The 144,179-nt window shown below is 44.8% G+C and overlaps 1 protein-coding gene across 1 annotated transcript; it reads left to right on the top strand.

Moving 5' to 3' along the window:
- The first annotated feature begins 50,671 nt into the window (after nucleotides 1-50,671).
- Nucleotides 50,672-136,914, top strand: ACTR3B (actin related protein 3B). Its single transcript, XM_080936469.1, has 12 exons — nucleotides 50,672-50,787; nucleotides 86,266-86,321; nucleotides 97,533-97,657; nucleotides 99,369-99,479; nucleotides 110,510-110,605; nucleotides 112,944-113,051; nucleotides 117,739-117,882; nucleotides 119,732-119,905; nucleotides 120,547-120,639; nucleotides 134,817-134,942; nucleotides 135,510-135,593; nucleotides 136,097-136,914. Exons 1-12 carry the CDS (start codon nucleotides 50,744-50,746, stop codon nucleotides 136,190-136,192), a joined length of 1,257 nt encoding a protein of 418 aa, XP_080792595.1. The 5' UTR covers nucleotides 50,672-50,743; the 3' UTR covers nucleotides 136,193-136,914.
- The last annotated feature ends 7,265 nt before the right edge of the window (nucleotides 136,915-144,179 follow it).

Here is a 144,179-nt window from a genome sequence, read left to right as displayed (position 1 = left end):
TCTAAATTCTTATAATATTTCTATATCCCCTTATATCATTTCAACTCCATTTCCCTTACCTAAGAAAGAAAAAAAGGGTAGAGAAGAGGAAAGAAGAGAAAAATCCCTGAGTCTAAGTTCCCTATTTAATTTGCTCCCTGTCCAAGACCATAATTAATGGCAACCATCCCCTAAAATGACAACAGATTTATAATTTATAAAGCGACCAAAACTATCCACTACAACTTAAGGAACTATGACAACAATGTTCTTATAATTGCTTCTTGCTTCATTGGGGCAAAGAATTCTTGTTTGGGGGCCCAAGAAAATTAGAAAAATGGTTAGACTTAAAAAAGCTAGCTGTAACATTTATTTTCCAGTTTCTTTGTGTTGCAAAAGTTTAGGGCTTAACCGAAGTCCTGACTGGAACAGTCTGAATGGCTGAAAGAACAGAGGTTATCCAATATCATCTGGATTAGCAGTTCTTTCTGAAGATGTTCTAGAAGCAAGTCTCTGGAAACATCATAAGATTGAGGAAGAATCAACTAGGGAGCTAGAACAGCAAGTCTCAACATCTCAGCATCCTCAAGGGTAAATCCTGTCAGAGCTGCCCTCCTAATTTTTTATTCTGTAATATACAAACCTTACAAGGAATACATAGTTCTGTAGACATTTGTACAGAACATGCAAGGTGCACAGATAAATTAAGGATGACTTACTTCTTCCTCTTTGTGCAGATGAAAGACAACTGTCTTTGAGACATTAGTTCAACCATATAAACAAACTGCAATATAAATTTCCATTCATGCCATATGAAAGGATAGTATGTAATAATAAGTAATGAGAAATGTTTAGCCAACAAGATTTATTGGCCATGAGTAAGTTCTGGCTAGAGATATCTGTCTGTCCATCTGTCTGTGTCTGTCTGTCTGTCTGTCTGTCTGTCTGTGTCTATGTCTATATGTCTCTCTCTGTGTGTATATACCAGTCAGTTTCAGAGTTGTTTTAATAATATACATTACTAGGCATTTGTTCCTTTTGATTTTCTCCTGTCTCCCTCTATCAAATCTGATTCTTATTACTTTAGAAGGCCTTTTCCTCTTTTCTATTAACACAAACCTAGAATCTTTCTCCTTGGTCAAGCAGCCCAAACTCATCAAAAGTATAGGTTGATTCAATTTAGCAGCCTCTTTTTATTTAGGTATGTTCTATTTTGACCTCTTAGAGGTCATAGAGGATTTGTAATGCCATCTTAACCATAGAACTTATAAGAATCTTCAGTTTAATAATTAAAGCAATTTAAAATGAATTAAATTATTAAAACTTATTAAATTAAAATTTAATAAATTAAACTTAATAAAATTTATTGAATTATTCAACTCAATAAATAAATTATTGTGTAGCCCAGGTTGATTTGGATTTGTTCTGTAGATTAGGCTGGCCTTGAACTCAGAAGAAACTATATGTTCCTGCCTTTGTCTTCCAAGTAGTGAGATCAAAGGACTGGATTTATTTATTATCTATGTACCTTGAAATCATTATATCAATCCTATTTCTTTATACATTCTTTGGATATTAATATTTATGTGGATAACTATACCTGTATTTTTCCTCTTTATATAAATCTACATGTGTGTATGTGTGTGTGTGTGTACATGTGCATGTTTGTGCATGTTATGCTTGTGAGTGTGGACTTGCTACAGCTCATGTATCCTTGCCTTCCACTTTGTTTGAGACAGGGATCTTATGTTACCTTCTGCTGTGTATGCCCAGCTAAATGGTCCACAGCTTCCTGAGATTCTTCTAGCCCCAACCCTACCTCAGGATTTTACCCACTGAGCATCTCTCTAGCCTCACTGGCCCACAATCAGACTGAGGATCCTGCATTCTCCCTAGGTGTCACACCTCTTCAGTCACCTTCCATCTGACAGGGTCTTTCATGACAATCACTGGTGGGTGGTATTTCAGGACATACCTCCTTTCTTGTTAGCCTGACAGTATCCTAGTGCTATGAAAAGACAGGACAACTGAGGCACCTCTTACGAAAGAAAGCATAGAATGGGGGCTGCCTTACAATTCTATCATTATCATGGCAGGCAGAATAGTGGCTCACTGGCAGATGGTACTGGAAAAGTAGTTGAGAGTTCTATGTCCAGATCTTTAGGCAGCAGGAAGAGAGAGACCGTGGGCTGGGCATAGGCTTTTGAAACCTCAAAGCTCACCCCTAGTAGCACATTTCTTCAAATAAGACCACACCCATTATCCTTCTCAAGTAAAATCACTCACTGATTTCACTAAACATTTGAATATGCATCTAAGGGGCCATTTTAGTCAGCCTCCACACGGACAGATTTAGTGATGCATCTGTGTGAGGAAATCCGTGTGGGAATGATATCTTTTCCTGCTTCTGATGATGACTTGAATTACTCTATGGTAGTTAATTTTTTTTTTCTGTCTATGACTTTAACATCTGTGCGTGATAGATTTCCTGAAGTATTTCCCTGGTATCCCCAAACAGTTGTTCTCTGACCCAACATCCTTTCAACGTTTGCAGCTAGAAGTGCCCTGTAATCCACATCTGCTTCCTTACTTTACTTATGTTCAAACAAAGTTCTTCTCTGCAGCCTGTGCTGACCAGGACTTTACATTTCTTCTGTCTCCTTTGTCCAGCTTTGTAACTCAACTTTGTACTTGTTCAAAACAAGGCTTCACCAAACAGCTCAGCTTGCCGGCAGTCTGTCATGGAGCTGAGGCTGACCTCATATTCATGGCAGTCCTCTTGTCTCAGCCCCAAAGTGGTGGAATTTCAGGTGTGTACTACCCATGATAACACACATTTCACTTTAATAAGACTCATCACTTAATTTCCGTGACAAACTTGTGCTAAGATGTCTAGGTGTGCATGCAAGGATAGGCTATGCAATAAAATATGTATCAAAAGTACAATTTTATTTTTATACTTCGTAAATACAAAATTCACATTAACAAAAGGAAGAAAGGCCCGCAGGAAAGAAATAACCCTTCCAGATGATCCAATGGGCTTGAAAGCTGTGAGTGTAGTACACGTTCATTGTAAATTTCTCCTAGGAGGGGCAGGTCATGTACCAATGACTGGGAGGCGTGGGTTCTGGATGGCTTTGAAGCTGCGTGAGTGAGAAACTCTAAGGCAGCATTCAGGCTAGTCTACAGGTTCTGCTGTGGAAAGGCTGGGGCTGAATGGATTCACCTTGCTGCTCAGTGGATATGGCCAGGTCCATAAACAGGGCCCTTGATAAAGCGATTATTGAACATATGGCTTTGGAACATTATGCTCTTGCAAAGACCACTGAGAATCTGGGAAATAGAATTCTTGGGGATGAATAAAAAACACAGAATGTCCTCCTTCTGAAAAGCTCCATGAAATTAGAGAGGAGTAGTGCCAGTGAATAGCTCAGCAGATAATGGCACCTAAGTTGATATCAGAAACCCACTGTAGAAAGAGAGACTTAGCTCTCAAAAGGTGTCGTCTGACCTCTACACACATGCCCTCCCTCAACCTTAGTCCTCTTCGCTTAGGATAAGCTGCCATGACCAAGATGACTTGTAAAGGACAGCATTTATTGGACTTACTTACTAAAAGGGTCAGAGTCCACAATGGCAGAACAAAGAAAGATACGGTGACAGAAATAGCTGAGCGCTTGCATCCTGATCCTCATGCTGGAGCAGGGGGCACACTGGAATGACCTGGGTCCTCTGAAACCTCAATACCCATCCCCAGTGGCACACCTCCAATGGGGCCACACCTTCCAATCTCCCAAACATTTACACCAACTGGGGACCAGGTATTCAAACAAATGACCCTATGGGGACCATCCTTACTCCCCCCCCACACAATATGTATTAGACCTTTTATGTGACCAAAACAAGTTAAGAAGAAATACAAAGTGTGACAAGATGACTCAGCTGGTAAAGGCACCTGCTGAGCCCACATGGTGGAGGGAGAGGAGTTCTCTGACCTTCACATGCTTGGTGCAGCATGCACATACTAACAAACAAACAAACGATAAATACATACATACATACATACATACATACATACATACATACATACATACACACACACACATACACACATACACACATACATACATACATACATACACACACACATACACACATACACACATATATAAATGGAATTAAAACATTTAAAGCCGAATCCCCATGAATGGTTGATCGGCTTCCTCACTCTTGTGACTGCATCTGGATATGGCTTCTCCAAGCACTCACTGTAGAAGGCAGATTGGTGGAGCTGAGAAAGAAAAGCAGCATTGCTCAGTAAAACAAATAGTCACCAGAGCCCGGTGCAACCAGAGGACAGAGAGCCGAGACCTGCAGGGTGTTTAAATACATGAGCCCATGGGGGACATGTCACACGTAAACCACCACACCTGAAAAGCTTATCGCAGGGTTCATCTCAAGGTGTCACAACAGTAAACCATACTGATGTGCAGATTTGGGATAAGATGGATGGGGCTTGGGCCGAACCTCTATGGGCTCCTCTTCCATACCCATGAACCCAATCTAATCATGAGAAGAAAAAAAGTCAGGCAAATCCCAGGGAAGGGCCATCCTACAAAACACCTGACAGTGTCACGAAAACACTGTAAAGGGAAATCTAGCCAGTAATAGTGTACTCCTGTAACCCCAGGATTCACCAGTGGACTCTTGAACCACTCTTTAGTTACATTGCAAATACCAGCTCAGTCCGAACAAAACCTATCTCAAAACAACAAAATCAAAAAATAAATAAATAAATAAATAAATAAATAAATAAATAAATAAATAAAAATGGAGGAAGGTCTTTGCATTCGTCAAAGCGAGAAAAGACCGAGAAAGAATGTAACACAATTGAGTTCCTGGCTAGGAACCTGTAACAGACTTGGAGACATCAGGAGAATCGAAATAAAGAACACACTTTGAGAACAGGTGGGGTAGGTGTGACCATGTACACAGTGGGCTGAGGCAGGAGCCTTGTCAGCATGGGCTGCATAGTAAGACTTTGTTTTTAATATTAATATTTGTATTAATTAATTAATTAAGTATTAATATTTGTAGCTGTTTTCTAAGTTTTCTTTGAATATAATTTGCTTTTTAATGTTTATTTTTAATTTTTAACCTTTATTTTTATTTGATATGTACGGGTATTTGGCCTTTATGTATGTATGTGCACCATGAGGCCAGAAGAGGACATCGGATGCCCTAGGACTGGAGTTATAGATGGTAGTGACTTATCGTGTGGGTGCTAGAATAGCTCCTGGGTCTCCTGCAGGAGCAACTGATACTTTTAAGTACTGAGCCATCTCTGCAGCCCCATAGCCTCTTTAAGTGAAGTCTATCAGAAAAATTTGGGTTTGACTGAGATCCTAGCTCAATGAATTAGGTAGAACACTGAAGGGCTGTTCTCAGCAACAACCTTGGGCCCACATGTGCACTCACTCCCCCATGTGTGTGTCCCCACACACATGCAAACACCACACACATATGAACAATAAAGTCTGTTAGGATGTATACATATAAGCAACACTAATTCCAGCCCTAGGGATGCAGAGATAAGAGGAGGTAGGCTACCCACAGCTACCGAACACGTTAGAGGTCAGCCTTTGCTATATAACGCCCTGCCTTGAAAAGCTAAGAATAAAACCAAAGTATCTGGGTGTGGTGATGCTTGCCTATAATCCCAGAATTTGAGCGTACTGACAAGATGCCAGAGCAAATCAATAGTTCAAGGTTATCCTCGGAGGCATAGTGATTTCATGGCCAGCCTGAGCAACAGGAAGGAAAAAATAGAAGACAACTCAGTGCTTAACATTGCGTATTGATTGCTTTAGCGGAGGACCTGAGTTCAGTACCCAGTACCCACACTGGTGAAGCTCATAACTGCCTGTGACTCCAGCCTCATTAATTAAAATAGCAAAATAAACAAAGCTTTAAAAGCACCCAGTGAAACAAAATTAATAACCTGTCCAGTAGTGTATATACAATATAGGAAGTTGAAGGGTATAAGGATGCTATGTATAGTGGTAATTTAGTGTTGTTCATCCTTTGTATTAAACAGTAGTTGGGCAGACATGTGACAGAGACCTACCTAGTACGTTGATGGCTGTGTTGGAGACTCCAGATGATGCTCCTGTTAAATGACTAAAGTGTTCCATATAAATTATAAAATCCTTATACATTATATATTTTTAACCAGTGGTGGAAAAGGACTTATTTTTACCCATTTAACTTACTTTAGACTTAAAAGTTTGTAGTTGCTGCTGGTCTCCCCTGACCTCTTGTCAAGTTGAAATAGGTAACTTCTTCCCCTGTTCGATCTTAGCATTTGGGATGGATAAATAATTGATCAACATAGAAATTGTGGCAATATATTTAGCTTCTGCTCAGCACTGTACTATTTTTAAATGTCCTCAGGCATCAACCCAGAATGTTCATCCAAAGGCTGTCAGCTGCAAACTGGGAAATGAAACGACCATTGGAACTGCGGGACTCTCGCCAGGAGAGCAAAGACAGTTGTCAGCCTCACCACTGCTTACAGAGGCCATCTGTCACTCTAATGTTTTTAAACACCTGTGTTTAATGATGGTTCTTAATTGCCTCAACCTCCCTTTTAGCCCACCACCCACCAGGGGTAGTAGGAAAGAAATGATGCGGGGTTGGGAGTGGGGAGTGGACCTGTTTAGAAAAGTTCTTTGGAGCAACCCTCATCTGTGCTGTCTGGAAATCAGAAGTTCGGTTCACAGGTCAGCAGCAGAAGCTCAGTCCACTAGCAAACACTTTATGGATGTTTAGTTTGGTAGAGGTGGGATAGCAAACATGAATCAGCAGCGGTGGCACTACCTAGCAGAGACAGCCTTGGCTTGAGCCTGGCAGGAAGGACCCAGAGGGACACCAAGAAAAGTTCTCAGCTGTGCCCCTCCCTCTCAGAGAAGCAAAGGTCAGCAGAGACTCCAAATATCTCTCTCCAGACATCATGTGCAGTCCCGGGTCTCAGCATAAGTGTCTGTCTCAGCTGACAGCACTTAGCCAATCAGTCCCAGTTCGTGGAAGCTGCAAAAAACTAGAACAAGCCTCAGTATATGATTAGAAGTCTTTTTTTTAATGCTTTTCTCTTTGGAGCCCTGACAAAATGCAGCTCAACTACACAACGTAAGGCAGACCAACACATGCGTGTTGTTAGTGAAGGATCCCTCATCACGTGTCCTCTCACATGCTTGCTTTAGCAGAACATCCTCTCTCCTGTGTCTGCTTCAGCAAAATGTTCCTTCAGGAGTCTGCCTTAGTCTTTCACTCAGGAAAATACTCCTTCACATATTTGCCCCAACAAAACACCATCCAACCAACTTTCCAAAGAACGCTTAAGTTTCTACTTCATAGCCCCCTTTCTGTTTAAGAATTGTCCTCTTCTCTAACATTAGCAAGCTATATACAATAGAAATAATTATAAGACCCATCATATTTTCAATTAGTGGCTTATGAACAACATAGCCAATAGAGGCCTCATCTTATCAGTTACTTGTCTTGTTGCTGTGACAAAATACTGGACAAGAGAAACTTAAAGAAGGAGGTCTTTCGTTCATGGCTGCCAAGGAATGCTGACAAGAGCCAGAGGGAACTGGTCACAGTGTATCCAAAGTCAGGATGCAGAAAGAAGGGAATGCTGGTGCTTGGTGCACTCTCTTCGTTTGATTCCATTCAGGACCCCCAGCCCATGGTGCCACCTAAACTTATGGTGGGTCGTCACACTTTGAGTACCCTAATGTAGATAATTCCTCCTGGTACTTCCTAGCGGCTGGCAAGCAGGCCTCACATCCAATTGAAACCAGTTGGTTATCTCCATATCCCTCATGCTACTGTGTCCTCCTGTGGGCACATTCTCCTGTTGGGTTGGAATTAGTACTCACTGTCTTGATGGTAGATTTGATGACTACCCTTCCCTAGTGGCCTTCACAGTCCTCTCCGACACAATGAAAGCTGACTAGCAAGAGGCAGTTCTCAAGTCCAGCATGGTTTGTGTTTTGCAACCATGGTGTGTTATGCCTTCAACAACAGGCTCTTACCATGTAGTTCTTGTGGACAACCACGAGCAACAGCAATAACCTATGTTGTTTTGGGTGCATCTGGGCCCTTCTCAACTAATAGCTCGTAGGGAGGCATCCCATACCCGGGCACTGAGATTTTCAGTTGATAGCACATGACTTCTGAAGAGTTTACTTTGTAACATTCTGATTTCTTCACAAACACACACACTGCAGGATGATCTCCCAATGATGGACTCCACATACAGTATCTACCATGTACCATATTGTCTGTGTAAGTACGGTGTTATGACAGCACAGCACACGTGCCTAATGACCTCAGCATGTGGCCCACTGTCAGTGCAGGCTTGGCTGTGTCTATGAAAGAATAGATGGAACTGTTCATTCAGACCCAAGGCACACCTGGAACAAAACTCAGAACAGCCGGAGGTGCCCAGTTTCCTGTGAGACAATGCAGTCTCCTTTATAAGCACCTCCCAAGAGCAGAACAGCTTCTTTGACTGCCCATTAACTGGGCATGTCTGGCACGCTCAGGGTTTTATCACACAGGTTTTCCCACTCACTCAGGATCTGTGTCCAACCTCCTCGTGGAGGGGTTGTGCCCTACTGTGGGTTTAACATCACTGAGCCTAGGCATTCCTCACAAGAGGTCACACGGAACACCCTTAGTCACTGTTTTGTCTCTGAAGAGACACCATGACCACAGCAACTCTTTGAAAAGGAAAGCATTTAATTGGGGCTGGCTCACAGTTTCAGAGGTTCAGTCCATTATTATCATGGCAGGGAGCATGGTGGTCTGCAGGCAGTGGTGCTGGAGGAGTGGCTGAGAGTTTTACATCTGGATCAGCAGGCAGCAGGAAGACAGAGAGACTGGGCCTGACACAGGCTTTTGAAAACTCAAGACCCACCTCCCAGTCACAAAGCCATACCTCCTAATCTTTTTAATCCTTTTGAATAATGCTTTATCCTGGTGACCAAGCATTCAAATATTTGGTCCCATGGGGACCACTCTTAATCAAACCACCACACTGGGATAAATGTCTCAACCATGCTGCATCATGGCCAGTCAGCCAGCTTCCAGGGCTACAAAGTTCTCACCTGCAGTTTTATAAAGCCTGTCAGGACCTCTCTTGGGGTTCCCTTCTCAGTCCACAGTGACTGGAAGTCAAGTGCCCTATCCTCTGCCTCTCATAGGCCCTACAGACAGGTTACATACTGGTTATATAGATAATGGTTATAACCTCTGTGATACTGGTTATACTGGCACATGCAGATAAAGTGTCCTAGGGAAGCTCCCTTGTGCGTGAAGATCAGGATGGACTTGGGATGTGCCGTGCACTAAGAGCAAGGACATTTTAAGACACTTAACTAAATAACGGGCTTTTTTTGGCCCCGCTCCGACATGAGCTTTCCGAGAAGAGGCCATGTTATACCTAAAGCAAACTTTTGCTTTCCTATTTTTGTGATTATTCCCAGGCTGTGTTTTGGGAAGGGGGGTTATGATCTTGTTCTGGATTTTAAGATCTGTTCCTAGGGCTGGTGTCTTGTGACCTAGTTTCTGGGACTTAAGGTCTGTTCCTGAAGCTGGTTCCTTACAGCCTATTTTTAAATCAGACCTGGTCCTTAAATGGAGACAGACAGAGTTTATGTTGTACTTTCATGACCACCAGCGTCACGTCTCCTGGACTATGAAGTGTGAACTGGCATCTCAGGTTGCTGCTGTCATGCCTTCTCTGATATGACAGACTGTCTCCTGTGAGCCATACTAACCCTTCCTTCCTAAGCACGCTGGCTGGTTCTATGTCAATGTGACATAAGCTAGAGTCACTTAAAAAGAGGAAACTGAGAAAACATCTCCATTAGATCTGGCTGTGGGGCATTTTCTTAAATAGTAATTGATGGGGAGGGCCCAGCCCCTGGTGGCTGGGACCACCCTTGGGCTGGTGGTTCTGACTTCTACAAGTAAGAAGGCTGAGCAAGCCATGAGGAGCAAGCCAGTGATCAGCACTCCTCCACGGCCTCTACATTAGTTCCCGTCTCCAGGTTCCTGCTTGTGTGAATTCCTGTGCTAATTTCCCTATTGGACTGTGACTTAGGATATGTAAGTCAAATAAACTCTGTCTTAGTCAGGGTTTTCATTCCTGCACAAAATATCCTGACCAAGAAACAAGTTGGGGAGGAAAGGGTTTATTCAGCTTACACTTCCACATTGCTGTTCATCACCAGAGGAAACCAAGACAGGAACTTAAGCAGGTCAGGAAGCAGGAGCTGATGCAGAGGCCATGGAGGGATGTCACTTACTGGCTTGCTTCCCAAGGCTTGCTCAGCCTGCTTTCTTATAGAACCCAGGTCTACCAGCCCAGGGATAGTACCACCCACAGTGGGCTGAGCCCTCCCCCCTTGATCACTAGTTGAGAAAATGCCTTACAGCTGAATCTCATGAAGGCATCTCCTGAGGCTCCTTTCTCTGCGATAACTCCAGCTTGTGTCAAGTTGACACAAAACCAGCCAGTACAAACTCTTTCCTCCCCAACTTGCTTTCGGTCATGATGTCTCATCACAGCAATAGTAAGCCTACCTTGAACACTAAGTTTATTTTGCCAGATATTTTTATCACACCAAGGAGACAAGTAACAACTACCATTTAGCCTATCCTGTGTAGGACCTGTTGACCTCCTGGGGACATAAACAGGACTGGAAACCTTCTTCTGTCCTTCAGTATCTTGGCATGTATGTGGGGAGACACAGGGCTGTGGAACGATTGTCATATATTAATGTATTCAGGAGGCACTGTGGATGCATTCTGCAAAGAGAAGGCTGAAAGCCCTCTGAGGTACACACACAGAATCCTGATCCACACCTGTCCCAGCATCCCCTCCCTCACAGTGACTGCCGCACCTTGAGTCACGTGCCCTCTGAAACTGCTCTTTAATTTGAAGGGATGCCATAGCTACTGTATTTGTTCTAACTGGCCTCAATCTCTGCATCGATCTTACTACAATCGGTCAGGCTGCAAGTGACTGACTGACCCACACAGGGCTTCTTAGCACTGTAAGGTTACCCCTCTGTCTCTGTGTGGGGGAAAAAGCCATTCTGGGATGGAGTGGGGAAACTGGCCTCATGCCTGGAAAAGAAGAGTAGCATAGGTCATACCATACCTGTGGAGGCCCAACAACCATTTTTCTAATGCTGTTTTTATTCCTTTTTATTGCTTAGATAGATGATTAGAGAGACCCTTGGTCCATGCCGGGGTCTTTATGAGTCCCTCTTGGAGGGAGCACTTAACTCACACAAACCTGACTTCTAGCACTTGAAATCAGATAGCCAGCATGTATTATTAAACAACCACTCAATACGCCAGGCTCTGGGGTGCACTGTTTGTCTTGTATGTATCTAAACCTTCATTCTGAGACATGGAAGCCTTCCACAATTCGAGTGTATCTTCTTTATTGTTCTGAGTCTCAAAGAATATTATGGAAGGTTCTGTGCTGATTAGGGGTTTTCCTCAGCTGTTTCTCACTGCTTGGAAACACTTGCTGTGGTAATTTGAATGAGAAATGTCCCCCATATGTTTGAACTTGCTATTTGAACACCTGGGCCCAGGTTGGCAGCGAAGTTTGAAGAGATGTCCTTGCTAGAGGAAGTATGTCATGGGGGGCGGGGCATGTTTGAGAGTTTGTTGTGTTGCCTCTCCTTCAGTTCCGCCCCCACCACTCCTCTGCAGGTGTTTCCAGTGGAAGATGTAATCTCTCTGCTTCTCACATCAGCACTCTGCAACCACGCCTCCCATGCCACACCTCCCCTGCTATTACTGGTTCCCACTCCTGGAACTAAAAGCCAAAATAAATTATTTCTTTCATAAGTTGCTTTTGGTTTTACCAGAGCAACAAAAGAGTAACTAATATACTCGCTGTGTTTTAATTGTTGTTGTCTGACGCATAAGGGCAATTTTATTAGCATCTAAAGGAAAACCACAGGGAAGGCAAGCAGTAAAACCCCAGCTGCTGAGCTGAAGAAGACAAGGGAGTAGAGAAAGGAGGAAGCCGAGCCATTTAAATTGGCATGGACAAACATGTGGAGAAAGAAATTAGGGAAAAGATACCCTTCACAATAGTCACAAAAACTATGAAATACCTTGGTGTGACTCTAACTAAGCAAGTGAAGGACCTGTATGACAAGAACTTCAGACCTCTAAAGAAGGAAATGGAGGAAATTCTCAGAAAATGGAAAGATCTCCCATGCTCATGGATTGGAAGGATCAACATTTTTAAAATGGCCATCTTACCAAAAGCAATCTACAGATTCAATGCAATCCCCATCAAAATTCCAACCCAGTTCTTCACTGAGTTAGAAAGAGCAATGTGCAATTTCATTTGGAATAACAAAAGACCTAGAATAGCGAAATCCATCCTCATCAACAAAAGAACATCTGCGGGAATCACTATCCCTGACCTCAAGCTATATTACAAGGCAATTGTGCTGAAAACTGCATGGTACTGGTACAGAAATAGGCACGTGGATCAATGGAATAGAATAGAAGATCCAGAAATGAGCCCTCATGTATATGGTCACCTAATTTTTGACAAAGGAGCTGTAAACATTCAATGGAAAAAGGACAGCCTCTTCAACAAATGGTGCTGGTCCAACTGGCACTCAGCATGCAAAAGAATGAAAATAGACCCGTTCTTATCTCCTTGTACAAAGCTCAAGTGTAAGTGGATTAAAGATCTCCACATTAAACCGGGTACACTGAAACTATTAGATGAGAAAGTAGGGAAAACCTTAGAACTCATAGGCACAGGAGAAAATTTCCTGAACAGAACACCAATGGCTTGAGCTCTAAGGTCAAAGATTGACAAATGGGACTTAATGAGATTGCAAAGTTTCTGTAAGGCTAAAGACACTATTATGAAAACAAAACGGCAGCCAACAGAGTGGGAAAAGATATTTACCAACTCCACATCAGATAGAGGCCTAATATCCAAGGTATACAAAGAACTCAAAAAGCGAGATACCAGAGAATCAAACAATCCTATTAAAAAATGGGGTACAGAGCTAAACAAAAAGTTCTCTATTGAAGAATAATATCGAATGGCTGAGAAACATTTAAGGAAGTGCTCAATATCCTTAGCCATCAGGGAAATGCAAATCAAAACAACCCTGAGATTCCACCTCACACTAGTCAGATTGTCCAAGATCCAAAACTCAGATGACAACAGATGCTGGGGAGAATGTGGAGAAAGAGGAACACTTCTCCACTGTTGGTAGGATTGTAAACTGATACAACCACTCTGGAAAACAGTCTGGCGATTCCTCAGAAAATTGGACATAGTACTACCTGAAGACCCAGTTATTCCACTTCTGGGTATATACCCCAGAGACACTCCAACATACAACAAAGATGCATGCACCACAATGTTCATTGCAGCCCTATTTATAATAGCCAGAAGCTGGAAAGAACCCAGATGTCCTTCAGTAGATGAATGGATACAAAAATTGTGGTACAGTTACACAATGGAATACTACTCAGCCACCAGAAACAATGACTTAATGAAATTCTTAAGAAAATGTTAGCATCTAGAGAATATCATTTTGAGTGAGATAACCCAGTCACAAAAGAACAGACATAATATGCAGTCACTGATAATGGGATACTAACCCCAGAAATCTCTGAACACCCCAGAAACAACTCACAGACTGAAGTTCAAGAAAAAAAAAAGAATATATTTTAATTAAAATAGAACTGTGTCACATCTCCCTTTCGTCCCTCCAGCCCCTCCCAGTTTCTCTCCTATCCCCTCAAATTAATAACCTCTTTTCCTATATTATTGTTACATATATACATATGTGTATGTACATGTACCCACAAATACTTAATTACAACCTTTAAAAAAATAAAAAATAAAATAAAAATAAAAAAGGTAATTTAAAAAATAAATAAATAAATTGGCATGGAGGTCAGATGCATGATGGACTAGCAGCCACAGGACAAGGAGGAGAGCTCTAGAGAGAAAGTAAGGAAGCCTGGGAAGTAAGGGTGTGTGTGTGTGTGTGTGTGTGTGTGTGTGTGTGTCTGTGTGTAGGATAGGTCTTTGCAAGGTGATTGGCTTGTTGGGAGGGATCGGTGCCTTCCTGCTGGGCTGAGTCAGGTGCTGAGAGGGAGGGCTGTTGTAAAGTGAGGTCATTTTACCTGTGAGTGAACTTTGTTTGTCATGTTGGAGGATGTCCGATTGACCTTCTGCTTGTACATTATGGATTGTGCGGCTGTCCTGCCGTGGGACTCCAATATCTAGAACCGGGAACGTAATGGGCCTCTTTCCTTTATGAATGATCTAGGATCTGCTATTCTTAAGGTCTGAGGTCATGGTTTAGTCACTGTGCTAGTTTGATGGTCCCCAGCTGCTGCTGGTGTTTGGCTCTGCTGGAGGAAGTGGAACACTGGAGGTAGGCTTGACAGCTTCTAGCCTCCCCCTACTTCCTGTTCACTCTCTGCTCTTGCTTGAGATGTGTTCTCTCAGCTTCTGCTCCTTCAACCATGCCTGACACTTGCTGACATGCTTCCCCACTGTGATCGACTTTTTAAAATAAACGTATTCTCTCATATATTACATCCCAAAAGCAGCTTACCGTCCCTCCCCTTCCTCTCTCCACTTCCCTTTTGGAAAGGGCAGCCCCCCCCTCAGCCCCCAGGGATATCAACCAACATGGTATAGCACGTAGCAAGACTGGGCACAAACCCTCATATTAAGGCTGGATGAGGCAACCCAGTAGGAGGAAGAGGATCCCAAGAGCAGGCAAAAAGCATTAGAAACAGCTCCTGCTTCCTCTGTAAGGACTCCACAGAAACACCAAGCTACACAACTGTATCACGTATGCAGATGGTGTAGGTCAGACCCATTCCGGCTCCCCAATTGCCAATTCAGTCTCTGTGAGCCCCTATGAGCCCAGGTTTGTGAGCCCATGGGTTTTATGTGGTGTCCTTTGCCTCTCTGGCTCCTACAGTCCTCCCCCCCCTCCACAGGATTCATTAAAGTTTGGCTGTGGGTCCCCATGTGTGATGGACTCTTATCTCTCTGGAACCCATGAGCCAATATAAATTCTTCCTTCCACAGGTTGCTTTTGGAGGAATGTGGAAGACTTTGGAACTGTGGACTAGGAAACATGGCTGGGTGGTGTAAGCAACCCCCACAGGGCTGTTCTGGGAAGAGCCTGGAAGACAGTAGGGCTGAGGGATGCAGATGGTAGAAGCCCAGCTTATGAGGTTTCAGAGGGGAACAAAGACTAAATTAGCAACTGGGCTAGAGGCCATTTGTGTGATTTCAGCAAATGATCTGGCTTTGTTTTCCTGCCACCATGCCAAACGAATGGGCAAAACCATTGCTCGCGGCCTCCCTTGCTATCCCACAGGGCAATGGTTTATTTCCCTCATGTTACATCAGCAATTTTCTAGTTCTTCATGGCTAGAGAGAAAACAGCGTGTTATTGGAGATGCCTTTCCAGGGCCTTTGGTGCCTTTCATTCCCACCACCTTGGGGGGGGGGGGCTCTCTAGGGAACTCTTTAGCAATTCGGGTTTGTCACACAATCAGGGTGCAAATGACAGAAACTGAGTACTGAGCTTTGTAAGCCAAGCACTACAACTCTCTGGGCCCCTTTTCCTGAATCCCCTGCCTTACGGTGTCTAGCACATAATGGCTGTGGCCCCGAGATGGCTCAGCAGGTGCAGGTGGTTGTCAAGTAAGTCTGGCAACCGGAGTTCGATCCCCAGAAGCTACGAAGAGGAAGAAGGAGAGAATGGACTCCACAAAGTTGTCCTTTGACCTCCACAGGTGAGCAGTGGGCATGTGCGGGCCCCATTGTGCACACATACATAGTAATGAATAGATTAAATGTTGGTTGGACACATATGTAAAGGCTCAGACTCTTCAGGGTTCTTTTCATTGCAGGTCCACTCACTAGGCTATCTACCTATCTTTTCAACCTTTGGGGTACCTCAGTAGGGATTACAAGACACTCTGGGAAAATGGTGACCCTAAAGTCAGACATTGCTTTTATGCAGTGCTTGTGCAGGCCAGAGGTAGCCACCGGTATTCCTGGGTCACTATATACCTTGTTGGTTTTTTCAAAACAGGGTTTCTCACTTGGCCTGGAACTCTCCCGTTAGGCTAGGTGAGCTGGCCAGTGACCAGGATGGCACTCCTGCCCGTTTGCCCAGTATTGGGGTTACCATGCTCAGTAACTTTTTGTGGGTTTGGATGGCAGGCACTTTAGCCGCTGAGCCATTTCCACAGTCTAGCCCTGTAAGATTTTACTGTCTTATGATTCCCTCCAAAGAACATTTTCTTACATTTTGTTGTCTTTCCAGTTGTTCCTGCTTGCAGGGTCATTTTTCCACTTTCAGAAGATGAGTGACTCAGGCCCTATTAAAATTTCATCCCTGTGAGATAAGCATGGTAAACAAGATGTAGGCTTTTAGGAAGAGCAATGTCACTTTCTGTTTATTTTTTTTTTTTTTTATTTATTGGCAACAATGCTGTTAAAGTACTTTCTAAATGACTGGGGAGCAAGGCAGATGGCCAGTGAGGGTAAGGGAAAGGAAGGGAGAGCCACAAGCTGCAGTTTACCCTGAACAATGGGCATGAAAGGAACACTCAGCAGATTAGCTCGGTGGCAGGGCGATTCCACTTTCAACATACACATGTCCTTTGTTCCCCGAAGCAAAATTCTCTTGATGCAGAGAATAAAGTCATCAGGTGGGATGGAGCTAAGCTTTCACTTCTTCCAGGTCCTGGGGTTGCATGACCATATGTCACAGCGGGAGTGCAGTCAGGACCATGCTGAAACTGGAAACAAGGTAGGTGACCCAGAGAAATCCTCGAGCAGCGGTTCTCAATCTGTGGGTTGGGACCCTTTTAGGTGGACAGACCCTTTCTCTGGGGTTTTGTAAGGCCATCCAGAAACAGGCAATTACACGTATGAAGTGGCACCACATATGTAGAACTGTACTAAAGGGTCACAGCTTTAGGAAGACTGAAAACCACTGGTGGGACATAATGAACAGAGTAAAAAATGCATTTTATATGGGTAAAAATAGCTTAGTCAGGATCCAGGCTGTACCTGGTAACCAGAACCAAGTGACATCACTCACTGAAGAGAACTAGACAGACTCAGAATCCCATGATGCCCACTCACTCAGGACAACCACACAGTCCTAGAATCCCATCATGCCCACTAGACAGCATATAAGCAGAGACCCAGAGCAGGGCTGTGCTCTGCACATCTGGAGAGAAACCACCTTGATCTGCCCTGTGGCTTGAAGGTTCCCCCGCAGGATCCTGACCCTCAGTTCTGAGATTTCTGTTAGAGATTGGACCTGACCTCACAAGTCCCACAAGTGAGCCACATTGGGGAGATAGGCTTAGGACCATAGTTAGCAATTTAGAATGTGAATATTGTGTGATGACCCTCAGCGCAATAAACTATAACTTTTGTTATACAGCTGCATCTACTTTTTTGCTCTCCACAGTTGGTGTAGTTGGCAGAATTAGAGACACCATCATCTTCCTCAACAACATCAGCATTAGAACAATGTTCTTCTACAGCATCAGAACAATGAATAAAGTAGCCATCATACCCACAGCTATGATAACAAGTAAACCAAGAGTAAAGTGAGGTACTGATGACTTACACACTACACCTTGGATGGATTCCTCAGACTCCAGAAACCATGACCACTTCATTCAGAAACTCACACATGCCAGGAATGCATTCTACATTCAGTGTGCTCACTGGGACGCTACTGAGAATATATCCTGTATACAAAATAGGATATAGAACTTAGTATAGCTATCATGAAGGATGGAGGAAGGCTAACGCTCATTTTGCACCAGTTTTGAGATTCATAGTCACCAATGATCCCGAGGAAGCTGAAAACACCAATTCTAAGGAAATAATTTTACTGAGATGCTGATTTACACAGATTTGGAGAAATATCACAGCAGGCTTAGCTGCTTCCACGGAAAGATCTATCTCCTAAATCATCCTTTACCTTACAGTGAAGGAGAAAATAAAATTTGAGCTGCTGCCAGACATGAAAGATTCCATGTTTAACTGTGAAGTAGCAGCAAACACAAAATTACTCTCGGCATTCTTTGCCCCATACACATGGCAGATGGACCCTGTGTTTGTTCATAAATACAGTACAACTCCTGGGACTGAGAATGGAAATGCATTCAATTACCCAGATTGGGACTAGAATGAGGAACCAGGTTACTGAGGAGATACCAGCATCAACCGTAACAAACTCATGTGAACTCATGATTTGGCAGAGCTTCGCTTTGATCTAGACACTTTCTGGTTTGATAGGAGAACACCTTGGAAATGGTATTTTCCTCTTTGAACACAATACCATTACTGCATGGATTCAAATGCCCAAATTTACTATTTGGGCTATACCTATAACTTAATAAGCCAAATGTGATTGTATTGTGTATGGCCAAATTTCCCAACCTACCCTACTGTGGTAAGATGGATGAATGTAGTAACCACTTGATGTAGGAAGCAGAAAATGACTTTATGCCCACCTCGCTGGAAATTGCAGCGATGGAGACACAACATTATAGAATCCCATTGATCTTGACAGACCTGCTGCTACAACTCCTTTGTACCTTATGCTATTGAAGCCCCCAACCTGAGAAGAACCCGTGTAGACAGCTGGACACTGTGTCTGCATGGTATTCTAGAGAACTCAGACTGTACCTCAGCACAGCCAGCCACATTTTGTACAGACACAGCCTATATGTCACCACAGTTTTTGATGCAAAGGGCCTCAACCTTCAGAGCAGAATCCCTGGGATGGATACCAACTGATACAAACTGGACTAATGTACTGACTGATGTCATCTCTTGCATATGGGATGGCCTCTCAATTCAATCAGCTAAAATACACTGAACCTGTGAGGTGACATCTATTCAAATTGCCCCAAAGTTCATCAATGGCTCCAACTGCAACTGCACTACCACTGTACGAGGTTTAATACACCACCAATAATACAGCAACTTTAAATGGTGGATGAGAGAATGGAGTAACATACTGACCGACCAGTCTCTCTTATACATCACTGTCAGAAGATGTGTAACATGACAACTACATTAACTGACACATTTCAAAGGAGAATTATAAACCAAGGGGATGAAGGACCCCATTAACTATCAATGATAAGCTGATGTGCTTGCCAAATGGTGAAGATTCTTTAGAGCCGGGATACCATGCATACACTCCATGACAACGAAAACAGACTTTCTAATTCCTCCAGACATGTGTGCCATGACCATTACACACATGTTTCCTCCCAGAATATGGAGCACAGTTTCCCAATGTATTGAAATTCCAGTCTGGACTTATTCCGGCTACCAAATTGATTATATCAACTCAAGAGTGGATGATACATGATACAACTTCCAACCAGAGGATGCCCTAAATGTATGGGTCCTTTGTTCCAAGGTATCACATTAAAAAGGCAGACCATAGGCACTTACACTGGTAGAAAACTATACATATGCATCTTTCCACAGTGGAACCTGGGAGACATACACACCCAGGACTTTCTGTTATTTCTACATGTTTCTTCAACTACTATAGCTAAAGTGATGAGGCACTGGAGACTTTGTGGCCCATAAGCTCGTACTCAATACATCACATGCAGGAACTCTGCACAAAGGACCTCAGTTTGATGAGGTATATGTCTTCCCCATAACATGGTAACCCCAAGGAATCCAAGAAGGCAGCCTATCACTATGCATCACTGTTAGAGAAAGATGGGGTGAGAATGAATTCTTCACAGCCTACTACAAGGCAGGGTTTGTCAACTCCCTTAATTCCCTACCAGTGGTTAACAGGACACCCATGATAGGGCCTGACCTTAGCCTCTGCAAGCCTCACCATTACAGCTAGGATCCTGATGATCTCAGTCACCTTCAATATCAAACTGGCTCCCACCTGAAGAACTTCGCTCTGAGCTTGAATTTTGGAGTATACCAGTCTTCTCCTACTCCTTAGGAAATAGGTTTGCTTCAAGAAAATCCTTACAAGTGATGTTGCTGGAACATGTTGGCTGACTCCATACTTGAGCTGGAATAGTATCTTCTGTTCTCTCAGACATCAAAGATAGAGTGGATACTGTGCACAAAATCATTCCAGGCCTTCATCTGGGACTAAATTTATTAAAGCAATCATTAGTAGATGAAGTGGAAATTTCTAGTTTCTTTGGAAAGTTGCTTATGTCAAATGATGTTTTGCTGGGGCACAGGTGAAAGGATGTCATACGTGAAAGAATGTTTTCCTGAAGCAGACACAGGAAGGATGTTTTGATATAGCAGACATGTGGAAGGACCTGTGGTGAAGGAGTATAAATATGAGCTCACAGACAGTGGGGGATGAGCACTGAGCTTTGGTTTGGTTTGCTCCGCCTTGCTATTCTCCGCTATGTTCTGGTCAGCCTTACATACTGCTGTTGAGCTCAACTTTAGGGAGCACTGCCACTGAGAGAAACTCGCACAAAACGTGCATGTGAGGTTCTCGAAAAGTGCTTGCTGCTTCCTTGGCCTCAGGCTGATTGGTTTGTGCCTGGTGTCTACCTGCCTAGAAGACTGGACTGAAGCTGCTGAGAAAAAGATCAAGCTCGCCCCCAAAGAACCATTGCTGAACAGGTCCACTTCCCCCATCCTAATAACTTTTCTCTTCCACTACTTCTGCTGGGTGGTGGGCTAGAGGAGAGGTTGAACCTTTATAAAAAATTTATGCCTTCAAGCAGATACTAAGAAATATACAACGGAAAACTTTGAGACTAGCTGTAGTCAACCATATCTCAAATTATCTGCTGTAACATTCAGAGAAACAAAGAGAAGAATATATCCAAGCAAGACTCACGTTTCAAAGAGTAGAAACAGACCTGCCTCAGCTTTTTTTTTTTTTTTTTTTTTTTTTTTTTTAACAGGATTTGGAACAGAAATGGCAGTCTTATAGATTCTACTGGACCCAAGGCAAGCTGCTTCATGTGAACATGGTGTCTTAGTTAGGGTTTTACTGCTGTGAACAGACACCAGGACCAAGGTAGCTCTTATAAGGAAAACATTTAATTGGGGCTGGTTTATAGGCTCAGAGGTTCAGTCCATTATCATCAAGGCAGGAGCATGACAGCATCCAGGCAGGCATGGTGCAGGAGGAGCTGAGAGTTCTGCATCTTCATCTGAAGGTTCCTACAGAAGAATGGATTCCAGGCAGCTAGGAAGAGGGTCTTAAAGCCCATGCCCACAGTGACCCACCTACCCCAACATGTCTATACTTCCTAATAGTGCCACTCCCTAGGTCAAGCATATACAAACCACACATGGATTCTGAAAAATACATTTGCTCTTAGCCTATACAGACAATACAGTGCCATCTAATCTTTATCACACACACCTGTTGCCTAGGAAACTTGAGGCTGGTTTTGTTATACCCCTGATTCTTTCCTTTGGACTTGTTGGCCTAACGCAGAGGATGTCTACTACCCAGAGGAACATACCATCTCACTTAGGGCCAACACCTTTGTAGCCACCACCTTCTGTCCAAATATCAGAACTGACCCCATTGTTCTTTGCAACCCAACTCACAGACCTTTGCAATGGAGTCTTTAAGCATGCTTCATGAAGGCCTTCATCCTCACAGGTGACATCTCTAACACTACCATGGACACCTTGAACTCTACTTTTTATTAAGCAGAACCTAGTTGTTTGGCTATATACAGTGCACATAGAGTGGCAGCTCACGTCTCAGGACAGGTGAACATGTCCAAGTCATATTTTTGACTCAGGTGCCCTATATAACAATGATTGTGAAGATGACCTGCTATGAAAGGCCAGGAAAGCTACTGATGACATCCCCACTGTTCTCTCCTTTAATATGCCACAAGTACAGCCAATGGATTATGAGATTACTAGGGATATTAAGACCTGGAAGGACAGATGGACTGAGTCCAACATCTAGCAGCTGTACTCAAAGCAGACACTATTGTCTATACCCATAAAGCTAGCAAGCTTAAAACATGGTCTTTAGTTGATGTAAATGGTAGGGTATTTAGAGTTGGTTATACTTTTTCCCCCATGGAACTTATTCTACTGACAAAGGAGAGCTTCTGGCTTTTTGTATACATTATACTGACTTTTTAGTTATGTAAATTCCTTATGATTGTTTTGGATTGTTTAATCAACTTCACTTTGGAAGGAATTATGACAATGAGATCTAGAGACTGTCACAGAAGGAATAAAACAGCTATGATCCAGCAGATGCATCTGTGTAGTTTGTGACTGGGATAACTTCATTAGGAGATGCTTTGTCTCCGCAGTAACACGCCAGGCCAGGAATATTACATTCCAGATTCTTGGTTCTAGCCCACAAAGTAATTACCATTTTTGCACGAAGAGATGGTCTGTGAACATGGGTCTAAGATCCAAGATGGCTGTCTCTGGAGGCTCATCAGACTTCCTGATGATTTACAATCATCATTTGCCTTTCATAATATTAGCATCCACAGAACTGAGAACCAGCACTGGAAGCTAACAAGGCTTACTGGACTCTTAGTTGTTCTTTTCATTAAAAAAAAAAAACTGGTCCAGGCCATGACCTGGATGCTCCCTACTTGATGCTGATCAAGTTGGGATGATGCTCTACTGTGATTGGCTTAGCTTAGAGTCCTACAGTGCAACCTTTCTATGTCCCGCTTTATTTTACAACACTTTTGTTTGAAAGTCATTGCATTACCTTTTATGTGTTTTTCAGCTTCATGTATACCAAACCTAGAAAAAAAATATAAATTTGGAAAAATACATAAACGCCATTGGGATTGGCCAACATCCTGCAATCTACATTATTTCGATTATGTTTTATTGCCTTAGATTTCTTTTTCTGCAGTTTATTGTTTATTTATTGGAATATTTATTGCATGCTTTCTCTTTTTCCTGTTGTGGCTTGAATTTGTAAATTGCTGTGAAACTGTTAATAATTCTTGCATGTTGTCCTTAAGTGCCAATAAGTGGATATAAAGTGATGAGCATTGTAAAAATGCTTTTTGGACACATAAAACAGCATTGTCAGGGTCTAGACTACACCCAAGGCTGCCCCTGGTAACCAGAACTCAGTGACATCACTCACTCAGGAAAACCAGACACAGTCCTAGAACCACACGACTACACTAGACAGTATATAATCAGGGACCAAGGGCAATAACTTTTGTCATATTAACTATGTGCATGTACTGTCTTGCTAATGACATGGGCCGACTAAGTTGGTAAAATGCTTTTCTTGTAAGTACCAAGACCTAAGTTTGATCTATAGAACTTGCTAAAAGCAAAACAAAAACTAGGCAGGCTTGGCGGCACGCACAGAAGAATCCTATTGCTCGAAAAGCTATGACAGGAGGAGCCTTCAGGCTGGCTAGCCAGCCTGACTTAATCAGTGAGCTCTGGGACAATTGGGGACTGTCCCAAAGGAAGTGGACCCCATTCTTGACGATGACCTTGAGGCCATCCTCCAGCCTCCATCCAGATGAACCTGCACTCACACGCAGAAGTATTGGAGCCGAGTCAGGGATCCAGATGGAACAGTGCTGTGTGCCTGGCCCAGAGTGAGGCAGTCAGAGTGGGCACCGCGAGGGTGGCCCAAAGACCCCGGCAGTTTAGCAGGTTATGGCACTCCGGGGAGGCCAGCCCACCTGGCCAGAGCAATAGCAACTAGAGGAGTTTGATGAGATAATGTAACTGGGGCATCTTGTTCAGAGCTGGTAGCATTTTGGAGGTCTAGAAGATGCAAGGGCTGAGCAATTCACACCACTGGATTCTGTGGGCAAAGAGGGAATCAAGATTATAAACCTCCCTGATGAGGAAACGGAGTCTAGGGGAAACCGAGCCCCAGGCTCAAATCCTACTCTTCTCCCTTGGCTAACAACTCCTTCAGAGCAGGAATAAGGTTCTGGAAAACATCTCCCAGGGAGAAGGATGGGAGGCAAGTTTGATCACACTGTGCTGAATGAAGTTCTCAGAGAAATAATAATAATAATAATAAGTTAAATGATAAAAGTATCCTCCACCACATTGATTTGGAACTAGAAGATTTAAAAACGCAAGCACGAGAAACGCAAAGGCGGACTTGCTGGTTCTCCCCACCCTGATGACAAGAAACTATTGTGGGCTGCTGTGCATCCGAGTGAAGGGAACAGGCTAGAACAAACCCAGCATGGTTCCCTGCCCCTCCTGCCTTTAAAGGAACAAGCCACTCACAGCAGCATCTCTGAGTCTGAAACAGCAGAGTGTCCTTGGCATGATCTTGTCCTTATCCAAAGCTGGAGTTCCTCGAAAAGCTCTCCTAGCCACTGGCTGGCAAGACCATGCCAATAATGTCAGGGCATCACTTCTATTGCACCTTATTGTGCTTAAAAAAAAGCACAGATGCCAGATGTGGTAGCTCAGAGCTGTAGCCCAGAACTCCAGAGGCTGAGACAGGAGGATTGGGAGTTCTGGACCAGCATGGGTTACATAGAGAGACTTCTCAAAAAACAAAACAATCAAAAAACCCACAAAGAAGTCTCAGGAGGAAGAGAGAGGGATGGAGCAGGGAAATGGGGAAGGGAGAGGGGACCAGTAGAGTTGGAAGGAGGACAAACAAGAGCTTGTAGCAAACAGAGCCAGTGTCCCTGTAAACACTGAGGGGGTGGCAGGCTGGGGATGGGGGTGTGGCTGGCGCTTGTTGGCTTCCTGCTTAGCCTAGAAGACCTCCAGGTTCAGAGAGAGACTCTGCAGAAAGTGAGAACACCCAACACTCTGTTTTGGACTCTGAGCACAAACAGTTGTATATACCTGCACACATATGTAGGTATGCTCACACAGACATATACATACACAAATATACACATGCAACTTCACTGTAAAATTAAAAAGGACCAAAAAAAGCAAAGTCAACCAAGACTGACGATGTGCCTCAGAGGTAGTGTTTGTGGTATATGCAAGTCCCTGGGTTTGAAACTCTGGACTGAGAAAACGTAAATACATTAAGTGTTTCCTCCCATGAACTACTAACTGGAAGTCAATGAACTACCACCATTAATTAAGCTTTCATTTTCAGAGTGCTGCAAATGCAGCTATCTGTCTTGAGATTTGTATTCATCAGATAATTTGTGCTTTGACATCAGGATCAGAGCAGAATAACTCAGGATAAGAGCATTTGAACCAGTTTATTTTAAAGCATGCAGGATGCAGAGAGGTAGCTCAGTGGTTAAGTGAACCTTGTGGAGGTCTGGAATTTGCTTTTCAGTCCTCACCTCAGGCAACTCACAACCAGAGGATCTGAGGGCACTACCCACATAGACACATGCACACATAAGCTAAAAAAAAAAGAAAAATAAAAACCAAACAAGCTGCAAACAAACAAAAGAACAAATACCTCAACTGCCACCATTGGACATAGGTTCTGGCATTGCCTCATGTTGAGCCACTTTGTCACACTAGTGAGCATCTGCCACATGCCTGTTGTTATGGTAAACACTATGCATAGATGATCGGTGTCATCTACACATTAACCCCATCTGAGAGGCATGGGCCAGACTCTGAGGGCACAGCTAAGATGTCAAACAGCACATAACTCCAGACATTGAGTTGTAATTCTGATGCAGAAGCCCGTTTTAGCTATAATCTCCTCTCCTATGCTCAAACTCAAGGCCATCCTCCTGCCTCAGTCTCTGATATGCTGGGATTACAGATAGTCTAACTTGTTTCTCTATACAGAAATATGGAGATTTGCCTAAGGTCCCTAGAATTTCATGAAATGCCTGAGGAGCAACTGGGTTATTTATGTCTTAAGGGGACTCGGCCTCACTGACCTGAAGATCCCATTGCTCAGACTGACATTCATGCTGCTTTCTCAAATACAGCACCTTAGAGTTATCTGTGTACACAAATGAGTTTCATACATATCCTACAGATTAGAGGGGCTGATGGAGATATTCTTCATGTCTCCTAGGGACTCAGAAGTCTCTCTAGAAGACCCATCTTTCTCCAGAAGTGAGAACCAAAGGTTGGTGGCTGGTAGCACAGAACAGCTCCCAAGATCTGCTCTAATCTCAGATGTATGAATCTGGAGAGCAGCACCTTTAAGAGTGTTCTTTCTTCTTATTTCTGCTTCCTTTCAAAGCAAAGAAAAGCTTCTGAGCTCCAGGGCAAAGTACTCAGAAAGAAGAACCTTGCCTACTATCTAGTCAAAGTCAGTGACCAAGATTGTATTGTCTCTGGAGTTCTCCTGGATACATCCATCCATTCATTATCCATCCATCCATCTATCCATCCATCCATCCATCCATCCATCCATCCATCCATCCATCCATCCAATTCATCCGTCCATCCATCCGTCCATCCATCCGTCCGTACGTCCATCCGTCCATCCTTCCATCCTTCCATCCATCCTATTCATCCATCCATCCATCCATACATACATACATCCATACATCCATCCATTCATCCATCCATCCAAGCTCTCATGCTCTTCTTCAGCCGTTCACTGCCTCACTTTCAGTCTGTTTTGGGACCAGAATTTGACCATGGGCTTGATGGTTATATGGTGTCAATGAGAAGTATCTTTGTATCTTTCTTTTACAGGCCTTTCTAAAGCTAACTTATGGACAATTAACTATCCCTTTCATGCTTCCCCAAGGCCTTAAGAACAGATGACTAGCCAACACTGCCTCCTAGTGTCTCAGGTCGATGCTGCCCAGAAGGGTGGATGTGAGGGCCTGGCTGTTTGGGTTCTAATGTGTATGTGTGTGTACCCACTGTATAAACCTATGGATTTCAAAGTTTAACCATTAAATAGGTGCCAGGATCCCAAGCAATGGGTACTTGACTTTTCATGACCAGGAAGTGCCAGAGTTCACCAGCTTTCACCAGCTTGGAGACAGGAGTCAGAGGCCAAGTGGGAAACGGACACCCCTCAGGAAAACATTTCTTTCTTCAAGCTTTAAAATGTCACACGTGCCCCCAAATGCTTGTGAGGACCATACCAGGATCTAAGGTGCCAGTTTGTATTTAAACAATTCAAAATGGGTTGGGGACAGGGAGGGCACTGGAGGTGTCACCCGGTTGGTGAAGTGCTTGCTTGGTACCCATGGAGCCCTGGGTCCTATCATTGCGCCCTGAGTCTGCTGTGCACACCCATAGCACTTGGAAGAGAGAAGCAGCAGGTTGTTCAAGGCTGTCCTCAAGCTCTTGAGCATCCTCATCTAAATGGTCCAAGGTCATTCTCAGGCTAAGGCTGAGACACAGGAGGTCTTATCTGCTGATGAGCAAAAAAAAAAAGACAAGTTGTTTTTGTTTGTCTTGTGGATTTTTAAAACCTATTCTGAATGAACTATGCTGCAGGGCTGCAAATCCAACCTGCTTTTTGCTCATGAGTGCAAGCTTGCATGCCCCAACAGGACCAGAGGTCTTGTAACTGAAGCTATCTTAGAATCCTGTGATTCTGGGTACAATATCTTACATCAGTGGTTCTTAACCTGTGGGTCACGATCCCTTTGGGGTTGACATATCACAAGTCACAGGGTTCGAATATAAGATATTCTGCATATTATATATTTACAATTTAAAACAGTAGGAAAATTAGTGTTATGAAATTGCAACAAAAATAAATTTATGACTAAAGATCACCCCAACGTGAGAACTATATTAAAGGTTCATAGCATTAGGAAGGTTGAGAACCACTGTCCAGCATTAAGGATGGGGCCACACTTGGCTCAAGACTGCTTTCTTGAGATCTCTCTTGGACTTTTGTTTTGCCCTGAAACTGCAGGTTATGTAGCTGTTCCTTTAGTGACAGAAACTGCCACCTCTGCCCCTCTTCTCTGCAATCTGATTCCTTCCCACACTCTGGACTTGGTGCAGCATTCAGCATTGAGCCTGGCCTAGAGCTATAGCATGGGAGGAAACGGGAAGAGAGATGGAGGTGGCAGGGGCAGTTCAGTCACCTCAGTGCCACAGTGCCGAGACCAGCTCCGGGCACTACCTTGTGAGGTCTCCTGCATGGGCCCCGTCAGCACAGTGAGGCCCTGTCATGCTTCTGTTTTCAAGACTTAGTGACCCTGCCCAATTATCAAGTTTCTTATTATGAAAAAAAATTCACTTATTTATTTGTATGTGTTTGCTGGTACTTGTGTGGAGACCAGAGGACAACCTGCTGGAGTCTATCTATCCATTCCTTCCAACATGTGGGTTACATGTTGGCAGATGCATGAAGACACCAGTAGCCACGTGGCTCATGGAGCAGGTAGAGGGGGATGAGCAGAATCCACTCACAGTGCGGAAAGCACACGGTGCAGTGTGGAATGCACAGGGCACTGCACAGTCTTGTAAGCAGTACGGTGGAGGGGATGGCAAGTGGATGGACAGCAGAATAGGAAAGCAGTAGAGGAGACGGGGAAATACAATCAAGGTGTCTACAGAGAGCATGTGCGAGATCAGGTCAATGCCCACATCGAACGGCAGTTAGCATCAGGCACTTTTATGACTGACACCTGTGTTTATCAGCAAGCAAGTGGAGGGTTTTAAGATACATCCAGGGACAGGCATGCAGGACTTTAATCCTACTTACTCAGGCAGGAGAATTGCTATGAGTTTGAGGTCAGCCCTATCTACAAAATGGGTATAATCCCATCCAAGGATAGAAGGATACCCTGTCTCAAAAAGGTACACAAATAAATAATAAAATAAACACAGCTGGCAGCAAGTAAAATTGGGAGCTGGTGGGACGGTTCAGCTGGTTCAGCAGTATGAGGGCCTGGCCGTTTGGGTTCTAATGCGTACATGTGTGTACCAACTGTACAAACCTATGGATTCCAAAGTTTAGCCATTAAGTAGGTGCCAGGATCCCAAGCAACGGATACTTGACTTCTCATGACCAGGAAGTGCCAGAGTTCACCAGCCTTCACCAGCTTGGAGACAGGAGTGAGAGGCTGTGTGCATTCACTGTGAGTAGATTCTGCTCATCTTCCTCTACCTGCTCCATGAACCACATGGTTAATGGTGTCTTCATGCATCTGCCACTTGAGAAAATAGAGGCGGATAAAAGTTTGAGAAACCTCACTCCAGTTTGCATCTCGTTGCTGCGTGCCTTCCAATCTTGTGACATCCTGGAATTGTCCACCAACATGCTCTTTGATTGTCCTTAATCTGAAGCATGAAAGCACTGGGCAGGTGGGATGGGTTCTGTCTTTGGTCTCTATCTAGTTACCCTCCTTGCTTCTTTGACTAGCATGGCCTCAACCCCAGCTCAAACATGCCATCCCTCCACCTCTTTGGATCTAATATTTCACATCTCCATCCCCATGCACAGGCTGAAAAACAAAGTCCTCATTGTGTCTTGTTTCTTTTGCTACAATGTAGGTTATCTTAAAAGCATCCTTCATGGTTGCTGGAGTAATAGCCCAGAGGTTTAGAGTTCTGGCTTCCTTTCCAGAGAACCTGGGTTTGATTGCTAGCACCCTCATGGCAGCTTACAATCACTGTAACTCCAGCTCAAGAGTATCTAATGCCCTGTCTGGTCTCTGAGTTCTTAAGCTGGTCACTGCACACACATGATGACAGATACACATGTAGGCAAAACACCTATTAAAAACACCCAAATCAATCCAGCCACCCATTACAAACACCCAAATCAACCAACCAACCCATCCCATCCATCCATCCATCCATCCATCCATCCATCCATCCATCCATCCATCATCCATCTTTGAAGAGAAAACCCCATCCTTTATGAACCCATGGTCTCCTAGAGCTCTTAGCTCAGTTTTCACAGACTTGCTTCTCCCCTTGAGACAGGGTCTCTTGTAGCCCAAGCTGCTCAGAACCCACTCTGTAGCAAAGATTGAGCTTGGATTTATTGTCCTTCCTGCCTTTTTCCACATGCAGGGCTGACAGATGTGTAGTACCACATATGGCTTATGTGGTGCTGTAGATCAAACTCAGGGTGCTGTGTCTGCTAAGCAAGCACTGCTGACTCTCACTCCAGGCCCAGATCTTTGCTATTGCTAATGTTCTCCTCCCTGTTTCTATTTTAACCTATTATAGAAGTGCCTGTCAGAACCACCCCATTCGTTTCTGAGCTCACATCAGTTTTTTTTTAAAAAAAAAAAAATCTCAGTGTTTCGTCTCCTTGCTTCCCAGCTCTTTGGGCTTCTTTTATAAAACCCTCTTTGGAAACGAACAGGGCTTGAGATAGTGTGAACATTTAGCTGGCAGATGACTGGTAAGCAAATGCAACTGAATTTCACAACCTCTTCCATATAAGTAGCCACAGTTTCACACACACACACACACACACACACACACACACACACACACACACACACTTACTGGATATCTGCCCTTGGATAGAATTTGAGGTGCATTATTAACATTATTTTTGCAGCCCAATAATGAACATTTCCAATGACCTGCAATAAACCCCCCAGTAACCCAGAAACAACTGCTCAGTGTCTGTCATGAGAAACACCCTGCAGCTGAAAGCAGGAAGCTTTTTAATGACCCAAGAATCACTTTTGGAGAAGTTGCCTTAGGGCCTCTGTGAGCAGTAGACAGATCCTCAGTATTGAAGCCGTAACAGAACAGCCACCACTGCCCTCCTTGGTTGGTTGGATTCATTAAGCCCTTGGTTTCCAGCGCTTTTGTTGGTGGTTGAGGTGCCCTGAATGGCACCTTTCTCCAGCCACCCGTGTGATTAGCTTGAGATGACCTCATGCGATTCTGACACACAGTGAGACTCATGCTGATGTCATCAGACCCTGCTGGCTGCCTTGGTGCCTCCTGGCAATCAGCACCTACCCAGTGCATCAGTAGAGCGGCTCTCACGCCTTTCATTCTAATGACACCCTTTCTGGAGGGTACAAGGGCCTTTGGATTTAAGTTAATTGTCTGTGTTGGTGTGTTAGGCCTTTAGCTCTTAGTGTCTTTGATACAAACAACTTGTTGAAAATGAATCACCCTTTCCTTTTCTAATAAGAGGAATAAAAAGAAAAAATAATCAGCTAAATTTCAGAACCAATCTGTGCTGCTTGGAGAATGTAAATCAATGTCATTGCTTTGAGCTTTATTTTAGTTACGTGTATGTGTGTGGGTATGTGCATGTAAGCACAGGTGCTCTTAGAGAGAGGTGACAGACGCCCTGGACTTGTGAGGATCCAGGCTGGAGAGATGGCTCAGCCGTTAGGAGCACTGACTGCTCTTCTCTAGAAAAGCGGCAGAGTAGTCAGGAAATTGTGAGCCACTTGGTGTGGATCTGGAAAACAAACTTATACCTCTGGAAGAGCAGTAGTACTCCTAAGTATTGAGCTCTCTCTCCAGTTCTACTTTCAGCTTTCTGGGACAAGGTCTTACCGTGTGAACTAGGCTGGTCTCAAACATGCAGCAATCTTCCTGCCCCAGCCCCCAGTCAGGTTCCGATATCTGTGTGTCTCTCCTCATCCCATCCGAATACTCTCTCCCTTGCCATCTTGTTCGCTCATGTGCATTGCCCCTGACATGTACCTGTACACTCACCCAGAAACAGACAGATACAAACAAATAAAACTGTAAAAACGGGATAGAGGACATAGCTTGGTTGGTAGAGGGCTTGCTTAGAATGCCCAAACCATGGGTTCGATACCCAGCTCTACATAAACCAGGAGAATTAGCTTCATCCTGGGCTTAATGCGCAGTAAGGTATAGAACAGTCATGCTAGGCAGAGAAAGAACCACACCTGTAATCCTAGCACTTGGAAGACAGATGTAGATGAATTTCTGAGTTTGAGGCCAGCTAGGTCTAGACAGTGAGTTCCAACCCTGTGAAACACACACACACACACACACACACACACCAGGGAACAAACAAACCAGGAGATGTGCATCTTTAATTTCAGAATTGGGGAGGCAGAGGCAAGAAGATCACACATTCAAGATCAGTTTTAGCTAAATATTAAACAATAGACCAGCTTGGACAGTGTGAGATCCTGTGTTAAGAACAATACAAAAAACCCCCACACAGGAAGTGTTAAATGGAAATAAACGTAAGGAGTTAATAACTATTGGATATGAGATGAGAACACACAGCGTATTGGTGGTGAAGAGAAACCCCGAAGAACCAAGATACCCCTTGGACTTTACGATATCCTTGGTCTATCTGCTGCCACCAGCCTGTCACCATGTCCTCCCATGCTTGGGGCCTGCCGTTTCTCTTGTGCCCTGCCATCCCTGTTGTCCAAGCCACTAAGAACTTAGATTTTATGCAAAAATTTACTCTGTTAGAGTCATGGTAAGAAAGTTCCAGACTGGGCTGGTGAGATGGCTCAGTGGTTAGGAGCCCTGGCTGCTCTTCCAGAGGGCCCAGCAACCACATGGTGGCTCACAAACATCTATAGGGGGATCTGATGCCCTCTTCAGGCAGGCAGATGTATATGCAGCAGAGCACTCATACATTAAACAAATTAAAAAAAAATGTAACAAATTACCATACATATATGGCCAAATAAGTCCTTGATTTAGGTGGGCAACCAAAAGCAAGTTCTTGTCACAAAGAACTCTTGTTCCAAAGCTTAGGGTTATAGTGTTTATAAAGAAAAACATCACAAGACCCATAGTGACACAAAGGCATAGGTCAGGGGAACCTAGTAACATCTATTCTGGTTATACATTCAGTAGACATTTTGGTTATATATCTGGGCCATAGTCAGAGTCATGGGCAGTGCCCAATATGTTGCCAAGGTGGACATGACTGTCCAGGAGGTTAGGAGCTGAAAAGCACCTGAACAGGCACAAAATGAAGTTAGGGCAAGACCAGAACAAGATGGCGTTACCTCAGTCACTTACTTCTAAAGTTGATATGGAAATTTAACAAGATCAAGATTTTTACTTTGGTGTTGATGACTTGGGGGAGGGGGGAAAGTACCTGTCATGCAAGCCCGATTACCTGGGTTTGGTCCCTGGAATCCACTGGAAGGAGAGAACCAACTCCCAAAAGTTATCCTCTGACCTCCATACGGGCACCATGGCACACATGTGCCCCTCCTAATATCAAACAGATAAAGTAAAAACACTGTGGCGTGGTATGGTGGCTAATGTTTATACTCCTAGGTAAGTGAGACAGGATGGTTTTGGCCAGCCTGGGCTATATAGTGAGTTACAGGCAAACTTGGGCTATAGTGTAGACCTTCTTAAACAAACAAACCAGAAAAGCTAAACAAACAAACAAACAAACAAACAAACAGACAAATAAATAAATAAGACCGAGGTTGAAGATCGAGTTCCATGGGCAGAATGCCCACCTACATGCTAGGTTCAGTCTTTAGCACAGCATAAACTTGGTGTGTTGTACATGCCTGTAATTCCACTTGGGAGATGGAGGAAGGAGGACCAGAAGTTCAAGGCCATGCCGACTCACTATATAGTGAATCAGAGGAAAATTTGGGCTACATGAAACCCTGTCTCAAAACAAACAAGCAAACAACTGCAAAGACACAAAAATCCCCACAAGAAACCGGAGCCAAACAAACAAACCAACAGATGTTTGACAAAAATACAAAAACAAAAGAATTAAAAAGAAACAGTAATAAAAGCAATACAATGGTTGTGTGTGTTTGCAACAGTGTAATAATTAGTCACCTCAGCTGCTTACTGAACACTTGTTTGCTTGGCCACTGTATTCTTTTTTTTATTGGCTATATTTCATTTACATTTCAAGTGTTATCTTCTTTCCCCTCCATAACCTCCCTATCCCCCCTCACCCCAGGCGCTTCTCTGTGGGTATCCCCCATCTCCACCTGCCTTCCTGCCCTGACATTCCCCTACACTGAGGCATCCAGCCTTGGCAGGACCAAGGGCTTCTCTTCCCACTGATGCCCAGCATGGCCATCCTCTGCTACATCTGCAGCTGGAGCCATGGGTCTATCCATATGTACTCTTTGGAGAGTGGTTTAGTCCCTGGGAGCTCTGGTTGTTCTTATGGGGTTGCAAACCCCTTCAGCTCCTTCAATCCTTTCTCTAACTCCTCCAATGAGGATCCTGTTCTCAGTTCAATGGTTGGTTGTGAGCATCTGCCTCTGTATTTATCATGATCTGGCAGAGTCTCTAAGGGGAAAGCTATATCAGGCTCCTGTCTGCACACACTTCTTGGCATCAGCAATATTGTCTGGGTTTGGTGGCTGAAAATGGGTTGAATCCCCAAGTGGGGCAGTCTCTAGATGGCCTGATACCATGCCCAATATAATGCATTATGATAAATTGTTATTAAAATTGTATTATATGTATCTCATTTCAGTGTGTATATATGTGTGATAATATGAGTGTAGAGATCAGATGACAATTTGTAGGAGTCAATTCTCTCTTTATACCATGTGGGTTCTGGGCATTAACTAGTTCATCAGACTTGATGGCAAGTGCCCCCTGCTGAGCCATCAGCCAGTCTCTGACTTGTGATACCTACACACTTTAAATTTTTCTCCAGTTGGGCTGGAGAGATGGCTCTGCAGTCAAGAGCACTGACTGCTCTTCTTAGAGGTCCTGAGTTCAATTCCCAGCAACCACATGGTGGCTCACAACCATCTGTAATGGGATCTGATGCCATTTTCTGGTGTGTCTAAAGAGAGTGAAAGTGTGCTCACATACAGAAAATAAGTAAATAAGTCTTTAATTTGTTCTCTAGTTATAATGTATCTTTCTCCCCACCACAAATTAATTTTCTAAGAACTTTACTAAAATCAGTATTCTTCAAACACTGTTTGGAATGGCTGGATCTGCTTTCAGTAGGAAGTATAGGAAGATTAGTTGAATATTATTTCTCTCCTGAAAGATTTTTCATTAATTAATCGAATCTATGAGTTTTCCATGTTCATCTAAGACTCAGTACTGGTAGCCACTGGTCAAGCATCTATCAGCACAGCTGATAAGACAATGCTTATGAACTTCTATTTTTAGTCTTTTCGAGTGGACTGACTAGGTTGCTACAAAGAGTTAAGAAGAAAGACATGCTATATTTTTATTTAGTTGAGTATTACGTTTCATATTTTGAATTTTATAACCTTCCACAGCTATTAATTTAAAAATAGTTTTCGATGATTAAGTGCCTTCAGGTTGCCTCAAGTCATTCTCATAAAAGGATCCATGATCCTATGATAGCGACATGTCTTGGTTCTGAGGCTTATTAAGTAGAATGATGTCTGAAATTATGAGGAATTTCCCTCGAAGGTGAAGCTGAGGCAGTGTAATAAAAGAAACAGGGAGTTAACGTGGGGCCATAGCTGAGTGTTGGAATGCTTGCACACAGTGCTGGGTCCATCCCAGCTCTGAGAGCAAAAGAAAAGGGGCAGGGGAAGGAAAGAAAATCTAGTTCACATGCTGCTTTTTAATATCTTCAAGAGCAGATTATTTTTAATAAATGATCAGTTAAGGTGATGATTCCCCACACCCCAGACAGTAACTAACAAGAACTGGTGGGTTATATATACATATCTGCCAGTCTTCCTTGCTGAAGGGGATGCTTGAGGGTTGGAATGTGGCTTCACTGGAACACACTGTGTTCACACAGGCAAGCACAAAGCCCCAGGTTTGATCTCCAGCACCATGTAAACCAAGGGTGGTAGCAGGAGCCTGTGATCTCAGCTCTCAGGAAGTGGATGCAAGAGGACCAGAAGTCCAAGTGACTTCTGAAGTCAGCTGGGGTTACATGAAACCTTGTATCAAAAACAAAGAAAAAAGAGAGAAGGGAGTCAAAGAGGGGAGGGAAAGAGAGAAGGGCTATGGGGGAGGGGAGAGGGAGGGACAAAGGGAGGGAAGGGAAGAGGGATGGGGAATGGGGAGGGGGATGGAGAAGGAGAGGGAAAGACCATAAATGAAAGGAACAAAAGCAGAAACTTGGGGTCCTTGATTACTGCTGACAGGTAGGGAAGAGATGCAGGAAGGTTCCTTTTGTTGCAGGCAGGGGACAAGATACTTCTCAAACATCTTTCTCTCCAGGAGTGTTTGTTTTGTTTTGTTTGTTAGCATAAGGAATCTCTGCTTCTCTTTGACAAGTTCTGCTGGTGAAGCTCCAAATGATCTCATGCTGGGAGCCCACCTCAGGTAAAATGCTGAAGGACCCATGCTACTGGAAAGTGAAGAGGCAGGCTTGGCGTCTGTGTAGAAGATGAGAAAGGGCAGAGGCAAGGATTCTAGACCACTCTACTCCACCACAATCTTAAAAATGTTCAAAAGTGACCAACCAGTCTGAAATGCTAGCTTTAGACAGGTCTGGAACATTGCAGAGCCTTTTTGGTTGTAGTGAGACTTGGCCATCATCTTCTGAGTAACACAATGGGTTGTGGAGCATTTAGAACATATTATTAGGCTGACATTCACCCTGAGAGATGATTTAGTAGGACTTAGCATTAGTCAGAGCCCTTACAGGCCCACTTTCCCCACAGCAGAGCTGAAGGCAGGAAGGTCTTGGAAAACACAAGAAGACACCCCTGGCATGTCCCCTTCCTTTCAGCAGAGTGTGTGCACAGGGCTAAGTGGCTACAGAGGCACTGCATTATGTTAATGCATGTGATCTATACCTTTATGTGTCTCTGTAGGACACCTAGGGCAGTGAACATCAATGCAGGATGCTTTGGAGTCTCACACACAGAAATGTGCTTCTTATTTCTCTTCCTTGGTGACAACTTTTTTAGCAAAGCCAGCTGGTCTGGACAATGATAAGAAGTCAGAAAGCAAACTGAATTTGATACTAACCTTCGAAGAACTGCTTCCCTAAGATATGAATCTCATGAACTACTGAAAGGTAATCACAGAGCAAATGCATCTTTGGTCTACCAATATGTGAAATACAAGGCATATTATTTCAAAACAGTAATTATTTTATTCTTTAGCATTTTATCTCTTGAATATTAGTGTTGTAGTAATACACTTATGTATATGTTGTATGTGGCTGTCTTACTTTGGGTTTTACTGCTGTGAAGAGACACTGTGACTTAGGCAAGTCTCATAAAGGACAACATTTAATTGGGGCTGGCTTACAGGTTCAGAGGTTCAGTCCATTATCATCAAGGTGGGAGCGTGGCAGTGTCCAGGCAGAGCTGAGAGTTCTACATCTTCATCCAAAGGCAGACAGGAGAAGACTGACTTTCAGGCAGCTAGGATGAGAGTCTTAAAACCTACACAGTGATACACTTCCTTCAACAAAGCCACGCCTCCAAACAGTATCACTCCCTGGCCCAATCGTATTTAAACCACCACAGTGACTTAAACGTTTGTGTATAAATAAATATACAGTGGAAACCCAAAAGTACATTTTAGAGCAGTTTGTGGTGACACTTTGAAGGCTCGTGTTTGTTTGATGCTCCTTCATTCCTGGAGCTATCTGAGTACCTACGTTTGGCTTAATGGCTTTTGGTTAATTGCTAGTTTATTTGGTGTTTGTTAGTTTTGTTTGTGTGGTATACCTACCTGTGTGTCATGTGGTGCCTTCCTCAGTCATAGTCTAGTTTGTGAGACACAGTGTCTCACTGAACCTGGAGCCCACTGATTCTGACCGGCAAGCCCCAAGGATCTATCTGTCTCTGCTTCCCCAGTGCCAGTTACAGGAGCACACTACTGAGATGGGGATTTGAACTCAGGTCTTCACCCTTGACCAGCAAATGCTCTGCCCATATGCTATCTCCTTGGCCCCTTGGTTAGTTTTATGGGCAGGATCTTGGTGAGTTTCTCAGGCTGGCCTTGAGAAACTGGATTCAGCTGGTTCTTCTGCTTTGGCCTCCCAGGTAGCTGGGATGACAGATGTGACTTCAATAATTTCACTAGTGTCAAAAAGAACTCAGGGAGAATGGCAAGGCATCCCCCAAGAAAACTACTAATTTAACTACATGTGTGCAACACACATTAGCATCCAAAGCTTGGTGTCAGAGGGTCCTACTTGTCTTAAGGCAGTTCTGAAACCTCTCTGGGACATGGCTCCCTTGGCTATAGACTGGCACCATGGCCAACCTCAAAAAAGTCTATCCTTCAGGGTCACAGAAAGCTGACTTTACAAATTAAGACAATGTGTGTCTTGATCTTCCACCTCTCCATGATCCTATCCCTGACCTTTTTCTGTATGTATGAAACACTCCCACACATGTCCAGAGGAGCAGCAAGCTCACTGTTAATGAGTATCCCCTCTTCTGTTCATCCTGGCCTCCTGGAGCACAACTGGGGTGTGTGGGAAATAGCAAAGGCTGCTGGGTATGTTTGGTGGTCAGTTTCTGCCTGTGCTTCTGTGAAGGGGCTGCATTCACATGCCAGAGCTAACTTTAAGTAAGTCTGACTGGAGGTTGGTGCCTTGTACCAGATAACAGGTCAGAGACAGAGTGTTTGCAACCTCAGCTTTAGGCATTGCTCTGTGGCAGATATAATTAACAAAGTAATTAATTAATTAATATTTGTTTGTTTGTTTGTTTGTTTTCAAGCCAGGATTTCTTCTTGTAATCCTGGTTTTCCTGTAACTCCAGCTTCAGACCAGGCTGGCCTTGAACTCACAGAGATCCTTCTGGCTCTGTCTCCTAAGAGCTGGGATTAAAGGTGTACACCACCACTGCCCAGAAGATTTTTCCTTTTTTAGATGTAGTCTCACTATGACATCTAGGCTGACCTGGAACTTGCTGATAGCTGTGGCTGGACTGGAACTTGTGTCAAGCATGACATATGCCAGTCTCTCTCTCTCTCTCTCTCTCACACACACACACACACACACACACACACACACACAAAGTCCAGGGGTAGTGTGGTGGAGAGATGGAAGTTTGTAAAGTCAGCTTTGTCTGAACCTGAAGGATACATCTTTCTACAGTTGACCATGACCAACCTCTGCCTCCGGAGTGCTGATTGCAGGCATGAGCCACCATACCCAGTTCTGTGGAAAGCCTTAGATCAACGCCTCCAGCAAACAATTAGAACCAATTTCTCGACTACCTTGTTGGTTTTTGTGTTTGTGTCCATGTATTCCAGAACCTTCTAACAAATATACAACATTGCAAAATATTCCAAATAAGGAAATGTTTTGTACTTGGTGTGTGTGTGTGTGTGTGTGTGTGTGTGTGTGTGTGTGTTGGAGTGGGGGAGGCTGATCTCACAAACCTATCCATTTTAGTTTGGGAACTTTCAGTTTTCTAATTTGTCAGCTGCAGATAACCCAAATGGGGACTATAAATGTAATTGAATTACAGTGAGGAGCCTCCTCTTAGGCTGGATAAAATTCTCTTGGTGACTTTCTGCTTGTAGATTGCCTAGGGGAAATCTTTTATAATATCTCAGAATAAAAGTCTTGAGGTTTGAGAGAAGCAGAAGGTATGACCCAACACTACTGTTAGGGTAAAAACATACACATTTGTGTACCGTAGGGTCTCATTTTGTAGCCCAGACTCACCTGGAACTGTTAGTGATCCTCCTGCCTCAGTGCTGGGATTTAAGATGAGCACCATCGTACAGCTGGTTCCGAACTCATTCTAGTTTTGTTGTTGTTGACTGTTTTGTATCACTCCTGAACTTCAGCCACCTACCACAGGACAGACAGGGAGTGTCTGGTATTCATCCATGTTGTCAAATGTCACCCACCTTATGTCTGTTCAGTGTCTTGCTCTGTCTATAAGGTCAGCAGACCCCCCACGCCCTGGCCAGCCCCTGGTTTTGCAGATGAATTTAGTAGATAGAAATAAAATTGTGGCCAGGGAAGCTCAGCAGCACAGAGCACATGAACACTCATCTATTTAGTTCCAAGTCCCCACTCAGCAGTATAGAGCCTCTCTTGGGGACACCCAGCGTTACATCATTCAGTGACAATCTTTGCTTTTTTTAAAACTGAGAACAAGTAATCAGCCCTGAGCAACACAAGTCCTCATGGTGTCTGGGGAGCCTGCTGTGTGGGGGGGCCCACTGGCACTTTTAAATCCCGAATCCAACATGGGTCTCTAAATTAGCCTTCTCTGTAAAAACCATCTAAACGTGCTAGTCTCAGAGAGACTATGGGACCATATGAAGTCACCCGTATAAAACGCCAAATGGAGCCATACGTAAATTTAAAACTCACATGGTAGATTTTTAATATAGTACCTGTAACACCACGTAAAATATACATCTGTGCACAGATACACATTACTCCAACCTAAACATGAACCAAATTCCAAAAGTTCACTTTACAGCTCAGTCTTAGAAAGTATCCGCTCACAATCAGAATGTCAGGGGCTGGGGATGGTCTAGCATGCAGGAAGTACTTTGATGACTACCAGCTCCGTATAACCCAGGTGCTGTGGCATCAGCCTGTGATCCCAGCACTAAGGAAGTAAAGGGAGGAGGGCCGGAAGTTCATATAGGGAGTCCCAGGCTAGCCTGAGCTACAGATCCTGTCTTAGACATTTGTCCTGTAACTTTTTCCTCTGTGTGGGGTGTCCCACGGCTATCTTAAATCAGAGAACGTGTGTTCACATGCCTCATGGGGAGAGAGTTGGGCTCACAGAGCTCAGGAGCATCATGGATCCCCCTGCACCTCCAGTCCTGAGGTTCTATGAGAGAGTTAGCCTGGGTGGGGCTCCTCACTGGAGTGACAATCAGCGAACCCTTGGCCCATCAAATTGGACCTGAAGGGAATCCTTTGTTTGGTCTCTGGGTACCATTTCCATCTCCCTAGGTAATACCAATTAGCAACCTTCTACTATGTAACCATAACCTCTACTATTTTTAGGCTGAATGCGGGTCTGATGCACGCTTGGTGCATGCTCTACCATCTTGCCATGCCCTGCCCTATCCCTAACCAGTATGACTGCAGAGCTACAAACGCTGGTCTGCATCACAGCCTGGCAGCCCACAGGCAGGATGGAGATGAGGTGCCAGCCGCCCTACCATAGGGCTTTCTCCTCAGGAATCCCTCAGCTGCCTTAAACTTGTGGGCCATAGGTTTCCTGCTTCCACAATTTAATTACTCTCCTGCAGCAGTAATTAAATTTTCAGCCCCACTGGCAGTTTTCCAAACTTAAAAAAATAAACATCCCCTCTCCCCCTCCCTCCCAGCACCCTTTATCCTCACTGACTGGCTCAGGAAATAGCAATTAATCTACAATTTGGTGTGTATACCCTGCAGCCCCTGACCTTCCCAGAGCTGTTTATGTTTATAAAGGATGGAATCTAGAATTTCAGAGCAATTCCAAGACCTGTATCAGCGCGATATTAATCTTGAGGTTCTTTTTTCTTTTTCTGAGACAGGATTTCTCTGCATAGCCCTGGCTGTCCTGGAACTCCCTATGTAGTCCAGGCTGGCCTCCAATCCAGAGATCTGCCTACCTCTGACTCCCAAGTGCTGGGATTAAAGACGTGTGCCCCTGTGCCCAACAATCTTACAGCATCCTTTCAGGCTGCTGCATTTTGGGGCCGACTATTCACGCTTAGAAGTTCAACCTGACCATTTTCTTCATTGATTCTTTCCCCTCTCCACTGATAGTCTCTCTCTCTCCCTCCCCCCTTCCTCTACCCCCCTTCACAGTTTCACAGTCTAGCCTGGAAGTTATGAAATCCTCCTGCCTCAGCCTCCCAAGGACAGGGGATATACACATTAAGTTCTATGCCTCCTTTGTGCAGAGGTGGAGAGGAAATGGGGGTTCTTGCCAGCTAGGCAAACCTCCTCTTGACCAACTGAGATACAGCCCTAGCTAGCTTCTATTTCTTGAGGAAAAATTTCTTCTATAAGAGACCGGTGAGGTGGGTTAACGGGTAAAAGACACTTGCTGCTACAATTGAGGATCTGAGTTGGATCCCTGGAAAGCTTTCGATGGGAAAACCAAATTTCAGACATTGATCTTGGATGTGATCACCCCACCCCCACCCCCATCAGAAGTCCTAGAATGTTTGCAGAATTAAGACAGAGGAGTTGCAGAATATTTGATTCCATTGTGAACCTCAGTTGAGAACTGGAAAAACCCTGTTGTGGTGTGGCTCAGTCCTAACACACATTTTTAATCCAAGAGCTTTCTGTAAACAAGAGCTAAGTAAAGTCAGTGATAGGCCAAGAGGTGGAGCAAGCAACCAGCTGAGAGGGAGTAAACATAGGAAAACCCAGGAAAGAGTATTTAAGAGGGAGTGGGGGCAAAGGACCAGGGCTTTTTCCTTCTGGGATGTCAGTGGAGTAGGAAGGTTGGCTGGGTGCTTTCTTTGCCTCTTGGAGCTAGCAGTTTTCACCACAGCATCTGCCTCCTGAGTCTTCACTTGGTAAATTGAACATTTGGGATTTTGTTTTGCAAAACAACACAGAGGAACTCTTAAACACAAGGGACTTGTGGAGCCTCTGATAGGTCATGCTTGTTGGGAGGCTGAGTCTAGGTTATCCATGCATCTGTAGGATAAGAAAAGGGCACTCAACCCAGTGGAAGAGGTGAGGCTCTGGATAGCTGATGACTAGGGGACACAGACCACCCCAGCCCTAAACTGGGACACCAACTCTAAAAAGTACAAACACAATCTGGGGATAACAATGAACAGCTAGATCGGGAGGTCTGCCAAGGTCCTGCAAAGCTGGCAAAGCTCTAAGGAAGCCCAGGAGAGGAAGTTCAGGGAGCTGAGAAAAGACGGTTGGCATGTCTGCATCTCCCTCTGTCAGGAATTGACAGAGATGCATAACCTAATGCTTGCCAGGGTCAGGTAGGCCCTGGGGGTGGGGGAGCAGAATTGTATCTGCTTTCTGCCCAGCTTCAGATCCACAGCCCTACCATCCCAGTGTCTCCCCGTGGACACTGCCTCCCAGAAATGCCTCTCTGTACCCAAGGCCATGTAATTTGTATGTGTCTCCCTCATTTTCAATCCAATGGTTTTTTTTTTTTTTTTTTTTTTTTTTTTTTTTTTTTTTTTTAGTAACTGGGGGGATATCTTTGTTAATCCCTTTGTCTGAGCCCCATCCTGTGGCTTTCTAGTTACTGTCTTTGTACCTATCCTTCCCACCTCGTCCAGACCACGTGAACTGTAGACCATACAGATGCAAGAAGACACGCAGGTACATACAGAGAGAAATACAAACAGCATATAAATGCATGGGCAGAAAGAAGCACATAGAAATGCATAGATAAATAGACATATGCACAAACACACTATATGCATTGACACACACAAATATACTTGGATGTATGCAAATAGACACCAGTGATTATCACAACACGAAACATACAGAATTAAGAATGTTCTGTAAACTGGGTGTGGGCACATCTTCAATTCCAGCACCCAGGAGACCTCCAGGATCCTTTTGTCTAGACCTCCCCAATAATGAGATTATAGATGTACACCCCAGCATCTGACTTTTTATGTGGGGATCCAAACTCAGGTCCTCATGCCTTACACACTGAGCCATTTCCCCAGCCTCTGTGCTACTGTTTAAGACATTCTAGAATGAACCTCTGCAAAGAGGGGGCGTGAACAACGCTCTCTCTGACCACTGTCTCCTCTCACCCATGACACTGTTTGTCCCAAGAGTCTTTTTTTATTGTCCATCCTCCTTTTTGAGAGTGACCCCCACCTTACCTCATAATTAACTCTACCTAGCATCTACACTGGAAAAATGTGGGTGTGGTCTCACATGTCTGTAGTCCAGGAACCTGAGAGGAAGAGACGGGGCTGCTTTAAGTTTGAGGCTCCCCTGCTATTCATGCTCCAGGCCAGTTGGAACTGTATCGTGAGATACTGTCTCAAACACACAAAACAAGAAAAAAGAAAGGAAAGAAGGGAGAAAGAAGAGGATGATGCTTACTCATCAAACCCGTTGCTTGTGTGACTGAGCAATGGCAGGAAACGCGGGCTCCAGCCTCTGGCAGCACACACTGTCCAGATCGCTTGGAGCCTAATTACACCACTCAGCAGTTTTACTCCGTATTGGCAAAGTGATTTTTTTGGTTGGATACCACTCAGTGCAGAACATACAGGGGATTGCCTTGTGGGAATTCATGGGCATTTCTTACTGGAAACAAAATATTCAAGAGCTTAAGAGTAGCAAAGTGTGTCTGAGGTCACACAGGGGTTGGGAGCCACATGGCAGGCTGATACCTGTGTACACCAGATGCTGATTTTTGTAAGGATTCAGTGTTTTCCTGTTTTCTCAGGGGGAACAGAATGAAATGAAGGGAATGCGATTTTAATCTGTGCAAAATTTAAAACTATGTGCCCGGTGTTCTTATTTCATTAAAAAGCTATTTGTAATAGGCATCTTGTGGGAAAGTGCTTTGTAAACGAAGATAAGGTTGTAAAACCACTCACTCTATGAACAGGGTAGGGAACAGAAGCACAGTTTTGTACTTCGTAGCATCTTATTAAGATGTAGACCTCAGATCTTACTTCTGGATGCTGAGCACGGGTATAGACTTAGAGACTGGTGCTGAGGAGAGTATGAGGAAGCTTCAGGGTGTTTTGTTGAATGAATTAAAGTGAAGTTGGAAGGGTGAGTGATCTTCCAACAGGCTTTTGAAAGAGGATGAAGTAGGTAAAGAAGGTTCTAGACTGGGGGGTGGGGCTGCATGACAGTTCTGAGGGTTTGGACAGTGGGGTATGGCTTGGTCTATACAGACATGTCCAGGGTCATACTATGAGGTGAGATAGGATGGTAACTTACTCTCCTCAGCACCAGCCACCAGATCACATGATCATGAATACCACACTTCTGGTTTGGACCAAATTCTATAATGATCCTGTATTGCAGAAGGTTTGGGGAAAGAAAATGGACATGTTATATGAACTTCCTGTTTGGTAATGATGCCTGTTGTAGCAGTCCAATCCATTTAAACACATCTTTAGGGAGGCAAAAGCCTAGAGACAGCAAGAATGACAGTAGGAACAGAAGCAAGGATGAGGTCTGGGACAACTCAGCTGGGAGACAGGGCTTGTCTAACATGCATAAGACTCTGGGGCTGATCCCTGATACTGCATATACCAGGCACTCCTGTAATCCCAGCATTTAGGAGGTGGATTAGAGGCTGGAGGATCAGGTGTTCAAGGTCATATGCTCACACATAATGGGTTCAATGCTAGTTAGCCTGAGTTACATGAGACCCTTCTTCAGTGAAAGAAGAGGAGGAAGAACAACAGGGGTGAATAAAAAGGAAGTGAGTAAGGGGATGGAATGAGGGAGATCGAAGCTGGGTATCTTAAGAAGAGAGAGAGAGAGGCTCAGAAGGGATGTGGAGGACTAGGCTGCAGCCCAAGTAACTGCCCAGAGCAGAGGCAGAAACAAAGCAGAGCTGTGAACTTGCTCAGATCTCTGGATTATTTCCTGAAGTCTTATGGCTCTGCTCTGTTATCAACTCCCTTATACACTCTCAACACTTAGCCAATCAATCCCTGCTTGGATCGTTTTCTCCTGCCGTTGCCAAGGCAGCAGGGAGGTCCATTAAGAGCAGTGACAGGGCCTTCCTCTTAAAGGAGAATGCCAGATACTCTCAAAGGAACTGGGTCCTAAGCTTTTGGTCATCCTTTTTCTCTTTGTATTCTCATGGCAACAGAGAACACCCAGTTGGATTCTGCCTACAGCTCTGAGATTTAAGGTTTATAGAAATGCTGGGTGGGCAAATCTTTGAAGCAAGCCTATGGTTTTGTGTTCTTTTTCTTTCTTGGCCCTGAACAGCTAGTTAAGCACAGGAAGTAAGATCACATTATTCAGTTACTCGTGGGCTAAGTCCCACAAGTTGGACAACCTCTAAGACTGGTTATTTTATTCTTGCTGTCCTTGTACACATCACTGGATGATTTATCAATAGCTCACTTGAGAGACTAGTGCTGGGCTGATTCAGCACACAGGATGGGGCTCGGGATGGTAGGTAAGGTGTGACATCTTTTTTTGTTTGTTTGTTTTTAGAGAGATTTGTTTATTTATTTAATTTATTTATTATATGTATATTTGTATACTGTAGCTATCTTCAGACACACCAGAAGAGGGCACCAGATCCTATTACAGATAGGTCATGAGTCACCATGTGGTTACTGGGAATTGAACTCAGGACCTCTGGAAGAACAGTCAGTGCTCTTAACCACTGAACCATCTCTCCAGCCCCAAGGTATGACATCTTATCTACCACGATGACCATGCACCAATCTATGCAGGAGCTGCCTTCCTGTCAGTGGGAAGCCATTACCAGGGAGAAGCATAAACAGAGATGACACCCTTTCTGTAAATGGAAGCCACTTCAGACATTTCTCTCATTGCCAGTTTGGTTCAGGGTACACTTGAGGGAGGCAGACCAGCACACAGGGAAACGCACCCTAGGTTAACGAGCATTTAGCAGGAGTTTGGCCTGTGTCAGAGAGCACATACCTCCTTGGTGACACAATTATGCTTCCTTCTTCCAGAATTCGGGCATTTTGCCCCAGGCATGATCAAAGCAGAGACAATGGCAGATGATTCCTGGAGCTTTCAATGAAAGAAAGACAGGAGGGTGTTCTGAGCACCGTTTAATTTTCCCAGGCTGCCATGACAGAACACGCTGGCTCGCTCGTTGAGCATCAAAACTTTATTTTCTAACAGTTCTAGAGAGTGAAGTCTGAGATCAGGAAGTGGTTCGGTCTTGATGGTGCATTTTTTACTTTTGCAGGCAGCTGTCTTCCTTTGCATCCCAACACAGTGTGTTTTAGGACAAGCTACCCCCCTTTCTTGTAAATCAAAGCACAATCCAAGCAGGTATTGGCTACCGCAGGCTTCAAAGGTCACGAGGCTCATCTCCAGACAGAGCGGATACCTTCAACAGTCACCATGGCACTGATGGCTACTTTTGGCTTACCTGGTATTACGAGCTGATCAGCATCTCCTGAAAGGACATGCTGTAGTCTTAACTTTTGGTATCTGTGAATGTGATCTTATTTGGGACATATTTACATATGTGCAGTAGTTAATTCAACATAGCTTCCTTAGAAGGAGTGCCAGCACAAGGACTTGAGTGTGAGTCCTAGAACCCTTGTCGGAAATTCACGGATGGTGTGCACTTGTAATCTCAGTGCTAGGAGGTGACGACAGGTCACTTGAGGCTTGTTGGCCAGCCAGCCTAGCCTACTTGAGGAATTACAGGCCAGTGAGAAACCTTGCCTCAAAATAAATAAATAAATAAATAAATAAATAAATAAATAAATAAATAAATAAATAAAGGTGGATGGTGTCTGAAGAATGATGCCTAATATTGATCCAGATGTGGCCTCTACATGTATGCACATACATGTGCATGAATATCTACACACAGGGGTGGGGAGAGGGAAGAAAGGAGAAAAGAAAGAAGGGAGGAGAATCCTGCAGAGAATGTAGATGTTTGATGATGCAGGCAGAGATGAGAGTAATGCATGCCCAAGCCAAGGAACCCAAGATGGCAGCAGCTCCCGGTATTGGGTAAAAGGCACAGAACAGCACCTCCTACAGTCTTTAGGGAACATAGCCCCATCTACATTTGACATTGGCCTCTAGGTGAATGGTGAAAACACATGTATTAAGCCACCCCATTTATGGTAATTTCTTCTGGCTCATTCCACTAGGAAAAAAGGCACTGGTCAGCGCAGTGGTTCTCAGCCTGAGCAATGTGACCCCTTTTGGGGTTGAATGACACTTTCACAGGGGGTTGCCTAAGGCCTTCAGAAAACATAGGTATTCACATTATGATTCATAACAGTAGCAAACTTAGTTATGAAGTAGCAATGAAAAGAATGTGATATTTGGAATTCACCACAGCATGAGGAACTGTCTGAAAGGGTCACAGCATTAGAAAAGCTGAGGCCCACTGGGCTAGTGAAACAAAAGGGGAAACAGCTGGGAACGTGGCTTCTTCAGAGCCTCCTCTCTGTCCCTCTCAGAAGGGAATTTATCATTTCAGTTTTGCGGTGTGGAATTTCTGTAGCCATGTTGAAAGTGAAAACCAAGGCCAGGGCGCAGGGCCTGCTGGGACAGAATGCATAGGCTCATGGGCACACCACGGAATTGCTGATGGGTCTCGGCTACAAAACGAGAAAACACAATTTGCTCATTCTAGGGTGTCTAGCTACGTCCGTGTTCTACTGGCTGCCCACGACCTTTTTATTTTTATTATTTTTGGACTGTTTGAGACAGGGCCTAACACCCTGTAGCTTAGGGTGACTTTGGATGTTTTGTTCTTTCTCATCTTTTCCCAAGTGATGGGAAAAACAGGCACAATCATAGCACAAAAGCGATAATTTTCAGGGGTAGTGGTGTCCAGAGGAAACCGATCTTTTGTTCCCTACTTGATCTACAGCCATTTGTGAGGCACTGCAGACCTGAGGGCTCACTCCTATGTCTGTTCCTTCTCTTGCCCTATTGACTTGCTGCTGTGTGGGCCCTTGTCTCTCAGCATCAGGTACAGGACTCTATCTACACTGTGAAGATCTGGAGGTGCGTCAGCAACAGGCCATCCATCCCCTTGTCGCTGTCCATAGGGTGTGCCTGTAAAATGATATCGAAGTTCCTGCTCCACTGTCTCCCCCACTTAGGTTTACATGTAATCCAACAGAAGATGGTTTCTGGTGCCTTCTCTCTAATCAGATTTTCTCCGAGTGAGTTGTGCTTGTCTCCAGATCTCTGTGTTCTGCATCTCCCATCTGCACAGAGAGTTGAGGTATTAAAGCAGAATGTGCTACTGTTAAAAGAAAGGAAGGGAGGGAGGAATGAAGGAAGGAAGAAACACTGGGAACCTCTCTGCTCTGGGGCCAGATCCTGTGAACAACTTGTTTACTGTTTGAATTAGTTACTTTCTGTTGCTTTGACAAAATACCGGGCAAAGGCATATCAAGGAAGTGTTATTTCGGCTCGCAGTTTGAGCATTGCATCCTTGCTATGGCAACAGAAGTGTGGGGCCTCTGGTCATACTGTGCCTGCAGTCAGCCGAAATGCTGGTGCTCAGCTGGCCTCTTCTACGTTCCCTAGGACCTCAACCACATTAGGGTGTGTCTTCCCACCTCAGTTAACACAAAGTGCAAACTCCCTCACAGCCTCCTTTGTTCCTTGGTGTTCTAGTCCTGTTGACTTGACATCATTATTAGTCATCAGTCACACACTGTTGAAGCACAACCAATATAATAAATGCACATCAAGTAAATGATGTTAAAACACACGGCAAGGCCTAAAGTAGGGACTTTGTTGCTTTGGTCCAGGCTCCAAAAACAGACAGACTGACAGACAATCAGAATGGGAAGGGCATTGAAAACATGCACAGAAGGAAAGACGTCTTGCCTCTGGGTCCCACTTGGGAGCTTTCTTTCTTTGTCTTCTATGTCTCTCTCTAGTTCCCTTGGATATCGTTTTAGGTTTAGGATTATTTGTTCCCTTGTATGCAGGGAAGAAAGAGATAAAGAAGTAATTAAGACTGGCCAAATCTAATTCTTCTCCTGTTCATAACCCACAATGCTTTATGTTCCAGTAAAGACCAAGTGAATTAATACATCTCTAGAAAGTTCCTCAGGTATCACAGTTGAGAACTTTAGAGGCTAACAAGTAGGGTGCAAAAGGGGTTTCCGGTAGGTAGGTGTCTTCCTTCTTTAGTCTTGGTTTTCTCAATGATGGCTGGATAATCATGCTATCTTTGATATTAGAAAATATTTCCTAATAATGTTGGTGTGGTATTGACTTAACCTATGGACATTTATTCCATAAGACTAATCACACATTTGTTGATTTTTCTCCCAGGATACATTATGCAATGCTCTATCATAGAAAGTCATAAGTATTTTTTTCTACAGTGAAGGTTATTCATTCATTCAACATTCAAGTGATTTCTATCAGAGCACCAAATGTGTTAAGCATGAGGTGAGGTTCTTTCCTAGGAGAAGATAATTCAATAGAGACACTTATCTACAAATAAGTACCTAAACTAGCTTTAAATGTTAGAAATAAAATCAAGAGGTTGCTGGGGTAGGGAATGAAGTGAACATGAAGTGAGAATTAAAAGAAGAAAAAGAGGGGCTGGAGAGATGGCTCAGCGATTAAGAGCACTTGCTGCTCTTCCAGAGAACCCAATTCGGATTCCTAGTGCCCATCCACAGCTGTCTATGACTTCAGCTGCAGGGGATCCCAAGCCTCTGGCTTCCAAGAGCACCTGCTCTTACATGCATGCACATACCAACAGACAGACCCACACACCCAATAAAAATTGCAACTAGATGGCCGGGAGTGGTGGCGCACACCTTTGATCACAGCACTAGGGAGGCAGAGACAATTGGGGCTAGCCTAGCCAACAGAAAGAGTTCTAGGATAGTAAGGGCTACACAGAGAAACCCTGTTTTGAATACAAAACAAAACAGCAATTTGGAAAAAAAGAGAGAAGAGAAAGGATTCAGGCCTCGCAAATGGGGTCATATTCACCTTATACCTGTTAAAAATAGACTCCAATCTCTTCCACTGCAGGATGAATGCATGGGCTCAAGAACAGAGTTGCCAGCACTAAGGATGGCTGACAAGCGGAGAAGCGTGCGCGTCTCCGATTGGCCAACTGCACAGTGACGTCACGCGACGGAGCCTCTGGGCTCCTGGCGGCTCCTGGGTGGGGAGCAGCGCCGGCGGCGACCCAGCAGCTGGGTTCAGGGCGGCTGGGCGCACAGCGGGGCTGGTGGGGACCGAACGCCTCCTGGCCGAGCATGGCGGGCTCGTTGCCTCCCTGCGTGGTTGACTGCGGCACCGGGTAAGAGCCGCGCCCCACGCTCCCACTCACGCTTCGCTGGGAGTCCTGAAGCCATTTCCCCGCGGGGTCAGACGGCAGGAGGCGCGCGGAGGGATGGTGCGCTGAGGCACGGAGGGGTTGGGGAGTTTGAAGATAGGGCTCAGTCTCGGGGCGGGGTGGGGAACTGATGGGAAGGAGCTCAATCTGAGGGCATAGAGAACTAAGGGATGGGACTCTGAGAAGATGGGGTGCTGAGGGCATGGGGCTGCGGGGTCACTGGGCGGGCTGCTCACGGGAATGTGGCTGCGGATGCTTGCGCTGCAGGGCTTGCACCTGAGAGCTCAGGGTCCGCCCCTCCCCCTCCCCCCTCCAGCCCGTGGTGCTGTCACCTGTCTTCATCCTGTGCACTCGCGGGGATTTCACCTTTCCCTGCTGATGTACCAACCACCTACTTGTGGAGATGTTTACTCGTCAACTTGACACCCTATCCCCCTTCCCACTCTGAAATGGCACAGCCAAGCTCAGCTCCTGCTTTGGTTTGCTTACTCTCATCTTTGCTCTTAAAACACACACACACATACACACACACACACACACACACACACACACACACACACACACACACACCCTGATGCATTAAAAAAAGACTTCCATTTTGGAAAACAAACAAACAAACAAAACAAAAAAAAGGCCCCCCTTTTGGGAGGTAGATAGCTCTTTGTTTTTTTGAAGATTTTTTTTTTTTTTTTCCAGAAGAGACCTTAAGAATGGCTTATGCTGTCAGGCTTAGCTAATTTAGGAAGGTGACAGCCCAACCCTCCAACCTGGGAGTTTGGGAATACCTGCTAGCGTTGCTGACAAAGTACTTCATAAATAGCTTGCAAATAAATTTAGCCTCTTAAAATGTTTCTCAAGGGAATGTAATCCGTTGTCACCAAATAGTCTGTGGCATGTTCTCTTGCTATTCTTTTCTGTAGAAAAATATATTTGGTTTGGTTTCCTTGACAACCTTGTGGGGGTGTCTTCTAATTTGCTACAGTCTGTCTCCCACTGATGTGTCTTTCCTTTGGTTGCTCGGGAAGCAGCAGTGGTTACAGATTGGAAAACATTTTTTTACTTGTGCTGATTTTTCTTTTGGAAATAAACCTTATAGAGAAGTTTTGTTGCCCTGTATTTGAGAAGTTGATTACTTCCCCAGACGTGCTGAAATCAGTATCGCTCTTGCAGCCCATTGCCCATGTGCTGGCTCCCCTTACAGACTCACCCTAGCCGGCACTACCTTGAGTCTGGCAGTGTCAGCAAAGAAGGCACCATGTAAAAATTGTTCCTTTTAATGTCTGCATGTGAGAATTTTGGTTTTGTGTTGCCCAGATTGCTGAAGTAGAAAACATTGCGCACTAGTGGCAGTTAAACAATTCTCCCTGCTATTTCCGGGTTCATCTGTGTTTTATTTCTTATTAGGAAGCTGACATCTTACTCCTTGTTGTTGCTATAAATATCTAAAGAGTGCTCAGTTGTGACCTTTGGGGGGTCAGTGATTAATGCTACTTTCCCCTGCAGGAGATCTGGGCCTGGCTGTGCTGCAGGGTGTCACCTGCGGGCTGTCATAGGCTCTGGACACAGGGACCACAGGGACCTGGGGGTTGCTGTGGGTGTTTCCTGCCATTGAAGCCCCTGTGGTTATCATGAGTCCCTTGTGCTCAGTGTATGAGCAGAAAGGAGACTGCGTAGCCTAAACTTTCCAGCTTCCAAGCATTAGTAATTCTCGTATTTCTTATTTTGGATTGAGTCTTACCTCAGAATAGAACTAAATGTGAAATGCAGCTAAAAATACCAAGGACTGAGGAACAGAATAGACATGGGAGATCTCATTTGGGACTGAGTTTTACCTCAGAATAGAACAGTGCAGCTAAAAATAGCAAGGATTGAGGAACAGAATAGACTTGGAGGATCACGTGGACACTACAGATGAAGCAAACGGGCAGATCTTTGTTTTGTGTTGTGTTGTTTTGGTGGGGATGGGCATCGAACCCAGAGATTTTGGTAATCGAAACCTCTATTACTGAGTTGCACTCTGAGTTCCAGTCTCATCTGTCTGTGTGCCCTCGCTCTGTCTCGCTGTCTGTCTCTCTGTCTTTCTCTCTGTGTCCCCTGTCCCTTCTTAAATAATCTTCTCATTGCATAACTAAGCTTGTACTTGGGGAAATCCTCCTGCCTCAGCCTCTTAAGCGTTAGGAATACAGGACTGAGCCAGCATGCTCATCTAGTCTGTTTTAGAGTAAAAACATTTCTTCTGTGACCGAGAATCTGATGAACTGCCAGACCAGCAGAGCGTACGCAGGTATGTTGGGGACAAGACAGAAACAGACAAAGGTATCCGTGAGACCCCAAAATTAAATTTCAGCGATTTAAAGGATGAGCAGGCTGCTGAACTCCCAGAGAAAACACCACAAACCCAGGCTCACATCTCACCCAAATGTTTAAAGTAGTTTTATATAGTTAAACCAACTTTGAAGTAATTCCAGGTCTACTGAGAACTGGGCAGGAGCAAAACCCAGCACGCAGTCTCCCAGTTTCAGCGGCTTTGGGCGTTGCCATTCCACACTCCTGAATTCGGCCTTACTCTTCTCAGCCTCTTAAAGAAGGTTGTCGGCACCACCCCCTTCACATGTCAGTGCCTACTTTCTGAGTGAGAGCGAGGACTTATATAATCCCAGGCCAGTTACTCACGTCAGCAAAGTTAACCGTGTGCAGCACTGCTGTTCTGTCTGCAGTCTGGACTTGCGGACAGTTTCTTTTCTCGTCTTTTTTGGAGTCTAACCCCGTCTAGCATTGCCTCGTACATTGTATTTGGTGGTCGTGTTTTTAAGGGGATGGAGTGAGGTCCCGTTATGTAGGCCTTGTTTCAGCCTCCTCAGTGCAGTGTGTCTTACCACAGCTGGTATTCATCTCTCATGTCTTCTGGAATAGTTCCGTAGTCATTTTTTTGTCTTTCAAGATATATCTTTTTGATATTATATATATATATATATATATAATGTCCCTCAATTTTGGCTGGCAGGTGTTTCTGTAGATAGACGTTGTGCAGTTTTGTGCAGGTTGCCATAGAATCTGTTGCCCTTCCCTGGTGTATCCCATCAAAAAGCCTAGCACAATATCTGCTTCATTCTTTTAAAACTGTGTTTGTTGAGACAGGGCTTCTCTGTGTAGCCCTTGTGGGTCCAAGTCCTCTATCTCCCTCTCTGGGTGTCCAGATGCCACTGCACACTGGGCTGGAAGGATGAAGTGGAGTCCAGATGGGGCAGGACCCTGGTTGTCTCAGGGGTGGGAGCGAGTGCTGGGGGCTGGGAGGGAGGAGGCCTTCTCCGAGGATCTTAGTGTAGCCTCTCTTTTAGGTGAAGGCCTTCTCTGATGGTTTTCAATGAAACAGCTCTTTGAGATGATCTTAGCGTGTGCATATTTCTTTGGAGTGGGCGTGTATGCATACACTTTATTCTGAGTGAACCAAGGGTTATATAGCTTTGGGGAAGAGGCTAAGAATATATCCAGGCAAAGGCCGTGAAGGCTTAAGGTACCGAGATGCTTCATTAACATGGGGAGACATTTTAGGAATTTCAGCTGCAGTACGGACTATGTGACAGTCTTCAGGTATGGCGTCCAGGATCCCCCGGTGAAGAGGAAGTCGTGCTGATAAATGGAGTCCCCCATTTTGTACCAAGCTCAGGGTTGTCTGGTCATGTTGGACTTTGACTTTAGCAGCAGGGTTTCCCAACAGCCTTGGCTGTTTGGCTGTCTTAGAACTCACTCTGTAGATCAGGCTGGCCCCAAACTCAGAGATCCTTCTGCCTTTGCCTCTCAAGTGCTCAGATTAAAGGTGTGTGCTACCACTGCCCAGCTTAAAAGTGTTTTTTAGTTAGTATGTATTAATAATACATAATCATTAGTTTTATGATGGCATTTTCATACATGTGCAGATTATATTTCAGGACTGAAGAGGTAGCTGAGCCATTAAAGGCTAGGCTTACAACCAGAAAGTAGAGTTCAGCTTCCAGAACGTGGCACCCCTCTCTTTCCCCTTCTTATTTCCTCCCCCTAACCCCCTCCATCTTTTCAAATAGCCCCACTTCTCCGGGTATGCTTTTGAGGGGACAGTGAGTTTCATAAAGACTGTTTACAGAAGCATGCTTGCCTTACCAGTGGCTACACTACTAAGGAGAATGGCCCTCCCCATTAATTCTGTAGAAATCCTCAGAGGAGTGGGCTGATATACCAACCCTCCCCTCCAGGAGAAGGCAACTGTGTAGTTCTTGTGAAGGGACTCATAGGTGGTATGAGCCCAAGGGTACCATGGCTACACCATGCCTGAAATTCAGTGTCCCATTCACCATCCCCTTCCCCACTGGCTGGCACTCCCTCTCCTTAAAAGATTTATTTATTTGATGTATATGAGTACACTGTCACTGTCTTCAGACACCCCAGAAGAGGGCATCGGATCCCATTACAGATGGTTGTGAGCCACCATGTGGGTGCTGGGAATTGAACTCAGGTCCTCTGGAAAGCAGTCAGTGCTCTTAACCACTGGGCCATCTCTTCAGGTTTTCGTACCCACCCCAACATTATTTCTACCTGTTCTGAACTGTGTTCCCTGAGCTGGAGGGGTGTCATAGATGTCCCACTTGTGGCTGGTCGTTCAGCAGTCATTTATTCAAGTACTCAGACTGGCTCTAAGTCTCTGTAGCCACTGGCGATCACTGTAACAAAAGAAACTGCTGTGAGCAAAACCATCGGCAGCACCAGTGTCTGACATTGACAAGGCCTGAGATGTCTCCAGCAGGAGGGTGTTCCCTCTGGTGGACATCCGGCGTGCTGTAATTGCCTGTATTGCTTAGGGACGCTCAGGGGCCTGGAATTATTTTTTAACTCTAAAAAAGGTTTAGTTCTTTTTTTTATTATGTGTACGAGTGTTTTGTCTGTCTCTCTGTATGTGCGCTACGTGCATGCCTGGTGCCAGTGGAGATCAGAGGGAGGGGTTGGGTCCCCTGAAACCAGTTACAGATACTTGTTAGCCTCCGTGTGGGTTTGGAGAATGGAAGCCTGGTCCTCTGGAAAAGCAGCCAGTGCTCCTAACCAATGGGCTACTTCTTCAGCCCCAGCTTTTGTCAAGTTTTTGAGACAGGATTTCATGATGTAGACCTAGCTGGTGTGGAACTCATGACGAAGCCCAGGTTTTCCTCTAACTCATGAAGATCCACCTGCCCCAGGATCCCAATGCTGGGATTATGGCAAATGCCACCGTACCTGCTCTTTTTCTTTTTTCTTTTTCTTTTTATTTGTCAAGTATAGATTTTCTTGGGGCATTTTCATACATCATTAGTTTTGGTTTGACCTCTCCCTCCTCCCCTATGGTTGACCTCTCCCCCCTCCCCTATCTCTTTGCCCATTTTTCTTGATTAAACTTTTAAATATTCTTCTTCTGCTTGTGTATCATATGAGTTCTACTGCCACCACACCAACTAATGTTCTCTCCTTTCTCATGGGTCCCTTTCTGGTTTCTTGGGCCCTATACACACTCTCAATAATTCGTATATACAAATTAGAAGCTAGGATGTACATTGTAGAGCTGATGTGGTATTTGTCATTCTGTGCCTGGACTCCTTTACTTAATATAATATTTTTCATTCCCATACATTTTAGTGCAATTTTCATTTTTCTTTATGGTTGAATGCATATGTTTTCTTTACTAGTTACTGGTCATCGAAGCTGTTTGGCTCAGCTTGTGAATCTGGTGACAGTAAACATAATGTGCAAGGATCCTTGAGATAAGATTCAGACTTCTTTGGGCACATAACCGGGGGTGGTATAGCTAGGTTATGGAAGTTCATGAGACATCACCACACTGATTTGTACATCGGCTGTGTAAGTTGACATTCCCACTAATAATGAATGAATGTCATGTTTTCTTACTAATAACCATTCCAACTGGAGTGAGATGGACTCTCAAGGAAGTCGTAAATCATTTAAACCTTTAAATTTTATGTATATATTTTTGTGTAGTTTTGCCTGCGTATATGTAAGTGTGCCACATGTGTGAAGTGGCCAGAGAGGTCAGAAGAGGGCATTGGACCCCATGGAACTGGAGTTATGGATAATTCTCTGTGAGATGAACAGGTGCTGTTACCTGTAGAGTGGTGGTTTCAGCATTGTTCTGTATGAATTTTAGTTTGTATTGGAACGTGTTAGAGGTTGGGTTGACTTCCGAGGTTGCTGTGGTGTTTACTGTGAGCGTAGGGGGTTCTGTTCTCTTCCTCAGTTTTCTTCAGAGTTTTCATTGTTAGGCAACTTCTCTTCTTTGGCTAAGTGTATTCCCAGGATTTTATTATTATTATTTTTCATGGCCATGGTGAATGGAATTGTTCCCTGTTTTCATTCTCAGTAGGTTTGCCATTGGGCTAGAGGAAAGCTGTTGATTTCTGTGTGATAATTTTTGTATTGTGCCACTTTGCTGACCGTGTTTATCAGCTCTGTGAGTTTTCTGATGGAGTCTTTGGGTCTCCTGTGTGGACGGGACCCTTTATTTCCTTCTCTTAGCACTCTAGCTCAGACATTGAGCACTGTCTGGAGTAGGAGTGGAGAGAGTGGACACCCTTGTCTTGTCCCTGGTCTTGGAATTGATTTCATGAAGTGTTCCCTTTAGCATGAGCTGGCTCTCAGTTGGTCATGTATAGCCATATGTTGGTATATGGTCTCTCCATTTTTAGTACTTTTTTTAATCATGAAGGGATATTGTATTTTGTCAAAATTCTTTTCTGTCTTTAGGTAATTGTGTGATTTCTGTCTTTAAGTCCATTTTGTGATCTATTTCTTGATTTCATGCATTAAACCATTCATGCTGTTTCCGGAATAGAGCCAATACCATTCGTCATTGTGGGTAATGAGTTTTTTTTTTTTTTTTTATGTGAACCTGAATTCTGTTTGCAAATATTTTATTAAAAAACCTTTCCCCCAAGTTTATTAGGGAGATTTGTCTGTAATTTTTGTTGTTGTTTTGTCCTTATCTGCTTCTAGGCTGTTTTTTTGAGACAGGGTTTCCTCTATGTAGCCCTGGCTATTCTGAAGCTCACTTTGTAGACCAGGTTGGCCTAAAGTTCAGAGATCCACCAAAGGCATACATCTCCACAACCATCTCCAACTGCAAGATTTTTAACTCCTACTTTTATCGTAGTGCTCATCACAGGTCTTTTAAAATTGTCTCCTCTTGGTTTAACTTTGCTTGGTCATATGCACTAGAAGTTCATCTGTTCTTTTAGATTTTCCACTTCAGTGTCATACAAGTTTTTAAGGTATGTCCTTAAGACTTTTCCAAGTTTCACTGGTATCTGTTATTTCTATTTCATGTCTAATTTTTATTAATTTGGATCTTTTCCGGCTAAGGATTTGTTGATCCTTTTTATATTTTTAAAGAACCATCTTTTAAATCTCATTTTATCAATTCTTTGTATCATTTTTGTTTGTTTTGTTTCTATTTCCATTAATTTCTGCCCTTTTAAAAAAAAAACATTTTAAAAGATTTAAAAAAATTACATTTATTTACACGGGATTTGTGTTTTATTTATTTACACACACGCCACGGCAGGCATGTGGAGGTCAGAGGATAGTTAGTTTGTGGGATTCTGTTCTCTCTTTCTGTCCTGTGTAGTTCCAGGGGATCAAACTCAGATAGTCCTTGGTGGCAGACACCTTTACCTGCTGAGTCATCCCTAGCCCCTTCTGCTCGGACCTTAACTATTTCTTTACATCTGCTGCTTATGAGTTTGACTTATTCTTGTTTTCCAAGGCTGCATGGCACTTAATTAAGTTGATGATTTGGGACTGCTGTGATCGAAGTGGAGGCCCTGACAGGTTTCATTGTGTTGCAGAGGTTGTTGCTGTGCTGAGTCTTCATTTTCATTCGTCCCCCAACATCTTAAAATTCTCTCCTTGACTTCTCCAGCAAACTGCTCATTATTAGATACTGTTTAGCCTCTGTGGTTTGTGAGTTCTCTTTGGTTTTTCTTGCTGTTGATTTCTAGCTTTATTCCACTGTGGTCTGAAAGGATACAAAGAGTTATTTTTAATTTTCTCCCATGTATAATTTGGGCAGTTGCATAGGCTGCTGAAGAGGGTGTGTTTTCTGCACTGTTCAGATGAACTGTTCTGTAGATGTCTTTGTTGGGTTTCTCTGACTTAGGATGCTATTTAGCTACTGAGAGGACTGAGTTGGCCAGAGCCAGGCTGACTCCATGACAGGCTGCAAACTGGCAGTTTGGGAGACTAGGCCTAGGTTTTTGTTTCTCAGAACCAGATCAAGGAACCAGTGGTCAGCCAACCATAGCTGTGGGCAGCCAATCCGAGGATGCCTTGCCACCCTAGAAAGTCCTCGACACCCATATCCCTGGAGCTAGAGCCAACCAGTCAAGGAAAAGAAAGGTAAAAGTCACCCACTCCTAACAGCTTTAAACTGACTCTAAAGCACACACCGGGGTCTCCATTCTCAGATGGGGAGACCCTGAGTGCAAGAAATTCTGTTAAGTAATTCTCTCCGCTGTTGCATACTATGAGTCTGGGGTATCATTCTTCATTGAATCATGGACCCTTATACTATGATGTTTATTATGTTTTTGTTAGGATGACCTGTCAGTTGCCCAGAATGGAGTATTGAAGCCAATGCTACTGTGTTGGAGTTAGGTTCTGATTTTATATCTAATAGCATTTGTTTTATGGAATTGGGTGCCCCTGTGTTCAGTGAATATATATTTAGAGTTGTGCTCTTGATGAATTATTCCATTAGTTAGTATGGAATTACATTTTTGAAAATTCTCCCTTGATGGTGCTGGAGACTTGGCTCAGCAGTTAAAACAGTGTTCTGTAGCCTGGTGGTGGTGGGGCATGGTGGGAGGCAGAGGCAGGTGGACCTGGGAGTTTGAGGCCAGCCTAGTCTAAAGAGTGAGTTCCAAGATAGCCAGGTCTACACAGAGAAATCTTGTCTTGAAACACCAAGATAGGTAGATATGGACAGACAGAGACAGAATATACTGTTCTTGCAGAGAACCTGAGTTTGGTTCCCAACGCTCATGGCACATAATCACCTGTAACTCAAGCTGCAGGTGACCTGATGTCCTTTTCTGGCCTTGTTAGACACTGCACTCATATGAGTACCTCCCACTCCCACACATGTGTGGTTAAAAATAAAAATAATAGAGTCTTGGGTTGTTAAAAACATACACTGCTACTGCAGAGACTGGAGTTCAATTCCCAACAGCCACATGGTGGCTCACAACAGTCTGTATCTGGGGAAGTCTGATACCTTGGCCTATACACAGACATACAGAGCCACAGAGATGCACGCACAGACACACCCACACATATTCAGACACACACAGACACATAAATATACATACACACAAACACACACAGACACACACAGACACATATATAAACACACATAGACACACAGAGACACATATAGATACACATACACACAGAGACACACATAGGAACACACAAACACACAGACAGACACACATATACAAACACACGTAGACAGACACATACATAGACACACATAGATACATATACACACATACATACAGAGACCCACATAGAAACACACAGACACACATGGACACAGAGATAGTCACACACACACACACACACACACACACACACACACACACACATAATTGTTTTAAAAAAAACTTAAAAAAAACTCCACTGAGTAGTTTTTGATTGGAGTCTGTTTTGTCAAATGCCAGAATAAAAACTTGTGCTTATTTCCTGGCTCCATTTTCTTGGAACACCTTTCCATCCTTGCTCCCTAAGATAGTGTTGCTGATGGTGATGTGTGTTTCTTGCAGGCAGCAAATAGGTGGATCTTGTTTCGAAATCTAGTTTCCTAGTCTGTGTGTTTTGATTGAGGAACTGAGACATTAGCATTCAGGGTTATTATTGAAAATTAATTCTAACCATTTTGCTGATTTTGTAATAGCTGGTGTTTTCCTAATTCTCATTTGTTAATGTATCATTCCAGCATAGCGAATGATTTCCCTGTAGCCATTTTGATGGGTTTATCATTCTCTAGGTCCAATAATTCCCTTTGGAACCTTGATCGAGCCTGCTGAATAATCTCAAATCCTTCTGGTCTGTTTTCTAGTATAGAATGCTGTTCTCAGTTATGACAGTTTTGTAGGTTTGTAGGACTTAGTTATAGATAGATTTATTGAAATTAGTTGGGTTGGCAGCTCTAGCCTTTAAGAACTTGAAAAACATCATTATAAACCCTTTGTCTTTAAAAAAATTTCTGTTGGGAAATCAACTGTTATTCTAATGGGCCTGTCTTGGTTTATGACTTGGTGTTTCTTTCTTGCAGCTTCTAATATTTTATTAGTATATATATATTCTTTATTTTTGATACTTTAATAGGGAGTTTCTTTTCTGGTCCTTTCTATTTGGAGATATATGTGCTTCTTGTGCTTGAGCTGCTGTCTTTCTGTTAGACAGGTGGTGGTCAGGCACCAGGCTCCGTTCCATATTCTCCGAGAGGAGTATCTAAAGCAGCAGTGACTATCCAGGGGTAGAAGGCTGTGAAACTAGAGAAAAAAAACTGGAAAGCACAAGAACCAGAGATCGGATTCCCAGCATCCGGAAGGCCTTAGGGATGGCAGCTGCCCGTCATCTCTGACTCAGGAGGCATAGGCCAAGAAGGGATTCCTGGAAAAGCTGTTACCTAGACTGCTAAACTTGGGAGGCTCTAGGTTCAGCATGTGACCTCATTACATGGAGATGACTGAGGAAGACATCCAGTGTTCATATGTACACATTCATACATGCACATGTGTCTCACCTAAGCACACAAGTATTACACACATGCATTCATGCATGCACACAGGTACACACATATATGCACACAAAAACACAAGTTGGGTGGGGGATGGAGGAATTCTGACTGAAGATGGAGTTAAGAGGGAGAGATGTCTGTTAGATAGCGGAGCATTTCCTGTCCCAGGAAGCTGGGGCACAGGGGCTCTGCAAACTAGGCCACACTGTGTTCCTTGGGAGTAGACAGTTCATAAGGAAAGAATGAAGAAAGAGAGGGAAACAGGCAGTCTAGAGCAGGGGAGAGCGGGTCAGTGTGGCCGGCCAAAAGCGGCACTGGGTTGGGGGAGCTGTGTGTGTGTGTGTGTGTGTGTGTGTGTGTGTGTGTGTGGTCTTTCGTGCACTTGTGTCTATGTGTATCTGGAATAAGTTCGTAGGAAGGGGGCCTCTGAGTGGAAGGACAAGCTGGGCATTCTCTGCAGTAGCGATTGAGCTGCTGCCTGTGGCTGCAGACTCACCATTACGGCCTTTTTATCTTTACCAATCTGGAAGACAAGTAGGCTGTCTGCACAGTTGTAGCTTGGATTTCTTGTGAGGTAGGGGAGCTAGATAGCTTTTCGTATGTTCAGAAGCCTTTTGTGTTTCTTTTTAATCTCCATTTCTGTCACTGTTTTTCTCTGGGTTTCAGTTTTCTGGCTTATTTTTAGAAGTTCTTCATAAATTAGGATTCATGCGGGGGTGGGGTGGCACAGACACTCTCAGATTCAGTGGTTTGCTAGGAAGACTCGGAACAGAACAGTAAGTCTGGGGAGGGAGCGTGGGAAGGGATCTGGAGGGAGCCAGGTGCTGGCTTCTGAGTCTCTCCCCTCCTCCTGTGCAGAACAGGCTCCGTGCACCCAGTTCTTTCTGGTGAGTTATGACAGCATGCTGCAGGGCTGCTCACAGGAGATCCAGCTGGACACCAAGCCCAAGGCTGTCACTGGAGCTGGTCATGAAGTCCTTTTCCAGGGCACTTGGGTTTGATTCCCAGGACCCACATGGTGACTCCATTGTGTCTAACTCTATCCGGTTCCAGGGGATCCAACTCCCTTTCTTATCTTCCAGGGGTACCAAGCTCACAAGTGACACACAGACACAAGAGGTGCAGGCAAAACACCCAGGCACATAAAATAAAGATAAATAAAAGTTAACAATAACAAATACTCAGATCCCAGAAGGCACCATATAGCCACCACTATGGTTTAGAAAATGTAGAGATCTTCCTAAAATTGTCTGTCAGTTCTTAGATACTAGTGAAAGGCCACACACATATATACATGAATATATATATAGAGAGATATCTGTATATATTCATTATTATTATTATTTTTTTTAACCATGTAACATTTTAAGAAGTCACATTGATCCATCTTTTCTTCCTTGATTTTGAATCAAATAAGAAAGGTTTTGTTTTTGTCATTTCCAGATCTTATTTAAAAATGTTATTTGGGGCTGTGGCTCAGTTGGTAGAGTGCTTCCCTGGCATGCATGAGGCCCTGGGTTTGATTTCCCAGCACTCAGAATCAGACTGGAGGATCAGAAGTTAGGTCATACACCGCCACTTGAGTGCCACAGCCTCGGGAGTATGGGATTCTAACTGGCCTGATCATGCATCTAAGGCTAGTCTTGGCAACATGACATGAACCTGTTTCAGAGAAAAAATAAAAATTATAAAGCAACTCCTGGGAATCATCGGTCTATACCATCACACCTGCCTCACTTCTTAAATGTCTACCTAGGTATTTGATCCTTCCTGTCCTCTGCCCTGCTGGGAACGAACCCAGGGTCGTACATTCTAGTGAAGTTCTACTGTCTTCTCTATAAATTTGTATCTTTTCCCCTTGGCCTGTTCATGTCGAGTGGATTCTGTGCCCTGAGCTGGGCTTTTGGTTCCTTCTTTTCTTGAGTACATAAAGGCCAGTCTTGAATTCCTGGTTTTCCTGCCTCGATCTCTTAAGTTTTGGGATGTAAGATACCATGCCTGACTAGCAACTGGTGTTTCTTCTTTTTGAGACAGGGTCTTGCCATATAGTCAGTCTGGTAACTCACCATGTAGGTCAGATGTGCCTTGAATCTCAGACATCCACCTGCTGAGTGCTGGGATTAAAGGCATGTGCACCGTGCCCAGCAGCAACTGGTGTTTTTAAAACTAAAGTAGGGTCCTTTTGGTCTGCTCTGTTTGCTTGTATATGTATATACAAGCAAATATATACATATTTGTATATATATGTCTATATATATGTAATATATATGTCTATAAATACATGTATTATATATTATGTATATAACAGATATAAAATGTATAAATACACATATAATATCAATAGGAAAATATCTGTCAATTTATACTTTTGGGGATTATTTGTATCTCGAATGAGCATTAGATGTTAGATATCTTTGTTCTAAATGGACATATACATATAAATATACATATAACATATACACTACCCACCCTGTGCAGACATCCCCCTGCTGGGGTTCTGCTTCCTGTTGTGATTGCTCTACAGGTTCATCTCTATAAAAGGGAAAAGACAGCATTACAGCCACAGGCCAGGCGGAGGGCCAGGCGGAGACCCAGACGGAGACTGACCCACATCTCCTTGGACTTGCCTGGGGCAGTAAAGCTGTCTTTGTTCAGACACATCATCTGACTGAGGACTTCTGAGACAGACGCTGAAACCTACAGATTACAGACTTGGGATCTTCTAGTAACACATGAACTCTCTTGCCTGAGCCTAATGGCTACTGGACTTGGGGAAACTTATGTGCTGTCTTATGTAAAACTGATGTTAATATTCTCACAGACTGTACAACCCACTGAACAATTAGTTCAATAACCCCCTGTCTTTCTAGCCCCCACCTCTCCTTACCCCTCTGGCTTATGTTGTGCCAGCCCCCACCCCTTGTTACTCCTCTGGGTTACGTTTTGTTCTCATTTGATGCTTACACCCATCCCACATTAGAGACAGTCACTCCAGTGACGCCTCTCCTTTATAAACAGAAAAGGAGATAAGGTAGAGTAGGTCTGAGACCTTGGTACCCAGGTACCCTCCTGAGACAGTAGGCACCTCCCTGCTCCTTGCCAGATCTTGGCCTGGAGCACGTGTCATACGAGGAGGCATGGCCTGTGGTCATGTAGCCCCAGGACAGAGTTCTCCATGATAATGAGATATCTGGAGGCTCCCAGCACTCCCTGAGGTTCACCTCCCCAGCAGCATGTTTCACACCCCAGTGGCAGAGCGAAACTTGGACCCACATTATATACGTAGACAGAGGGGACAGTCTCAGGTAACCCAGGGTGCCCTTGTATTCATGTAGTTGTTGAAGGTGACCTTGAACTTCTAATCATGGTGCCTCTACCTCTCATGGGCTAGGATTACAGATGTATGTTTATTCAGCCAGGGTATGCAGTGCTGGGGGCGGGGGGCAAATCCAGTGTCTCATACTTCCTACAAGTACTCTCCTGACTAAGGACTGCAACCCTTGGGTACAGTATATTTTGACACAAAGCTTTGTCCTTTTGTTAGCATTTTATTGAGATTATAACAGAAGTTAAAATGTAGTTAAATTTGTAGGTTGTGTCTCTGTGTATCTGTGCATGTATGTATGTGTATGTTTGCATGTGTGTGTGTGTGTGTGTGTGTGCCATCTATCAGGGTTGATGATCAGTATCACATTGTTTTTGTGAAACACACTGGGCTCTTCTTGTTCTTTCTGTGTGTCTGTAGTGTTGGAACCACCTGACTGCAACTCCTGGCAAGACTCTGCTGACTTTCTGGGCGTGGTGCTTAAGGAGGTCGTCCACTCCATTTCACCCTAATTTTTATTTTCCCACTAGAGCCAGTTTTGGTATGTGTCATTTGTCCAAAAAGTCTATCTCATTTAGGCTTTTCAATTGTATGTATATAATAGCTTCCTAAATTAAAAAATCTGATTTATTTCTGTTTGTCATTTATATTTGAGCTTTCAATTTTCATCCTTTCCTTGGTAATTAGCTAGTCACCAGGATTACGATCAACCCTTTAAACTTTTCTGGCTCTCTTTCGAAAAGACAAACTTTGGGGTTTATTCTGTTATTTTTCTCTCTTTGATTTGGGGGCTCTTCTCCACATCTATTGTTCTTCACTCCTTGCTGTTCCCTCTCTCATTTGAGACAGGGTTTGTGGTAGAGTCAGGGCTGGCCTTGAACCTGTGAACCTACTACTTCAGACTCCATGAGCTGGAACCCTACAGGTGTGCCCAGCATACCTGGCCCTGTTGCTTTTGTTTTGTTGTGTTTGAATGTGTTGTTAATTGGTGTTCCTTTTATTGAGAGGCTGTTTTGTGGACAGAGCTTTGGCAGAAGTGGATCTTAGGTATGTGTTTAGCCATCTGATTTCTTAGGTTCGGATATTTTGGGCATCACTCTCAAGACATTTCTCACGTTTGGTTTTGACTTTCCCACTTGACATGGCGTTTGTGTACTATTACGTGAATGAGAATTTCCTGTCGTAAGCCTTTTTGTTCTTTGATTTTAGCTATGTGTTGATTTCATGTGTCTAAAGAATGCTGTTGATGTTATTTCTGTCTTGGGGACTTGGTGATCGCTCCAGGATTGTTTGTGACTGTTTCTGAAACACTCTATGTATCAGCATTCACCGCCGCCATCGGGATGTGCCTCGGATGTCCCAGCTTCCGGTTTGGGCCGGCTGAATGGTCTTGGTGAAGATTGTCTGAAGGTGTCCTGGGGATACTCTGTCTCCTTCTCCTCCTGTGGCTCTTGTAGCTTCTGCTGAATGGATGTCATTGTTTCCTCAGTGGGCGCTAACAAATCACTGGTGTTTTCCTGAAGCCTCTTGGTGTGGAACAGCAGCGTCCTCGCCACGATGTTCCTCCTGAATTGTGCCTCACTGTTTCTGAAGGTCCATGATTCCTACCTGCGTCCCATCGTGTCTAATGCTACACATACTTCTGCCCATTCTCTCATTACTATCTGTGGTTTGTGTCGGTTCCGGCCCTTACATACAGCTGTACTGTTGTGGTCTATACTATGTAGCCAGCTTGAAAGCATTTTATATAATGGCTCACTCAGGCTCATTTACATTCGGTGGCAGCCATATTAAACACATTTGCATTTATTGATATGATCAATATATTTGGCCTACGTTTCACCATATGTAGCTATGTACATATGTCTATGTATGTCTATGTAATGTATATATGCATATATGTATGTATACATATATATATGTATAATCATACACATGTATATTTTTGACTTATGCTTTGTTTGGTTTGTCTATTTTAAAGGGAAATTTGGAATTTCCTTTATTCTTCTGTTATTGGGGATTAATTAATTTATTTATTAATTTTATTAAATTAAATTAATTAATTTAAAGGGCTCGTGTGCTGATAAGCAGGGCACCATTGAGTGATATTCCCGATTATTTTTAAAAGTTGTGTTTGAGACAGGGCCTCATACTCACTATGTCGTCCAGAAAGGCCTCAAGCCTGTGATTCTTCTACCTTTGTTCCTAGTGCTAGGGCGGCTAGGGCGGCAGCGGCTGCACCTTGCTTGGCTCTGGTCATGGTGTAATCGAATGGTCACTGTGTCTTTAGGGACTTCTCAGCAGTGAGCAGTGATGGAGAGGGTTATCATCTCTTGTCCCCTCTCCTCCTAACATTTGCTTCGGAGAGAAAAATCCTTTTACATCTAATTAATAACCACATAGCCATCAGCAAGGTTGACAAAATGTATTCTATTTTGTAAATGTGTCTTTTGGGGGTAGAGAGATGCCTCGGTGTTAAGAACGCTTGTTTCTCCAGAAGACCAGAGCTCTGTTCCCAGCGCCCACATGAGGTGGTTTGCTCTCTGCCACCTGTAACTCGAGCTCCAGCTTCTGACCTCTGTGCTCATGTGTATATTCTTTCTAACTCTCTCTTGGACACACAGTTAAAATAAAATTAAACTGTGCCCTTTTGTGTAGTTTTGGGCTTTGTTGTCAGGATGTAGCCATTCATTCCTCCCTTCTCCGTTAACTACCTTAAGAACTTCATTATGAACGCTGTCTGAGTTACTAGCAGCTTTGTTTTTTAAAAGCACCTATCACAAAGCCTTTCTAAACCCAAGGCTTTAAATACTCTGTTGTCCATATGGTGCTATAGTTATACATTCATATGACTGTCCTTGGAACATCCCAAAATGGACAAACCAAGTAAAAAATAGAGACAAAAACATCTGAAATTCATATGTATTTTATGATGCTCACAGTAAACGTGTATCCACATTCTGTGAGGAAGACCTGTTTTTTCTTAGCAGGAATAGCTGATGTCTAAATAGCTTTTTCCCTTAGATTTTTATACCCTCCAAATGAACCTTAGACTCTGATGTATTCAGGACAAAGGTTATTATACAGAGAAATATAATGTACCTGTGGTTCTACCAGTGAATTCTTATCTTCTTTCTTGAAAGGATGTCTCAGAGGTTGCAAGACATTGTATTGCACAGCTCCATAAGTGAGGAGGACAATGGTTATGTTAACCAAGTAGGATGTCTAAGAGAACTGTTCTCTTTTAGGATTGAATAGTAAGTGGGAAGGACCCAACATGAGACCTGCACATAAAAGTAAGTCATGTGATTGCACACACAAGCATCTGTGCTTGCACATAAGAGGGGGAGTGTCTCTACAAGCAAGATGGCAGATATTCTTTGGAAGAAAGAGTGCTTTGAAAATCAGAATAATTTTAGAGAGAATCATTTTGTTCTTTAAAAATTTAGACAGCATAGGTGCAAACAATTGAAAGATCAATGAAACAGGAAGATGGAAGTGAAGATGAGGAAGAGGTAAAGGATGTCTGTAAGGAGGGGAAAAAAAGTGATTTTTGGATCAGTGAAATGGTTCAGTAGGCAAAGGCACTTGTAGCCAAACCTGATGACTGAGTTCAGCCTCTGGGATCAGCATGGTTGAAGGAAGGATCTGGGTTTCTCCAGCTCTTTGCTGATGTCCTGTTATGTGGCACCATTCTTGGGAAGATGTGAACACTCACCCTATATAGGAACTGATAACAGATCAAAGTACCATTGTAGCAGCAAATCAACTAAACCATTTTGTGCTACTAGCAGGCTGCACTCGCAGCCACCTGACAGAGCCCTCTGTATTCATGAATGAAAGACATACATGCATGTGCTCAAGTGTGCGTGTGTGCGTGAGCGCGCACACACACCAGTTAATTTTAAATGACTAGCTTAAAAACTGGGCATTCTAATCCTTCCTGCTGCTAGCAAATACTCTTCTCTGGTACTTCTGAGTTAACATATTTTAAAAATCTATGTTTCATCTGTTACCCCCAACACAATTGGAGAAACAGCCTTTATGGTCACTTTCCCTGATTCTCACATGTCGGCAGGCCTTTAGGTCTTGTCTTTCTTCTTCCCCATCATGGTGATCTTCCCTCCTCTCTTCCAGTTTCTGCCCAGTCATTGGCCGCTGGCTCTTTATTGATCTATCAAAAACCAATTGGTGACAAGGACCTTCAGTGTTTGGATATGCAGATTTCTGATTTTGGGGGCCGGATTAATTTAAAGCATTAGAACCAACCCCAAACATACCATTGAGATCCACCTTGATGAACTAATGGGTTTTATTGGTGTTACTTAAAGGAATATAGGTGAGGGGTTACATACTGTAGCAGAAGTAACTCGAAGATGCACACATGCACAGCCTGCCAGCAGTGCAGCAGGTTGATTAATGGTTTTTCCAGGCAGCTGTTTGTCTCTGCATTATCCAAGCATGGGGTGAGGGAGAGGCTTTGTGAATCTGCTCAGTTTCAGGGACTTTCAGAAACTTTTGAGTTGTTTACTTCCTTAGCTTATCAAACTTCCTAGCTGGATAAAATGTTTCTTCTTTCTTTAGGACATTCAGCATCCTAAGGAGTTTTCTCTAAGATAGAAGGTTTTATCTTGGAAAAAAGGTTACTACATGTGCACCTTGGGAAGCATAGCCTCCTTCTTGGGCTCTACTTCCTGCTTCTCCTCCCATTGACAGTCCTTTTATAAACAGTAGTAATGCCTGTTGGAAGTGGCTTACTTTCAAGCTGTTCTTGAGGACAAATGTTTTTATTCTTGGGCAGTTTTACTGTCCTCTTCTCTCCTTGTGTGTATCTAGGGAGGCTGTCTATCCCCAGACAAGAGGCCTTAGAGCACATTTTAGACAAACATGCCTGGGACATCTGCTTCCAGAGCCCATTTTCTCAGTGAGCTCAAGCAGCACATTGACCATATCTAACGTACATTATGGCACTGAAGTGCAGTGTCACAGTCAGAGCGGAAACGTTCTTGGAATTGTGTATATAGATGGGCTCACTATGAACTGGTTATGTGTTCATGAAACACTCATTAAAGTGGAGACATATCCTGTTCTGTTATCCTGGAAGATGAAGAAGGAACCACACGCACAGCTAAGCAGGAAACCTTGCCTGTGCTGCTTAGTACTGAAGGGGGAAGAGATTGTTCTCTGGGTGTGTTTGTAAGGGAGCATCTTAGATAGGGCTAATTGAGGTGGGCAGCAAGTGAGCTGCACTCCATCAGCACCCGTGCCTGTTATCCAACAGCGTTGCACGCTGACCAGCTGCCTTCTGTTCCTGGTGTTGCATTTTCTCTGGACTCTTGAACTGGCACCTAAGAAAAACCTTCCTTCAGTTGCTTTTGTTAGTTACTTTCTGGTAGGAGCAGAAGGGGTAACTGAGGCACGCTTTCTGCAGGCAGATCCGCCACCTGGAACGGAACCCGTTGAATCAGATTAGTCTGCACTTCTGAGCAGTGCAACTTGCCTGAAGGTGGTGGAGCAGTGTGCCAGAGCACAGTGTGATCTGATTGAAATGTCACTAAAGTGCAACACAATGGCACCCTCACACGTGCAAAAGTTCAGAACTGTAGCATTCACAAGCCTCACTGAACAGCCTCTGTGTGGGTCTAGCCCAGCCAATGGAAGGCGAGTCACCGGAGGGTCTACAAATGGAGGAGCTGATGTGTGGCAATACCAGCTTTCAAACCGGATAAACACTGCCAGCACCAACATATGGGAGGTGAGCGGGAGAGGGATTGTGAGACTGGATGGGGGTGAGAGGTAATGCGGGTGACGAATATCTAAACACAGTATGTACAGGTATGAAAATGTCATGAGACTCATGTATAATGCATGATAATAAAGAACATTCAAGACGTATCAACATAAAGGTAACAGAATAGCAAAAATTCCAGAAAGGACAAGAAGTAGGTTAAGACTGGGCAGGGCGTGTGGACAGGAGATCTCCGCGGTGCGTTTCCTCCTTTTCCTTATGGAGAAGACTGAGTTGTGACTTTGGTTCTCTGGGGAGGCTCTTACCACACTTCCCACTGCCTTTGCATATAGACTTTGGGAATCGGCAAACTGGGATAAAGAGAAGTAACCAAGTAAGAGCAGATCATTTTGGAGTGTAGACGTGTAGCTGTGGTGTGGAGCCTGCCATAGGATGTGTAAGGCTCTGCTTTGAACTCCAGCGTCTCACAGACTGTGCACACACAACACTGAGCGAAACCAAAAATGGGGAATGACAAGGAGCTATATAAGAATTAAAGGTGACTTAAGTCTGTTTGTCTAAGATGAAAGCATTTGACATTGGCTGAACAATCTAATTAACAGTCTTTTATTAATATTTAGTTACATTTGGGGCTTAGAGATGGCTTATAGGTTGAGCACTTACTGTTCTTCCAGAGGACCGAGTTTGGATCCCAGCACCCATGTCAGGTGGCTCAGAACTGCCCTCACCTTCTGGTTTCCAAAAGTACCTGCACACACATAAACTATCACAGACACATGAACATCCACACACATAGAAATTAGTTACATTTACTTATTATATGTATGTATGTGGGGGCTACCCTAGTACCTGAGGAGGACAGAGAATACTCCTGTGCTAACTTGTCCCTTCCTTCCATTTTGTGAGTCATGGGGACCAAATTGAAGTCATCAAATGTACAGCAAGCATGTTTACTTACTGAGCCACCTCGGTAATACTGCATTACCACCACCCCCACCCCCACCCCCCCACCCCCCACCCCCCCACCATCACCACCACCACCAGCAGCAGCAGCAGCAGCAGCAGCAGCAGCAGCAGCAGCAGCAGCAGCAGCAGCAGCAGCAGTTACTAAACTGGAGTTGGTTACTTGTAAGTCAAAATTATATTCAGGAAGCAAAAGGGCGATTAGAAATCCACAAACAGGTTGAGAGCAATAAGTCAGAGGTAAAGAGCACTGACTGCTTTTCCTCAGGACCAACGTAACAGCTGTAACTCCAGTTCCAGGGCCTCTAATGCCCTCTTTTGGCCTCCACAAGCCCCAGGCATATGTGTGGTACACAGACATTGTTTTAATTAGGGTTTTACTGCTGTGGACAGACACCATGACTAAAAGGACAACATTTAACTGGGGCTGGCTTACAGGCTCAGAGGTTCAGTCCATTATCATCAAGGTGGGAGCAAGGCAGCATCCAGGCAGACATGGTGCAGGAGGAGCTGAGAGTTCTACACCTTCATCTGAAGGCTGCTAGTGGAAGACTGACTTCCAGGCAGCGAGGACAAGGGTCTTAAAGTCCATGTCCACAGTGACACACCTACTCCAACAGGGCCACACCTTCTAATAGTGACACTCCCTGGGCCCAAGCATATACAAACCGTCACAGACATGAATACAGCCGTGCACACAAAATAAAATGATAAAAACACCGACACACACATTCAAACTAAAAGAGAGCAGCAGTATTATTTGAGTGCTTAGCTAAAGCTTTGTGAGAATGCTTCAACTTAAAATTGCTTGATCGACTGATTGAGGTAACCAGAGCTCAATACCAAGGCCTCATGCCTAGGAGGCAAGTCGTCTACAATTAAGCTTTGTCCCATTTCTGAACTAATTGCGGAGAACGTTTGGTAGCAGTGTACCTTGCGTCTTTCCACTGATTGCACTGACCCTTCAAACTCTGCCAAGAATCACCTTGCTGTCAGAGCTGCATCCAGAGGGCAGCAGACGTTGGCGTGGGAAATCATTCTGTTGCACCAGGGCCGGGTACAGAAGTGACCTAGGGCATCATTGTTCCCTGGAGCTTCTGTTCCAGCCTCACAAGGATTTGTGCAGTTGCCGAGACCAGAGCGCCTGGGGGTCTGGGGTGTACATGGGTATGTTCTGCAGCTTTTGCCGCTGCCCCCTTCTGTCTTCATTTTCTATCGCCATGATTTAAAGGTAAAGGCACAGTAAGTAGATGAAAAAACTAAACCAGGTCTGGTATTGGACACCTTTAATCCCATCCTTTGAGATCTCTGTGGGTTCGAATCCAGCCTGGTCCATGTAATGAGCTCCAGGACAGCCCAGGCTACATAGTGAGACCCTGACTTAAAAAAAAAAAAGCAAATAAATTTAGGTAAAATTAATAATAAATTTGAGCATATAGTAACTCTTTGTTCCTTAAATAGACACTGTAGTTTTTTTTTTTATAAAGTAACCTAAGGGATATCTTAAAAACTGGTTGTGTATTTTCAGTGCAGTGTGAGCATTAGGTGTTATTTAAAAAATATACCATTAAATCAGGCAACAGTTTAATGGGAAATCTTTAGAGCAGTTCTGGTTGAAATTTAGGGACTAAGGCAGGACTATACAAGGCTCTCACTCAAAAGAGCCTTCTTCGGGGTACAGTTGCAGAGCCCCATAAAAAGATGGGAAACAGTTTTAAGATGTAACATTTCCACTTTGGAACATGAAATAATTGAGCTTACGTTGTCACCTTCTGCTCAAGACACATGGCTGTAGGAGGAATTTTGATTATATAGAAGTATGTTCAGGCAGCTAATTCTCCTGACTTAGCAGAATTGAGTCTCCAATGTGCTGTGGAGAGATATTGGCATTTCTGAGGACAAGGGAGAATCTGTTCTAGGAGTGTTTAAAATGTATGGGGCAGATAAGGATACAGCTCAGTTATGGAAGAAATGGAAAGACTGGAATAGAAAGCCAACTTGGATGTAGGAGAGTCCGACCTCGGTGGATGCCTTTTTCCCTTTTTGAGACATGGTTTCATTACTTAGACCTTGCTGGCTTGGAACTTACTGCGTAGACCAGTCTGGCCTGGATCATTCAAGCTCTGCCTGCGTCTGCCATCTGAGTACCAGATGCGCCACCACACCCAGCCCGTCAGTGAATACCTTTAATTTTGATTTTGAATGTGGAGGGCACCTTCTTCATAAGCAGAGGCGTAACATTGGTGTTGCGTTCCAAAGCTATTAGTGTGTGCTGTGTTGGTTTTCTCAGGCCAGGGAGCATGGACGGTCATATTGAATGAGCATAGAGAAATTAGCAATGATTCTGAGAATAATGCCTATCTCTGACATTCCTGTTGGCTTTGAATGGAAGTATTCAAAAACAGAAGCAAGATTTTTTCATACAAAAACTAACTACTTTCTCCCTTTGTTTCCCTTTCTTCCTCCACCAGCCCCCCACTTTTCTGAGTCAAGGATTCACTGAAAGTCTGGTCTGGAACTTATGGTTAAGCCCAGGCTGGCCCCAAACCCAAGTCAGTGTTCCTGCCTTGACCACCTAAGTGCTGATTCTAAGGATGAGCCATTTTATCCTGTGAAAGTTGATGGTCGTACATTACATGCTTATAACATGTTTGGGAAAACCTGGTTAGCATAGTTCTTCCTATGTGATTCAAAACATAAGTGACAGCAGAGATAAAATCCAGAATCCAGTATGTGGGGGACTTTCAAAGTAAAAACATAACGAAGGCTTCTAAGGAAAAGATAAGCTCGCCTAGCCTGTGTGGGTCATTACAGTTCAGAACATGTATGTTTCAGTGTACTGCATGCTGGTGGTTCCAAGGCTCACGTCAGTGTGGGTGGTGACAGTTACCTTCATGATGGATTTGTTTAAGTATGGTCTATGATATTGACACACATGACAAAGGCCCCTGATAGTGCATTCTCAGGTTGTATCTCTGCTGAGTGACACCTGACTGTGTAAGTCAAGATCAGTAACACTGACCAAATCAGTGTGTGCAAGCGGATGTTAATAGCAGTGTGCAAAGAGTTCACAGAAGTTGGTTTGTAGACACTGAGTTCCGTTGGAGGCCGTGTCGAAGTCAGGGAGGAAAGTATGTAATGGACACCGTTCAGTAGTAAAGATGACATCGATGAGGAGGTCACGTGTGCCTTTTGAGTTAGGAAATAGTTCCAGACTGCTAAGTCTAAGATAGCAGCTTCGGGTGATGGAGTGAGTGTAGAGAATGAATGCTTTCCCCGTAGTCACGTGACTGGTTCTGAGCCTCCACCTCAGTTTTGAGTGCTGTGAAACTGCCTCACGTCTCAACCATGCACTGTTTTCAGTTACACCAATTATATTAGGTATCTGTTCTGATTGCAGCAACAAACACCCCTTTTGGATTGTGGATACCTCCTATTGAATGGATGTAACATACCAAGTGTGACCTGTTTTTTGCCTTGTTGTTGTTATAGTACTGCAGGGAACCTTTTGTGTGTATGTGTGTGCGTGTCTTTGCATGCAGAGTGCTCTTGTCATGTCATATTCCTGGACACTTAGTGGATGTATAACAGGTCCCACACGCTGAACACTTTGATAGATAGCGTGAAGCTGCCCCTTACGATTGTTCTCCAGCTTCCGATCACCGCTACTGCAGAACCTGCCCCCATCTTCAACATTAGCCATATTTGAATGCTGTGTAATACATCTCCAGTTAGATTCAGTGACATTTGATGCTTATTTAAGACCAAGTCTTCCTGTATTAGGATGTGTCAGTGTCCACTTGTGTGTATGAGAGGTCTTCACACATGTAGTTTCATGTTAAGGCTGATGTTCTGTGCTTGAGGCATCTTTTCATTCAGCAGTTGTTCTTGGTGATTTTTGTCTATTTGGTAGCTGTCATCTTATTGAATTCCTTGTTGCCTTTTGTTTGTTACTTGATTTTCTCAGGTATTCTATAATATATAATATATAAAATATAATATGATACATAAAACATAACATATTGTAGCATATGATAACATGTAATATACTCTATAATTTTATTATAGAATATGATGACATCATGATTATATAATTATAATTCTATAATAATTATAAAATATAATTATACAATACATTACATTATAATCACAAATTATTTTTGTAGGGATGCCTGTGAGGCTTAGAGTACTCTTCTAAGGTCTCAGATTTGGTTTTCAACATTCACATGGCCTATAACTTTAGTTCCATGGGATATGATGTTCTTTTCTGACCTCTACAGGAACTGTGTGCATGTGGTACATAAATATATGTGCAGCTAAAACACTTGTACATGTTTAATAGCCTGTACCAGCTGGTTTTGTGTGTCAACTTGACACAAGCTGGAGTTATCACAGAGAAAGGAGCCTCAGTTGAGGAAATGCCTCCATGAGATCCAGCTGTAAGGCATTTTCTCAACTAGTGATCCAGGGGGTGGGCAGCCCATGGTGGGTGGTGTCATCCCTGGGCTGGTAGACCTGGGTTCTATAAGAAAGCAAGCTGAGCAAGCCAGGAGGAGCAAGCCAGTAAGTAACATCCCTCCATGGCTTCTGCATCAGCTCTTGCTTTCTGACCTGCTTGAGTTTCAGTCCTGACTTCCTTTGGTGATGAACAGTGGAAAGTGTAAGCTGAATAAACCCTTTCCTCCCCAACTTGCTTCTTGGTCATGATGTTTTGTGCAGGAATAGAAACCCTGATTAAAACAATAGCTATAAATACTTTTGTTTCCTCTTCTCCAACATATATTTGTTAGATGGTTTTTGGTTTTTCGTGTGATTTACAGTACTAATTTTCCCCAGACAGGGTTAAACCAGAGTAGCTGCTGTAGTTTCCTTGGCTGACTCTTGGCTTCAAGAGAGAAGTCTCTAGACGTCTTTAGTTTGAGAAAGTCATAGCCCTATTCTTAGCCTTAGTTGCCTTGTGTCTTAGAGTTTTATTGCTGTGAAGAGACATCATGACCACGGTTACTCTTATAAAGGAAAGCATGTAGTCAGGGCTGGCTTACAGTTTCAGAGGTTTAGTTCATTTTCATCATAGTGGGAAGCATGGCAGTGTGCAGGCAGACATGGTGCTGGAGAGGTGCCTGAAAGTTCTACATCTGGATTTGCAGGCAGTAGGGAGTGACTGACATACTGGGTATGGCTTGAGCATCTGAGACCTCAAAGCCCACACCCTAGTGATGCACTTCCTCCAACAAAGCCACACCAACTCCGACAAGGCCACACCTTCTACTACTGCCACTTCATATGGGCTGTTTTTATTTAGACTTTCACATTCCACTCTTTGGTCCCCATAGGTTTATAGACATATCATAATCCAAAATGCATTTATTTCAACTTTAAATGTCCTCATAGTCTATAACAAGTCTCAAACTTGTTTAAAAGTTTGTTCTCTTTGGAAATTCAGGCAATCTCTTAACCTTAATTCTCTGTAAAGTCAAAATAAAAAGCAGATGCCATACTTTCAACATATAATGGCACAGGGAAGGAAGAGGAAATACTGTTCCAAAGGAAGATTGAAAACCGGCCGGACAAACTCTAAACTTTGCATCCCATGTCTGATGTCAAAATGTTCTTCAGTTCTCCAACTCCTTTCAGCTTTGTTGACTGCAACATGCTTCCCCCCCCCCCCCGGGCTGGATACACTCCCTGTTAGCAGCTCTCCTTAGCAGGTATCCTACTGCTCTGGCATCTCTAAAGTTTTGGGGTCTCCAAGGGAATTCAGGCTTTGTTTTCACAGTTTTACACAGTGGCCTCTCCAGGCCTCTATCCTGGGGTACCCCTGACACATACTTGTCACAATAGATTTGCTTAGCCATGGAGGGAGATTTATAACCCCTTTCTCTTAACTTTGACTCTAAAGCCAGAGCCACGTGGCTGAAGTGTCACGTGGCTGAAGTGTCACGTGGCTGAAGTGTCTAAGTTCTGCTTGCTGCGGTTGGAACATGGCCTCTTCTTTCAGTTACATCTTCACTAGCTTTCTGTTTTTGATGGTTCCCTTCACTCCTTAAGCTTGGCTGTTCTAAAACTCAGTCTCTAGACCAGGCTGGCCTCAAACTCAAAGCTTTGCTTGTGTCTGCTGGATTAAAGGTGTGTACCACCATATCATGTCCTAAGCTTTTCTTTAATTTCTTTTCACATGTTGGGATCTTAGCTGAGTAGGGTCTTGCCCTGAGACCACTGCTTCCTTTATTTTGTTTAACATGAGGACTTTCTTTGATCTGTTTGTCTCATCTCTTTAAACACAGGACTTAGCTCCGTTCTACTTCCTGGTGCCTCCCCCTTCTCCTTGAGCTGTACATTTTGCATTTGCTCTTGCTTAGTTTGCTCCTTTTCATTGTTTATCTTTATAAGAGTCAAAATTAATAACTACATGACAGAGTCAGTAGTAGGCTGTTTTGAAATTTTCTTTGCCAGCACAGTGAATCCACAACCCTTCAATTTAGCCTCAGGCAGAATTTTAGAGAAGGACAAAAAGCCACCACATTCTTTGCCAGAATATCACAAGAATGATCTCTAGGCCATGTATTAATATTCTCTTCTGTAACCTCTTGATCCAGCCCCCACAGTTCAGACCACTCTCAGCACCACTGTCTTCCATGTTCTTAATTGTATAGCCTATGAAGCTACGCTTAAAGTGTTTGACTGCTTTTCTAATCCAAAGTCCCAAAGTCCACATTCTTCCAAACACAAGCCTAGTCAGGCTCTTCACAGCAATACATCATGTTCTGTTTTAGGGTTTTATTGCTGTGAAGAGACACCGTGACCACAGCAACTCTTATAAAGGAAAACATTTAATTGGCTGGCTTACAGTTTCAGAGGTTCAGTCCATTGTCACCATGGTAGAGAGCATGACTGCACACAGGCAGACGTGGTGCTGGAGAAGAAGCTGAGAGTTTTTAATTTGGATCCACAGGCAGCAGGAAGTGACTGACACACTGGATGTGGCTTGAGCACCTGAGACCTCAAAGCCCATCCCCTAGTGGTTTACTTTCTTCAACAAGGCCACACCTACTCCAATACAGCCACACTCCCAATAGTGCCACTTCCTATGGGCCTCTGGATGCTCTTTTTATACAAAACATCACAGATTGTAAGGATTAAATGCTTCTGCCATGAGCTTATGTTCTTTTCATTGCTAGATGGGCCTAGTTTATTTTCTACTTGTAAATTGTGTAATATTTTTAAATAGAAAGGATTTTTTTTTTCATGGAATGCCTAAACTATATGCTCTAATTATTGCACCTGGGCCCTTTCATCTGGAATTTTGGTTGGCATTAAACTTAAGCACATAGATATATTTTATTTGGTGATTGTGGTGGGTACTGAGTTATTTTGTTAGAATGTGACCATGAGGGCAGGGAGCTTGTGTTGCATACACGGAAAGTTGATTGTATGTGGTCTAAATCTGGGAATTGGTTATACGCTGGCTGACTGTTAGAACCCTGGGGCAAAGCGAGTAGGATGTTAAAATACAGGTGACAGGCTCTTCCTGGAGTCTTGTTGTGGGTCTGGGAACTTGTATGGTAGGTGTGTGTCATGGGCCACTGATTCTTTCCATGTGTGTGCTCAAATGTTCTTCATCGTGCTTATGTGATAAAGCATACTGGGCAGCCACATCAAGCCTCAATTTGAGGTCTTGTTTTCAGTAGACAGACATTTTGAGGGCCATTCTGGTGACCTCTGGGTGTTTCTCTCCTCCGCTCTCAGTATCTTTGGTGACAATGGCATGAGCTACTGATAGACTCTGGTTAGGAAACTGAGGCTGGGTTTGGAAATGGGAACTTGAATGCCTTCCAGATTTAAGGATTGAGCTTTACTTGTTGATTTATTTTGAGGGGGCAAGTTCTGGAAAGTATTTGAAAATAGACACCTTATGGGTTACTTTTATAGTTTTAGTTCATAGGTTCTCAGAGAAGTTTGGTGGGAGCTTATATTTATTGATAGAGCATTTATTAAAATTTTGAATTTGAAATTTTGTGTTATACATTCCTTACACAGTGACTATTAAAAGTAACAGAAGTCAAAGAACAGTACAGGAAACCTGAAAGTCATTTAATTACCGTGATGTAGTTATAGCCTGCATCTTTGCCAATAGACTCCCTCCAACTCCCATGTGTTAGTCCTCCATGGTGGGAAGAGAAGAGTCCACAGTTTGGCATGTAAGACTAGCATACATTTTTATGGTAGTTTGGCTCAGACTTGAAAATCACTGCTCAATGCTACAGGTGCTAATGTGGGAAGTAGGTGCTTCAGAATGTTACTCCAGATGTTCTGAATGTCACTGACAGTTTGGGTTGAAATTTGGAGCATGGGCCATAAGGGTTCCTGTCCTTATATTTCTGTATAATATTCTCTTGTTGCTGTGGGAACAAGATGGCTGAGGCAGGGAGATGAGCTGGATGTATGGTATCTACTAGAGTCACCATTAAGGGCCATTTCATCCTCAGCAATCTTCAGGTCACACTGCCTCTGTGTGACAAAGAGTGACCACTGTAACTTGGGGCAAAGGACATTAAAAAAAAAATTAAGAAAAACATTCTCAGCTGCAGCACTTGGGAAAGTGGGCTCTGACTAGGAAGCAGGGTAGAGCTGACCCTGGTGGTTGGGGGAATAGATAAGCTGGCCTAGTCACTTGTCTGCTATGCAGTGCTGTTAGCAAGGTTGAGATGCCCTCCCGTCCCTTTTGCCCTTGACACTACAGCAGGCAGGAGAGCTGGCCCTGCCCCTCACCTGCTGCAGAACTTGGGAGAGCCCTGTACCTCACCTGGGCAGCACAGTAGAACTGGCCCTGGATGTAGGAGTAGCAGGTGAGTTGGCTCTGAGGGAGTAAGCATGGAAGAAAAGGCCCTGCAACTTGCCCCCTGTCACCTACAGCAGGTGAGAGAGCTGGCCTTGGGGTCATGAGAGCAGGAAACTGGCCCTGCCCCTCACGTGCTGCAGCCCTTGGGAGAGTGTGTTCTGCACTTCACCTGGGCAGCAGGGTAGAGCTGGCCCTGTTTGTGAAGGGTGTGTGGGGGTTGCAGGGAACTGCCCCAAAGGTCTAAGAGCTGGAGATCTAGTGGACTGACCAGCTTAGATATCCCTCAGGCTTTGTCTTGGCCCCATCCTATATCTGCCCCATTAATGAGCTGCTAGAGTACATGAAGGGGCTGGTCTAATAGATTTAAAGCTGCAGGAGCTCCGTGACTCAGGGCAACAATAGGCTGAGAGATATCCCAATGAGGTTCCAATGGTGATAGCATAGCAAAGGCCTTGTACCAGACCAGTGGCTCATTGCAGTGAACACTTGCAAGCAAAGAAGTATGGACAAGAGGGTATACTGTATGACACACTCTGACACACTACGGCTTCCACAATGAGACTGTTTTTTGGGGGGTGGGGTGGGGTAGGTTGTAAGAATAGAGGGCGGTTATAAGGAGAAGGGGAGAGGAATGGGATTGGAGTGCATGATGTGAAATGCACAAAGAACCAATAAAAAGTTTTGAAAAAGAAAGAAAAAATGCTGTTTTTGCTGAAGGGTCTTTCGTAGCCTAGGCTAGCCTCATACTTGGTGGGCCGTGTAATTGAAGGTGGGGGTGATGTTGAGCTCACAGTCCTTCTTCTCTTACCTTCCAAGTGCCAGAATTACAAGTGTATGTACCTTACCTGGCTACTTTTCAAAATTTTAAGTTTCAATATGTCATGGCTTGTATTTGCTCCGCCCACTATTAGAAGGTGTGGCCCTGTTGGAGTAGATGTGGCCTTGTTGGAGTAGGTGTGTCACTGTGAGTGTGGGCTTAAGACCCTCATCCTAATTGCCTGGAAGTCAGTCTTCTACTAGCATACTTCAGATGAAGATGTAGAGCTCTCAGCTCTTCCTGCACCATGCCTACCTGGATGCTGCCATGTTCTCACATTGATGATAATGGATGGAACCTCTAAACCTGTAAGCCAGCCCCATTGGTATCTGTTCATGGTATCTGTTCACAGCAATAAAACCCTAAGACAAAAGTTGGTACCAGAAGTGGGGTATTGTGTGATAGGCCTGACCATGCTTTGTTTGGAAGAATGTAAATTTTGTGTCTTTGGATTTAGAAAACAGTGGAATGCTTTAAATGGGATTTAATGGGCTATCCTAGTAAGAATATAGAAGACTTTGCTACTGAGAATGATTTAAATTGTACAGCCCTGGCCTAAAAGGTGTCAGTGAAGAATTTCAGTATGTTGCCTAGAGAATGTTTTTGTGGTATTTTGGTGAAGAATGTGGCTACTTTTTGCCCTGAAGAGTTTGCCTGAGGCTGAGATGAAAAGACTCAGATTAATTGTATTGAATTACAATTAATTCAATACAATTAGGAAGTCTCAGAAACACCCATCATGGATTCTGTTCTCTGGTTAAGTCCCATGAAGTGCATTTTAAACAGGTATCACAAGCTGAGAAAGGAAAAATATAAAATATATGTTCAAGTATTAAAAGGGCATCAGGAGGTGAAATGGAGCTGAATCCTGTGGTCAAGGATATTAAATTGAATTAAGGAAGTAATGACTTTGGGAAAAGATCCTACCCACTTTAATTTAGAACCAGGTATGGTGATACACACCTTTAAGCCCAGGAGATAAAGTCAAGGCCAGCCTGGGACAGAGCTAGTTCTAGGTGAAGAAAAGCTTAAATCCAGGCATACAGATCTCCGAGTTTAAGGTCAAACTACAGAGCAAGATCCAAGACAGCCAGTCTTAGGCTGTGAAGGAGAAGGAAAACAGAAACTAATGATATTGTAGTAGAACTAGGGGCCACGTTGCAGCCCCAGCAAGCAGCAGAACTTGGCAGCTTTGGCCACATGGCTCTGGCTATAGAGTTAGAATAAAAGGGACTACTTGGAAAATTTATGCTGGTTAGCTGGAGCTAATAAATTATTGGTGATTAAGAAGAGACAGGCATCACTGAGGTTTAATCTTCTGTGTGGTGTTTTCTGAGAGCACAAAGAAGCTGTGTTCCAGAGATAGCCAAGGTTGCCCCTTGTGCTGCAGCTGTCTTTGGTAATGTGTAAGAACCACCCAGGTGGTACTGGTTTTGAAGGCAGCTGGGGCATGGCACTGTGAGAGGCCATGGAAGGCCACTGGTGAATGTGCAGCCTCAGGTGCAGTTGGCAGACCAGGACTGAAGGAGTCATGTAAAAGAGTTTAGGCTTGGCACCATGAAGAGAGCCTATGAGAGGCTATTGGTGAAGCCTGGTTGCAATGGAAGACCCCAGCATATTGGAAATGCCAGTACCATGGATGATCACCAAGAACAGCAGTGGCAATGGATCAACCTGAGCTTAGAGTGCTGCAGAGGGCAGAGCTGGAGAAGTGACACCAGCCCTTTGTAGGAGCCCAGAAGATCATGTGTAGATCCCAGACATTGAAACAAGAAGCTGTAACATTGAAGCTGCCTTGGAGACCACAGGATGTTAAAGATGCCAGATCCAGCTATCTGCTGAGGAAAGCTGCTAACAGGGAGTGCAACCAGCCTAGAAAGAAGTTTGTTGCTGTCAACAAGGATGAAAAAGGAGTTGGAGATTTGAAGAGCGAGTTGACATCAGACAGAGATACAGAGATTGGACTTTGTCCAGCTGGTTTCCTGTCTTGCTTTGGGGATTACAGTTAGGTGATTGGATGAATCTTAGAAGAGACCTTAAACTTTGGATTTTTAACATTTTTGAGACTGCTATAGACTATGGGAACTTTGGAAGTTGGACTAAGTGTATTTTGCATTATGCTAGTTTTAGGTATGGCCCCCATAGACTCATGTTTGAATAAGTCTATGGGGGGCACGGAGTGGATTATGGTTTGTATATGCTCAGCTCAGGGAGTGACACTATTAGAAGATGTGATAGCTCTGTTGGAGGAGGTGTGGCCTTGTTGGAGGAGGTGTGGCCTTGTTGGAGGAGGTGTGGCCTTGTTGGAGGAGGTGTGGCCTTGGAGGAGGTGTATCACTGTGGGCATGGGCTTTAAGACCCTCATCCTAGCTGCCTGGAAGTCTGTCTTACTCTAGCAGCCTTTGGATAAAGATGAAGAACTCTCAGCTCCTCCTGCACCATGCCTGCCTGGACACTGCCATGCTCCTACCTCGATGATACTGGACTGAACCTCTGAACCTGTAAGCCAGCCCCAGTTAAATGTTGTCCTTTTGGTCATGGTGTCTGTTCACAGCAGTAAAACCCTAACTAAAAACAATGTATTTCAAACATCTAGAAAAAAACTATAGTAAAATAATAAATGAAACTTATAAGCACAACATTGTATCATTTTTATGTATGTTATCTCCAATGGATTATTGTCGCAACTCTAATGAGGGGGATTCAGGAATCTCATACAGAGGTAAAGCACTTTCCTCCAGTTTGGTAAGCAATGGGTGGGGCTTGAATTCAGGCCATCTGGTTTCACACAACATGGTCTGTTTTTGTTTGTTTGCTTGCTTGTTTTTGAGATGGGTCTCTCATTATGTAGTCCTCGCTGTCCTGGAATACACTGTGTAAACCAGGCTGGCCTCTGCCGACCAAGTGCTGGGATTAAAGGCACCCACCACTACAGAAGGGCATAGGCTTAAGTAACAACAAAAATTAAAAATGCAGTAAACACAAGTGCTACTTGGTACCTGATATTAATAAGTGCCTACACATTGCCATATTTTGAATCATTTACATGTGGTAGATCTTTCCCCGTACAACAGTAGATCGTAAGACTCTGACCCTCTCTGGTTTCATTACTTTTCCTTTTCATGACCTTCAGCACCCCCATGCTAAGCTTCAGTCTTGGTCTCAGTAGCTCAGCATCTGGCAAGAATGCTATGAGCAGGTACTTAGGAAATTCTGCTCTGTGGCCAGGTACTGCCTTAGGGAGCAGAAATAGAGTCATAAATGCCAGACACTCATAAGCTTACTGTGTGGAAGAATGGGTTTGTTTAAGTGACTTAGGAACAAGGGCATAGTTTTACAGAGTAGGCGGTGAATGTATAAGTTGGCTTGTTAAGAAACATAGTTAGACTTGACCATTCAGGGATACCTGACTTACTTATTGGCTCACTAAGGTTTTTAGCCTTGGGCCAGTGTTTTAGTTCATCAGAGCATGCCTCCAGAATGACAGAATGTTGGGGGATAAGTTGCCTGTCTCTCACTGGGGCCTTGAACTTGCTATTTTCCTGCCTCAGCTTCCCTGTGGTGGGGATTGCAGCCTGAGCCACCATTCATTGCTAGTCTTGGATTCTCAAGTTCAGCCTGTGTTGCCTTCACTCTCTAAAGCTTCCAGGCTCTGGGTGGTCTTGAAACTTCTCTTATGGGTCTGTGATCCCCGACATGGAGACTATGGGTTCACTTGGTTATTAATTCCTGTGCCCAGATCTGAAGTGTGTAGACTTGTAGGGGCTTCAGATGGACCTTGTGCTATAGGGCCTAGGTGTCTTGGGATCTGACCTTGCCTTCTCCTGTGGTCTGAAGAACTCACACCTCACGTAGGGTAGACAATAGGTATGGTATAAGGGCAGCCAGCTTGTTTGTCTTACTGGATATGCTTTCAAAATACCAAAGCTAGCATATGGTAAAATGTGTTTAAAAAAATAAAATTAAGAAGACTTAGAAATATCAAGTGGAATCATTTAATATTAAACATCTTGAAATAATCTGTAAATTAGAACAAGTTCATTGTTCTTTTCTAGTCCCAGGAAGTGTTTTGCCCACTATAAGCAAAGGCTGGCTGCACCGAGTGCTGGGATCAGCCAAGATCAGCTGAGATGGGGCACTGGTCCTCAGACTCCTGAAGCTCCTGATGCTGCTTTTTCCATTTACCCTTCCAGCAGATGATCTGAGTGATGGCTCACCCTCCTCCCCTCACCCTCCTCCCCTCACCCTCCTCCCCTCACCCTCCTCCCCTCACCCTCTTCCCCTCCCCTCCTTCCCTTTATATTTAGGAGATTATCGAATGCTTTTGGAATAGAAAGTAGAATTCTGGCAGTTGTTTTTGTAAAGGCTTTTGGAATCTACCAGAGTATCTTGACAGAAAGTGGGCTTCTTTCTCCTGAAGTGAGATGGGGAAGAGATGCTCCTGTCGGATGATCCTCAGGAGATGGCAGGAGCTGCGTCTAGACATATGCCACAGCATTTTAAGAAAATTACGTAGTCAGTCTACAAGTTTAGGAAGTGAGGAAGTCAGTCCTTTGCACAGAACCGGCGCCGGAGTTAGCTGCAACTTAGGCGCGGGCTCTTCTTCATTTCACCAGCTCTTTAGTCTGGGCAGCTTGGCTTTTCAGTGCCCCAGTTCTTCTATCTGCAAAACTGGGACAACTGTGTCTTTGTGTTCCTGTGAAGTTCAGAAGAATGGGACAGCTCGGTGAGAGGCAGGGGTCAGAGGCATAGACTCGAACATTATTCATGCTTCTCAGTTACTTTCAAATGATTATCATGGAGCACAGTTTGTTTCTCTCTCTTCTCTTCAAGGTAGTATTCTAGGCTTGGTGTGCTTATAATGAAAGACATGAGTGGGGTGTGGTCTCCAGCATTGCCGTCTAAACCTGTGTTGATGACTTTGTGCTTTTAGGTACACCAAGCTTGGCTACGCAGGCAACACTGAGCCACAGTTCATTATTCCGTCATGTAAGTAAAGCTCTTCCTTGGGTTCTTAAAGGCTTGTGTTTCTCAGCATTGTAAAGCATCCCAGTTCTGTGTATGAAGGTGTCTTACTGTTTTTAGTGTCTTCTTTTAGACCATCACTCACTTCCTGGGAAGGCCTGCTTAACTATAAATGTTGCTATGGGAGGAGGCTGTCACCTGGACCTCATTAGCATCAGTCCCTTCAAACTCCTTTCTTTGTCATTGGCTTTCTAGTTTCACCTGGGAGGTGGCTAGGGGCATTGTTTTCTAAGTGTCTCAACCGTCTGGAACAGTCTCTCTGGTTCCTTAAGGCTGGTCTGTGATTGTAAGGAAGCATGGTTTCATCACTGTTTGTTTGTTTGTTTGTGGCAACGAGAGGTCTGTGATTACCCTGTTCTGTTTAACTTTTCACCAGCCGAGGGTGGTGTGCACTTAGGTGTCTTGTGCTGAGAATGAACTCATCCTACCTGTTCTTTATTGCTCTCGGGCATCTCTCCAGAGGGCTAGGTGGGCTTTAGTAGACTTCTCTGGTTTGAATCCCAGAGACAGTTTGCCCAAGGGAAAGGGAGTAAACTCAAAGGGAGTAAACTCAAATGAGATCCTAGGACCCAGCTCAGAAGGAGAGCTTGGTTAACAATGTATTTAGATCAAGGCCAAAGCCTTTTTTGTGGTTAGTGTGAGCATCGGATCCCTAGACAGTGTACTCCACATTCCTTGAGATCTGGCCCACAAGCTCCAGTTCTGTGTGTGTGTGAGTGACAGCTCTTGTTGGGTGTGCAGGTGCCACATGTGGGAAATGCCTGGTGACGGGTGTTAATGGTCTGCTGTGGTCTCATTTTAAATTCATAAAGTGGAGTGTTGTCTGATAAGGGTGCCTGATAAATAGCAGACAAGGGGCCTTAGTCAACAGAACCACAACACAGTTCTGGAAATTCAGAGTCCAAGGTCAAGGTGGTGCCTGGTGAAACATAGTTTTCTAGACATATAGAGGGTTTGTCTTCTTTCCCACTGTGCCTTCATGTCACTTTTGTTTGCTCAGTGTGAACATGTGTGAGTGTGAAAGAAATGGTGCCCTTTCTTTTTACTATCTAATTAGTCAGGACCTGCCCTGGCAACCTCTGAAAACTCACTGTGTTCATAAAGTCCTGTCTCGAAATCCAGCAATAATGGAAGCTGGGCTTCGTTCTGTGGAGGCTTAGTTAGCCCATGACCTCTGACATCTGTACAGTGTCAGCCTCTGAGCTTCATCAGGAGGAGTGGTCATTCCATGCTGAGTTGACAAATTGGGCTCTCTTGGTTTTTTTTTTTTTTTTTTAAAGAAGAGATCAGATTTTTAACCTTGTTCAGTCCATCATCTAGGAAGAACTTACCGTGTTCCCTTTGCTTTGCTGCCTTCTGAAACTCAGCAGTGCCCAGTGGGCTGCACCACTTAACCTGTCCTCATTCATAGAGGGACTGAAGCCTGTTATTAGCAGGACTCACTGTCAAAAGGCAAGGGGACGCTCAGATTGGGACTGTGGGAACCTCAGCAGTGGCAACAGGTAGAAGAGAATAAAGATGTCAGAGGACAGGGTGTCAAAGGGTGCGACTGTTACAATTTTATTTAATTTAAATTTTTACTCATTTATTTTTATGTGTATGGGTGTTTTGCCTGCATGTATGTCCGTGTACTGTGAGTATATAAGGCCTGCAGAAGCCAGAAGTTACAGTTGGTTTTGAGCCACAGTGTGGGGCTGGGAATTGAACCCAGGTTCTCTGGAAGAGGAGACATGCTCTCGACCACCGAGTCATCTTTTCAGCCTCATCTTTTTATTGTAATATATGTGTGTATGTGGTGTGCATATATGTGTCTGTGAGCTTGTACACTTGTGAGTGCAGATCCCCGCACAGTTCAGAAGAGGACATTAAGTCCCTGGATTTATAGGGAGTTCTGAGCCACTTGAGATGGGCGCTGGGAGACAAACTCAAGTCCTCTGCAAGAGTCGCATGTGCTCTCAACCACTGGACCATCTCTGCAGCCACCAAACTGCAGAACTGTTGGCCGCCATTCTTCTGGGAGAGCCTTTCCAGAAACACAGTTGAAGATGTTAGGGCAGACCTATGGGTACTGAGGTGAGTGCAGGCCTTCAGTCACCTGGACCACTCACCCACTGCTTATTTCTGTGCTGAGAGTTTTCCTGTTTGACCAGTCTGAGGATGCACATGCTGAAGTCGCTTCAGGAGGGATGATCTGGAGCTTGCCTGGCTTGCACCAGACCTGTGTCCCATAGCTCAGGAGAGAGAGTGAGGAAGACAAAGAAGGAAGGACAGAAAAGAACAGGGGCAGAAAGAGGGAGGGAATGAGGGAAGGCGGGCGTGTAGCCAGACTGTGACCCCCAGAGGCCAAAGGTCAGATGTGTGGTGTGGAGAGATGGAAGCTGAGCCACAGCAGCCTGGCTGGAGATGAAGAGTCATGTGATTGGCTGGATTGTCTTTCTGGGGAACCTCATTTTCACATCAGGAATCCTGATGGCTTCCACGGGGTCCTGAGGGCTCCTTGAGGGCCAGGCTACTGGAACCATACTGGTAGTACCCTCTCCAGACTGTCGGTAGATTTGTCCAGGCCTCACTTGTGTGTGTCTGTTGAAGATTTTGTATAGACTTGGCCTCCTTTTTTGGAGGAAGTTTATTCTTTTCTGCCTATTTTTGTTTTGAGGTTGCTGGAGACTTTGGGAGCTGAGGAGGGTGTGTTGAGCCCAGCAGCAAAGAGGGTGGTGAACAGGGAATGTCTGGGGTGAGGGTTGGGGGAGGGAGGGGTGATGGGGGAAGAGGAAGGGAGGGGTGGGGAGGGATGGGAAAGGGAGAGGGAGGGATGGGGAGGGATGGGGGAGGGGGAAAGTGGGAGGGGAGGAATGGGGAGGGATGGGGAAAGGGGAGAAAAGGGATGGGGAAGGGTGGGGAGGGATGGGGGAAAGGGGAGAAAAGGGATGGGGGAGGGTGGGGAGGGATGGGGAAAGGGGAGGGAGGGGTGGGAGGGATGGGGGAAAGGAGAGGGGAGGGATGGGTAGGGATGGGGAAAGGGGAGGGAGGGATGGGGGAAGGGTAGGGGCGAGTTTCCTGTGCTCACTGCATCCTGTGAGAGTTGCCAGTAGCTCAGACTAGGTGAGTTCAGGAGAGAGAGCTTGCTGGCTGAGGGGCCTGAGGCAACTTTGTTGCTGTTCTTTCTGGAGAGGCTCTTACTGTGTAGCCCTGGCTGGCTCAGAACTCTCCATGTAGACCTGGCTGGCCTCTAACTAGAATAGCTTAACTTGCCTCTGCTTCCGGGACTGCTGAGATTAAAGCTGTGTGCCCCCACTCCTGGCCTGTTTTTTTTTTTTTTTTTTAATTAAATGAAGTTAAATATAGCCTTAATATTTTGGCTTGGTTAATAAAATGCAAAAGAAACTATAGTAAAGCTCCCAGACACCACCCACAAAAGCACACTGACCTTTCTCTTGTCAGAGTAAACACAGCCCGTGCTGCCTAAGGAAGTGCTGGCCAGCGCTGGCCTGCGCGTGACAGTGACACAGGCCATGGAGTGTTTTAGTTGGTGTAAGTGTACCTGCTTGCTCTGTGGTCAGTCACCTGAAGTGAGGTTCTCAGGTGACAGCTGTCTGTGATTGACACCTTTTAGGCTGAGTCTCAGCCCCTCCTTCCTGTTCCTTCCCATGGTGGGTATTTTCTGCCTAGGTTTCTAGTGTTTCAGCTTTACATCCTTTGTGGAAAGGTCCACTGTGCTGTGGATTTTTAAAGCAATTTCCGGCAACATGTTAGCATTATCTTAAAAACAAAACACCTCTTCCGGGTTACCTTCAGTATCTGTCACTGTTAACATATGCAGGTCCAAAGCTGAGAGTAGTGTGCTATAAAACATAGTCTCCTTTTGCAGCCCAGATCTTAAACAAACAGCCCTCTTGCCTCAGTTTCCCTGTGCTGAAATTACAGACTTAGGTGCTTATATCCATCTAACATTTTAGCAACGCCAATATTTCCAGGTTTTTCTCCTATATGCAACAGTGTAGCGAACATCTTGTGCGCATGCCCATCTCCCCTAAGCAGGGATCTGAGCTGTTCTGATTGGGTGGCCGCTTTGCAGCTGCCTTCTCAGGAGTCCAGTGTTGACCTCCGCCCACTGGCAACTCCTGTGAGGTTCTGTCTTCCCTCCATTAGCCTCAAGTTCAGCAAATGTAAAGTTACCTGGCTTTTAGAATTTTATTTCTCTGATTTTCGGTAAAGCTCAGCATCATTCGTTGATTGTGTGTGTGTGTGTGTGTATTTTTTTCTTTTTCATTTTTAAAATTGCAGTTTTGGTGTACTGGGGACACTAGGCATCATGTACTGATTTGTTACAGCTATTGTTCCTATTTTTGTGATTGTTTATTTTATGGTGTTTGTGTGTACTAACTACTGGGCTACATTCCTGGTGCACTGTGACATTTTTAAAGTGATTTTTTTTTTGTCACCTAGAAATTTTATATTTTGATAGAGTTAAACATTTCAATGTTTTTCGGTTGGTAATGTTTCTATTTTTAAAAGTATATTCCCATTCCAAGGGGCTCATAAGGAATTGTGTATTTTCTGAGCTAAGTTTTGAATATGCATGAAAGTTAGCTAGCTGACTTTATTTCCAAGTGTAAGCCTGTTACCCCTGCAACCAGTGATCGACATGTGCATTCCCATTTGACACTCCTTTTCTGTCACACCGAGGTCACACTTATGCTTGGGAATATTGTTCTGGAGACAGGATTTTACCAGACAGCTCAGAACTGTTAACCTTCTGCCTAAACCTCCAGAGCGCTGGGATTACAGATGTGAGCCCCCGTGCCTGCCCATGCCTAGGGAGTTTTGGTCTTCATTTTCTTCATTGATGTGTTTATCTGCCTCTGCTCCAGGGATGCATTTTGGGTCCCATCATTGTGTTGAACAGTTTTCTCTAGTGGATTTGATGTTTTCTTTTCCTTCCTCCCTCCCTCCCTCCCTCCCTCCCTCCCTCCCTCCCTCCTTCCTTCCTTCCTTCTTCCCTCCCTCCTTCCTTCCTTCCTTCCTTCCTTCCCTTCCTTCCCTTCCCTCCTTCCTTCCCTCCTCCCTCCCTCCTTCCTTCCTTTCTTCCTTCCTTCCTTCCTTCCTTCCTTCCCTTCCTTCCCTCCCTTCCTTCCCTTCCCTCCTTCCCTCCTTCCCTCCTTCCTTCCCTCCCTTCCTTCCCTTCCCTCCTTCCCTCCTTCCCTCCTTCCTTCCCTCCCTTCCTTCCCTTCCCTCCTTCCCTCCTTCCCTCCTTCCTTCCTTCCTTTCCTTCCCTTCCTTCCTTCCTTCCTTCCTTCTTTTTTTGAATGGTTTGGCTCTTCCTTTGTACTGTAAATTTTAGAATCAGTTAGATGATTATAAAAGACTATGAGGAGGTCTTGATTTGAGATACTTTTTTTTAGACTAATGTAAGATGCTTACATTTAACTTGCTAGTCATGGATAAGAACTGAGTCCTCAGCTCCTGATCATGAAGGCCACACAGGTGTTGTCATTGTTCATTCATGTCGTGTGAGTTCTTTAGAAAAGTTTTCTTTAAATTCTCCCACATGCTTTTTTTGCTAGATTTATTTTTAGCAGTTTGAAGTCTTATTGTGTGTGAATTTATTTTCAAAATTAAGCTTCCTAATTCGTTCTTACTAGTCACATAAGCACACTCCTGGGGCTGGAGCAGCTGAGAGTGTGCATTGCTCTTTCCAATCCCTGGATTTAGTTCCAGTGCTCACAGGCAGTAGTTGTACATCCAGCTCTAGGAAGTCCTGTGCCTTCTCCTGAACTCTGTGAGCATCTGTACACACACATGCACACTTCCACGTACAAATGCAGATATATGTGCATGGCTTGAAATAAAATCATAAAAATAAAATGTTTGAGATTTGTAAGTTATTTTTGCGTGCAGGAACATTTGATAGCCTGCAGGTAAACTCTCCCTCCCTTCCTCCATCCCTCTCTCCCTCCCCTCCTCTCTCCCTCTCTCCCTCCCTTCCAGTTCCCTGACTCTTGTGGTATGTGGGCATGAGCCCCTGTGGATGCCTGTGCACAGAGGCGGGGAGGTTGACGTTGGTGTCTTTGTTCATTGCTCTCCACCTTAATTTTTGAGACAGCACCTCAGAGCTCATCAACTCTGAGGTCGCCTGGCCAGCCAGTGAATCCCTGTTTCTGCCTACCTATACTGGGATTCTGGATACTCGGGTTCCATTGCTTGCAAGGCAAGCACCTTACTGATTGGACAGTCTCCCAGCCCCATCTGCAGGCAGTTCATTGTATTGCTTGCCAGTAATGGTCATGTTTGGCTTCTAATTCTGGTCTTAAATTTGTTTCCTTACCGTGGCTGTTTGTATTTGCTTATTCTTTTGGAACATCTGTTTATTTATTGTATGTGGGGTGCAGGTGGCATGGTATGTGGAGAGAGAGAGAACAACTTCTAAGAATTAGTGCTCTTCTTCTATCATGTGGGTCCCTGGGATGAAACTCAGGTCTTCAGGCTTGGTGGCAAGCACCTTTATTCACTGAGCCGTCCTGCTGCTCTTTAGGGGCTGTTTTGTTGGCTAGAACTGCTATTAAAGTAGTCATTAGCACTGGGGCTTGCAGGTGCTTTAGTCACACTGAATTTAAAGAGAGCACAGCTTTAGTGTTTCCTTGGTGGTTCTATATCAGTTTTGATGGCCATGCTATTTCAGGTTTAAACAGTGTTGTAAGAGCTGTGTCCTTGAGAGGCGGGAGGACCAGGACAGTTTGTCTTCTTCATGTTGATTCTGTTCCAATTTTTATTTTCTGAACAGAAAACTTAAGACAGTGATTTTAAATAATAGGACATAATGTATTCTAGACACTTACTTGTTTTTTAAAGGCCTCTGTTTATTATAAATTTGACTCCTACAGTTCTGCTGTGATGGTTTGACAATCATAGCATTTTTATTTTATCTTCACTCCAAACGTGCTGAACAGGGAGTTACTCTCTGTGTACTTGAAGCCTTACTTTAAGGAGACTCTCCATGACTGCATAAAACACACATATAGTACACAGTTTTAATATTCACAGATCACAAGAAGTCTGATTGGACATTTCCTCACACTGAGATCCACAACAAAGCTAGTCAGCAAGATTTCATTCACTTCAGCAGTGCAAAGGATGGGGCCTACCAAACTCCACTGAACGAGCTACAAACATGTTCAGCAAAACTTAACGCCTGGAAGGGTGATTTAGAAAAATATAGACATGTAGTTTTTACTGTGCAACTTTCCTCAGGGGAAACAAATCCAAGAAGTGAAGTAACAACAAAGTAGATACAAAGAAACAATCTGGGAGCTGGGTAGGGTGACCCAGCTCTGTAATCCAATCAGGAGGCCGAGGCAGAAGGATGGAGAGCCCACGCCAGCCTAGATGGACCACATAGCAAGAGTCTCTCAAAAGCCGACCAAGCAGTAACATCCTATTCTGCTCCAGGGAGCTGACTTTGTCAGTGGATGTGCACAGCTCAGTTTGAAACTTCTCATGAAGAGTGTTATGGTCTTGTTCTAGGGACCTTGTTTGGTGACATAATATCTGTTCTATCTCCATCTGATTGGGCAGCTGCCTTATTTAAATTGATGTTTCTGATTCTTGCTATATGGTTTATGACGCTATGATATTCTTTACCTTGCTTTAAGGGGGAATGCCTTTTTGTTTCTGGCAGGTTGGGGTCAAAGTGCAAGGTTTCCACCTGGCCTTTTTGGACACCTAGTTGGATAGGGTCTGTGTTAGCACTGGGTGGGGAGGGGGTCAGGGCTCTGTAGTTTAATGTGGCTGCCGAGGTAGCTGGGTGACCTAGGTTAGACAGGAGCTCCACCTCTGAGCCTCATCTCTAGCTCAGGCTTCTGTGTCTTTATTGCTTTGCTTGGGATTCTGTTGCCTGCCATGTAATTATAAAAACAAGTGCCATCTCCCTCCCCTACTTCCTTCCTCTCTCCCACCTCTCTATTCCCCTCCCCCTTCCTCCCTGCCACCAAAACTTAGCTCTGTATGACCTGGGCTCAGAACAGAGGGAGGGATAAGATTTACTTTACTGTCATTTAAATTTCTGTTTGTTCTCATTTATTTCCTGTTAAGTCAGGCTTTGGGGGGGGGGGGACCGAGGTGGGACTATGGCTTTCTTTTTCTTTTGGTTCATGTTTTGCCCCCAGATTCTTGGCCGACTCAAGCAATATCAAGAATTGTGGAATGTTTTTTTTTCCCCTCACCACCTCACATTCTGTACTACTGGCTTGACAGTTTAATTGAAAATGTGTACATGATTAAGATTATTCTTGCTAGATGACAAAATAACTCTGTATCTTTTCCTTTTTTTAGAAAAGTACTTTATGTGTGTGGGTATCTTGCTTGCACATGTCTGTGCACCACATTTATTTCTTGCCCACACAGGTCAGAAGAAGGCGCCAGATTGCCCTGGGACTGTAGTTACAGGTGGTTGTGAGCCAATGCATGCTAGGAATAGAACCCAGGTCCTCTTCGAGAGCTGCAAGCACCCTTAACCACTGAGCCACCTCTCCAGGCCCTTCTTGTATCCTTCGTTTTCACTGTAACTTCTTGATGCTCTTCTCAGGGGGGAAAAAGACACCCCAGTCACTCTTAAAATGCTGCTTTAATTCTGCCACTGTAATAATTTGAGGGTGTCAGAAAATTAACTTTTAGAAATAACTTTAGAAATAATGTATACTTATTTTTTGGAATAATGTTTTACTATTATTATTATTATTATTATTATTATTATTATTATTATTATTATTGGGGTGTGTGTGTGTGTATGTGTGTGTGTGTGTGTTTACTTATGGCTCAGTGTACACAGGGGGTCAGAAGACAAGCTGCTGGTGTCAATTTTCTCCTTCTACCCGTTGGTCCTGGAGGTTGAACTCATACCCTCAGGCTTGGTGGCAAGCACCTTTACCCCTCCCTGAGCCTTCATGTTCACCCCGGAATAATTTTTAAGATGAATTTACCGCAAAGCTTGCATCTTACAATTCCAGATAGGTGTGTAGTTGGATTTACTTTAAACGTCCTACTGTGGAAGTAATGGGACGTCCCTGGCTGCGGATGCTAGGCAGACTCAAAGTTACAAACTCACTTCACTCAGCTGTGCAGCTCTTAACTGTGAGCTTATAGACGACAACTTCCTGTGGCAATATTAAAAACTGAATACAACCTGCTAGGGTCCAAACATTTGAATTTGTTGTTATCTTTCCTCCCACCTCCATGATTGAAAAGCAGATGTGCTTAGTGGCTAAAGAGGACAGCTGCTGTGGTCCTGCTGCAGGGTTAGGTGTTGCCCTGCTTTGACTGACAATCCCAGGCCCACACATGGGGTGGTCTGTAAGTTACTCAAATGGAACTTGTGGTTCTGAAAGGCCACTTGGTAGCTCTGTGCGAAGCTTTGATACAGTTTCACTGCCTCTGACTTCAAATGAGTTAGGACCCCTGTGTGCGCCTTTTCTTGTGATTTGTTCTATGAAGCATTCTTCAGTGTGTACCTTTATTCTCTGACACTCCCTTAGAGTGACTTATTAGATGAATCCATTGTCACAGTGTTTCTGGATCTCTTCCCCCACAGTGGTTCCATCTTGCTGCCCCTTAAGTGTTCAGGTACATTTTCAGTGTGGCGTTCAGTGTGGTCCTCTGTGTCCCTGCTAAGTGTGTCCGTCTGTCTGTATAATGTAGTGCTGCAGCCTGCCTAGGAGGTGGTGGGATGCGTCCCCTTTCATGGTGAGAGCACGCACTGTAGAGCAGCTAGCCTGGAAGTGCCGAGCTCCATTTGCAAAGGGGGTTTCACTCTGTGAAGTGAAATCATATCAGAAAGATTGCGCACCCCACCTTTTGGGGTACACAGAGGGTTTTCTTGATGGAACTCCGAGGGCCTCTTGTTTATTTGCAGTGGTGACTGTAGCTTCACCTTGCCTACGCTAAACACTATAGGAGGTTCTGTCGACATAGCTACAGCATTCAGCTTATGTTAGAATAACAAGTTTGACCATTTCCCAAATTCACAAACAGTATCTTAGTAGCGTAGAATATTAACACGGCACACATTTCTCTGGAGTGCACTGGTGGCAGCTGCTCGGGTGCAAAGCTGGCTGTGTCTCTTGGAAGCGGTATGACCTTGATCTTTGACATCGCAGGGACTACCTGGTAGTGACAGTGTGCACACAAAGGAGCAGCAGGGAGCTCGCTGACCCTCCTGCTTCTTACATTAGTGATTTGCGTGTGCCCACCCCTGGAGATGTAGTAGAAGACATACATTTTCTGACTTGGAGGTGTCTCCAGGCTCCGTGGTGAACTGGTTGGTGGTCTTTATGAAGAATGTGCTGATGGGAGTGGGAAGGGCCAGTGGACATTGAGAAGAGCCCCTCCCCCAGGGAGTCAGGGAAAGTTTCCAGGAAGGGATGGCTCCCCCCCCCCCCCCAGAGACCCAATGAGGAGGAGGAGTTGAAGGGAGCTCCGATTGTGACCAGGGGTGTCAAGCAAACTGAGTCTTTGTTTCATAGTTTATGGGATATTAAACTCTGGAGTGAAGTTTATATGATTATTTATTACTAAGTATAGTTGCACATATATACCATTAAGATCTTCTGTGATACTGTTGTTTGAATAATTATATTTCTCTTTTTGCAACACATGCTAGCCTCTAACCCGAAAGCTTCATTTTAATTGGAAGGCAGTTTCCCACTCTCCATAAAAAGCCTCTATATCTAAGAACTATTTGATGTCATTTAAGAACATATAAATGTTATTTTTCAGTTTCCCTTAGTCTTCTGTGTTGTGTAGAATTTTGCCCTCCACCAAGCTGTATTTTACAACCAACATGTGGTGGGTGTATGGTCTGTAACATTCCCCGGTTTCTTAAGGGGTTCCTCCAGATGAGGCTGATTAGTAACATTGCTTCTGTGCCAACATTAGAAGCAGTTCCCTTGCATTACCCTGAGATGATACTGGAAAAAGAGTTGTTTGTTTCTCTGCTATTCCATGTGCTCACCATGTCTCCTGTTAGCACCCTAACCCCAGATACGACCTTAGCAGTCACCATTCCCTTGTACGGAATACAGATTATGTTAACTGTTCCTGATAATTGAGATAATGCGTGGGGAGTGATTTTTTCACAAAGTGCGAGCATCTTTTTTTGAAAGAAAAACATCTGTTTCCCTTCAGGTATCGCCATCAGAGAATCCGCAAAGGTAGTTGATCAAGCCCAGAGAAGGGTGTTGAGGGGAGTGGATGACCTTGACTTCTTCATAGGAGATGAAGCCATTGATAAACCTACCTACGCTACCAAGGTAAAGTTGTGCCAGCAGTGTGCTTATGTAAACTAAGCCAAAAGGAGCAGAGCATGGCTGTGTCTGGAGATTGTACCTGTGAGTTGTGGAACACCTTTCTTATGCTCAGGTGGAGGCTAGTTGAACAGAGGAGGTTGTTTCTGAAGAGGTGGGTTTCTGTGTGGAGTACGAGTCACACAGTTGTCAACAGGGTGAGCAAGATCTGCCCTTTTGGGAAGGTGCAGGTTGACTAATGCACATGTCAGATTTGGAAACTTGCAGACGGAGTGATTATGAAGAAACACTAATGTTAAAGCAGGCGTTTTGAAGAAATCATTTAAATTACTCTTTAAATTAGCACACCAAGCAATGGATTGCATCCTGACATTTTCACAGACCCATGTCTATACCTTGTTCTTATTCTCCCCCACTTCCTCTGATGACCTCATGACCTCTCTGTCTACCTGCCCACTCTTGCTGGTTCCCTCCCTTCCTCCGAATACTCCTCTTTTCTGCCCTCATGACCCATGGACTCCACCATTCTCCTTTTCTCCCTCCTCCCTTAAGATTACTTCCTCTCCACTCATGGTATCCCCCTTTGCTTTCATTTATTACACACATACACACACACACACACATTCATATAAACACATACATGCACACACACTCTCTCTCACACACACACATACACACACTCTCTTCTCTATGTGTCTCACACTCAAAGACACACACAGACTCATTCACACACAGATACAAATACAGACACACATATAGACACACATATACACTCACACAGACTCCCACACACACACATTCATATAAACACATACATGCACACACACTCTCTCTCACACACACATACACACACTCTCTTCTCTGTGTGTCTCACACTCAAAGACACACACAGACTCATTCACACACAGACACAAACACGGACACACATACAGACACACATACACACTCACACAGACTCACACACACACACATAGACACACATAGGGGAGAGAGGGGAGAGGGAGGGAGACAAAGAGAGACAGAGACAGAGAGACAGAGACAGACAAAGAGACAGGAACGGAGACAGGGAGAGAGACTGATTTAAGTCTAGGTTCTATGTGAGAGAAAACACACAGTCTCTGTTTTTCTGAGTCTGGCTTACTCTATTTACCCTAACCATCTCCCTTTGTATCCATTTTCTTGCAGTTGTCAGGATTTCAGTTTTAAGTGGCTAACTAAAACCCCATTGTGTAGCAGCACCACTTTTAAAAGGAAGATGTCTAGCCGGGTTCCGTTTCTTGGCTACTGTGCATACACAGCATTCACCATGGACGTATCTCCGAGGTTTATTGTCATGGAGTCCTTCAGTTATATATCATGTGTGGGCTCCCTGGGCTGTACTGTAGTTCTGTGACAGTTCTTTTTAGGAACCTTCACACTGACTTCTGTAATAGTTCTACCAGTTTACAGTCCACCAGTATACAGTAGTTCCTGTTTCTCCACCTCTTCCCAGCAACCAGAGGGAGCTGGATGGTGGATGAGTCTGCCCATGGCCTTCTGGTAGTCTGTGTACCGAGAGGTGCTGCCGTAAATACACTATATGAGCAGCTCCGTATAAAGCATGCTGTTTATATTTGAGTCACCGGAGGTTCCCACCAGGAGGCCTTCGTTCTGTTGGCCCCCTTCATTCCTTTGTGCCTGTGCGGTGAAGCTGTTGCTTCTGTTCTTTTTGCTCCAGTGGCCTATACGACATGGCATCGTTGAAGACTGGGATCTTATGGAAAGGTTCATGGAACAAGTGGTCTTTAAGTATCTTCGTGCTGAGCCTGAGGACCATTATTTTTTAATGGTGAGTAGTTGGAACCAAGAGAAATAAATACCCGTGAATTCCAAAGTACTTGGAGTTTTCTTTTTAAACACAAAGTTCTCCTAAAGGACTTTGGCATGAATCAGGCTGCTTTTAGGGGCAGATACCAGAAAGCGCAAGAAAAATATCAGAACCTAAAAAGCTTAGCACCCTGTAGATCAGGAAGGCTCAGCCTGGCAGCCTTGGGCTGCTCAGTTCAACAGCTTGGAGATCGACCTGTCTTTTACCATGGCCTCTTCTGTTGGCTCTCTGGTGCCTCAGAACAGCTGTTACTTCAGAGTTTTCATGTATTTCTGCTCAGTAGTCGAAGGGAAGACTTTTCCTGCAGCCTAGAGACTGTTCTTAAAAGCCTTCCCGTGATTTTGCCCAGTGTCCCTGAGCTGTCTGTGGGTCTCTTAGATTGAGAGGAGGGCTGAGTGTTATAACCTCCGGCACAAGGTCCAGGGAGGGAGGTTTGGGTGGGAAGCTTGGGTGTCCTCTTTGTCCCTAAGAAGTAAGTGGATGCTGTGACTATCTTTCTGTTATAGCAGAGAAACTGCAGCCAGGGTGCTATTTTGCAGTGTTTGGATCCTATTGTAGGAGGGATCTGAGTTTTGGACTCTGACTGTGGTACTTAAGTGTCCTGTCAAACAAAAACAGCATAGAGAAATGAGAAGAAATATCTCTTGGGATCTATGAGATGTAATTGTTCTATTTAACAGAATGTTTCCTTCCATGAAATAGTCTTTTTACATTAAAAGTAGTCTAAGGTATAAAATGCTTACTCTGTAAACTATATACAGCATAAGCTGCATATTAAACTCACATGATATAGCTTTGGACTTTTCTATGCAAGTATATTGTTAAATGGTTCCAAATTCAGTTATAATTATTTCCAGTGTTTTCCTACACACTCTTTAGAGTTGTCTGGTTTAGAAGGTTGTAACTACAAGGCTAATATATGGAATCTACATAGCTAATGTCTATCAAGGCGAGTCTTTGAGAGTGTTCTTGTCGGGTGTAGCATGTGTCTTACAGACCTCTGTATTTCTTCTCCTGAACTCCAACAGTGGTTATACTGAATAAAGGAAGCCAGGAAACTCCAGCTGCTGGGCTTGGCACACTGGCTTATCACTGACTACCTGTGGGATAGGATTTTAGGGCCAGCAGCTTCCTTCTACCTGCTTCAGGTTACTGTGCTCTTCTCTGCCTTGGCCTAAAGGGCGTCTGATCTAAGGCCTGTGGAGTAAGTGCTGGTACATGCCACAGGACACTTAAGAAAGAATGAAAGAAGCAAGCAAGCAAGCAGAAAGCCACCCAGATTTTTTTGTCTCTTCCTCTGTCCTGCCTCTAATTTCCTTCTGATCCTCCTCCTCTCCTCTCCCACCCCACTCCCCATCTCTCACACATACACACCCTTCTCTGGTTTAGCATATATATAAACCAGAAAAACAATCAGTTCCTAGGAAGAAATAGGAGGTGGTGTTTTATGTGAACTTAGAAAAGATCATTTGCTAATTGGCACCTGTAGTGAATTTTAAATATATTCAAATTCATTACTAAAATACAGAAAAAGAAATCAAACTGCACATACTGCGCTTTGAATTCTGCAAGTGTTGAATATGGTTGAGGGAATTTCTTGTTTCTTTCAGGTATATGTGTGTTGTGTGTGTGTGTGTGTGTGTGTGTGTGTGTATGTGTACCACATACGTGTGGGTGCCCACAGAGGCCAGAAGAGGGCCCTGGATCCCCTGGAGTTAGGGACAGAGGTATTGTGAGCTGTCAGACAGTTGTGCTGGGACCCAAACCTAGATCCTCCGTAAGATCCTAACTGCTGAGATAACTTTGTAGCCCTCCCACCTCATTTTTATATTAAAAAATCACACTTACAGATTTTGTGTGGTAGTGTGGGGGTATGTGTTTGCTATGGTGTACACACGAAGGGCGGAGAACAGCTTACCACGTTTCTCCTTTACCATGTAGATTGTAAAGACTCAGGGCTCTAGTCTTTGTGGCATGTGCTGAGCCACCTTGCTGGCTCTCCATCTTTATTTTTGAGACAGGGTCTTCTATTGAGCTGGAGATTTCCACCATGTTTGCCAGAACTGTGCTTTACAGAGTTTTGGGCTTTTTTTTTTTTTTTTTTTTTTTTTTCTTTTTTTTGTTCTGAGAATTGAGCCTTAGGCCTTGAGGCTTGCATGGCAAGCAGTCTGCCACCTAGGTATATCCTTAGTGCCCACCACGCCCCTAGTGCCCGCCAAGCTCCTAGTGCCCACCTCAGCCTCACAAACTGTTGAGCTCTCTGTCATATGCTACTGGCCTTGTCACAGTGGTATTGAGTGGAAAGCAAGTTGTAACTTCAGAAGAGATCTTTCAGACTTTATGAATATAACTCACAAAGAACAAGCAAGACCACCAGCCATCATGGTGACGTTAAGGGGCCAGCTAAAGCATTGTGATGGGGGTGTGGTGGGGCACAGTGTGGAGGCAGGAGGTGGAGCTGTGTGCTGAGGCTGGTGATAGAGCGTGGAGAGACCAGGATGACAAACACTGACTGTGCGCTCACTCCTGCAGCCCTGGGCATGGGTTTCAATGCTGTCCACTGTGTGTGTGGGGGTGGGGATGAGTCTCTTAACTGTTCTGAAACTTACCAAGTAGCCCAGGTCCCTTGGCTGTCAAGCTCCAGGCCTGGGATTACAGGTACATGCCACCACACCCAGATTCTCCTTGTCTTTCCTCTTCTTAAATTAGGTTTTTGGTTAGCAAACAAAGAAATGGATCTCACCATGCTAATTTACACTTGTATTTCATGCTCTGAAATTCCTCGGACTGTTAATTGTCTTATCAGTGTACACCATGACTGAAAAACAAGTTGGGGAGGAAAGGGTTTATTTAGTTTGTTCCCATAGCAGATCCATCATTGAAGAAAGTCAGGACAGGAACTCACCCAGGGCAGAAACCTGGAGGCAGGAGCTGGTGCAGACACCATGGAGGAGTGCTGCCTTCCTCAGCCAGCTTGCTTGCTTTCTCCCCCTCTCTCCCTCCCTCCCATCGTTTCCTTTAAAAAATTAAAAGAAGAATTCTTCTCTCATACATTGCATCCTGACTGTAGTTTCCCTTCCCTTTTCGCTCCCCAGTTTCTCCCTCCCAGCTCCCTGCCCTCCACGCCCACCCCACCTCCTCCTCCTCTCAGAAAGATTAGGCCTCCTGAGTACATCAACCAAACACCACAGCAAGCTACAAGACCAGACACATACCAGCACATCAAGGTTGGCTGCAGCAACCCAGCAGGAAGCAAAGGGTCCCACAGGTAGGCATAAGAGTCAGGGGCAGGCCCCTGCTCCCACTGTTAGGAATCCCACAAGAACACCAAGCTGCACAGGCATAACCTGTATGCAGGAGACCTAGGTCAGACCTCTCTAGGCTCCCTGATCTCTGCAAACCCTCATGAGTCCTGGTCAGTTGATTCTGTAGGCTGTGTTCTTGTGGTGCCCCTGGCCACTCTGGTTCTTCTATTTCTTCCTTCTCCTCCTCCACAGGCCTCCCCACACTGTGCCTCTTGCTTGACCGTGGCATTCCGCTCCCATCAGTTGCTGGATGAAGTCTCTCTGGTCTCTGATGACAGTTCTTCTAGGTCCCCATCCCTGAACACTCTCCAGGCCAGACAAATGGAAGGTTGAAGGTTTTATGGCTGGTTACCGAAGACGGCCGGTTTATCAGCCTGCTTTCTTATAGAACCCAGGACCACAATAGGCCGGGCCCTCCCCCGTTGGTCATTAAGATAACAGGCTACAGCTGACTCTCAATGGAGGCATTTTTAAGATTGAGGTTCTGTCCTTTAGATAATCCTAGCTTGTGTCCAGTTGACATAAAACTGAGCAGCAGCACATGAGTGATGTTTAGACAAGCCCTCCCCAGTCAGCGCCGAGAGAGATGGGCTGATGGGTCCACTCGGTCTGTGCTGACCCACCTGTCTTCCAGCTTCCGACAGTTGTCGCCTCCTCCCCTGCTCCCTTTTCATTGACTCTTTATACTTTAAAAATCGTTTCTTAGGCAGTTGAGACGGCTCAGCAGGTAAATGTGCACTCTGTGTAAATTTGAGGCCCTGAGTTTGTACCCGCAGTGCAAGAAGAGACATGATTCCCAAAGGCTGTCCTCTGACCTTACTGGTGTATGTGACTCTTGTGTACCTGTGCTCATGAGCACACACACAAACACCAATAATAAAAAACACTGTTGCAGTAAATATTAAGATAGAAATCTGGCTTATCTCTTTATCCCCACCCCCCAGGTCTCACTCCATGGGCGCCACTTATATGGAGCCACACGCACGGACTCTGTCACTCGGTCCCCAAGCCGTACTCTCTGCATGGTTCCCTTCTCTGGCCGCCCTGGCGTCTCCTTTCCTCCACCTACCGACACAAACATGACTCTAATGCGGGATAGCTTTTCATACAGGTTTAGATATTCAATTATCAATCCATAAACCCTCTACACAGTAAGATTACATCCAGTAGACACAGATACAGACTGTCCTTCTATATGAGAGAAAAGACCTATAGAATCCTTAAAATGTTCATAGCTACCTAACGCCAATTAAGTCCACCTGGATCCAGCTCATCCTCTGGAGCTCCATCTTGGTCCCCTTCTTTGTCCCCTCTTCCCCCTTCTTCTCCTCTGACCCTCTCTCTCCACTTTCCCTTCCCCTGCCCAACCACAACTCTCGCCTTTATTTTACAAGTTAAAATGGGAAGAAGGTTCTGATGAAGTCACCTGAGTAGGTGACTAGGCAGCCCTTCTTGGGGAAATGGCATTAACATCAAAATACAAATGGCAGCCAGACAATCCACAACAAACAACAACTTTTTTAACTACAGTTAAGGAGGGGCTCGAGGACAGACCTCGGTATGCGCATCAGTTTTCTCGCCCACGGAGAAATACAGATTATTTTCCATAATACTCATGGGTTCTTTGTCTTATATCAGCACCAGGTGATAGTTTTACGATTGCTATGGATTATAATGCCCATGCACTTTAACTTTATGTGATGTTCTCTAGTCACATGCTTCAATATTAACACAATAAGGAAACTTTGCTCTTGTGTAATGGTTTGGGCATGTTTTATTTTATTAATTTATTTTTTGTTTTACTTTTTTTTATTGGATGGTTTATGTATTTAAATTTTAAATGTTATCCCATTTTCTGGTTCCCCCCTCTCCCATTCCCTCTACCCTTGCTTTTATGAGGATGCTCCCCCTCACCTGTTCACTCCAACCTCAACACCCTGGCATTCCCCTACACTGGGGAAACACAGGACCAAAGGTTTCTCCTACACAGCCTTCACAGGACCAAGGGTTTCTCCTCCTATTGATGCCAGACAATGCCATCCTCTGCTACATTTGTGGGTGGAGCCACGAGCCCCCCCCCCCCACATACCCAAAAGATGCTCCAACATATAATAAGGACACATGCTTCACTATGTTTACAACAGCCTTATTTATAATAGCCAGAAGGACCCCAGATGTCCTTCAACAGAGGAATGGATACAGAAAATGTGGTACATTTACACAATGGAGTACTACTCAGCTATTAAAAACAATGACTTCAGGGGAATGTTTTATTAAGTGTGCCTTTGGTGATAGACACAGAGGAACTGGAAGGCCAAGGAGGAAATGGGTTATGAGGGCATGGCTTCAGGCATACTGACTTTGATTCCAGAACCAAGAGACCCTGACTACATAGCAAATATTTCCTAAAGTAGAAGTAGAGTTTAACTCTTTAAAGATGGTGAATTGTGATGTGTAGTCAGCAATAGGTGTCTAAAAATAGTAGTTCAAATAAGTTAGGGGTTTTAATTTTCTTAATTAAATAAGCCCATGGTGGGCTGGAGAGATTGCTTAGTGGTTAAGAGCACTGACTGCTCTTCCAGAGGTCCTGAGTTCAAATACCAGCAACCACATGGTGGCTCACCACCATCTGTAATGGTATCTGAGGCCCTCTTCTGGTGTGTTTGAAGACAGCTACAGAATACTTATATTTATTATATAAGTATATTAATAATATATATAATATATAATATAATATCTAATATTTATAATATAATAATATAGTAATATTTATTATGTGTATAATAAATAAATCTTTTAAAAAGCCTATGGTAAGCAGTTGGTGCTGGGAATGGCAGCTCTCTGGTGTCTTGGGGGATCTTTCTTCTCTAGTGTACTTGATGTTGACTATTCCAAGGTTGGTTGCTGTAGCTTCCGGTATATCCTTATTCTGAAGGAAGAGGGAGGGTTTACTGTTAGGAATCAGCATTTGTATCTTATTGGCCAAAACTTACCTGCTCAGTCATCCTTGCCCACAAAGAAGTCTAGGATATGCATTGTGTCTGGCCTGTTGCTATTTCCAGGATCAATCAGTGACTAACAAGTAATGGCCACACAGTGCTAATATGTACCCCCCCCCCCAGAGTAATAGGTATTGGAATTGGAATAAGGTAATTCATAGGTCTGAGGAGAGCAGTTGGAGTGCAGCTGCTCCATGCTTTGTGCTGTGTTCCGCCCACTGTGAATGTTACACATCAGGGACCCCATGGGCCAGAGCGTCATGGCCGTGTTGTGTCTGCTCCAGCTCCATGGTGGGTTTGCTTCTATCTGAGTTTAGTCTATAGCTAAGGAGGTTGCATTGCTATGTGGGGTTTGTGTGGGACCTGGTCCAGTCATACCCAGGTGTGTAAGCTCCCACTGTTATTACAGGGGAGAGGAAGGGAGGGACCAGAATGTAACATTTAATAGATCTCTCTCTCTCTCTCTCTCTCTCTCTCTCTCTATATATATATATATATATATATATATATATATATATATATATATTTACTTATTTTATTTATATGAGTACACTGTAGCTGTCTTCAGACATACCAGAAGAGGGCATTGGATCCCATTACAGATGGTTGTGAGCCACCATATGGTTGCTGGGAATTGAACTCAGGACCTCTTAGAGATCATTCAGTGCTCTTAACCGCTGAGCCGTCTCTCTAGCTCTTTCGCTCAGTCTTTCAACCCATCCTTTTGTATTTTATATACAGCTCTCATTCCATTTTCTTGCTAATGTATCTATTTTTGTGTTTGTGTGTGAATGCTGTGTGTGTGCTTCTGTGGAGGTCAGGAGACAGCTTGTGGGAGTCAGTGCCTTCTTTCTTCCCTGTGGGCTCTGGGGCCTGAACTTAGATTGTCAGGTTTGGTGGCAAGCACGTTCATGTACTGAGCCATCTTGGTGGCCCTTGCTCTATTTTAATTTTCTGTTTCTGTGATAAAACACTGTGGCCGAAGGCAGTGTAAGGAAGAGAGTTTGTTTTGGCTCAAGGTTCCAAAGAGCTGCTCTATGGTTGGGAGACATTCAGCAAGCCCCAGGCATGGTGACAGCCGCAGGAAGCTGAGGGGTCACCTCTTCAGTTACAGACAGGAAGCCGAGAGAGCGAACAGGAAGTGAAGTGAGGGTAGAAAACCTCAAAGTCCACTCCCCGTGACATATTTCCTTTAGCAAATCCACATTTCCTAAAAGCCAAAAGCATTACCTATGGTCCATGTGCTCAAATACGTGAGCCTACGGGAGCCATTTCTCACAGGAACCACCAGTTCCATGGCTGTTACCATAACTGCTATATGATTGTGTCGCCTGATGCCTGTCTGTCTCCTACTCCTTTCGTTTTCAGACATTGGCTCCAGTTCATGATCCTTGAGAAGCAGTATAATCTTTGTGGAGACAGGTATACAAGCTGCTTGTTGTTTGAAGCAGGGTCCTGCTCTGCCTGGAACTCCCTATGTATACCAGGCTGCTGTCAAACTCTTGGATGTGTGTGCCTATGTTCCTGAGTGTGTGCCACGATGCCCAGCTCTATGTACCATTTTAGTCTATGTATAGAGCATTCTTTTCTTTCTTAATGCACATTTTGGGCTGGAGAGATGGCTCAGTGGTTAAGAGCACTGACTCTTTGAAGACAGAGACAGTGTACTCACATACATAAAATAATTACATTTTAATTAGAATATATCATTTTCCTCCCTTCCTTTTCTCCCTCGAACCCATCCTGAGTTCTCTTGCTCTAACCCCTTCAATGTACTCCTTCACTGTCTCAATTCATTACCTCTGCTATTATTATTATTATCATTACACACATAAAGCCATAGATATGTAAGTTTAACCTGCTGAGTCCATTTAGTGCTGCTTTTATGTACAGGATTTTAGGTATGACCACATGGTATGGTATAACCAGTCAGGGGTAGAGCATCATGGCCTTCCACATCGGCATATGTATTGGTGTTGTTGGTTTTGTTTCAGTACCATGGGTGAGAAGCTTCCCTGCCATTTCTGGAGGCTGCCTTGTAGTTTCAAAGCAGACTTCCTGGACCCCTGGCTCTTAGAATCTTTCTATCCCCTCTTCAGTGTTGCCCGAGTCTTAGGATGCAGGTGCATTTTTGCAGCTGAGCACCTCACGACCTGGCATTGTTTTTATTTTGACCAGTTGTGGTTTTCTGTGGTAGTCTCTGTCACCTACAAAAACAAGCTTCAAATGAGAGAGGGCTTGATGTCTTAGTTAGGGTTTCTATTGCTTCGATGAAACATCATGACCAAAAAGCAAGTTGGGGAGGAAAGGGTTTATTTCACAGCGCTATTCATCATTGAGGGGAGTCAGGACAGGAATTCAAGGTGGGCAGGAACCTGGAGGCAGGATTTGATGCAGAGCCATGGAGGGGTGCTGCTTACTGGCTTGCTTCCTTAGGTTTGCTCAGCCTGCTTTCTTACAGAACCCAGGACCACCAACGCAGAGATGGTACCACCCACAATATGATGGACCCTCCCCCACTGATCACTAATTGATCAGATGCCTTACAGTTGGATCTCATGGAGGCCTTTTCTCCATTAAGACTTCTTTCTTTCAGATAACTCTAGCATGTGTGTCAAATTGGCACAAGACCAGCTGCCACAGACGAGATTTGCACTTACCTATGGGTATAAGAATAAGTATTTAGAATGCCTTTGGGAGTTATGCTGGTCTAGTAAAGCGGTATTAGTAGGTTCTCCTCTAAGATCCGTGATCTCTCTGGCCCAGGCAGGTTGGCTAGGTGGTCAATACCAGGGTGTTTAGAAAACCTTAGGTCCAGTTGGAGAGCTGTTGGTTACCAGCAAGTCTGAGTACTATCGTTTAGGACTGTATTAAAGGGCTGGTCATTACTGTGGCTCACAAGCATCACAGCCAAGTAGGACTAATTGCTAACCTCCTTTGGAAGCTTATGTAGTACCTTCTTATACTATGAAAGCTGGTTCTCAGCAAGAAGGCTTTCTCTGAGCATTCTTTATTTAAAGATCATTAGGATTTAATTTGGGATTCTCGAGCAGTAGCTATGTTGTGATTGTATACAGTCTATTGCTTACCTCACCCTGAGCAGCATATAAAAGGCCTTCTCAGCATTAATATTAATTTTCTGAGTTTACACACAGTTGAAGACATTTTGGTTTTGCAAAACGTTAGATTGACATTGTGGCCAGATACCAAAGTATTGGGCTGTTCTTCCTGTCATGGAGACTGTGTTGGCTGTGTGCACCACAGAGTTAAAGTAATCATACTGAAACCAGAGGCTTTATTTTCCTGCTTGAAGTGTTAGTGTGTGCTCTGCGGCCCTGACAACACCACAAAGTGGCTCAAACAAGGGACATGTGCTTTTCTTACTTTTGGAGCCTGCAGATGTCTGGGATGGCTCATGGCAAGGGCCCTGTTCTGGGCCTTCCATGCTGCCTTCTTGCAGCTGTGCTATCTTCCCTGTGCTAATGTGTGTAAGGAAGAAAGGAGGGAACGAGGCAGACAGTAGGATAGAGGAAGGGGGAGGGCAGGGTTGTGGGTACAGGGCTTTAATTCCTGGATTTTAGGGGATCATGTGGACTTCTTGACAGAAGGCCCAGAAGATTTCCGTTTGTTTTTGTAGTTTGCATGAGTCCAAGATGTAGATTAGATGTAGATGTAAACTTTATCATTTTGAAAGGACACAGCCCCTTGTTTTAATTTCTCTGCTGACTGGCGATTTCTGTCCTATTTGATGGTAGTTACTGTTTTTAAAAGGCTTCCAGACTTGCTGAGAGTCTTTCAAGATTCTCTGCTTTTTTCTGTGTCAGGCAAGGTACACAACCACTGTCGCTTACTCAGAAGCTTTCGAATGTTGGAACACTTGAACATACATAATGAGATACCGTGGGGTTAGGTCTAAATGCTTCATAAAGATCTGTATACACACACACACACACACACACACACACACACACACACACACACACACACAGCCTAAGGACATTTTATACTGTGTTTTTAGTGTACCTGTGTGTTGACTGACAAGATCTTGTAAGGTCACTGTGACATCAGGTTGGTGCCCAGAATTTCAGGTTTGGAGTATTGTTGGCTGCTTCCTGTGTGTGTGCGTGCGCGTGTTCATATGTTTCAATTACTTTTCTCTCTGTTTTAGCATTTTTACATAATATCGACTGTTAGCATTTGCTTTCAGCTCATGTGTGAGTGTGGGCTTGGAGGAACATGCCTGGGGAACATGGCAGCCATCCTGGAATGAGGTGGGCTGAACCTGCCACCACTGCTGTGAGCGCCAGGTGGTAGGCAGCTTCTGCCTGACCTTTGCTTCTTTGGAGAGCTCAGCTGTCTCTGGCCCAGGCACTGGGTCTACTGTCCTGAGTCTTGGCTGCATTCCGTTGCCTTTGGTGTCCTCCATCAGGGTGACTGTAATGTAGATGAAGGAGCTCTACTTTTCTGTGACTTGTTGAACTTTGAACCTTGGGCGAGTCGTGAGAGCAGAAATGCCACACTGCCTTCACTCTGCCCTGTCAAAGCTTTGAAGACCCACAGTAAGGTGCCTTAGCTAGTCCCCCTCAGTGAAGCCCATCTTCACACTGGGGAGTTCTAGAATACCCTGGCTGATGTACCTGTGGGCTAGCCTTTTTATAACTCTGATGTAGATGATTTTCTCCTACAGACAGAACCTCCACTGAACACACCAGAAAACAGAGAGTACCTTGCAGAAATCATGTTCGAATCATTTAATGTACCAGGACTCTACATTGCAGTACAGGTAATGATAATGCTAATAGTAATAATATAATAATAATAATAATATCCACACTGTTGATTTGTGATTCTGACTGTGAGAAGCAGCAATCTGTGCTCAGCCCAGCTACACACTCATAACTACCACTGAAATAAAACTGGTCTGACTCTACAGTGTTCCTGTGCAGTCTCATGTGTTTTTATTTGGGTGACAAGTTAGAGATGTAGATGTCTTTTTGTCTGTCTGCCTCTCTGTCTGTCTTCTTTTTTTTTTTTTCCTTCTCACACTTTCTTTGGTTCACTGTAAGTGTAAGAAAAAAACAAAACAAAGCCAACAATAGTGAAAATGAAATGAATCATAAAACCCATTGGAAAACAGGTAACCTGGGAAGGGTGGCTCAAGACTCGAACCCATCACCTGGGAGGGCAGTGCAGGAGGCCAGCCCTCGGAATATTTGTGTTCTGGGGCAAGTCTGAGTTACAGAGTGAGATCCTGTCTCAAAAACACAACAAGCAAACACACACTGAGTCAAAACAAAGTAAATGCCTTGGGGGAAGCCTAGGGTTAGGCTGCACTCTGGCTTGGGGGGAAGCCTTGTTTGGGCTGCACTCTGGCTTGGGGGAAGCCTTGTTTGGGCTGCACTCTGTCTTGGGAGAGGCCTGGTCCACAAGAGCTTCCAGAACTGGTCTTGAAGCTTTCTCTTGGCTTACAGTTTTATTGTTGCTTTAGTAGCTGTATACGAAGAAGTTGGTTGGAGTTTTGAGGAGTAACTGAGATGCATCTTTCCCCAAAATTTCCTGCCTAATATTAGTTCCTTCTAAGAGAGAAGAGTCCCATAGGGAAGTGCATTTTGGAGGTGTTGTACTATTGTCTCCTCGTGTTCACTCACAGTGCCTGTTAACACAACAGCAGCTTCAACCATCCCCACAGAAGAGATCTATAATTATTGTTTTTTCTCTTGTTTTTTTTTTTTTGTTTTTGTTTTTGTTTTTGTTTTTTAAGACAAGCTTTCTCTGTGTGACCATGGCTGACCTTGAACTCACTCGGTAGACTGAGCTGGCCTCAAACTCATGGAGATCGGTCTGCCTCGGTAGCATTAAAAGTGTGCACAACACTGCCTGGCTGAAATCGATTAATTCCCTTCTCTCCCAGGACACACATGGTGCATAGAATAGGAAGGTGCTCAGAAACACTGAACTTATTATTTAGACAGGATCTTACTCTATAGCCCACATTGGCCTCAAACTCAGGGTGATCCTCCTGTCTCAACCTCTCTGAGGTCTGTGATGACAGGTGTGTTCCTCCGTGTCCCACACAGACTAATGATTCTTAAGATGATCCACATGCCATACCTAGAGTCTCTGTGACGGGAAGGACAGCCTAATAATTTGGTATCTGGCCAAAATGTTAGTTCAGCATTTTGCAAAACCAAAATGTCTTTAGCTGCATATAAATTCAGAAAATTAATATTAATGCTGAGGAGGTCTTTGATAGGCTGCCCAGGATGAGTCAAGTGTTACACTGCATACAATCCTGAGCTTCTTAAAAGTTTAATTCCTGTGTTCCATCTTGGCCTGACTTTGGGCTGGACAGTTCTTTGCTGTAGCATGTCCTGTGCACTGCAGAGCATGGGGCAGCAGCCCCTCCCAGCCTCCTCTCCTCTGACAATCGTGACTGAGCAAAGGTAGCAGAAATGGCTGTTCTGTGAGAGTTACTTCTGCCTGAGAACCACTGGGCTGTTGTGCACCTGCCTGAGGAGACTTTCTGGATGAGGGTGGGGCTCATCTGTTAGAGAAGGGCTCCGTGTGGCCTGGGGATGTAGCTCACTCGGTAGACGGCTTGCCCAGCACAAACCCTGGGCTTGATTCCAAGCCCTGCATAAGCTGGGTATGGTGGTGCACATCTGAATTCATAGTACTCTGGAGTTGGAGGCAGAAAGGTCAGGAGTTCAAGGCCATTCTTGGCTATACAGTGAGCCTGGGTTATGTGAGACCTTTTCTTCAACCACAGATAAACTCCCAAACAAACGCTCCATGTGTCTTACCTTGCAGTGTTTGTGGTTGCACTTGGACTGTCAGCAGATTAGAAGTTAAATCTAATGATTTAGCAGTGGGGGTCCATTTCACTGACCTTGTGTGGAAAGCTGTATAGGTCAAGCTAAAAACTTGACTCCTTCATTTGAAGTGAAAGCTGGCCTGCCAGTTGGCTAATGAGAATTGTAATTTGGGAGACATGGGGTTGGGAAAGGGAAGTTTCTCAGATTTATTAAGTAAGAAAGAGTTTACTGCAGAATCTGATACCTGCTGAGCAATGGCCGCTCATCTTCCTGGGTGCTGTGCCTTTCTTCAATGCTTCTCTCTAGGCAGTGCTGGCTCTGGCGGCCTCTTGGACATCCCGGCAAGTTGGTGAACGCACACTGACGGGGATAGTCATAGACAGCGGAGACGGCGTCACCCATGTTATCCCGGTGGTAAGCACTGGGTTCTTATTTTACTCTCAGCTAACCTGATCTGGGGTAAGAGAAGATCCCAAACAAGGCAAAACAAAGCTCAGCCTCCTCCAGGTGACATGCCATCTTCTATGTGTTATAGTAGAAACAGCAATGGGACAATGGGACCTTCCTTCCTTTCTTCCTTCTCTCCTGCTGGCCCTCTATCTCTCCTTCCACCCCTCTCTCCCCTCTTTATTCCTCCTTCTCTCTCTCTTTCTGTCCCTCCTTCTTTCTCTTCCTCTCCCTCCCCCCTCTTCCCCTCCCCCTCTCTCCCCCTCCCCCCTTTCTGTTGAGAACTGGCAGACATCTATCTGCCTCTGCCTCTCAAGTGCTGGGGTTAAAAGTATGTACCACCATGCCGTACTTGGCAATGGTAATTTAGAGTCCAGGAAGGTGAGAAAGAATTTGAGAGGTGGCTGTGTTTGTGCCTTTGGTGGTCTTGAAATGTGGAGCAAATTCTGTAGTCACATGCTGTTCTTGACAGGCTTCTGCTGTATTCCCACGACTGTCACATCAGGGCCCTGGCTCATTGTGGTGGCTTGAATGAAAATGGCCCATAAGGAGTGGCACTGCTAGGAGGTGTGGCCTTATTGGAGGAAGTGCACCACTTGGGGTGGGCTTTGAGGTTTCAGATGCTCGAGCCAGACCTATGTGGCTATTTATTCCTGCTGCCTGAGGATTCAGATGTAGAACTCTCAGCTCCTTCTCCAGCACCATGTCTGCCTGCCTGCTGCCATGCTTCCCACCATGATAATACTGGACTAAACCTCTGAACTGTAATCCAGCCCCACTGAAATGTTTCCTTTATAAGAGTTGCTATGGTCATGGTGTCTTTACAGCAATGAAATCCTAACTGAGACTCATCATTTTGAGCTGCTGCACTTAGACACCATTCTGGATATCAACGTCAAGGTTAGGGCATGCCCAGTGAAAGGCTCTGATCATCCGGGGCTTTGGAGAACTTGCTCTTGCCTGTGAATGAATTAAAGAGCTACAAGGGAGGGGGAGTTCACACTTGATTATAGGAATCCTTACTATACCACCTCTGGGTTTTAAGTCACCAGGGGAGTCACTTCTAACTCCAACTGCAGGAGCCATTCATGTCTTTCTTTTGGTCCAAGGGATTATGTAAAGGAATTATTATTATTTTTTAAAAAGATCAACTAGTGTCAGTAGAAAGTCAGTCATTCCTGATCATTCTCCTTCAGGTTTCCTTGGTAACCATAGTTACAGTGCTAACCATGGTTATTTATGTTAACTGCAGTTATAAACACACACATAAAATATATGAAGTTAACTTGCTTTTGCTGCTTTGTGGGTTCTTCTTTTTCCCACCCTTCATTCCTCTGTTTTCATCCTTATTAGTAGAGAGGAGATAAAGGAGGAGATAAGGGTGAAGAGAAGAAGAGAGGGAGGGGAGGAGAGAGAGAAAGGGAAAGGAAAGAGGGAGAGAGGGAGGGAGGGAGGAGAGAGAGGGGAGGAGAGAGGAAGGGAGGAGAGAGGGGATGGAGGATGGAGGAGAGAGGGAGGGAGGGAGGGAGAAGGAGAGGGAAAAGGAGAGGGAGAAAGGGAGAGAGGGGAGGAGAGAGGAAGGGAGGAGAGAGAGGGAGAGGAATTTTCTAATTAAATTTTTTCTTGTTTCTTCTTTGAACATGACTACTAACAAACCACAGTCAACCCCCCGAATGACCACCAACTACCAACTTTGTATCTTAGGTTCTAGCATTTATTTTTATACTATCTGAAAAATTCCCAGAATCCCAGACATCACACAGTCACAGAAACTATTTGTAGCTGACAAAACCACTCCCATGCTAGAGCACAAGGCAAATCATAGTCAGCTGTGGTCAGTTGGAAGCAAGTCACACATATTTCTGTGTTTTTTAAAGAAACCAAACCAGAAATATCACTATAATTCAAATTTAAAAAATTTGAATGTTTTTTGCTTTTGAAAAATTGTGTGTGTGTGTGTTATGTGTGTACATGGGAGTGCATGCCACGATCATATTAGTCGTCATATGATCTTGTGGGAGTCAGTTCTCTCTATCATGTGAGTCCTCAGGCCAAGGACCTTTATCTGCTAAGCTATTGTAGCAGTCCTTAAATAAGTTTTGAAAAATAATTAAAAGTTATGTGATTGTGTGTGTGTGTCTGTATGGGCTTGTGCATGTAAGTACAGAGTCTTCCGAGGCTGGAGGCATTAGAACCCCTGGAGCTGGAGTTGTCTGCTGTCCCACGTCAGTGCTGTCCACAGAGCTCTGTCTGCTGCAAGATACATGATCTTAGCTGCTGAGCCATTTCTCCAGTTTCCTAAATATAATTAAAAAATGCAAATAAGAGTATTAAGAAGTCCAAAATTGAGTGGGGTGGCACAAGCCTGTAGTGCCAGCATTTGAAAGGCGAAGGCAGGAGGTTCAGAAGAGAAAGGCCATCCTTGGCTCTGTACTGAGCTTAGGGCCAGCCTGGGATACGTGAGGTGACAACCAGCTCCACAGCATGGAACACCTTCTGCCTTCATGTGCATGAGTGCATATACCAAACAAACATCAAAGATAAGACTCAACTTGACCAGAGCCAAGCAAAACAGTGAACTTTCTTTCTTGCTGGTTTGTGTCTGCTGAGAGCTAAAGCCGTGAAAGACTTGATGGTCTGGAACCCTCGTACCCCTGCCCGCGTCCTTCATGGAGGAGTAGACCCTTCAGAGTGGTCTCAGATGCTGGCTCTTACTGGAATTGCTGGAGGAGGTGACGACATTCTGGCCTCGGGCTTCTCTCTGACGTGCTCTCTTGAAGAGCAGACCTCAGCTCTCGGTGCTGGTCCCACGTCTGCCCGCATTGGTTCCCATCATCTCCACACTGCGGGCGAGGGCGGCAGAGGCTCTTCCATCACATGTTCACTTTTGCCCAGGGTCAAGGGTCACTCATCAGATGTATGGTAGGAAGTGAAGACATTTCACATAGACCCTAGGTCTAGAGAGAAAGGATTTTTGTAATTTTCACTGTGCATTACTTTAGGTTCTTCTCCCACTTAGGAAAATTAATGTTTTACTGAAAATTTGGGTAAAGTAATAAACAATAAGAGAACAAAATTACCCATAAACCCATCTAGACAATCACATTATTAACTACATAACCTTTTATAAGCTTTGGTTAACACACATGCCACACAACACAACACACACACACATAAACACACACACACACACAGAGAGAGTATTCTATGTCTAGTTTATTGTTCTAACAGTATAAATAATACTAAAGTTGTATTATTCACATTCATTCTAACTGAAACCTTTTCTATTATGGTCAAACATTCTATGAAAAATAATTACCTAAAACCGTGCTGCGTGATCTAAAGTGACATGGTGGTGACTGTCCTGCTACTGGGTGTGCGGCACGCTGAAGACCCCTACTGGATGCTTGTTTTAGGAAAATGGTGTATGTGGGGCTTATGGAGTGATTGGGAAGAGTCCAGGTCTTAGACGCTAATGCTTTAATCACTTGCACATCCTTTTATCTTCAAACATATTTTACAAGTAGTTGCACAATACAGAAAAGCCCAATGTTTTGTCTAGAAGTTAGGGGCTTGGGAGAGAAGCCCACGGAGGACTTGGGGAGGTGGTCCTTGGAGCTTAGCATGGCTCTCTGCCTGTGCTGATGGATGTAGTACACACACACACACACACACACACACACACACACACACAAACACATGTGCAGCATAGAGCTGTGGTTCATCTTCATGTCCTCTCTTTGCCCTGGAACCTGTGGCCCAGAAACCATAAAGTGCTAGAGTGTAAAACCGATGACCAGTGCCCCCCACACCTGAGTCTTCACAGAAAAGCTGGATGAGTGGCCAGCCGTGTAGCTGCTGTACCCATAGAAGGTCAGCGAGGGGACTTTGGGCCCATCACTGTGGGCATTAGCCCTGCTAGTTGATAGCAGAGTTATTGTGGACTCCCACAGGCCCCTCACAGACATGCCTCTAGTAGCTCAGGATGGCATCAGGGAGAATCCAGGTCCTAAGTTGTACTGATCTTCAGCTGGTACCAGTTGGGTAGCTCCTCTGAATCACTTTCAGTAAGTGTTCAAGAAACACCCTCTGCCATTAAAGTGCACGTCTGAAGGCAGGGTTTCCTTCCAGAGACACAACAAATGCCCTCAGGGTATTTGTTCCACGCCAGGGATGGAGGTGGGCATCCTGGGGCCCAGGGTTTGGATCCAGGCTTTTGGGGATCACAGTCCTCTGTGCTTTTCTGCAGTTGCTAACTAGGAGGGGCTTTACCTCTGGCTTACTGATGCACGCAGGCAGACCTGCTCTGTCTGGTGAGAGGGAAGCATTGCCGCACTCCAACTGCCACCTTAACTCTTCTCTCAGGCAGTGGCAGCTTTACTGTGCCGTTTCCCTTGTGGTCCTAATGGAAACATTTTGGTTGCTTATGGAGATTCAGGCTATTGGAGCCATTTAGAGTTTAAATATTAATGGAACTGCAGATGCAGTCATTTAAAAAGGCCTTAGATACAGAACCTCACAAGTGGGAACTGTTAAATGCTACTTCAGTGCTCAGAAAGGCGGGTACCTGGGAAGGGCTTCTGGGGACCTCCGAGGGCATGGGGTCTGGACTGTGGTTTTTGACATGGCTGTTCTGCCTCCTCTTTCTCTCCAGGCAGAAGGTTATGTAATTGGAAGCTGCATCAAGCACATCCCAATTGCAGGTAGAGATATTACGTATTTCATACAACAGCTGCTAAGGGAGAGGGAGGTGGGAATCCCTCCTGAGCAATCACTGGAGACTGCAAAAGCCATTAAGGTAAAAACAGAAGGGAACCTGGCTGGTTTGGGGGTGAGAGAGAAATGGTGCTTGTACATTCCCTTCATCGCCATTGCCCCTCCCCCTTCCTGAGCCCTTCCCGTCATTCCCCCCCCCCCCCCCCCCCCCCCCGTGAGCATGGGCCTTGATTGTTTTGCCATTGAGTTCAGTGTGCTGAGGACTTGCGGCTCAATGTGCTCTCCTACACAGAAGGCACGTGATAGCTGGTGTTGAGCCACCTGTGTGTGGAATAGAGCATCATTTAATTGGCGCCTAATTAAACAAAACCTTCAATTAGTTCCGTGCTGCTGCTACGTCGCCCTCCTCGATTCTGTTTAGAATCAGGAGGTGAGTCGCAGCAGCAGTGGCTGTCAGGAATCCAGTGGCCTGCCTCGTGTCCTGAGAATACGCCTGAGAACCCCAGCAGGCTAAATCTCGAAGTCCTTAAACAATCCTCCTGCATGTCTCCAGACCTCACTTACACGGCAGGACAGTGACAGGAAAGTTTGAACCCAGCACAAGAACAAAGTGGCTCTGAGGTCATTGTCAGGAGCGTCCACTTGACCTCACCCGTCTTTGTATTGGTGTGTGCCTGGCTGTTACGGATCTTTAAAAGGAATTTTTCTTCTCAGGTAGCAAAACCAAAGCACATTTGAAAAAAATCAAAATGCAAAAAGATTCCAGAGTGTTAAGGCTGGTTATCGTATAGCAAGAGGAGGAAGGATTTTGTTTGGATCTGGGGAAGAGTCTGAGTGGGGTGTGGCATGTGGCCTCACACAGCTCTGGTTCTGAGCTGCAGGGTAGAGGGGGAGCTCTCCTGCTGTCTCCTCTCAGCCAAGCATCTCTGGAGGCTGATTGAATGCAAGAAGCATGAGACAAGCTTTCTGAATTTTGGCTGATACTAGTGGAGAACAATCCTTTGGAGATGGGGCAGATAGAGGGCTGGCTCCTACAGAAAGAGTGTCACCTGTCCCTGCCTGTGGGCCTGGGCTTTCTGGCCTTGGGGAGACTCAAAGAACTCAAGCAAAGGAAGAGCTGGTCCTTTCATGGTGGGGAGAGGTTTGCAAAGGTGTCCCCAGGCTTTCTTTGTAGACTAAAAGTAGACTAAAAGGTTCCCAAGGTTTCCCCCCAAGCCTTTGTTTTCTCTTCCTCAGTGGGCGCCATCTATTGGCAGCCCCACCCTCCTGCCTGCTTCTGCTCTTGTTCCACAGTATCTGCCAACTTAATGATGGCATTTGCTTCTTTCAGTTGCCTGGTGTCTGGTTCTCTGCTAGGTTGTCTCTGAGATAGACCTAAGTATCCCATCGACTGTGTTGGTCAAGTGACTTAGAATATCTGACCAGCAGGTACATTCTCATGTACAGAGCATCAAGCAGACATTTAACAGATAGATAGTACTCCCTTAGGCGAGACACACACACACACACACACACACACACACACACACACACACACACACACACACACAGATGCAGTTGGCTTCTGCATTCTCGAATGGGCCAAGCTTAGTTTGTTGATCCAGACACTTAGGCAATAGTGAGGTGCAGCCTGAGGGGTTACGGGAAGCCCGGCTGGAGACAAGGAGCTGATGTTTTTTAGACAGTGTGGCAGCAAAATTAGGGAGAACATGATAGTGATGCATAGAAAACAGACTTACCTGGTCAGTGTAGCCATGTTTGAGCTGAAAGACAGCAGGACACACACTCGATGGTCCAGCCACACAAGAGTTACAGTGTAGGGAGAGATGACTTCAGAAGTGTCTGTAAGATGTGGGTTCTGGTGTATTCGTCAGAGGGCAGAGACACAGGCACTTATCAATACTTGGCCATATCTTTTTGTGTGCACACAGGAGAAGTACTGTTACATTTGCCCTGATATTGTCAGAGAATTTGCTAAGTATGACGTGGATCCCCGGAAGTGGATCAAACAGTACACAGGGATCAATGCAATCAACCAGAAGAAGTTCATTATAGATGTTGGTTATGAAAGGTTCCTGGGACCAGAAATATTCTTTCACCCTGAGGTAAGCCGTCTGAGTGGACTGAGAAAAGTGTATGTGGAGCGATGCTGCCCCCTAGTGTGCACCAGGAGCAGTTCTCAGTAAAGGGGCCCAGTGAGCAAGTAGCAAGTTGATGGTGTCACATGATGGTTCCCGGTGCAGTGTGGCTGCCTGGTGTGCCTTACAATAGACTTACCTGCTTTAACAGTTAAGGTTGGGGTTGTCCTGGAGATGAGGAAGATCTCTGAAGAGCAATAGAAGAAAACGGATTGGAAACTGATCTTAAGGGGCCTGTGGTAATAAAACAGTCACTAATCTCAAGGATGGTGTGCATGGGATTAAGGCTGAGTATTTTATGACTGTCCTTGTAAAACTAGTGAATGCCTAGCTGATGAACTGACTCACAGCTATCTGAGACTCCCGCTCCAGGGGGTGTGCTGCTCTCTTCTGGTGTCTGTGGGCACTGCACCCAGACACTACAGCTCCAGGGGGTATGCTGGTCTCTTCTGGTCTCTGTGGACATTGAACTCATGCTCAAATCCACACGCAGACACACCCACACTCATAACTAAAAGTAGAAATGAAGTCTTAAGTTTTTGTTTGTAAATAGTTTGTGTTATTTGAGAAAATGTATAACATTTCTTTCATATTTGTATAAAATTTAGTTTGCCAACCCGGACTTTGTGGAGTCCATCTCCGATGTTGTTGATGAAGTCATACAGAACTGTCCCATAGATGTGCGCCGGCCACTGTATAAGGTATAAGCTTCTTGGGTAAGGTACTTTGACTTCTTTCCCACATTAAAGGCCTGTAGCTGCTCATGAAGCATGTCCCTCATCACCGCTTTGCTCCCAGGGTGCAGTCCAGTAGTGTGCAACTGAGAACTTTGACTCGGGAGGAGTGGAATGCTGGGAATATGTCAGCAAAGGGACTTTAAAACTCTCTTCTTCTCCATTCCCCTCCACTCTGCTCGAGTGCAGGCAGGTGACTTTCCTGTCTTCCCATCCCTAGCACTGGGGTTTCTAACCCTGTGTCTCCATGCTTGGCATGAGCTGTCCTTTTGTCTTGGCTGTCAGACTGGATGGTCTGAGTCATACGCACTAACTGAAAGAGGAAGGTTTTCCCTGTTCAGGTCCTCTGGGAACTGGTCTTTTTCTTTGGTGGGTATTTAGGGTCAGTACTGATGTTGGCATGGCAGTGACAGCAAATATGCATGTAGAGTATTTTTTTTTTCCAAAATTCTTTGATTGTCTGGAACTGTAAAACTTGAAATGAGAAATCTAGTCATTGTTACATGAAAGGAAATATGGCTGACAGATAGTTAGCAAGAGCAGAAATCATTTCTTCATCCTCAGCTCACGTGTGCATGCATGCATGAAGCCTTCCTCCCCACCTAACATGCGCATGTGAGCATCAGGCCTTTGACTCAACTTCATGATCTCACATTATACATAGGCGTCTGCATTTTAAACGGAGAAAGGTGCTTTCTCTGTTATAATAATCACAATATATTAACCGCTTCCCCATTCTATACTAGATACTACATACCCTTTGGAAGAACAGGGAGAATCAGCTCTATTCCCAAATCAGTTCTATTCCCGTGGAAGGTCTGTGATGAGAGAGCAGCCTCTGTCATGTGACTCATTTGAATATAGTGTAGGGGTTAATAGTTACTTGCATTTCCATATATATATAATTTACACAATGATGCTATGCAGTCTAGGTTGACTCTACTCTTGTAGTCATTGGCCTTAACCCTCTGTTTGCTGGATTCTTTGTATAGTATTTCCTGGTCTTCATTAGTCTTGTGCTGAGACTAACCAGGCAATCATAAACGTACATAATTCCAGATTGAATTTTTGTTACCTAGGATACCCTAGGATATCCTAGGTTACTCTAGGATAACCACTCCTCCACTGTGGGTTTCTAGGGGCTTGAGCTTGACTGGACATGCAGTTTGTGACAGCAGCAAGTGTCCGTGAGCTGTGTTTGTGTGTGGAAGAAGGTAGTAGGTAAATGGGTGGTTGTCTCAGTTAGGGTTTCTATTGCTGTGATAAACACCATGACCAGAAACAACTCAAAGAATGAAGAGTGTTTCACTTCTGTGTCCCAATCACAGTCCATCATGTAGGGACACCAGGACACTCAAGGCGGAAACCTGCAGACAAGGAGCTGATGCCCAGGCCATTGAGGGGTGCTCCCTACTGGCTTGATTCCCCATGGCTTGCACAGTCTATTTTCTTATAGCATTCAGAACTACCAGCCTAGGGATAGCTCTATCCCCAGAGATTTGGGCCCTCCCATATCAATCGGTCAAGAAAATGTACCATAGGCTTGCCCATAGGCCTATCTGGTAGGGGGACATTTTCTCAACTGAGGTTCTCCCTTACCAAATAGCTTTAGCTTTGGTAAAGCTGATATAAAAGCTAGTTATCATAGTAGGCAGGTAGGCTGGCAGGTGGGTATGGGGCTGCTAGTTGCTATAGTAACCTCAGGAGTGATAGAATTCGAGTCCCATTGAGAGCTGGGAAGGCTGAGGACAATGGAGTTGTCCACACTTTGTTGTTTATAATGAAGCTGAACTCTCTACTGTGGAGAGAAGGTGTCTGTCTCTTCTGTCTTCTAAGACATTGGTGTAGACTAGATTCTGACGTGAAATGAACCTCGGGGGTTCAGCTGTGGAGATTTTATTTGTCTTTCTTATGGCAGCAGCCGTTGTGGGTCCTCAGTGGGCTTGGCATCATCTCAGGCTCCTTGGGGAAGCTGTCACTCCTTGGGAAGCCCTGGGTCACTCTTCTCTTTCTGGCCATGTTTGGTGGGCACCACAGCTTCTGCCACCAGTAAGAAAGAGATTACTTCCAAAGCCAGGCTGTGATGAGAAAGTTGAAGTAGAATATTGAGAATTGTGGATGCCCATTTGAAAAATACCCCGTGGCCTCAGTTCTAAACAAAACAGGCCAGAAGACACACTCAGCACCACACATGGCGTCTTTCTGTTCATAGCTGTCTGTAGGGGGCGTTTTGTTCTTCAGTTTTTCCCAGGCCTTTTCACCCTGACCTCCATGACTAATGTTGGTTGGGCCCATTCTTGCCAGTAACCGAGGCTCCTTTCACAGCAGGGCAACAATCAGAACAATTGGGAAACATGGCCTGGACCCGGGGAGACTCGGATTAGAAAGGGGGTAACACATCTGCTGGGCCCTGATGGATTACCTGGATTACCCCGACCTCTCCCAGGAGGGTGGTGATCTGCCCCTGACGTCATCCTCCCGAGTGTCTTCCCTCCAGCCCTACAGCTTTATCTAGACAGTGGTAGTGGACACACTAAGAAGGGAACCACAAAGCTCATGGACAGAGTTTAGAGCAAGCCCCATGGTGCCCTGTTCAGTCCCAGAGGTTTATCTTTCCCGTTTGGAGCCTTCTCCTCCATGGAGTAATCCAGACTTGTAGGGCCAAAGCTGTTACACTGTGCTCGTTCAGTCTCGGTGACTCTCGGGGTTTCTTATGAAGGAGTAGGTAAGAGGTGGTTCACCTTAGACTGCGAGATGACCCAAGACTTTCTTGGCTATCGAGCCAATGTCTTGCCGAGGTTCTCGGGCCAGAAGGAAAAGAAAAAGGCAAGAATAAAAGATGGCGCTGACAATTTGGGCTTGTTTGCTTAGCTTTATAGAGGTCTGATCGACATAAAAACGGTGTGTGCTTGCGGTGTGGACAGGTTGGTTTGTTGTTCATATCCACTGCAGAAATCGCGGTAAGCTGACTAATTCACTCACTCTCCACCTCAAGATTCCTGCGTGTGCATGTGTTGAGTAACCGCGAGCTCCCATGTACAGTATACCTCACTATTGGACGGCAGCTCCTGTGCTCCACAGATCCTCACGTAGTTGGGCTAGGGTGGACTGGGCACCTGCATATTAAAAGAATTTCTAGAATTTGGCTAAGTTGACAGCTACTGTCAGCAGCTAGTTCATTCTTAGATTACCTGGTGTTTAGGAATTTGTTCTGTATGAAGCTGGAGCAGTTACAGTTGCTTTATCCTGTAACTGGGTGTCTTTTCCTCTAGTTTGTGAGGCGTCTCGAGGTCTTGCTGGTACTAGGTGCATTGTTAAATTTAAGGAGCTTCCATAGGTATGCGGTGGTGTGCTTTAGGAATTGATCAAAAAGCTGAAAGTACCGAAATAACTAATGGGGACCACTGCAAGCTAAATGGCATTAAAATGAACCATGGAATTATGGTAATTGAAGGTGAGCCGCTTGCTTTTAATTAGGGGGATCAAGATGGACTTTGGGACGGCGCCTTCTGAGCCAGCCCTGGCCTGAGGAGCTGCTGTGGGATTGGCCAGCCTGGTATAAAATGCTGAGCCCAGAGGTGGGGATCTAGGGATGCATAAGGAATCCACCCTTCCTGAAGCCTGGGCTGGGAGGAGGTGGCATTATGTCTGTCATCCTGCCTTGACACAAGGTCGGAAGGTGGGAAGGTGGGAAAAGACCCTATTCTAATGTCAGAAAGATGTGACAGCATCTTGACTTGGTCACGACTGGCCCTTTCTGTAACTAGTAGCTTGAATCAGGTCTAGTATAGGAATTATCTTAGTGTCTTTTAAAATCAGAGCAGCCTGGTGCATTGTCTCTTGATGTTGAATAGTTCCGATATCTTCAATAGATGAAACAGAAAATTTAAAGTTTAGAAACAGGTAAAAACCAGTGGTATTTTATCCCTTTTCTCTCTTTTCTCCCCTTGAATACTGGGGGTAGGATGCAGGCCGTTGTAGGCAAGCGCTCCTTCAGAGCATCTCAACCTCACGTCCGTTCCTTTCCCAGGGAAACCCAGGCAGAAGTCCAAGATGTGAGCCGAGGGAAGGCAGCAGCTTGGATCTGGGCAGGGTCTTGTGTTTAACAGTTACAGAACTTTAAAACTTATTTCTGCGCTAGTCTACCCATAACATTTAACCGCTTCCTGCTAATGGACTCCGACACAGTAAGATTCCTTCTTGTCTTAGTGGGAAAGGATGCCTGGTGTGAACAACTGGTCATGGCTGAGTCCAGGGGTTTTTATTGCAGGGGTGGATAAGTTATAAGAGTCTCATAATGCCCCACTGAGGGGCATCTGTCTCATAACGCCCCACCGAGGGGCATCTGTCTCATAACGCCCCACCGAGGGGCATCTGTCTCATAACGCCCCACTGAGGGGCATCTGTTGGCTGCTTACCAGGCTCAGTGCAGGTGCTTAGGATGTGGGCATTCAACGGCATATAGTGAGTTGAGCATGGTGACTTATGGGAGCCCGGGTTGAACTAGGGGCTTCCTGGAGCTAGTGCTCCCCATATAGATCCCCATTGTGCACCTCAGTGGGTGTGTCTGTGGCATCCAGGGTAGAGCCACTGGCCACATGTGGCTGCTGCATCCTTCAAACCTGTGGTTGCAACAGGAAGGCATTTACAGTCTTGTTTAATTTTAATTGATACAGATCCAAGTAGCAATATTGGACTGAGGGCTACACTGAGGCACAACTCAGACCACCAGGCTGGTGTGGCCGGCTCAGAACGAGCGCAGCAAGGATGGGAAATAAATAGGATCTGGTTCATGTGTGCTTCAGCCACCAGGTGTGATAGCGTAGCAGTTCAACACACACAGTCACCCTGGAAGCCAAGAACGTCTCAGGACACTGGAGGACAACCTGCCAGGACACACTGTCCCCACAGAACCAGCTTCGCAAGGGTTGTTGTACAGAGGACAAAGTCATGGAAATGTAGGAAAAAGCCGTGTGATTCCTGCAGATGTCCTGCAGCCCTTCGAGCCAGCCCTGAACATCTGCTTGGATTTCAACAGGGACGTGGTTGGCTGTTGCACAGTTGTGTGTTACTTAGGGGTTTTCTCAAATGTCCACTTTTAGTTGTCAGCCGAGCCTGTAATTGCTGTGACATCTGAACTTCGAGAGAGGAGAGGTGGCCTGTCTCTAGGTGTGCCTCCTTTCTCCTGACCTTCAGGGGGATGGAGCTGAGGGAACCCCGTATGGTTTGCAAGCATCCTCCTTTTCTTCTGTGCTGGGGAGGATTGAACCTAGGGCCTTGCGTGTTCTAGGCAAGTGCTGTCGTACTACTTGGGCTGCATTCCCTGTCCCTTAAGATTGCTTTTGAGAGAAGACAGGCTGCTAAAGGTGGCTTCGGACTTGCTCTTTGGCCCAGGCAGGGCTTGAGGTTTTCCTCAGATTCCAGAGTAGATGGGATTGCCATCAAAGACCAGGTCCCGCCTGGGTGGTTTTTCACACTCTACCTGCAGTTACACATGATGGCTCATAGGTGGCGCCATGTGTCTGTCAAACTGAATTCAAACTCAAGCATGAGATGCATTGATGTTACAGCAGAATGGTTGCTTTTGATCTTACTTCTTTGAACAGGTATTGGAAATAGGACTTAATGCTTGCGCTTGGCCAGCCTCCTACCATGGAGCCATACCCCCACCCCATATTATATATTAACAATGAACTTGCTGGTGGTAAAGATTTTTATTTTAAGCCTTTCCAACTTAAATTTCAGGAGGCTGACTCTGTGTGTGTGTGTGTGTGTGTGTGTGTGTGTGTGTGTGTATGTGTTTGTGTGTGTGTTGTGTCTAATGTTGTGTCGTGGCTTTTTCTCAACCTGCAGACAGAAGGCACATTTTGCAAAGGTAACTTTAAATGGAGACTTTTGGTAGGGATGTAATTTCAGAAGGGCTCTTGAAAAAAAAAAATCTAGACAAGACAGTGGGTTTCATGAACACTTGACACCCTTACACTGAGCAAAGGGACACAGTAGATACATCCAGTGCCACTTGGGGAAGGGAAAAAGCAGAGGAAGGGGATGGCCCAAGCATTAGGATGTAAAAATGTATGTCATAAGAAATTTAGATTCTGTAGGTGGGCAAAGGTCATTATCTCTAATTTAAAATACACATTCAATTTGGTAAACTTGAGGTGCACCAGGAACTCATGTAAGAAAGCAGAAGTCACCTGTATCCCTGGTGATCAGTTATTGCTGAACTTTTACCACCTTGGAATACAGGGTGGGTGGTGTGTCCCACCCTTACTTATATCTGCATCCTGTGGTCACTCAGCACAGTGTTGTAAGACCTCCCTAACAAAGCAAACTCTCCCAAACTCCACCGTTGATGAAGTCTGCTTCAGTAACGGCTCTTCCCTATGTTTGTGCATTTGGTGTTTTTCTGAACTTACATCACATTTTTTCTTTACCCCGTTACGTTTTAAGGCATATGCTAACCTGGGGCTGGCTCTAGGGGCTGGCTCTATTTCAGATACTTTGGGTACTTTGAGAACCTGCTGACTGGAGATGCCTTCGGACCTCACCGGGCCTATGACTACATTTCGATTTTTAGGGACAGTGTTAAGTGGATTTGTGGAGTCCCTGGGTATCAGGAAAATGTTCTCAGAGGACTGCTAGACCCAGAACTGAGGTCCATGAAAAGTGCAGATTGTGAGTGAAGAATGCCTGTTTTCTGTCAGGTTCCCTGCAGAGACACTCACGCTGAGCTCTGGCTCCTGTGGAGGGCTTCTTGAGAAGCACCATCTCCCTGTCTTCATGGTGGGAGGTGGCCTGCAGCTTCCTAACCTTGTGCCTTTGGGCAGCTATTTAGCTTCCATCTGTTGGTCCTTTAGAAGGCGAGAGTTCGGTAAAGGGGGCCTTGAAATGACACAGGACTCATGTGAGTCAAACAACACGTAGCACAGCGGACGACACATGAGTGCTTTTCTTATCGCTGTGATCAGTGCCTGACAGAGGCTCTTGATGGACAATTGTTTGTCCTGGCTTATAGTATAAGGTGACACGGTCTAAAGTGTCAGGAAAGGGATGCTGGCAGCTGGCTTTGTGACAGTGGGAATGTTTAGCAGTGGGAGTGTCTGGTGGTGGGAAGGAGGTGTGCCTGGCGGCGGGTATGGTGGTGTGCATGCGTTAGTGGGCCGGAGTGGTGGCAGCTGCTTTCTCACAGATCAGCAACCAGATAGCGAAGATAAAAAAGAAGCAGGGTCAGGCTATGACTCTCAAGGCCATCTTCTCTGAGATCCACTTCTTCAACCCAGACCCCAGGGTCTACAACTTTCCAGAAACAGTGCCGGTACCTGTGGACAAGTGTCCAAACACAGGAGCCTGTGGGAGGCATTTCTCATGCAAACCATGCCACTGTCAGTCAGCGAGCAGGGAAGAGCCTCACTAATTAAAACGGACAGTGGTGTGCTTGGAGGTCATGGAACAGACCGTGAGCAGGTGGGACAGCTGGGAACCTGAACCGGTATAAGGTCAGTTTAGGTTTAGTTCAGAGATAATGCTGCAGTAATTTAATTTGGTGGGATACTTTTATTCTGAGGGTCCATGATTCAACAAAGAATGACTCAAAGAGTATGTAGATGCAAAGTGTGTTAAACAAGTCCAGCATAGTCCAAGTCCAAGATGGAGAGACAACGGAGTGAGCTGGCAGGCTTGGTTAAAACACATTGGAATTCTGGGGTAGATGAGCTTTATCTCACTCTATTTCTCGGCATTCCGGAACCATTATTGGGCACGAAGGCTGGAGCCTGTTTTTTTTTTTTTTTTTTTTTTTTCCTGTTAGTAACTGGTTTGCCTGGACTTGCCTAGTTAGTTCTTAAGCCTAGTCTCCTTAACTGCCAATTTGAAGCCTGTGCCTAGCCTTCTCATTATAAACAGAACTAGCTGAGTTAATCCCACTGAGGGAGGGGAAATTCAGATTTGTTTTGACTTCGAGCGGTTGAGGGCACGCTGACATTCATTTCTTTGTTTGTTTGTTTGTTTATTTATTTATTTACTTATTTATAATGAGGCTCTAATGTAGATTGTGTGTGTAGAAAGTGCAGGGGAGAGAGGCCCCTTCAGGGGAGGCAGAGGGTAAGAAGGCACTGAAGTGTTGGTGGCATGGTGGTGGCAGTGCACAGGGGCTGTCACCGTGAGGTCTGTTCCCTTATTGGTCTTTAGAGTACCTCTTCCTGCTGGTAATCACTCAAGGACCTTCCTGTTGCCTGCCATTCGGATGGGGATAAAATCCCGGCCACCATGTGCACTGTGTGTGTTGTGTGTGTGTGTGTGTGTGTGTGTGTGTGTGTGTGTGTGTTGGGGGGGGTGAGCCGGTTGGTGGAGGGGGTAGAGGGCAGACCAGTGGGTGAGGGAGTGAGATGTGTGTGGGGGAGGCAGCAGGCCAGTGGGCAGGGGAACAAACCAGCGCAGGAGCTAAGAAAGAGAGTGTAACAAGGGAGGGTGGAGCCTGCGGTGTAGGGCTCTGTTGTGCTGGTAAAATACTATGACAAAAACCACTTGGGGAAGAAAGGGATTGATGTTTTAGCTCATAACTGTCAGGTCAGACTCCGTCACAGGCTCTGAAGCAGAGGCCATGGAGGGGTGCTGCTCACTGGCTTGCTCCCCATGGCTTGCTCAGCCTGCTTTCTCTTAGCACCCAGGACCACCAGCCCAGGTTGGCCCCACCCCCAGCGAGCTGAGCCCTCCGACATCAATCAGCTCCCAAGAACTGGCCTCAGAGGCTGGGCTGGTAGGGGCATTTTCTCAGTTGAGGTTCTCTCTTCCCCAGTGACCCTAGCCTGTGGGAAGTTGACACGAAACTAGCCAGCACAGGGATCTGTGTCCTCAGGGAATGTGGTGAAGGCTTATGGAGCAGACTCCAGGGTATAGCAGGAGGGGGCTCTGCATGGAGGCTGACTATCCTGGGAGGGGGAATGAATGCTTGAGCTCCCACTCACGTTTTCATGATTAGTTTATTATTGTTACAATCATTCTTAGCCATAATCTCTAGTCAGGTGTGTGCATGCATGTGTGTGTGTGTGTGTATGTGTTGCAGATATCTTTTCCCTAGTCTGTGGATTGTCTTAATTTTCTTAGGTGTGTATTTTGAACAAGAACAGAGGTGTTAAATTCACGAGGTTCAATTTATTTTTGTCCATGTATTTTGCTTTTTTTTAAAAAAATGTATCTTGCTTTTTATGTAGCATCTAAAGATTTAACTTATCCCCAGGTCTTGAAACTTCAAAAATCTGCACATTTATTTATCATCAATTAATTTCAGGACTTCTGTGTCTCTAACTCTTTATCTTGGTCTGTGGTCTGTTTTGAGTTAACTTGTGTGTCCGTAGGATGAGAGTGGGTGTGTGGAAGTCAGCGATTTTCTCACATTTACCGGGAGAGGCTCTGGTTGCCCGGGGAGGCACCTCAGTGACTGTGTGAGTGTGGTGTTGTACGTGTTCCATGTAATGCTTCCTCTCCGAAGCTGCAGAGGAGCCACCTGGACCCTGAGCATCCCATCTCTGGAGGCAACTTGAGATCTTACAGCACTTCGGAAGTATTCTGGTGAATTTTTATTTCATACCCTAGTGGATTACTGGTATTTTTAATGAAGAAACCCATTGCAAAGACATGACAGGTTATTGTAAATTCGAGCAGGGTCTTGGACTGGAGGGGGAAATACTGTAAAAGTTATTAAAAGGCAAAGTAACGAGATTGGAAAGGAGCTGGGAAAAGGGCCATTGCACTGTGGGACATATTCGCATGCACACATCTGAAGTGTTTAGGAGGAAGCGTGATGCTCTCAGGTGGTTAAACAAGGTGTGAGGGAACATGGCTGACCAGTGTCCATGGAAGCTCCACCTGCATGAGTCTAGTACTAAGCTTTATGTCATTTCTAAAGAAATGTTCTCAAATACAGAATAATGTAACAAATTCATGATGTAAGTTGGACCAAGAAGCATATACTTATAGCCTCTGATAGGATTTTGAGTTTGGCTACATAGGAAGATACTTGAAAGAGGGGCAGAGGTGCACATTTTAACTCGATGCTTACCGTTTGCCCTTTCCTATGGAAATAGGATTTAGCAGACCTTTTTTTTTTTTTTAAGTGAATAGGATTTGGTTATTGCTGGGGTTGACCTCTGGGGCTTTGTGCATTGTAGGCAGGCTCTTTACCCTGAGGGACACGCCTGTGAACAGATGACTGGCCATTCTAGGTAAGTGGGTGTCATCATGACATCACTGTGGCCGTAATGTTTACACACAGTGTACTTTGTGCAACTAGCTGTCCTTATAGACTTCTATGTTTTTGCACTGTGTCATCCAGAAGAGCACTGTGACAGCCAGGGGAGCACTGTGACAGCCAGGGGAGCACTGTGACAGCCAGGGGAGCACTGTGTTATCCAGAAGAGCACTGTGACAGCCAGGGGAGCACTGTGACAGCCAGGGGAGCACTGTGACAGCCAGGGGAGCACTGTGACAGCCAGGGGAGTACTGTGACAGCCAGGGGAGCACTGTCACAGCCAGGGGAGCACGGTGACAGCCAGGGAGCTAGAGGAACACTGTAACATACAGGGGGACAGCCTCTTCCCTTATCTAGGACCATCACTGGGGAAAAGCACTAAACTCAGTGTACCACCAAACACCTAAAGTGGCATTGGGAAGACCCTGGGCCAAAATGGGAGCACTCTCTGGCTTCACACCTCTAAATCTAAACATTCTTCAAGGGGTCTATGACTTTGAAAAAGTTTTTAAAATGTAAAAATCACATTTTAAGATATAAGCTTTTTGTCATTCTAGAGAAAGACATTTTAGAAACAATATTTGGGGCCTACTAACAGTTCATTTCAGGTTTTCCAAGGGAAAAAAAAAAAAGAGCTGTGCTTGTTTTAAACATGTAAAAAGTCAAAGGGCTGGGCTGGGGAGATGGCTCAGTGGGTAAAAGGACTTGCCATGTCTGTGTGAGTACCCCAGGTTAGGGTGACAGTCTGTATCTAATCCTAGTCTCCTGAGATGAGGTGAGAGAGGTCATGGCAGCCACTCTGGGGGTAAACAAGAGACAGAGTGGAAGGTCAGGAGTACCCCTGAGGTTGCCCTCTGACCCAAATACACCTGCACTCAGGGCCACAAATGTCGCCCACCCCACGAAAACAAAATTCTCACCCGGGAGCACACACGGCAGCTTTACGGTGCCCGGAAGACGGGTATGGGACCGTGAGGCCTGGGCTTGCAGGACAGGCAGGGCCCTCTATACAACGTCAGTGTCCCTCGGGATCCCCGAGAATGCCGGTCCCTCCCTGCACACAGCCCCTGAACAAGAGCTGGCAGCCCGGTGTCACAATGCTTTGGAGGACTTCGCCCTACTGAGGAGCTGTGGAAGGTGTGCCCCCGTGTTTCACGTCTGGCCTACAAGCTCTCTTCAGGATCCTCTCAAAGACTGGAGATTACAGTGGCTGCCCAGCTGTGGTTTCTCATGGCCCCTGGCTCAGCCCTGTCATGGCCTGGCAAAGTGGTGTCCCTGCGTCCCCGCAAGATCTCAGCTTAGCTCCTGAGACAGTACGGATTTCTTGTAGGCTTTCCTAACGCTAAGGGTAGGGTGTTAGCGATGACATTTCTACATAAACTCACGGTGCAACAGGAATATGTCCCAAGGCAGAAGACTGGATCTGAGGTTGCTTTACATGGCTCTGCTCTACCTTTGTCCCCACTGCCAGCCTTGCAGATGTCACCTCTGCAACTATGGCCGTCTCTCACTGGCAGCAAGCAGCAGTGAACAGAACCGATCTCCCATACCCTGGGCTCTCCGGCCTGGCTCTGTGTGCTGTGTCTTTCCCATAAACTTGTGAGGGATTGGCTGGCTGAGGCAGTGCCGGCTGCCGGCCCTCCCTGCAGCTACACAAGCCGTCCAATCATCCTATGTGGAGACTCGTGGCTCCTTGACGGATGGTTTTTATTTTCTTTATAGTTTCCTCAAATGATATTTTCTGTCAGAAAGTTAAAAATGAGGGCAATTTCATTTTCATTGTCCTAAATAATATTCTGTAGCCTGAGAGAACGGAGCTGTTATCTCTCATGTAACAGCCAGCCAGTTTAATGAGTCTCGCCCTGCCTCACCCACCAGACGGCTGGTGCAGTCACCTGATCGTGATTCTGGTGTGCTTTCTTTTCTCATCACCACTCTGAAGGGGCTCCCGGATGAGCAGAGGGCCCCGTTGGCTGTTACGGCGTGTCCATTAATGTGGCTTTTCTGGCTTCTTTGTTCTTCTCAGGGTTCTGCCCCGGGGCAGGGGGAGCCCGTACGGGTCGCTGCGTGCTTTCAGTTTTGTACAGTGGAGGAAGGACCAGGGAAGTGATTGGTGGCAAGCTGTCACTAGAAAAAAATATAACCCATGCCCTCTGGCTAGTGAAAGGTCTCAGGTGAGGGATTCAAGGGGGGCAGTTATTAATGCCATAGGTGATAGTCAGACATGTTGGACTCTGAGGAGTTCAGGCCCTAGTGGTATAGACAGACAGCACGGTAGAGCTCTGAGGAGAATCAGCCCATGAGGCAGGAGTGCAGGCCCCTTTTTACAGATCTCTGGGGAAGGCTGAAAGTTTCTCAGGAAGACTGTGCAGCCAGGCTGTTTCTGATCGTCCCTGTAGATGAAACGGACGGCTCTGACCTTTACAGGAAGTCACAGCTTATTCTGGAGCCCACTTTAGTGATCAAGGCCCAGAAATGCAGACTGAGGTGACCCCAGATGCCATGTTCCAGTGTGGAAACAACTTCAGAGTTTTTACAGAACAAAGTTATAGATCAAAACAAGTCTAAAACACACGGTGGACATGTGAGAGAGGAGGGCACAGCAAGATGGGAGAGGCCTCTCTGCAGGCCTCAGATGCCATTTGCTGGCTGTCTTAGCTTTTGGTGTGGTGGAAACTAGGGATCTTCTAAGCTAATAGCTTACTTTTATACCCCAGCCACAGGATGTTTGTTCCGACAGACCTGGACAAGAAATGACTTTTCAGGGGCTAAAGCTAGCCTGAGATAGGCAACTTGCCTCTGGAGCTGCAACATCCCAACCTCTCTCTACATCCCTGCAGTTGTATAGTCATGGTAATGAGACACTGTGCTTTCTGGCTGGTGAAAGGTCTCAGAAAGAGGAACACTTCTCCACTGTTGGTGGGGTTGTAAACTGATACAACCACTCTGGAAATCAGTCTGGCGATTCCTCAGAAAATTGGACATAGTACTACCTGAAGATCCAGCTATTCCACTTCTGGGCATATACCCCAGAGACACTCCAATATACAACAAAGACGCATGCACCACAATGTTCATAGCAGCTCTATTTATAATAGCCAGAAGCTGGAAGGAACCCAGATGTCCTTTAGAAGATGAATGGATACAAAAATTGTGGTACATTTACACAATGGAGTACTACTCAGCTATCAGAAACAATGACCTAACGAAATTCTTAAGAAAATGGCTGCATCTAGAGAAGATCATCCTGAGTGAGATAACCCAGTCACAAAAGAACAAACATAATATGCAGTCACTGGTAGTGGGATGCTAACCCCAGAGGCTTGGACTCCCCCAGAAACAACTCACAGACTGTGTGAAGTTCAAGAAAAACAAAAACATAACATAACAAAACAAAAACATTATGCTCAATCCTTACACACCAAGAAAACGTTGACTAATTCCGGTTTACATCCTGTTTTACATGTACTTTTTTGCTCATTGTAACTAGTAAGACCTTAATGCAGAGTATCAAACCTTAAAAGAAAAAAAAAAGCCAAGCACTGACAAAAATGTATTTGTATACATTTATGCAAAAATGTTTTAAAATTTTTTTCTTTTATCTTTGTTTTTTAAAATAAAGTTAAAAAAAAAAAGAAAAAGAAAGCAAAGGTCTCAGGTGAGGGATTGGAGGGGACGCTGCAGACTTCAGGGAAGGGGGAGGCCGTGGGAGGGCTGCAGGCAGTCCAGTAGCAGCCTGCCTCCAACTGTGACTGCAAGCACTTCCGCCCCACTTAGTGTCTTCTCGGCCACATCAGCGTATTGCTGACTCAGCAGTCCTGCTGGGCAGTGACTGGACTGTCACAGGCAGCTCAGCCTCCCCCAGGGCTGCTCACTCTCCGCTTTGGTCTTTCAGAATGTCGTTCTTTCTGGAGGCTCTACAATGTTCAGAGATTTCGGACGCCGTCTGCAGAGGGATTTGAAAAGAGTGGTGGACGCCAGGTTAAAGCTGAGCGAAGCGCTCAGTGGGGGCAGGATAAAGGTAGGAGGCTGTGCACAGGCTGCTGTCCATCAGCGTGCCGGTGTGGGGGACAGCCGAGGTTCGAAACCCGAATTCCTGGGAGGACTTCTTAAGACCACTCAGACCCCCTTTTGGGAGATCAGGCATCCGTGTGTGTGAATGGGGTGCTGCACGGGTTTATGGTGAGGAGTGGTCTTCATTAAATTGATGACATGCCTCCTGAGTGCAGGGAGCCAGGCCACAGCTGCTGCGTGGGTCCTCCCTGAGGTGGGCCTTGGCAGGTAGGGGTGGGGGGCAGAGCGCCCACTGCAGTGAGGGTGCCCATGGCAGTGTTTGTTTAATGTGTGGGAGTTCTCTTTGCTACTGGCCTTGCTAAGCCCTGTGATTTGTTTGATTAAAGCCATCAGTTAGGTTAATTGTGTGTTTTACACCGGAAGGGGGAGTGGTCTCAGCTGGGCATGAGCAGGTCTTTTCCTGAATCTCCTGGGTGGGCAGCGCGTCCTGGCCGAGGCCCTCACTGGAGGAGGTTATGGGACACCGGTCGAAGGCCGCACTGTGCAGACTAAACACAGTTGCTTTCTTTTGCAGCCTAAGCCTGTGGAGGTGCAGGTAATCACGCACCACATGCAGCGCTACGCCGTCTGGTTTGGAGGCTCCATGCTGGCCTCGACTGTAAGTCCCTTTCTAGACTGTTCCGTTGTCATTTGTGCTCCCCTATTGCGTTTGGATAAACACTGTCTACGAACATGAAATAGCATGCGTTCTGTTTGACATAAAAATAGTTATCGTTCTGTTTGACATAAAAATAGTTATCATTCGAATAGTAGGTCTCATTAACAGACACCCTATTCCTTGTCCTTTCCAAGTGGTTATTTTACTTATTAATATTTTCTCCCTAGAGTTTGTTAGAAGCTATTTTCAATTCAGATTGACACGTATTTGATCCCCGTAAGGGAAACTGAGTAAATTTGTTATTGCTTTCCAATGTTGGGAATTGTTGAGTGAATTTTAAAAAGTGAAATAAACTTTCTTTCACCTGGTTTGTCACCAGGTCAGGTTTAGTACAGTGATTGGCCAGGGGACCTGTGGATAAGGATAGCCCCTCCCCTTTTTGCTCAGTGGTTTCCTCTTCCCCCTGCTCATCCTCTTCCTCCCCCTGGCTGCTCCTCCTGCAGCCGGAGTTCTTTCAGGTCTGTCACACCAAGAAGGACTACGAGGAATATGGCCCCAGCATCTGCCGCCATAACCCCGTCTTTGGAGTCATGTCCTAGTGTCTGCCTCGGAGCCATTGTCTGACAGTGTCCTGCTGGGGAATAAGTGTCCTTCAGAACCCAGAGCAGCTGCGGCTCCTGTACATAGCAGTGTGGAATCGGTGTGTGAGCGGTGTGCGTGGGCCCGGGGCGCAGTCTTCCCAGTAAAGCCATTTATCCGGTGCGACTGTTCGTGGTCTTCCTCCCGTCTCCCTCCCCTCCTACCCCCTCCCCTTTCCACCTGAGCTTCTCAGCAGGCATAGCTCTGAAGGAGCTCATTGCAACCTTAGAAACTGCTAGAGGAACACATGATGAAGTGGTTTCTCCAGGAAAGACTGAAGGGTGGAGGAACCCTGGCCTTCCCAGCCTATTTTTGTAAATAAAATGTTATAAACTTGAAATACAAATTGATGTTTATATTTCCTATCATTTTGTATTTTATGGTATTTGGTATAACCGGCTATTACTAAGCATGGGTAGTCACAGAGTTCATGGATGTCAGAGTTCTGTAATAAAGTGCTTAATTGTGAGGCATGTTCTGATGTGTGTATCGGCATACAAAACAGCAGGCTGCTGGGAAGTGATCACATGTTGGGGTGGTGTAAGGTCTGAGCACTAACCACTATCGTGTGAGAGTTGCTCCAGATGTATCTGAGCTTCCTGGAGCTGCTTTATAGAAGATGATGGTTTAATGTCATTGGGTGTGGGATGAAATACTATTGCACTGTTGTAATAAAGCTGCTAGAATCTTTAAAACTGTTCCTTGTGGTCTCTTTTAGCTCCCTATCCATTCAGAGAACTTTGGATGCTATAGGGTTGCTGGTGGTTGATGGTTGATGCTGTGTGTGTGTACACATGTGCTTTGTGTATATGTGTGTGCATGTGCACATGGTATGTATGTGCCTATGTATGTATACATACGCATGCATGGTATTTATATGTGTGTGTGCAGGTGCCAAGGTGCCCATGTGAAGGTCAGAGGATGACTTCCTGGAGTCAGTTCTCTCCTTTCACCTTCATGGGATTCAAGGATTGAGTCATGTCTCTAGGCTCAAATGTGCCTTTACTAATTGAGCCGTCTTACTGGGCCCTCACGTAACTTCTATTGTAGCACAACTATTCTTACTCTAAAGTGAACTTTATTATTTTAAATACTTAATGAATACTTACTACAGGAATATACACTTCATTCACTTTGCTGGGTAATGTGCTTTTGAGTCTTCACGAGCACGCATGCGCACACACGTGCGCGCACACGCACACATTCATACACACAGAGCATGGTAGTACTTGCATGCTTATAGTCTCAGTATTTACCAGGCAGAGGGAGGAGGGTCACCATAAGTTTGAGGTCTGCCTGGCCGGACAGTGGGTTTTAGGTCAGCCACGGCTACACTTGGTGTTTGAGATGGTTCACTGAGTAAAAGCTGTGTTGTACAAGCCCAACAACCTGAGTTTGATCTCCAGTATCCCTAGTGTAGGAAGAGAACTGAGACCCCCAAGGTTGTCCTCTGACTTCTATCTATGTGCTGTGATATATATGCTAATGTGCATAACATGTATACTACTAATGAAATGTTCCCCAAAGTTAAAAACAAAGCAAAACAACACTCATGCACAGAGACATATATATATACACATACACACACATACACACAGACATATATATATGTACACACACTCTATATGTCTATGTCTATGTATGTATATATGTGTATGTACACACATATATGTGCACACACACTGTATATGTGTATGTCTGTGAGTGTATGTATAGGGTGTATATGTATATGTGTACGTATAGGGTGTATATGTGTGTATGTATGTATGTACACAGTGTATTCATCACAGTCATGCATGGGTGAAATCATCTAATACAAAGCCAGCTTTGTAACAGACTGTTGACTGCACATATGGACACTGTGCAGACATGACAGGATGTAAAACACCAGTCTACCATGCTGACAGCGTGGCACCCCATAGAATGGTGACTCCTCTCGATGGCACGTCTGACTGAGTTGCAGCTTGCTGCTGTCACTCTTCACAAGAGCCTGTGACAGGCCATGTTGCTAGCCCATGAAAAGAACAAAATTTGGAGTGTGAAAGTTCCAAGGAGTTAAGTCAGGGTGTCGTCTGCATGTGGGACTCAAGTGCTGTAGCTGTATCAGTGCAGTATCGGTGAGGCAGGGAAGAGGGAAGAGCTTGGTTAGCTGCTAGCCTCGGGCTCAAGGGCATCAGTTCAGCTCTGGTGAGTGCTTCCTCCTTTGCTCATGGCATGGTAGATGCTCACAGTGGGGAACACCATGGGACTGAGGGACTGCATCTGGGTTCAGGAAGCCACAGAACACTGGGTGGGGTTTTGTAATGGTCACCTCTTGGGCATTACCTGACTCTCTTCTGAGGGTAGAGCCACCAGTGTGACCCGATGACTCTACATAATGGGTTCCAGGCTAGCCAGGGAGATGTGTATCCAGACTGGAGATGTACAGCAAGCTAGTGAGATGGCTCTCCGAGCAAAGGCTGTGCAAGCCTGACACACTGAGTCTGGCCTCCAGCACCCACTGTGGAAGGAGAGAACTGAGAAGCCAAGGTCGTCATTCGCCACTTGAGACTTGCACCCCACCCCCATGCTGGTGCTTTGGCTTCATCACCTTCCAGCTGCTCTTCCAGACCCTGGCCGGTCTGTCTGCCTCAGCCACACCCTCTACATCTGACATAAGACCAAGACTTCTTTCTCATACCACTTTCATCCTAATTGTTATAGGTCCCACCCCTATTTGCCCCCAATTTGACATAGCTGCATCTGAGAAGGAGACTTAGTTGAGAAATTGTCTCCATGAGACTGGCCTGAGGCCAACCAAGTCTGTGCTATTTTCTTGATTGGCAATTGATGATGCAGCCCACATGGGTGGGTGGTACCATCCCTGCGCTGATGAACCTGGGCTCACAAGAAAGCTGGCATCAGTCTCCCTATGGTTCCGGTCTCTGTTACTGTTTCAGTTCCTGCTCTGAGTCCCTCCCAGATGGGCTGTAAACCAAATAAGCCCTTTCCTCTCCAAGCTGCCTTTGGTCATTGCTTTACCACAGTGGCAGAGAAACAAACTAAGACTCTTATACTGCTCTGTAGCCATGGTGCCTCCCTGGAAGCCTCCTGACCTTCCTCACACAGTGACTGATTTTCTCAACTCTGCTGGCTGCTGCTAAGTACACCTTCTCCAAGCTTCTAGTGTAAGATGACTTCTGTATGTCAATGTTGGCACCCATGTTGGCCAAACTAGAGCCAGCGCAACCTGGGTCTCAGACCCAGAATGTCTAAAGCTTCCTTGTTCTATTCACCATGAGATTGTGTCTGGAGGTGTGTGGTGTATGTGTTAATGTGAGCACACATGCGTGTGTTCATGCCTGTGGAGGTTAGAGGTCAGTGGTGGACGTCTTTCTCAACCATTCTTTAGTTTTTGAGACAGTTGGGTTAGACTGGCCAGTGACCTCCTATCTCTGCTTTACCCCATTCCATGCTGGGGTTCGAAACATGTGCTTTAACCATGTGCTCCTATGTCTTGACTTTTTACATGGGTACCAAACTCAGATCCTTAGGCTTGCGTGGCAGGCACCAACGGAACCTCCTTCCCAGCCCAGAGATCATTTTACTTTAGTTATGAAATATGTAGAGCATTATGTGCCCTTGCAACAAGGCTACACGGTGCTGTCCTCTGCAACCCTGGCCCAGACATATCTTTGAGGACGTATGTCAGAAGTGGGGAGTGGGGTGAACAAGGAAGGTGCCCAGGGCCTGCTTCCGTTTTCAGATTACTAGGTGGGGCTGGGCTGCATCTGTGTCTTCAGGCCCTGACAGAAAGACCCTCTGGCTCAGAGATGTTGAGTATAAAGTTTCACTATTCTTAAGTAAATGATTTCTACTCCTCTCTTTTCTCTCAATTTCCCAAGTATTCTAAGGGTCCAGTTGTCAGTAGGTTTGACTTTTCTTTTGGTTTGTTTCTTGTTTATTGATTAAAGCTGCCAGATACTGTATAGAAAATCAAAACATGGTTTGGTCACTCTGTAAAGAAAGGACATGTTAGAATTATATCACTAATTTAAAGATCCTCACACACTTTTGGTTCAGGTTGACCTTGGCTGGGTCACAATGTGGTAGAGTTGGGAGCAAAGGCGAGCTTCTCTGAGGAACAGGCCCATGTCTTTGAGTGAAGTTTCCTGTAGACTGCTTGTGTTTGAGTTTGCTTTCTAATGCTGTAATAAAGACCATGACCTAAAGCAACTCTGAGAGGAAAGGATTTATCTGGCTTACATGGCCTGATTACAGTCTACCTGGAAAGGAACTCAGACAGGAACCTGGAGACAGATGAAGCAGAGGCCATGGAGGGGTGCTGCTTACTGGCTTGCTCACTGAAGCTTGCTCACCCTCCTTTCTTACAGCACCTGCTGAGGGGCGGCGCCATATCTAGGACCTCCCACATTAATAACTATTCAGGCAAACATCTATGGATTTGTCTGTAGACAATCTGAAGCATTTTTCTCCATCGAAACTCCTCTTAGATAATTCTAGCTTGTGTCAAGTTGACAAAACTCAAACCAGGACACCATGTTGATCAATATCACCTTTAACAGACATACCCTAGAATCATAAGCCGTTAAAGCATTTTGATAGTGCTTTGCTCTGTTTAACACGTTTTGGCACCAGCTCTCACCTGTGTTGACACAAGTGTTTTAAATTATATGGCTTTAATTTAGAAAAATAAAAGGTCATGATTCAGCTGTCCCACAATGAATATGGACTTTAAAGCCTCATGTTGTACAAGATAAACGCAAACAGCTTTATCTGTCGACTTAAAACAAAAATACTGGTGACTGTTATGTGAATCTCTGTCGCTTTCTCCATCCCGCCCCCAGCCCTACCTCTTGCTTAAATTCTCTTGCTCCCCGCCCCCTCTTGCTGTCTTCTCCCCGGACTGAACACGCTTTGCCTGACGAGCCACGGTGGCTAGCTCAGTCTTCCTTTCTACTCCAGGGAAAGGCCTATTTTAAAAGTCGCAGACACTCACAGACTGCTCGTTCTTTCACCACACCTGCTGAGATTAAGGGGAAAATAAATAAAGGAGGAAAATCGAAGTTGCCGGGGTTGGGGGACTCTGTTGCTGTTGCCCCAGTTGACATGCGCACTACGGCTGAGGCGTTTCCCCGGCAGCTACCCTCGGCGGAAGCTGGGATCTGAGTGTTGGGATGTGAATGACTCTGAGCTTAAGGGTTTTAATAGTGTCATTAAATTAGAGTGGAATTTCAGATCTAGCAGATGGTCTGCAAAACTGGTGACCGAGCCTGTGTGTTGACATAGCAAGTCTCAGGTGGTCCCTCCGTCTGGTAGGTGGTCTTGAGAAATGTCCCCTCAGCAAGAGGCAGGAGAAATCATCCATGTTAGACCTGCAGGTGTGAGTATGTTTCAGGCTGGCGACAGTTCCTGCTACAGCTTCCTACATGAATAATAGGCTCTCATGAGGCTGAAGCCCAGACCTACAGTTCATTCCTTCTCTGGGCTCCTCCTCTTTCACCTCCTCTGCAGACAGGCTGGGTCCACCTCGCGTCTTAATCCAGTACACAGCTGATTTCAAAGAATGCCTTGCTAGAAATATTTGTTAAATACTTCTTTTCTGAGTTGAAGAGTATTTTATAACGTTTCTTTTTAAATTTACTGTCAGGCTTGCTAGATAGAAATATAAATTGCGCGGCAAGGTGTTGCAGTAAATATAAAAGGTGGATAATCTTTTATCTCACGTTAGTACCAGCTCCTGTAGGGCCAAATGGCACTGCAGAATATCTTTATCATAGCGGCTCTGTGCCCTCTAAGTACTGAGGCACAGTCCACTTCACCCACCCCTGCTGCTTCTGTCCCAGGTGATCCAGGACCGTCTCAGTGTGTTGTTTTCTGCTTTCACACACTGTCCTCTACCACCGGGTAAAGTCACAACTTAAAAACCAGTAACTTATCAAACAGGTTTATATGTTAAATTCTCAATCCACAATCCCTTTATACAATAGACTTACAACCAATTGACAACGATATAAACTGCCCACGTAGATAAGATAAATTGACCCTTAGAGACCCCTAGAAATAAGCACAACAACCTTAACCATATAGAGATGTGCCGAGAGAAACAACCACATCTGCCTCCATGTTGCCTCCATTCCTGAATCTCCTGCTTACTCCTTCTCTCTTCTTACCAGAATTCTGTCCCCGTCCACTCTCTACTGATCAATCATGTGTCATCTTGACATCAGCCTACAGCAAGGTCCTTGTGATGGATGCTGATTGGCAGATTCTTCAATTTACTTGGTCACATGGGAAAAAAATCTTTTTTTTTTTCTTTTATTTTTAAATAAAGAGACAATGGGCTGTGGAGATGGCTTGGTGGTTAAGGGTGCTTGGTGTCTTACCAGAGGACCAGAGTTTGGCTACCAACACCCAATGTGGGGTGGCTCACAACTGTCTATAACCCTGGCTCCAGGGGATCTGATGCTCTCTTCTGACTTTCACAGGCACAGTCTATGCTTGCACACAGATACATACACATAAACAAAATTAAAAATGAATATCAAAGAAGAAGCTATAGCTTGATCTTAGCATTATAAAGGGTTGCATTTTTAAAAACCCTGAATTATTCTCAGTTAAGGAAGCATCTGTGTGTTCTCTACTCTCTGCCAATATGCGAGTACGAGGAATTAAAAAATTTTTAATTGATGAAATATAGTTTTAAATTATTTAAAGTGAATAATTATAAACCTAGAGGTTTATGCTGTCAAATAAAAAATTAATGACATGCTTTGGCTGCAGTTCCAATTATCTGGGGGTCAGATCAATGCAGCAGTCTTGCCTTCATCACATCTACTGAACGGGTCTGACGGTTTCCAGCACTGACTCAGATAATAACCCAGGAATGGCAGCGCCGACAGCCCAGGTTTTAACCATGGGCTTTTCTCCAGTCCCTGAGCAGACCTGAGGAGGAGAGGAGACACTGGCTGCCCATGACACATGCATGACCACAGCTGCCCAGCGCTAAGTGGGAAAACACTAAATGCAGCTGTGCCATTGTGTGGGCCACAGATGGTCACAGCTTCTTGCCACAGAGTACAGGGACAGTGGGAAGAGGGAGTGTTATTTGTACTTTTTGTGTATGGGTGTTTTGTCTGCATGCATGTCTGTGTGCCATCTTCATGCCTGGTGCCCATGGAGGCTAGAAAAGAGCATCAAATCCCTCGAAACTGAAGTCACAGATGGTGTGAGCTGCCACGTGGGTGCTGGAAATTGAATCGGAGTCCACTGGTTCTGGAAGAGCAGCTAGTGCTCTTAACCACTGGGGCCGTCTACCTAGTCCCTTGTTTATCATTCTTAAAACTGGAGCTACCAAGGAGACCATTTTCTGGCCAAATTTAGAAGTATTTGCATTTCCACCTCCCTCCCACTGTGCTTGCCTATTTTGTAAAGGAAAAGAAAACTCCCCGAGTGCTCTGTCTTGTAGAGCAACTAGAGAGCTACAGAAAAACCCAAGGTCCAGCAGCCCACAGGAGTCCTGTGAGATTGATACTAGAAATAAGCTCGATAGCAGAGCAAGCCTGGTCAGTGTGGGGACAAAGACGCCCAACTGAAGCTGGCTCATGGCATCTTTTATCTTAATTAGGGTAGTGGACTCAACTTGCCACTCTGATTGTGCAGTCATTTTCTGAGCTGAATCAGCATGTTTTAACTTATTTATTCATTAGGTCTTATGTCCATAATACATTAAACGTTATAGGTCCTCAAAGCATGGTTGCATGATGTAATTACAGCTCTCTGAGTTAGAGTTTAAGGAAGCGACTGCTACACTCTGTGTGACCTCAGTGTTTCCTAAGAGCAAGTATTAACAGCATTGTAACATTTCTGATAATGCGCAGTTCGGGTCCGGGTTGATTTACAGATAGCTGACCTCTGCAGAGCTGGCAGTTCTGAGCAGAGACTTTA

Source organism: Micromys minutus, assembly GCF_963924665.1.
Source record: "Micromys minutus genome assembly, chromosome: 23".
NCBI lineage: Eukaryota > Metazoa > Chordata > Mammalia > Rodentia > Muridae > Micromys > Micromys minutus.
This window is presented reverse-complemented; position numbering and strand designations above follow the sequence as displayed.

Bases quoted from the DNA above. Each gene is read 5' to 3' on its own strand.
- ACTR3B (XM_080936469.1), top strand. From the start codon at position 50,744: ATGGCGGGCTCGTTGCCTCCCTGCGTGGTTGACTGCGGCACCGG. The intron at 50,788-86,265 runs GTAAGAGCCGCG...TTGTGCTTTTAG, and splicing joins GTGGTTGACTGCGGCACCGG to GTACACCAAGCTTGGCTACG. The intron at 135,594-136,096 runs GTAAGTCCCTTT...CTCCTCCTGCAG, and splicing joins GCTCCATGCTGGCCTCGACT to CCGGAGTTCTTTCAGGTCTG.